Genomic DNA, 138,961 nt, shown 5'->3' with positions numbered 1-138,961 from the left:
GAATGCAGGGAGAACATGCAAACTCCACACAGAAATGCCAACTGACCCAGCCAAGGCTCGAACCAGTGAGCTTCTTGCTGTGAGGCGACAACACTACTTACTGTGCCATCGGCGTCGCCAAGAATTATTTACATTATTAATTATATTTCTCCTTCATTCATTCATTCATTTTTTTTTGGCTTAGATCCTTTCTTAATCCGGGGTCGCCACAGTGGAATTATGCCGCATATGTTTTACGCACCGGATGCCCTTTCAGCTGCAACCAATCACTGGGAAACACTCATAAACAGATTTGGATCTGGAGTATTCTCTATTAGTATAGCTGATTATCATTTGGATGGATGATAACAGCCTTTTGAGCCTACCAGTAAGCGTTGAAGGCCTCTTCTGGTCCATATCTATCAGCTGATAATCACTGATAGCTCATTCAATCAAGTGATAACATTCGAAGAGGTTGAATAAAGTTAGAATGAACACAATCTAACACAAATGTTGCAGGGGAGCAGGTTAAAATTTCAATGTAGGGGTAAAATCTGTCCCACACACAGGTCTAGTTTAAACGCGTTTTGCCTGTTCTCTAATTGTTCCACTGATGGTCTACCCGCTTATGGCATCTGCCAATTTCTGCCTGGTTTTTGGTTTTCCCTGTTTCCTTAAAAGAGACCGCCTGAGTCTGTCTGGCCTTGGTCCCCTGTTATATACAGTATAGTAAATGTTATGTTTATTCAAATTATTGGCAGTTTATTTAATAAATACAGTTAACAGTATTGTGTCTGAGTAAGTTACCAACCCTTCACAAATAGTAAGTCAAATATATTTCCATAGCACTTTTCAAGAACAAGACTCAATAACGGCTTTACAACAAAAATTTTAAATGAGCTATAAAAAACAATCAATGCACGTTTCAAGGTTCAAGACACCCTAGAAGTACTTTTTTGACATTTTTATTGTGGGGAAATTTTATTATTTTGAGATTTTGTCAGCTAATTTCATTCTCCGGGTTTAAAATCATTTTTAGGGCGAGATAAAAATCAGAGACGTAGTGCAAACCTACAAGGATGTGAGTGATGGAGTGATGACGTGTCAGTTTTTCATTATTATTCAAAGCGAAATTTTCTTATTTTATAAGAAGAACCTGCTTCTTAAATGTTCACGAGAGCATGCCAAGACAGAACTGCCAAGTTGTAAGACCCAATGAATTTTGAAAAAATTCTGAGGTAGACTTGAAGCGAAAGAGGGGGGTTTCATGGCCCTTTAACAGTAAAAAGTTATTTTAAATAGGTGAGTAATAAAGCTGCACAATTAATCAAAAAAAGGTCGCAATCTCGATTCGACCCCCTAGACGAACTTAATCCAGCACTTCTACGATTCTGTCAATCATATTTTTAAGTTCAGGAGAAAAGCAAAGGCGACTGCACAAGTCTTTTCATTGTTTCACATACATTGATCAGTAACATGGACACCTAGAAATGATGTTGAAAGAGTCACATACTGTATTTATAAGGTATAATTCATCAAAAAATTTTGTTTTTATCTTCATATAATGCTATTCGCAGCCAGGAAATCACACATGACGTAAGCTGCTGATTGTGAGCTGTTAACACAGAGAGAGCGGGCTCTACTTAATGACAGACGCACGTGGGTATACTTTAGAGAACAGAACCTGCATAGGCTGTGAGTTACAGGTAATAAAGTTGTGAATAATATTTGAGAGTCGCGTGCAAAGTATGAACAGCACTCGGCAGTGAAAATGAAACCGAAATTGTGCACATCATTTAAATAATCATATCGCATTATAGATTTATGATTGTGACAAGCATTTGATATGTTTTTTCTTTCATAGCAAACAGAGTTGTGCATGAAAATAAATGTTTAGAGTGTCAGTATAACTACTCTAGCCTATATAATGTTGATTTTACCAGTGAATTAAATGGTCTTATAATGTTGTCAATGAAAGATTGTAAGCATAGGCCTATATCTCAAACATAATTAAACATCAAAATTATTATAAGTAAAATAGAATTATTTATAGAAACCAGTAGACCTACACATAATAATATTATTGTTGTTGTTTTACCATATGTTTGAGAAAAAACAATAATAATTGCAGACTCATATTAACCTTTATTTTACATCTACAGAATCGTGAGAAAATCATGATCTTCATTTTAAGCAAAAAAATCGCGATTCTCATTTTAGCCAGAATCGTGCAGCTCTAGTGAGTAATAAGCAGTAAATTGTAAATTTATTTTAAAAATAGAGTGTGCCACAGAAACATTTGGTTTTGTGGGCCACGGGTTGAATAAGTTTATGAAGCACTGCACATCTCTGCTACCTGTAAGAAAGTGTTAACAAAAGTGAATCAGGTCTAAACAGAACAAATCTGACCTGGCCACATACTGTATAGCTATATACTATATACTGTATACAATTATTTACATTTTTTTTTTTTTGCCTACAGTGTAAACCAAGCCTTTGTCTACTATTTGTTTCCCACTGAGCTCGGGGAGTATTTTTCACTGAGCCTATAACAGTAGTATTGCATTCTCTGTTTACTGTTCATGCAATGCTACTATAAAACTTGGCCAAAAGCAGTCATCTTAGTATGCAGCATAATTAGGTTGCCTACTTTTGGGAATAACCTTCACAGGCAGCACGCTAGGTTTTGGAACAGAGTGGAATTGTTACACCAGAGACGCCTTTCACTGACTGTACTGCTCTCTAAACTGGTGTCCAAATGTGAGGAAGTATAAGACTGGCGGCAAATCCCTCGTTACCGGAGCTTTTGGACAGTGTGGCGCTGTTTTGAGTGAGATGGTGCCAGTGAGTAGTAAGGAGAAAGGGAAGTGACTCAACAGCTTCAGGCTGGCTGGCAGAGGCTTTTGGGGTGGTGAGGGCGAGGTCAGCCAGCATGGACGGATCTGACAGCAGGCAGTGCCAGCTTGGCATCTCAGGGGCTCGGAACACGCTGCCAGCTCTCCCTGCAGAAATACAGAGGGACCACTCTCCTCTGGGATGGAGAAAGAGAGAGAAACAAAGACAGGGGTAAGGTGACGAATGTTTGCTTATGTGTGAGAGACAGAGAGAGCGAGAGAAAACAGGAAGAAACGGAGGCCAAATCTGCTGCCCCAGAGTTTAGCACCGCAGGCAATGGAAAGAGGGTAAAGACAAAAGAACAAACAAAGGCAAAGCTGCATAGCTGCATGGCTGCAGGTTGTTGACATTTAGCTGAGCTCAGTCCTCTATGTTTCCTTTCAGATAATGCACTGGCTTAAGCAACACTCTGGATCGTCAAGCAAAGAGACAGATTACTCAGCTAAATCAAGCATTTCAGAATAAATTAACGTCTTAAGGACGCCTTTATTTGCTGCTTAAATACAGTTTATTTTTGGCACAGCTGTTTCCAATCTTTTCCCCTCATCCATATGTGATGCTAAAGATCTGGGAAGATCTACTATGACTTGAATGTCAGGAGAACGGGAAAATGCCACTCGTTGTTGTGGGTTGTGTAGAGTATTATACTTGTCTGATGACGAACTTAAAAGATTATGCATCTTCAGTTGCATTTCAAGAACTCACACTTAGCTGATGATTGATAGTAAAGTTTGTTTGGCATGCTGTCCTGGGTAAGATCTCTGAGCTCAGAAGATCCTCGAATCCAGGACTCCCTCCTGTTTGAAGGGCAAGAGGAGAGTTTAAGCTCAGGTAGGTCTCGAGAACTCCCCTAGTTAGTTAGGGCCTGTGACAAATAGATTGCTATGGAGAGATAAGCTGCTGACTAAAGGCTGATTTATGCTACTGTGTTAACATCTGCCTTGTGCGTAGTCGTGCATTTTACTTCTGTGTGCTCTTTGTGTTGCCCTGGAATAACTCTTCCGAAACACTAACTGGCAGTAAGTTTTTATGTTCCCCTGTGTCGTGTTTCTTAATGGGTGTTTTTTTTTGTCTGAACGCTATCTTAATGTACAAGAAGCTACATCTCAATCAGTGGCGGGATCCGACGGATGTGCAACAACATTAATCATAAAGTGAACACCAAGGTTATAATAGTTTTGGATTTTTCATTAGTTTTAGTTTCTTTCGTTTTGACTTTTTATTTTCAAATTCAGTTAGTTTTAATTAGTTTTAGAAGTAGATTTCTAGGTTTACACCTAGGATCCAGGAGGAACAATGCGGTTTTCGTCCGGCCTGTGGTACACTGGACCATCTCTATACCCTCACCAGGGTGCTCGAGGGTTCATGGGAGTATGCTCAACCAGTCCACATGTGTTTTGTGGACTTGGAGAAGGCATTCGATCGTGTCCCTCGCGGCATTCTGTGGAGGGTGCTCGGGGATTATGGGTGCAGAGGCGATCTGTTGAGGGCCGTCTCTTCCCTGTATGAACAGAATGAAGTCTGGTTCACATTGCCGGCAATAAGTCAGATTTGTTTCCAGTGCATGTTGGACTACGGCAGGGCTGCCCCTTGTCACCAATTCTATTCATAATTTTTATGGACAGAATTTCAAGGCACAGCCTTGGGCTGGAGGGGTTCCTGGTTAAGGGAACACAGAATTTCATCTTTGTTATTCGCAGATGATGTTGTTCTGTTGGCTTCATCAGACATGGACCTTCAGCATGCACTGGGGGGATTTGCTGCCGAATGTGACGTGGCTGGGATGAGAATCAGCACCTCCAAGTCCGAGGCCATGGTGCTCCACCGGAAAAAGGTGGTTTGCCATCTCCAGGTTGGAGGAAAGTCCTTACCCCAGGTGGATGAATTTAAGTATCTCAGGGTTTTGTTCACGAGTGAAGGAAGGATGGAACATGAGATTAACAGGCGGATTGGTGCAGCGGCAGCAGTAATGCAGTCGATGTACCAGTCCGTTGTGGTGAAGAAGGAGCTGAGCCGAAAGGCAAAGCTCTCGATTTAACGGTCAATCTATGTTCCTACTCTCACCTATGGTCATGAGCTTTGGATCATGACCGAAAGGACAAGATCTTGGATACAAGCGGCCAAAATGAGTTTCCTTTGAAGGGTGGCAGGGCGCACTCTTATGGATTGGGTGAGGAGCTCTGACACCCGGGAGGAGCTCGGAGTAGAGTCGCTGCTCCTCCACATCGAGGGAAGTCAGCTGAGGTGGCTCGGGCATCTGTTTCGGATGCCTCCTGGACGCCTACCTAGGGAGGTGTTCCAGGTATGTCCCACCGGGAAGCGGCCTCGGGGAAGACCCAGGACACGCTGGAGGGACTATGTCTCTCGGCTGGCCTGGGAACGCCTCGGGATCCCCCCGGAGGAGCTGGAGGAAGTGTCTGGGGATAGGGAAGTCTGGGATTCTCTCCTAAGACTGCGGCCCCTGCGACCCAGCCCCGGAGAAGCGGCAGAAGATGAATGATTTCTTAGTTTTTATTAGTTTCTATATTTTAAAAATGTCTTCGTTTTAGTTAAGTTGAATTTGCAAGATTTAAAATCAACAGTATAAATATTGTATAATAACAACTCAGCCACACATTTTTGAAACATGTATTTAGAGAACACATGAACACTATCATCTACCACAACCATCTACCCATCCTCAAGTTAGACACACAGTAGTGATGTAAAGGGCCGGATTAACCTATGGGCATTATGGGCACAGGCCCAGGGGGCCGCCTTAGATTTTGCCTACTTTTCATCACGAGAAAGACAAGCGGGAATCATTAATAAGTGTGTGTATTATGGAGGACTCAAATTCCTAGAACTGGATTGGAGAGGTGTTATCCAAAATCATGTGCATTATAAGTTTGTAGAAATTATACATTAAAAATACCCTTAAATATAAATTTTAGTACTGCTTCAGTGAAGTTGAAAAAGTATATTAAAATCCATTAATTTCCCCTAGTTGTATTAGTATTTTTTTTTCAAAGTGTGCTTTAAATGCTTTAAAAATAAGTTAAATCTTTGTAGTGTATATCAATTATTTAAAAAATGTGGGCAATACATTATAAATTAATTTAATTTAACAAATATTATATTAATCTTATTTTTTAAATCAACTATGGGGTGCAGCTATAGGGGGCCTTCAAGACATTGTGCCCAAGGGCCTCTGCATTAATAATCCAGGCCTGGTGATGGGAAGTTCAGATTTTTAACGCGGATGTTGGGACTCAACATTATGTAGTTAGCAATAGTAATTTCAGTCAATTAAAATGATCAGAAAAGTCTTACAGTAAAGTTTTGCAATCCAACTGAATCATGATTCACTTATTTAAATTCCATTACGATTGTCAGTTATGAAATAAACGTATGTTTTTTTTTCACTAGATCCTCTCATTTAAGCCCTCGGTTTACCCGTGCTGCAGTTTCAGTTCAGTTCAGTGGTTCAGTTCAGTCACACAGCAGGCTGGGGGCTGTACTGCATTTGTTTGGTTCACTGAAACACGCATGCGCAGTATTAACGGTTCACCGCTTCTCAATGTAACGTTGCTGTTCTAATAACTGAATGAGTATTTATTGGATTATTTAGAGTTAGAGGGGGGCATTAGGCTTGTTATAAAGTAAGTAGTTGGTGGATAAGTGCTTTTTGGAGACGCGAATCGTTTAAAATGATTCAGTTCAATTTGGTGAACTAGTTCAACCGGTTCACTTTGAAGATCCGGTTAAAAAGATTTGTTTGCGATCGCTATAAAGAAATAAAACCCATTATTGGGCACAAACGTGTAAAGTAATACTTTTAAGTGTCTTTATTTAATGTTGTCACCGTGCTGCTGTCATGTCCAATCGTTGTTTTTGTCGTGGGAGCAACAACGAGGATGACTGGAGGAGAGCCAGCTCGATCTGGCCAATGGCAGCAGGAGACACTGAGGTGCGAAAGGGTCAAACACAAACACCTGCAGCACAGAATATATTTACTTCTAAAAGACTTACAGTAAGATTGTGTATTAAATACATTTACAAACACGAAAACGAAGGAGGTTTTTGCTATCATTTTAGTTAGTTTCAGTTAGTTTTATATGTACACAATACAGTTTCAGTTCTAGTTTTTGAAAGAACTCATTTTTATTTTTATTTCAGTTAACGACAATTATTTTACATTTTAGTTTTCATTTTTTTCGTCAGTATTTGTTAACTATAATAACCTTGGTGAACACAAAACAAAAGTTTCCATCTAGAGCTCCTTCACGGGACTCGACACTTGTAAACACTCGCTCCAGTTGGTTCCCGCCCTCACTGGTCCCAGCTACCCACTCGACCAATCACAGAGCTTGTGTTACACGTTGTTATGATGTGTAGGTAAATCTTTTGGAGAGGTGCACATCAGTGTCGACGACTACGCGAAGGCTATGTCTAAGGATATGTGTGCGCTTGATGCAGAAGTATAAATCAGCTTTTAAGCATAGGAGCCTGACTAAGAGCTCATCTGTTGTGCCAATTTGATTTAGTCAATTCACTTATGTCCCATCATGAAACCGGGCAAGCACAGAAGGAAAATGTAAAGTCCACACAGAAACATCGACTGGCCTAATAAGAACTTTAACCAGTGACCTTGCTGTGAGGCAACAATGCTAACCACTGAGCCGTCATAAGAAGGAGTAGGGGATAACTAAGGTAAGAAACTCTGGTTATTAATAGTTTGTTAGGATTCATCTGATTGATAAATCATGTGTTAGCTAATGTGGGACCAGCCATTGGTCAATCATAAGCATGTGATCCTTTCGAAAACTTCACTTGTAGGTTTTCAAACTTTGTTTTAAATTCATGTTAAATATACAGTGTGGAATGCAACAAGAGAATGAACAAAACACTGTGAATCTGTGATGCAAACGTCATGTTAAAATACACAGTATAACATGTTTTGAATGGTGTGTTTGGACAGGAAAGTGTCAAGAGTTCAGTCAAGTTAAATCAGGATCTGAAAAAACTAAATTTTTTTATTGAAAAATACATTTTTAACAATAACTGATTAACCATTAAAGACAGACTTTAAAGATATTGTGTCTTAAAAGTCTATTAAGTGGCCTCAGCTATTATGTATGTAAAAATAAGTACAATGTACTCATTGTGTTCATATTGTTTTGCACAACACTTGAAGTGGATACAAATAAGAGACAGGAACGGAGGTGTGTGTAGGTGTGGGTTAAGGTTTAAATGATGGGTGAACATAATAATAATAAATGTAACACAATGTAAAAATATGTATGTACATAATACGTGCATAGTACCAAATTGTTCAAATGTAAGTACACAGTAGTTATGGCCAATTAATGTAAAGTGAGACCACATTAATAATTGACTTTACACAACAACTTTCCAATCAAAAGTCTACCAATGTACTCCATAACCCTGTTTCTATTGTAGGCCATGGTTTAATTCACTACCGTTAATCAACCCCTGACCCTTAAAATGAAAGTCATTTGAAAGTCAATGTGTTCTCCAAGATTATCCCAAATCTTCAGACTATATTTCTGTATAAAAAACGGCTTCAGCTTAATTACAATCTCAGTGGACCAGGGAGTGAGTTTTTAAAAAGTATGCAATGTCCACATGTACTTAATGAACACTTTTATTTAAAAGGAGCAAGGGGAGTCTGGTTTTTCATGCTTTGACCCCTCAATATGATACAGATTTGAATTCATTAGGCAAAAAGTCCAGTCTCCACTCCAGTCTCAGAGGACCATTTAAAAAGTAGGTTTTTGCTGCTTGGTCAGTTTAGTGAAATAAAATTATGCTAATTCAGCACTATTCTTAAGGATTTTAAGCAACTTTATTTTACAGTACACTCCAGGAAGGTGCCAGAAAGAACCAAAAAGGGATTTTCACAGTGATGCCACAGCACATCCAATTATTGGTTCACCAAAATGGGAAGAACATTTTCATTATCTAAAGAACGTTTTTCCATTGTAAAGAACCACACCAATTAAGAACCATTAGTTTTTAAGATTGTGAAGTTGAATAGAAATAAACACAAACACCTTTTGAACCAAGCAGCATCTGTCCAAATATAGTCTATATATAGTTTACTTAGTTTAGGACTCTAAACTGAGCATGGATGAACCTGGAGATGGTGACTCTGGAATATCAAACTGTAAGGAACCCGAGTGTTCATCCCCGAGGGCCTGGAAAACTGCCAGGTGAACAATGCCTCCATACATCTGACTATACTGTTCTGCCTCATACACTTTCTCTCTCTCGCTCTCTTTCTCCCTCCTGAGCTGCTACAGTATATGATTCATTATTAAACCAACAGTATATCTCAAGCTTGTGCTGAGGTTCTCCAGTATCCCTTCGATCCCCTTGTAATTCCAGGGTGAAGCAAGAATTGGTTTTAAATTAGTTTCCGAGTGAACACTTGAATCGCTCTCTCCCCCTCTCAAAGAGTGACCTCATTAAACAGATGAGCCACAGGGCCTGAGAGCAAGTGCAAAAAAAAAAAAAAAAACATACACACAAACACAGAGACAAGCTAAAATTATGAACAATGTATGTTATTGCTTTACAGAAACCATTATGATGAAAACTGTTACAATGAAATGTTGAAAGAATATTAATGTTAGTGGGCGTCACAGCGGCATAGTGGGTAGCATGATCACCTCACAGCAAGAAGGTCCCTGGTTCAAGCCTCAGCTGGGTCAGTTGGCATTTCTGTGTGAAGTTTGCATGTTCTCCCCGTGTTCGCATGGGTTTTCTCCGGGTGCTCCGGTTTCCCCCACAAGTCCAAAGACATGTGGTATAGGTGAATTGGGAAGGCTAAATTGTCCGTAGTGTATGTGTGTGGAAAAGTGTGCATGGATGTTTCCCAGTGATGGGTTGCAGCTGGTGGAGCATCCACTGCATAAAACATATGTTGAATAAGTTGTTGGTTCATTCTGCTGTGGCGACACCAGATTAATAAAGGGACTAAGCTGAAATGAAAATGAATGAATGAATGAATGTTAGTTAGCAACAGAACAAAATTTGACCTTTGATGCAATGTTAGCTTCTTAAATTAAAAGATACTTCAGATGTTTAATGAAATTGAAATGTATTGAAACCAACAAGAACTGAAATTTAATAGCAACTTGAAAAAAAGAAGAAAAAAATAAATAAACTGACAATGCAGTCAAAGACCCATACAAAATCGTATTTCCTTGTTTCAGCTGCACGCACATCAACAAAAAAACAAGTTGCCTAAACATTTTCCGCATAAATGATGCTGATTAGTGTAGCCCAGTTACACATGAGCAGAAACAAGACAAATTGCCAAGTCTGTGGAAAATTCCTCTTTTTTTTCCTCTCGGCAGTGGAGCTGACAGAGCAAAGGTCCTTAGAAGCAATTCTTGAGTCATCATTTTTTAAAACGCAAACCTCGATTTCAAACATTGGCTCGTAATCAAATAAAGACGTTGGTGAAAGTCCATCCATCTTAAAACGCTCAACAGCGTAAAAACCGAAGCCTAATGAACCAGTGGAGAGGGAAAAGAGCTAATTGGCTTGAATCCTCTTTTTTCAGCTAGATGCCATTCTGTTTTAATGTGATGATAAGTTTATTTAAGCTGCGCTTACGCTGACTGACATGGGACCCGAACAGATCAGTGTATAAGCATTTTTAATTGCAGTACCATGTTTTCATTTCAGTTTCTTTGCCAGGGTTGCACTTTTGTGCCTTCCCTCTCACGCACAGCAGGATGAAGACAAGAGAAGGATTTGGTATGCTGTTCACCGTTCAGCCGCTGAAATTGAAGTTATTATATATAACAGAACTCTCAGAAGCATTACAGAAGGTGCTTATAATGTTCGGTTTGAACACTTAAAGTGGTTTTGTCCTTGTTATTGGATGGAGCACTGCTGATCTAATATTCCTGTTATTACTGTAAGTGCTTCAGTTCCTGTTGTCTTGCCCTCTCCACAATGTTCTGCAGTTAATAGATTGTTTAAAGGCAGTTGTTTAAATCTAAATGCAGAGTTGGGTTTGTTGGGAGCTGTTTATTTCATTAAAAGTTGACACAACCTCAATAAACACCGACATGGCAACTCAACAAACTGATAATTTAGTTTAAGTACAAGCCTACACTGGAGTATGATTTATGATGTGCCGATTATAAGTGACGCACATGTATTGTTGGCTGGATCAGTATTGGTATATATATATATATATATATATATATATATATATATATATATATATATATATATATATATATATATATATATATACGCTAATTTTTTTAAGTTATTGTTATCGGCCAGATAAATAGTATATTCAAAAAATAATAAAAAGAAAATAAATTAAAAAGAAAATGAAAAATCTGCCTATAGATTATGGATTATTTCTTCTGGGTCGAACCACCTCAACTCTTTTGCAGTAAGGGTTTCAAAATAAAAACAGATGTTCACTCTATCACAGTTATTTGTGACAAATAGCAAGATTTGTATTTAAATGCATATATATTGATTTTAACGTCCAAATATAGTTATCGGCAGTGCTTAATTTGTAAATTGCAAGGTCCTGGAACAAAGTGTGATGATGGATCCAGCATGTGATTAGAGTAAAAAGAGGTAACAGCAGGGTTTTATTTGTGCTGGGACAAGCCGGATTTGGACCTCATTTAGGCGAATTCCCCTTATCACATGCCAATGAAAAACATTCATGCTAACCTGTAGCTTGCATATAATTCATTTTAAAAAGCTCATATTATACAGATAATGTCAATAGTGTAATTGATGTCAGCCACAGTTTCCATGTCTCAAATAATTATACAACAGTTAACTAAATAAACAAGTTAGTAAGTTGTTAACTACATCTTAAACACTGCAATGTATTTTTGTCACACTGTTACAAACCCCTGATGTTAGTCTAGGGTTGTGGGGTTTGACATTTATTTAATTAAAATATATTTATATAAACAGTGAATGAGTGGAAAGACAACCAAAGTAATGCCAAAATATGTGTGTTTTTATTTACAATCCCAAAGTGAACAACAACAACGAATTAATCAAAAATAAAGAAAAGGTAAGTAAGGCAAAAATATACTATTTACAATATGTACAACACTGAGACAAATAAAGACGGGAAAAACAAGAGAGCTGGCAGAAGGGACGCGGGCGGCGCTAAAGAAATGAAAAGAACAAAACCCAAACTAAATCTAACTTCCCAGAAGTATCTAGCTAACTAACTATATGAAAAACAGTATAATTAACACACGAAGATCTTACGAGTCCTAACTATCTACACTATCTATCTATCCAAAAAGTACAAGGAGTGGCGCTCGCCCCTAACCTAGTGTACTAGACAGCAGAGTAGTCCTATGTGTTGCGAAATGTATGTCACGTGACCTTCTTACCTGTCCGCTTCGTCCAAGCCTCGTAAACAACGATAAACTAAGAACAATGTACGAATAAAAGACGGATAACGTGCACACAGAACGAGCAACAACAAAATACACAGTTAGACGGGTTATTTCAAAACGCACGCGGTAAATACAAACAAGCGACAAAACAGCGAAAGAGAAAAATGCAAGCAAGCGAAAGCGAGTGGTCTGGCGCGCGCTTTTAACACGGGTGGTCTTTTCTTATTGAATGTGACGTAAGAGTGACGTAACCGGGGAGGAATGACTGACAGCTGAATGGACCAATGAACGGAACCTGAGAATACACGAGAGCAGATACGGGAGAACAGAGCAAGAAAGAGAGAGAGAGAGAGAAAAAAAAACACAGAGAAACAGAGCACAAAAAACACAAATACATAACACTCCCACCCATGAGAACAAACATATAATATTGTTTGTTAAAAAAAAATTGTGAAATAGAAAGAAAAAAATTCGCAAAACCAGGCGGTTTAATCACGACCAACTACACACACCTGGAAAGAGCATCGGCCACTATATTGTCGGTGCCTTTCTTGTGACGGATTTCCAGGTTGTAATTCTGTACAATCAAAGCCCAGCGCATGAGGCGCTGATTTTGATTGTACATACGGGAGAGAAAAACTAACGGATTGTGATCGGTGTAAACAATGATTGGAAACGAACTGGAACCAAGGTAAACTTCAAAGTATTGTAATGCCAATAGTAATGCAAGTGCTTCTTTCTCGATAGTGGAGTAATTAATTTGGTGTTTGTTGAATTTTCTGGAAAAATAACAGACTGGCTGCTCGATGCCATCACGGTCCTCTTGGATAAGTACCGCGGCAGCACCTAGAGCACTCGCGTCTACTTCCAGTTTAAAAGGAGTGGTGAAATCTGGGGCCACGAGGACAGAAGCGCAGCAGAGCAAAGCTTTTATGCTCTCAAAAGCATGCTGACACTCAGCTGACCAAACAAATTGCTGAGAGGGACTAAGTAAATTCGTGAGGGGTGAAACCACACTGGAAAAGTTTCAGCAGAAACTCTGATAGTACCCCGACATGCCCAAAAACCGGCGCAACTCTCGCCTGGTTTTAGGTACGGGAAATTCGGCTGTGGCGGAGACTTTCGCAGCGACTGGCCGAACTTGACCTTGACCAACTTCCTTACCAAGGTATGTGACGGTCGCCCTAGCAAATTCACATTTTGCCAGATTTAATGTTAATGTGGCGTTGGACAGTTTTTCAAAAACAGCAGCAAAGAAATGTGTTCAGACCATTCAGATGAATAAACCACTAAATCATCCAGATATGCGTTACAATTTGGAACGCGGAATAAAACCGTTAATAATTAATCTTTGAAATGTGGCAGGTGCGTTTCGCAATTCGAAGGCCATAACTGAATATTGCATGAAGTGATCTGGTGTAACGAAGACTGAGATAGCAGAAGCTTGCGGAGTTAACTTGATTTGCCAGTAGCCCTTTAACAAATCAAGTTTAGTGAAACTTTAGCGCCGCCCGCGGATTGGGCCTACTCTGGGCCTTTGTAAATTAGCAGGTTGCTTTCACACTCAAACAAACTATAAATACAAACTATTTTAATTGTTTAAAATGGGTTAAATGATCCCGGGCGAGCCCCCAAAAATGTTACAAGCCCCTGATGTTAGTCTAGGGTTGTGGGGAGCACTCACTGATTCCCACAGATGCTGTTTCTCTGCTATTGTAGCAGATTAACACACTTGTCAGCGCAGATTATACCGTCAAACAGAAAAAAAACACAAATACATAACACACACCAAAAAGAGCTCTTTTCTAGACAACATCCAGTAGTGATGTTAAAGTCTTGAGTGAATCAGTGTATTGGAGAAATTTGTTTAAGATTTATTAAATCACCAACAATAATTAAACATACTAAATTCAGGGTCACTTATTATAATTGAGTTTTATTTACAAAATCAGCCTTCTTCCACCAAATATAGCCAAGTTAATAAATTTTATCTGCTTAGCATCTATTTACAGGGTAGGCGAAGGAACACTTCAGATTCTAGAGAGCATTTGATTAGACAGAATTACGATAAGCTGCAGAGTGGTGTCATTAAAATCACTGATCTGTAATGGTGAAAGAATAGACAACCTTAAGGCCACAAAAGTTTAGTTTTATTTTTTTTATTTTTAAGCATCATGTTCTTTAATAACACAAAACTCATTGGGCTCCTTAACTCTAGAATGGCTATTGAGCCACAGCTCATCTAATCAAATACACAATAGTATCCCAGGTGAAAAAAAGTGCACTAAAATACACTTATTTAAATATACTTAGTACATTTTTCAGTAATGTACTAAAAGTGCTCTATTTTCTCACACTAATTTTGTACTTAATGTACTAAAAGATAGTATTAAGTATATGTTAAGATAAACATAATACCATCTAAGTGCACTCAACTGTGCTATTTTGAGACACCCTGAAATTGAACTAAAATGTGCTTTTAACATATTATATCTGTATTTTAAAAAATATATTTAGTTACAACTAGAAATACACTTGAACCCTACTTTTAAACATTTAAATATATTTATGACTAAATTACAGTATAATAGTAAAATATTAAAAGAATATACAAATTGTAAAAAAAAAAGTGTGCTAAATACTGTATTAAAAGTGCTCTATTTTCCCAAACTAATTTTGTATTTAATGTACTAAAAATTAGTATTAAGTTCAGTTTAAGATAAACTTAAGTACATCTAAGTGTACTCAACTGTGCTATTATGAGACAAAATGAAGCTGATCTAAAATGTGCTTTTAACATACTAAACATACACTTAACTGCATACACTATGCAGAGTTATACTGAAACCTTAACCATTCCTAAATGAATCAGTTTTATGAATGAGCAATCACTTACTCATACAGGCGCTCACTTGTCGCCACCTACTGTAGTGTTGTAACAAAGAAACCTGCAGAAGGAGTCCAGAAATCTATACACTAGACTGAGACTTTATCTATGGATCTATTCAATCCATGGAACTAACTAATGTACAGCCTCTGAGGGCTTTTATAGTTGGGTCAGTGTGAATTAGCCTTAATTCTCTGTCACACAAATTGCTCAGCTCTTCTCCCTGGGGCTTGTCCTGTCTTTTATGTCCCCTGCAAAATGTGGCCCTGCGGATTGTAATTTCTCCACACACACACTCACTGATTCCCATGTATCTGCCCTGGCAGCTCTGTTTGCTCACTGACATTTGTGTGAGGATTTTTTCGGAGGTTTAGTATCAGCTGTACCCCTGGCTAATATCCAGATGTGTCTTGTGCTCCACTCTCTCTTTCTCTTTCTCCGGGCTGAATAGTTTGTTACGCTATTATTTTTCTACAACTCTCTGTGCATGTACCCTGAGGCTCCACCCACAGATGCTGTTTCTCTGCTATTGTAGCAGATTAACGCACTTGTCAGCGCAGATTATACCGTCAAACAGGCATTTTTAGCAGCAGGAGTCTGACACAGCAGTGAGTAAAGAAACTGCAGCGTCGTCATCTCTTGTGGAAATCAATAACGTGTGATCAGCGGAGGAGAACGCCGCTGCCGCAGCAGCAGCAGCAGAGCAGTGACACTTGAGTACCGCAGCCGCCAGACGAGGAAATACACATTCAGCTCCACTTATATTCCAAAACCATCAGTCTAATCCAATTTGCTCACTTGAGGATTGTGGAATTTCAGATTTATAAGTGTCTGACAATTGTGAAGGCCGTTATAGTTAACAAGAGTTCAAGTGGGGATAAGAAGTTTTCTCACTCCTGGGTGTTTTGTTGAGCAAGGTTTGGCCTAGTAGACTTTTACAGAACGAAATTGTTTAAAACACACTTTCTATACTCTCAGTAAATGCCTTCTAACAATATCCATCAGAGTATATATACTACAGGTCAAAAGTTTGGGGATTTTTTAATGTTTTAAAATAAGCTTATCCTGCTCACCAAGGCTGCATTTATTTAATCACAAATACAGTACAAATTGTAAAATAGTGAAATGTTACTGCACTATAACACAACTATTCAAAAGTAGTTTGTCATTTAATTTAATCATTTACTGTATTCCAGTCATTTTAAAGATGAATTTTCAGCTTCCTTACTCCAGTCCAGGGCTCTACAACAACATTTCGAGGGTGTGAAAAAAGTGAAAAAGGGTGGTCGGTAGGGAGGTTTGTGCACTCTCAGAAAAAAAGGTACAATGAGGGTACAATTTTGTTCCTAGAGGGAACAAAATATAAAATTGTACCTTTAAAGGTCCCATATTGGTCCTTAGGGTACAATTTTGTACCCAAACGGGCTATAAAGGTACAAATGTCCAGATTTAGGTTTGAAAGGTACATTTTTGTACCTTTTATAGCACATTTGGATACAAAATTGTACCGTAAAGGACCAATTTGGCACCTTTAAAGGTACAATTATATATTTTGTTTCCCTATAGGAACAAAATTGTACCCTCAGCTCATGATAAGATCAAGACACTACATAACACTAATTTAAATGTATTAATACTAAACATTAATACTAAAATACATAATTTAAAAATATAATAAATAAATAAATTGATTGAATTAAATATTTTAATAATAAATTTTTTTTCATGTATTTAAATTACATTTTTTCTCAAAAATGTTAATAATTTAATTTATAATTAAATTTAATTTTAATCATTAAAAACGTAAATACTGGTCTTTGCTTACTGTTTAAGTCCATATAGTATATATGGGATGTAGAATAAGAACCATGCAGAGGGACAGCATCTTCATACAGGTGGTGATGTTGCTGTCTCTTTAAGAATTTGGCTTGTTGAGACGTTATAGTAGTGTTTGTTACTGAGGCGGTCGGTCGAGTATGCTGGCTGTTTACACAGAACTTCGCACGCTTTTCAAAGAAAAGTCTATTTTGGAGTCCACACTTTTCAGGTAAGAATGTATTAAAGATATATTTTCAGTCTCATTTTTACATGTGAAGCCGTGTTCTGTTAATTTTGTCTGACTCTCTGGTCTCGGCTTTCCCCCGCTTTGTGCTCCGGGCTGGCTGGTGTACGTTGGCCTGCAGGATGGAGTTTGCTAAGATGTCTGCAGCTTATTAAAGAAGTTACTACAATGTGATATCGAAGTCACCGAGGGACATAACGTTATAGAAGGTAAGTACTATATGCTGTTAGTTTTCTCGGTGTAAAAGTTCCCTTTATCGCCTACGTTACGTATTCGCGCCTTATATGTTACGTTACGTTACTACTTTATTAATAAGTGTTGCCACGGCGGAATATAATCGCAACCCAGATAGCAAAATACACTTGGGCCAGTTGCGGCTAGATTCTCGCCTGCCCGAGTCCGTCTGCTGTATCGTTACTCGGGCCAGATGCGGCGGCAGAAGCGAGCCGACGCTGCCGTAACCGTGCACCGGAATCGGGCCGTGAGTAATGTGCGGTGTGGCCCGGAGCGGGCGCGACTGAAGTCTTCATATACCTTGATATAAAACCTTTTGTTATTAATACTGGAATTTGTAATTATCGATAATGTTTTATATTTTGAGGCCATTTTCTAGCCTCGGTTGACCGCGGAACGTTCGAGGTTACTAAAGTAACCCTTCGTTCCCCGAGGAGGGGAACGGAAGCACTATAAGTGGATTTGATTGTAAAATCCACGCATTGGGAGGTTCGGTTCAGAAGCTACTCGTCTGAAAGAGTATTGAACGAGCCAATTAAGAATGAATTGGCAGCGCAAGCCTGCGCAGGTGAGCGGCATAAGCAATCAACTGAGTATATAAGCTCACCTGGCGCAGCAGACGCTATCCTTTTTAAGCTGAAGAGACTTTCAACAGCTAAGGGACAGTCATTATGGCGACGGAGTATAGTGCTTCCGTTCCCCTCCTCGGGGAACGAAGGGTTACTTTAGTAACCTCGAACGTTCCCCTTCGGGGGGAACTTCAGCACTATAAGTGGATTTGATTGTAAAATCCACGCATTGGGAGCCCATTGAAAGCGCCATAATGACTGCACCTTACCAACACCCCCGATGAGGAGATAGTCAAGCAAGCGTGACGCACCCACATCATGGGGGGCGCGGTCCTCCAACGTGTCCCTGGCCCTAATTTATCCTACTTCAACAGAAGTTTTACGGATTTATATATATTTTTTTGGGAAGTCGTGAGCATCTAGATAATTCTAGGAAAATACGACAGTACGTTGGGAAGCGTGCAATCCCGATAGGGAGGACGCTGCGGAGGCCATCCGTTACCCAAGGGGGGATAGATGGCAGAATTTACATATGGACTAGCCCTAAAAGGGGGAGTACGCATAGCAAAAGAGTGGTTAGCGGGGAGGGAAGACACGGGTCCGCCCAGGGGGGGGGGACTTAACCGTGGCTGAATAAGCATATGGGATCGCCTAGTGGGGACCACGCATAGCAGGCACCTTTACCCAAAACGCGGGCTGACCAGCGGGCAGACCTACAACGTAGTGGGCCAGCAAGTGACTCCTCCGCTGAGTCAGTGCTGGGGGCCACGGAGGAATCTGCAGGGCTCACCTGACGGGGAACTTTACTGACAGATAAAAAGGCGCACGTATCTCCGTGTTAGGGAAAATGGCGCAGCAAGCGTGTTTCAACACCCTACCGAATTTTTCCTCAATCACCAAGGGTTACCTAATACCCTTGAGGAAACCGGCTCCACTCGCAGATTGTAAAACCTTGCAAATGTGTTGGGTGTCACCCAGCCCGCAGCTCTACAGATGTCTGTTAGAGGGGCGCCGCGTGCGCGCGCTCGAGAGGATGCGAAGCTCCGAGTGGAGTGCGCACGCGCTCTCGGGGGACGCGGCTCATCTCGGCTCTGATAGTGAAAGAAAGGCATCCACAATCTAGTGGGAACTTATTTCGGTACGGCACTTCCCTGCTGCCGACCGCTATAACAGACGAAGAGCTGCTCAGATGATCTAAACTCTGAGTGCGGTCCGGATAATACGCAAAACGCGAACTGGACAATAAATAAGGGCTGGGTCTGCCTCCTCCGAGGGCAGCGCTTGCAGGCTTACTACCTCGTATTAAAACGGAGTGGTAGGAACCTTGGGCACATATCGCGGGCGGGGTCTCATACGTGAGAAAAGCCAGCCCAATTACAGGCACGAGTCACTGACCGAAAAATGCCTCCGGGTCCCCGACCCTCTAATCGATATCAACGCGACCAGCAGAGCTGTCTTCAGGGACAGAAATATACTGAGTCGAGGATCGAAGGGATCTGACGCGGCTTGTGTAGCGAGGGCGAGATCCTAAGAGGGCATGAGAGGGGGCGGGGTGGATTAATTCGCTTAACGCCCCTGAGGAACCGGATGATGAGGTTATGCGTTCCCACGGTGCCGCCAGCCACCGCGTTATGAGAGCGGAGATGGCAGCCACGTAACCTTGAGTGTGGAGGGCGACAGCCTGCTCTCCAACTTCTCTCGGCGTAAAGAAAGCACAACGCTGATCTGGCAAATTACGGGGGTCTTCTCAGCGAGAGACACACCATTCAGTGAATAGACTTCACGTCAGGGCATAGGCGCGCTCGGGGAGGGGGCTCTAGCCCGAGTGACGGTATTAGCCACCGCAATCGGAGGTTACCTAAGTCTTCCTCGCGTCTAAAAATCTCTTCAAAGATCGGCGAGGGTGCCAGGTGGTGCCCTGTCCCTGAGAGAGTAGGTGCTCTCTCGAAGGGACTGCCAGGGGAGGGCTATCGCGAGGGAGAGCTCTGACATCCAGGTCCGGTTGAGCCAGAGGGGCGCAACCAGCAACCTGTTCCTCGTCCTCCCTGACCATGCACAGTAACTGCGCGAGCAGGCTCACTGGGGGAAACGCGTATTGCGCGTGCCCCGAGGCCAGCTGTAAGCCAGTGCATCCGTGCCGAGAGCACTCGGTCAGGGAAAGAACAACTGGCAATGAGCGATCTCCGGGGAAGCAACAGATCGATCTGGGCTTCCCCGAATCGCGCTCATATCAGCTGAACAGACTCGGGGTGGAGTCTCCATTCTCCAGGACGCAAGGCTGCCGTGAGAGCGCATCGGCTGCACGGTTGAGCTTGCCTGAATATGAATGGCTGGCAGCGATTTCAGCCGCGTATGACTCCAGAGGAGCAGACGGCGGGCGAGCTGAGACATGCGGCGAGAGCGCATACCCCCTATACGGCTGATATACGCCACCGCCGCCGTACTGTCCGTCCTGACCAGCACGTGTTGCCGCTCCAACACCGGAAAAAAACGGTGGAGAGCGGGGAACACTGCCAACAGCTCCAGGCGATATGCCAATGCAACTGGGTACCTTTCCACAGGTCCGCAGCCGCATGCCCGCAACGCACAGCCCCCCAGCCCGTGTTGGAAGCGTCTGCTGAAACGACAACAAGACTGGACGCCTGTTCTAGAGACACCCAGGCCTGTAGGAACGAGGGGTCGCTCCAAGGGCTGAGGGCGCGGCGACACAGCGCAGTAACAGAGACTCGGTGTGCGCGCGCGTGCCATGCGCGTCTGGGGACTCGATCGTGAAGCCAGTGCTGAAGTGGTCTCATATAGAATAATCCGAGCGGCATGAAGCGGCTGCGGATGCCATATGCCCCAGGAGCCTCTGAAATAGTTTCAGTGGGACCACTATTTTACTGTCGAGCTCTCTCAGACAGTACAGCATCAGCTGAGCGCGCTCTCCGGAGAGGCGCGCTGCCATGGTGACCGAGTCCAGCTCCAGCCCGAGAGAAGAGATCCTCTGCACGGGGGCGAGTTTGCTCTTTTCTCGGTTGACCTGAAACCCCCACAGGTGGAAGTGCCAGAGCACTTTGTCTCTGTGCATAATCAACTCTGTGCATAATCAAAAGAGAGGGCAATTCAGCCAGTCGTAAAGAAATTGAGTATGCAGATGCCCGCGAGCCGAAGGGGCGCTGAGGCACCCTCCGCGGGCTTGGTGAGGACCCGCGGAGACAGAGAGAGCCCGAAGGGGAGGGCTTTGTATTGCCAAGCTCGACCTTCAAACGCAAACCGCAGAAACTGTCGGTGGCGAGGAAGAGTGGAGACATGGAAATACGCGTCCATCAGGTCTAATGCTGCAGACCAACCCAGAGGACGAACGCACCGGAGGATGCGCTTCTGCGTGAGCATTCTGAACGGCAGCTTGTGCAGGCAGCGGTTCAAAACGCGCAGATCTAGGATTGGCCGTGACCCACCGCTCTTTTTGGGCACGATGAAGCGTGGGCTGTAAACCCCGCTCTCCATCTCGGCTGGAGGGAGCGGCTCGATTGCATCCTTCGCCAGGAGGACAGCAATCTCCTCTCGCAAGACAGGGGCGGACAGGGGGCTGACCCTGGTGAATACACACCCGTGACTTGGGGGGCCGTTTCGCGAACTGAATCGCATAGCCGAGTCTGATTGTGCGTATGAGCCACCGCGAAGAGCTGGCCCGCGCTAACCAGGCAGGCAGAGCTCTCGCTAATGGACTCATCGCTACAATCGCTGACGTACCAGCAGTGGGGCAGCGCGGAGTGGGTGTGCTGATCCGGGAAGCTCGCGGGTCCCACGGAAAAGCTGGAGGTGAGATATTTGCTCTCACTCCAAACCCGAGCTCCGGAGGGGAGGCTCGAGGGGTGGGAGAAAGGAGACCGTCCTCCCAGCGCTCGTGAGCCACTGGCGAAACGCACCGAATCTGCAAGCTAGAAGGCATAGCGTCCCAGACTGGCAGATTTCGGGCTGTCACATCTGGGGAAGTGAAAAGTGCCCTTTCATAATGTTTTCATGGCAGTAAAAAGTGCCGTTGGAAATGGGGCCCCGCCCTCCAGCGGGGAAAGAGCAAGTTCCCTCTTCTCCAGATGGCCTGTCCCAGGGGCGCTTCGCGGTCCGTTGCCGGACTTAGCGGCGTTCTGGGCAGGGGGGCTGCCTGCTTCCGAGGTGCCCGACGCGCTCGCTTCGCCGGAGGCGTGTGCGGGGGCGGAGCAGCTCTCGTAGGCGGGCGCCTTCGGCGAGGAGCAGGTATGAATGGCACGGCGGGCGGAGCGGGCTACGGACCGCCGATAAGACATCACCCACCAACTGCTCTCTCACCGCCTTGAATTCCTGGGTGAATTCACAGACAGTGTCGCCGAACCTGGCTGGGGATATGGGGAAGTCAAGAAAGCGGACTTTGTCGACTTTGCGCATATCAGCCAGGGGTGGCGCTCCTGGACCACTAATGTGGACATCGTCCTCCCCAACGCACACGCAGCGGACTCAGTAGTCCGAAGAGCTAAGTCGGCGGCGGTGCGAAGCTCGTAAGCCTGGGTTGGACCCACCCTCGTGCAGCTCAGCCAGCGCCTGCGCTTGGTAGCGCTGGTAGGTGGCTATCGCATGCAAGGCGGAAGCAGCCTGGCCCGCAGCTATGTAAGCTCTAGCTCCGAGGGAGGTAGATAACTTACAGGCTTTGGATGGGAGACGAGGCGGACCCCGCCAAGAAGAGGCGCCGCGCGGATTTACCGCCATCGCGCACTCAACCTGAGGAATCGCCACATACCCCCTGGCTGTTTCACCGTCAAGAGTGGTTAGGGTGGAGGAACACGCAGCACGAGCAGAAAAAAAGTGCTTTACAAGACCGCGTGAGCCTACTGTGCACCTCCGGGAAGAAGGGAACGCCCCTCTAGTCGGTCCGGCCGCGGAGCTGGGGGATAAACCATCTCCAACCCACGGCCGAAGCAGCCCGGGAAAGCACGGCTAACATGTCCGTTTCAGGATCCGTAGTGACAGCGCTCACCAGCCCGAAGGGGGCGAGCGGGTCTGGATCATCATCGGACAATGAAAGCCCACCCTCCGATGCCGCGGTGGACATCTGGTCTCCGGTGTCATCGGGCGTAAGGGCTACCATCTGTTAGACGGATCGCTTCCCCCGCCCGAAGCTTGGATGGAGCGCTTAGAGGAGCAGGAGGTCCGCGGGCCCGTGGGCGACGGATTATCTCTAGCTGAAACCCTCAGATCTGCCCGAGTGCCCGCTGCAGAGCAGGGGACAACTGGGGTGGTTCGCCTTTTTGCAAAGGCTAACCGCGATCTTGCGCAACAGTCATGGCATCGCAATGACGACATGAACTGCCCGCGAGCAGCGCATTAACATGCTGGACCCCCAGACATGTAACACAGTGCCCGCGCCCATCATCCGAGGACAGGAAACCACCGCATCCAGAAACGCACAGTCGGAGCGCCGTCCTGATAAGGACGTGCTGCACGACTGTGTTGCTCTTTCTGTGAAGTTTGCAACTTTATACGCACCGCTCTGGAGGACCGGACCCAAAGAACGCCAGGCAAGGGAGAAACCCAGCTCGACCGTCTGCCACTGCGTGTACACACTCTGGACCGGGAGAATGCTCTCGTTCGCTCAGAATCGCTGGTCACAGCAGGAGGAACCCTCATCGACTCGATCAGAAAGTCTCTGAAGCGAAAAGGATAGCGTCTGCTGCGCCAGGTGAGCTTATATACTCAGTTGATTGCTTATGCCGCTCACCTGCGCAGGCTTGCGCTGCCAATTCATTCTTAATTGGCCCGTTCAATACTCTTTCAGACGAGTAGCTTCTGAACCGAACCTCCCAATGCGTGGATTTTACAATCAAATCCACTTATAGTGCTGAAGTTCCCCCCGAAGGGGAAATGTAATTTTAGACGGTTATATACACCGCCACTTTGTGAAGAAAAATCACAATTTTGTCACCGGCAAAGCGACTGATTATGTAAACGTGGCTAGTTACAAACGTGGCGTGTGTATGCTTGTATATATCTTCGTTTCAGTGTCTAAGTTACATTAATGTTGAGGAGTGTCCACAAACTCTCATGTCCAGAATTGTTGGTGCTTTACTATCGTTTAACGTTATACTTATATAAAAATAAAATACTATAAATAAATAGTTATTGCTTTATCTTATTGCTTTCCTGAAGTTTATGAAGTTTCCAATTGTATTTCAGGACAAGATTAAACAACATAATGCAGGCTAACAGCATTAGACCAATGAAGGCATGTCATATGAAAGCATGGCTCAGTTACAAGATGTAAGTATGTCTCATTATCTATACCATGGTTTTAATGGCTTACATACTATTTTAAATTTGTAGGTATTTACTTACAAACAACAATAAATGTACACCCACGTGTTTAAAATTATTTTCTAGGTTTTCATCGAAAGATGAGAGATCAACTGAAGAAGGCTATGGACCTGACTCTAAGGTACTCTTTCTAAACTTTCTCCACTTGGTTAATATTATTAGATTCTAGCTTTAGATGGATTCCTTCATATTTGTTTGTATGCCACATCTTATGTTCCAGGAATTGATTTTACAGCAGCACTTCTCATGTTGCCAGCCTTGTTAAGCGAGACACTTCAACATTTCGTTGTGCTCAGGTGCGTATGTTGTTTTCTGTTCAGTATATGCTGTGATAAATGCATTTTATAATGCTTGATATTCTTCATATTAGGATGACGCAGTGGGTAGTGCTGTCACCTTACAGCAAGAAGGTCGCTGGTTCGAGCCTCGGCTGGGTCAGTTGGCATTTGTGTGAGGAGTTTGCATATTCTTCCAGTGTTCGTGAAGGTTTCCTCCAAGTGCTCCGGTTTCCCCACAAGTCCAAAGACATGCGCTATAGCTGAATTTGGTAAGCTTATTTGTCTGTAGTGTATAAATGTGTGTGTGAATAAGTGTGTCTGGATGTTTCGTAATACTGGGTTGCAGATAGAAGGGCATCTGCTGCATAAAACATATGCTGGATAAGTTGGTGGTTCATTCCACTGTCGCAACCCCAGATTAATAAAGGGACTAAGCCAAAAAGAAATTGAATGAATGAATGAAATTTATATTAGTCTTTTAATCTGTGATACTTTTTTTTTTAAATCGGAGAATATTAATTATTTTACTTTCTATGCATGTTGATTTTCTCTTCATCAGTGATAGAGTGACTGATATTAATGTAATTATTGCTTTGTCATTTACAGTGAACCATCTTCACCACATCCAACAGTTCAAGTACAGGAGGACACCACCGACTGGACAACTGTGTTAACAGACGAGTCACGGCAGTCTTCAGAGTTGATGGGATTGCGATTGGCCGAGCTAATGATGTGGACGAATACACATTTTTGACATATCCATCTTATTAGATCACCTTGATGTTTCTGCAGTGGAATGTTTTGAATGAACGGTGGACGGTGACAAGCCTCGATCTACTCCAGTTACCAGAGTGATCAACCTTGTTTTTTGTTTCTCTACATGCTCTTGGGATAATCACAATCAAGTTAACCCAGCACAGACACTGCTCTCATTCATGCATAAAGCAGATTTTTAAATAACTTGTGGTCCTAATGACTATCAAAGAACATTTTCCAGATATGAGTGCTTTACATGTCATGTTTACCAAAAGCATAAACACATATTGTGTTACAACAAATTACAACTCCACTTGAGGATGATGAGGAGTAATCTACTGGTGTTGAGGAAGAGGCTACTGATGTATTTGGTTTTCTGCACTGTTGAAGCAATTTATAGAGAAACATTGCCTTCATTCTGAAATACAGAGAAAATGTTGATGACAAATTATTTATTATGACTGAGTATTCTGACTAAAGACAAATACTTTGGACTTTATAAAGTGAAGTACTTGATGTAGCCTGTGTAATGTGTTTATAAATCTTAAACAGTATTCTTGTGGTCTTTGTATTAAGGGTAGATTATATACTGTACAGTGAGTGAACAATTTTTATTTGTTTTCTAAATTGTTCTTTTTACTGTTTTACATGTCTGCTTTATATTTACTGTGTAATTTTATTTCTTGACACATTCAGTTGTGAGTTGTAATGAAATATTTCTACATTAATAAATAAAAATGGACATCTGCGAACCAAAATATTTTATTTATTTGTGCATGCAGTCACCAAAGGATCAAAATGCCTGGGTCAGTACCCTGAAAATGCTATATAATATAAAAAGGTAAATTTTTGTACCTTCGGTGGGGGTACAAAATTGTCCCTTAAAGGGTACAAATGTAGAAGGTACAATTTTGTACCTTTAAATAGAGGTACAAATTTGTACCCTTAAGGGTACCACCCCAGTGACGGGCCATTTGTACCCTAAAAGGTACAATTTTGTACCTTTTTTTCTGAGAGTGTGGTAGCGGACGAAAGTTAAGAGTCTGGGGAGAGAGGGATAGGGGTTCGTTGTCAAACAAAGAGCGGGGGTGTAACGGAAGAAACTGAAGGGGGGGGGCTTCATTTGGTGGGTACCAAATAGTTTCTCTGGTTGCGACAAAATAGTGGAATCATCCTAATCCCCTCCGCCCCCTAACTCCATAACGTTGTGTGAGTATTTGCTTTTTGTTGAAATATTAAAAATTCCCCAAAACTTATGTCTTTTAAAAAAAAAAAGAGTCCCAATTTAATGATTTTTGTCACATTTTCTGACAAATTTTCCTATCTTATGTTTGGAAAGTGACGTTAACAAATACAAAATATAAAGAAATAAAAACTATTTCTCCAATATGTTAAAATATACTAATAATATAAATATAACATAAATGATATCTTAATATTCGAAAGAATGACAGACTTATAAGCAATAAGAAAATCTAAATGGAGGTCAATTAAAAAGCATTAAACATTATTGATTAATGCGAATAAAAAGTAAATGTGACCTTTCTAAATAAAATATTCGTAAAAATGTTCTAGTTGTGCAGTGCTAAAGAAGCTTCAGAAGTGGGCTCTTATATATGTGCTCCACTTATGGCTGAATTATTAAGATTCTACACTGTGATTGTTCAGTTTTAATACAGTTTCATGTTATCTTCTCTTTATCTGTTCTTTAATAATTAGGGAGCACATATATCTATGTCTGTTCTCATTCTAGGACTGACAAATGCTCTCAACAAAGAGTGTAGTCATTTGGGGAAAATAATAACTATTGTGTAGTCAGTGTCTTCTGTCCATTAAAATACAGTAGCTGCTGCTTTAACTCTGAGTGTTGCTTGCTTAAAAGGTGACCTATTATGCCCCTATATAGAAGATGTAAAATAAATCTCTGGTGTCCTCAGTATGCATCTGTGTGTCACATGCAGGGAACAAACTGAGGAACAACAGAGACAAGGAGCCAAGTGCAGGTAAAATAAGATTATATTTTAGGCAAACAGGGTCAAACAGAAGTGGCTGGTACCAAAAAGGGCAATCCCAAAACATGGTCAAAAAACTGGCATAAAATTGAAATAGGCGTTAAACAGGAACAAGCAATAAACAAGGCTAAGGTCAAAAACAAACAGAATCAAATCAATTAAATCAAAATAGAAGAATTAAATAAAAAAAATGCAAACATACATCAACATCAAAGACTCCATCCTAAACTGATGTTTCTGTAGTGTTTAAATAGTCTGAATGATCAGTGATCACAAGTCTCAGTTGTGTGTCTTATCAGCTGTGATCAGCAACTGGTGTGTGTGACATGGCCTGATGGGATTTGTAGTTCCTAAACAAGACATACAGTTAAGTCAGAATTATAAACCCTTCTGAATTATTAGCCCCCCTGTTATTTTCTTTATCCCAATTTTCTGTTTAACGGAGGGAAGATTTTTTTCAACACATTTTAAAACATAATAGTTTTAATAACTCATCTCTAAATTTATTTCATCTTTGCCATGATGACTGTAAATAATATTTTACTGGATATTTTTCAAGACACTTCTATACAGCTTAAAGTGACATTCAAAGGCTTACCTAGGTTATTAAGGTTAACTAGGTAGGTTACGGTATAGGCAAGTTATTGAATAATGATGGTTTGTTCTGTAGACTATCGCAAAAAAAAAAAAAACTGTCGAAATCGGGATTTTCTTAATATGTCGTCTTTAGAGGCAGCCGGTGCTCAGTGAAACATTTGTGACTTTCAGCAGTGGTCTGCTTAGCCCAGCCCTGCAGAATATATGCTGCGAATTAGTCAAATCTCCTTTTGCAAAACCTTGACCGTTATCACATGACTCAATTTCACAGTAGCGAAGGCTGCTGACGTACGTAATTACCATTCTGGGGATTAGCCATGCGTTTGCACTTCAACTTGTATTGACCTGCAGAAACACACACAGATGTGTCAGAACAAAAGTCAAGAAAACGGACAAATGGAAGGACTTTCAGATTGGCTGATGATGCTCTTCTCAGTTCTTCTAACTGAGTATGCGCTCTTGTGTCTCTGGTGGTCATTTCAATGACAGCCTCCAAATGGAAAATGACAGAAATTTCAGGAAATTAAATTAACCAACAGGGCGCAGCAGTGGCGCAGTAGGTAGTGCTGTCGCCTCACAGCAAGAAGGTCACTGGGTCACTGATTCGAACCTCGACTCAGTTGGCGTTTCTGTGTGGAGTTTGCATGTTCTCCCTGCCTTCGCCTGGGTTTTCTCTGGGTGCTCCGGTTTCCCCCACAGTCCAAAGACATGCGGTACAGGTGAATTGGGTAGGCTAAATTGTCCGTAGTGTGTTTGTGTGTGTGAATGTGTGTGGATGCTTCCCAGAGATGGGTTGCAGCTGGAAGGTCATCCGCTGTGTAAAAGCTTGCTGGATAAGTTGCCGGATTATTCCGCTGTGGCAACCCCAGATTAATAAAGGGACTAAGCCGACAAGAAAATGAATGAATGAATTAACCAACATTTTGAATTATACATTTAATCAATCAAATTGTGAATGTTATGCAATATATTAATTTAGGACTAGATTTAGACCTTTTTAAAAACGTGTAATTTAATTACTTTGATAAAATAAACCCATGATACCCCATAGTACCCTGATTTTTCCTAACTGTGTCTATATTTCATCATTACAGTAATGGATAAATAAAACCTGCATTTCTTTCATTCTTGTACAAGTTTGGTTTACTTTGAGTTAGCAAAGGTTTTCAAGGTTAAATGTATGAATTACCTTATTGTTTATAATAAAAATACTATAAAATTTATTAGTTTCTGATAATAACATTGTTTAAATATTTTTCTGCACATTCGCTCTATTAAATTAGATTTATCTAGGGAGTCAAATAAATAATTGTAAATACATTTATATCTATACATTAACCTTTTTTTTCACTCCGTGGACAAGAGATGCCCCCTTCCCCATATAGCTCAGTGTTTACTGATCATGCAGGAACCCTGCATTTTTTCTGAGTTCTCTGAGAGAATTAAACACTAAATCAATACACCTGCACACAGACATCATTCGGTTTTCAATTACAACGACCTTGTGGATCACTTTCCCCAGTGATTCCAACAGCAAACGCACACATAAGACCTGTGAAGCTGTTCTTCTGTTTACCTTTAAGCAGCAAAACAAGACAAAAAACACTTTTTAGTTTCATGAGATGCACAATAAAAGCATCAGCTTCAAAACAACAGCCCACTGCTGTTCAGTTCTTGTGCAAGAATTCCATCAGTTGAATGCAATTGTAATTATATGGTACATTTTGCAATAAAAGTGCAGCTTTTATTGTCATATGCAATAAAAATGCCTGTATTTAAACGTGCAAATAAGTCAAATTATCTTACAGTTAAATATTAGGCGGCACGGTGGCGCAGTAGGTAGTGTTGTCGCCTCACAGCAAGAAGGTCGCTGGTTTGAGTCTCAGCTGGGTCAGTTGGCATTTCTGTGTAGAATTTGCATGTTTTCCTTGCGTTCGCGTGGGTTTCCTTCAGGTGCTCCAAAGACATGTGGTACAGGTGAATTGGGTAAGCTAAATTGTCCGTAGTGTATGAGTGTGAATGAGTGTGTATGGATGTTTCCCAGAGATGGGTTGCAGCTGGAAGGGCATCCGCTGCGTAAAAAAAAGGGGGAATAAGTTGGCGGTTCATTCCACTGTGCTGACCCCGGATTATTAAAGGGAATAAGCCAAAAATGAATGAATGAATAATATAAATATAAATAAATATACAAATTGACAAAAAGAAAATGGTAATTTATACCGTAATCACACAAATGAATTAATAAATTAATAAAACTGGAGAGTAAGCAAACAGAAAATTACATTTGAAACACGAATAAAATAATAAAATATATGAAAACAGTAAATTCAGTTGAAATCTAATTTATTAGCCCTTCTGTGATTATTTTATTCTCTTTCAAATATTTTTCAAGTGATGAGCAACAGAGCAACAAAAAATTTTTACAGTATTTTCAATAATATTTTTTTTCGTCTCGAGGAGATGTTTTTATTGTATGACTGGAATAAAAACAATATAATTTTTTTAAGCTAATTTTATGGTCAACATTTTTAGCCCTTTAACATTAGTATATATATATATATATATATATATATATATATATATATATATATATATATATATATATATATATATATATATATATATATATATATATATATATATATACAGTTGAAGTCAGAATTATTAGCCCACCATAGATTTTGTTTTTCCTTTTTAAATATTTCCCAAATGTTGTTTAGGCAAATTTTCACAGTAGTTTTTATGATATTTTTTCTTCTGAAGAAAGTCTTATTTGTTTTATTTCGACTAGAATAAAAGCAGTTTTTTAACATTTTAAAAGCCATTATAAGGTCAAAATTATTGGCCATTTTAAGCTATATTTTGTTTCGATAGTCTACAGAACAAACCATTGTTAAACAATGACTTGCCTAATTACCCTAACCTGCCTAGTTAACCTAATTAAAGTTAAGCATTTAAATGTCACTTTAAGCTGTATAGAAGCTTGAAACATATCTAGTAAAATATTATTTACTGTCATCATGACAAAGATAAAATAAATCAGTTATTAGAGATGAGTTATTAAAACTTATATGTTCAGAAATGAGTTTAAAAAAATCTCTCTGTTAAACAGTGGAGGCTAATAATTCTGACTTCAACTGTATATGCAAGTAAGTAAGTCTTACAGTTAATATAAATATAAATTCTTATAAAAATAGACAAATATATATATATATATATATATATATATATATATATATATATATATATATATATATATATATATATATATATATATTTGTCTATTTTTATAGAATTTATATTTATATTAACTGTAAGACTTACTTACTTGCAAGTTTAAATACAGGCATTATATAGTATTTTCCATTGCATATGACAACAAAAATGCATTTTTATTCCAAAATGTACCATATTTTTACAGTAACATTCAGTTGATGGAATTTTTGCACTGTAACTGAACTGCAGTATGCCGTTGTTATGCCCCAACCCCCCATTTAAAGGCCTAGGTTAACTAGGTTAACTAGGTTAACTTAGAGTAATTAAGCAAGTTATATTAAAAAAAATAGCCTAAAGGGGCTAATAATTTTGACCTTAAAATGGTTTTTATTCTAGTCAAAATAAAACAAATACAACTTTCACCAGAAAAAAAAATATTATTAAACTTACTGTAAAAAACGTCCTTGTTCTGTTAAACATAATTTGGGAATTATTTAAAAAAGAAAAAAAAGGGTTTTTTATTCTGATAACAACTGTATATATATATATATATATATATATATATATATATATATATATATATATATATATATATATATATATATATATATACTGTATTTATTTACTGTGTTATTTTATTTTTCTTTTAAATGTAATTTTCTGTTTGATTATTTTCTAGTTTTAGGTTGATTTTTCTGTACAAATATACATTTATTTGTGTGAGTACGGGATAAAATACAGTTTGTATTTTTTTATTTATTTGTATTTATATTAACTGTAAGATAAAAAAATCGAATTGCAAAATATACCATTACATTAAGATTCAGTTGATGGAATTCTTGCACAATAACCGAACGCCATATGCCATTGTTATATAAATATTGATTGGCTAGAGAACAAAACCATTGTTAACCCAACAGTGGCCCAATTGCCTTGTTAACCTAATAACCTAGTTACATCTTTCAATTGCCCTTTATGAATGCTGAATACTACAATCTTAGAAATATATAGGGACGCAAGCTCACTGGGGTGGTATCTTTTCCAAAAATACTAATTTGTACCTAAAAGTTCCATTTTAATACCTTAAGGGTACATATTAGTACCTAAAAAGTGCAAAAGTGTTCCACTTAAATGTTTAGGTCCTAATATATCATTTTAAGGTACCAATATGGACCCTTTAAGTACAAATGTGTACCTTTTGAAAAGGTACCACCTCAGTTACAGTTCACATATACCTTTATTTCTGAGAGTGCAGTATCTTGCAAAATGACTAGAAAAATATTGGGTAATCATGATTTTTTTTAAAAACTAATAGAAATTAGTTATTAAAGCTATCATGTTTAAAATGTGCTAAATAAATTCCTCTCTATATTAAATAGCACCTGGGAAATCAATTAAAAATTCATATTAGGAGAACTTCAAAATAATCACACATTTTGTGCTCTAAAATGTATGTTTTTCCCAACGCTGAAATCGAACACACAAGGCTGTACTTATAGCTTTCCACTGAAGCAGCAAAACAACATTTTTTAAGTGTTATGAGATGGACAATAAAAGCATCAGCTTCAAAACATGCTGTCCAGTTCCTGCGCAAGCAATCCATCGACTGCAAAACAGGAAGACAAGAAAATAATAAATAAATAAAAAATACACTCTTCCAGATGAAAGTGTTTCCGGAAGTCTTTGTGGCGTGTATGGCTGTCAGAGAGGCGAGTGTAGAGTTTTACGTGCTGTTTGTTTCTGAGTGAAAAGGAGGCGCAGGAACACAGAGCCAACAGCAAGGAGCCTCTTCAGCTGCCAGTGTAAAGAGGGCCTTTGATAACACCAGCACACTCAGTACACAGCTACGCCAAATACACTGAAGCACTCCATACACATGCAGTCCCTGGAAGACCCACAAGCCCTGTCACACTGTAGTAGATATGGGCCATAGAGGTATTGCTAATGCACTTCAGTGTTGTTCAATCGGCCTGTCCTCATGCGGGAGTCACACTTCAGTTTTGAGTCTTATCCTTGTCAGTGTTCATCATAATCATGCAGAAGGCAGACCCCCATCTCGTCTTTTTGTCAGGAAAAAAATTTGAATTGTGAGATATTTCAATTCTGAGTATAAGTAAGAATTCCTGGCTATGCAAGTTGCAACATACTGTATATACACTGTTAAAAATACTATAAAAATTACAGTAACTTCCAGGCAGGACTGTATATTTACAATTAATTACAATTATAATCTAAAAAAATACAGCACAGTTTGTATTATTTATTTACAGTGTGCTTGTGAATTTTACAGTCTTACAGGCAACCAAAATTACTGTTAAGTTACTGTAAGTTTTGTAGTAAATGTTTTACTCTGTACTGAAAACACAAAACTTATCAACACAAGGGTTAGTTTATCAAAAAAGTAAAAATTGGCTTATTGTTTACTAACTCCCATGTCAATTGAGGTGTATCTGACTTTCTTTCCAACAAAGTTATTCTAAGGCCATGAAAAAGTCTTATTTGGTTTATTTTGGCTAGAATAAAAGCTGTTTTCTGTTTTTTATACACCATTTTAGGGTCAAAATTATCAGCACCTTTAAGCTAATTTCATTTTCGATAGTCTACAGAACAAACCATGGTTATACAATGACTTGCCTAATTACCCTAACCTGCCTAGTTAACTTAATTAACCTAGTTAAGCCTTTAAATGTCACTTTAAGCTGTATAGAAGTGTCTTGAAAAATATCTAGTCAAATTTTATTTACTGTCATCATGGCAAAGATAAAATAAATCAGTTATTAAAGATGAGTTTTTAAAACTATCATGTTTAGAAATGTGTTGGAAAAAATCTTCTCTCCTTTAAACAGAAATTGAGAAAAAACATTTACAGGGCGACTATAATACAGGGGGGCTAAAAATTCTGATTTCAACATTACATGCAGGGCTTGACAGTACCACCTGCCAACCCGCCAAATGCAGGTAGATTTCAGCTGTGGCGGGTTAGACAGCCGCTCTTACTAGCCACTTTGGTTAGTTAAAAATGATTTTAAATTGCTGGCTCGTCACTAAAGATTAGAATGTTAATTTATGACCGTTTGTCAGTTGTGTGCAGATGTGATCTTAGAATCAAGAAGCAGCATGACTGATAAATATTAACTGTTCATCTGTGCAAAAGAAAGCAGACGAATGAGAGGATCACACGCACAGTGAGACACATCCTCACTCACTGACGAGGGCTTTAGCGTTTAGCCCACACACAGCTATTTTGACATGTTTTAAAAGCTTGCGTGCTCTTGTTTCCTTGCGTGAACCAATCGTGCCTAGAAATACAACGGGTGTGATAGGTAATCTTTGAAATAGACTGGAAAAAAATGCATGCTCATGCATCCACAGTCGTGCTACTTTCAAGAGCTTGAGATTCTTTGTAAGCAGCAGCAGTTGCCAATTTTACTTTAACCATTATTTGAATGAATTATTAATGGACCTAATCTTTACTGTGCGCGTGCTATCATCCTTTCATTATGGCACACGGAATGTTTTTAACCTGCTTTCATTTGCTTACAGTTATTTTTATAAATGATTTATTTATCACCCTTTAAAATAATGTTGGTTTAATAGGAGATTTATGTATAGTTAACTAGTGATCTGGGACCTTTGAGTCACTGCTGTTTTTTAAAAAGCATTTTTTTTTTTTGGATAAAAATGTGTATGTATACTGCTATATTTTGCTTGTTTTGACACATTATATGGCAAGGAAATAATTAGTTTGATGTGGGCAAACAAAAAAAAGGTAAATCCTTAGTGTTGAGCCCTGAAAAGCCATGTGAAATAAAACTAATTACAATGCAAAACTATGAAACCACAGCTCACTGAGCAGGCTCATACACATGTGGACACAGCACAAAATTTAAATCAAGTAATTTAATCATGACAAAGTCAAATTAATGCATATAAAATTTTCCCAACAACAAAATTGTGACTAATAACATTGGAAAACAAATAGCCATAGTGTCTGATGATTAAAAAAGTTATCAAGCCCTGCATACACGGGTATTATTACAAACAAAGTTTTTCCCACTTTTATTATTTTTTAAGTCTCTGTAGAAATGTAAAAGCGCACAGTGATGCATGTTATGGGCATGATGAACCAACATGACGATAATGACACTTTTATACGGAGTTCACACCAAATTGCTAATTAAGTATATTTCGCATAAATAAATTGCATTCATGTCAATGCAAATATGAGTTCAGAGACGGATTACACTAATGTGCATGAGTTGCCCCCTCTGTTTGGAGTGAACCCAGATGTGTTGGCCAATCATAGAGGAGAAAACAGCACACACACTGACGTCATGAGGCTAAAACTAGGGTTGTAGTCCACATGACCACACTGTACCTAGAGTTTTGGAAAAATTTTTACTCTGGTTGGAGTTTTTAGAACAGCCTTTTCATGTGGACAAACAGCAAAATCACATAGAGAAAAGTGCAGTTTTGAAAATTCCCGTGTTCCTTTGGACAGGGCATAAAAGTGGTTGTTGCTAGATCAAATACCCTTACCCCAATCCTTAACCCAACTATCACAGTACTGTAAAAATATAAATTATTGTTATACAGCGTTACAAAAATGATGCTATATTGATGTGCGTATCCGCAGCTGTATCCTATCTACTCAACCCTAAAAATCTTTAATCTTCCAACTCCAAGTTTAAGAAAGGCAGTTAACTGTTGGGAAACTTCTTCATTCTGGAAGTTGAATACAGTGTATGCATTCATAGTAATGCTTCACATTTTTTATATTCATATTTAAAAACTTGCAAACACTTTTATGTCCTATAATTGTATTCACAAGAGACTGATTTCTGGTGGAAGTGCTGAATACAAAACAGTGGCATAAGTACAACAGTAAAAGAAAAGCAGACTCAGAAATTTTACATCTGCTGACTACCATTTTAAAGCTCGAAAGATCTGATTTTTTAATATAATGATTATTATATGCACATATTCAGATTAAGTCATATACTCCTTAAATGTCTTGATGGTAAGTAAATTATGAGGAAAGTTTCATTTTTGGGTGAACACTTTAAAACTCTTTAAAACTTAAATGTTTTTATTAAATGTTGAATTGGCATTTGTGAGGAAAAAAAAGTCACAATTATGAGTAAAATAAATCAGAAAATAGCAGAGATTTTTTTAAACATTGAATTGTCATCTGTGAAATATAAAGTTGCATTTATGAGCAAAATAAATCTACAAACAATCTGCAATTTTTTAACATTTAATTGCCAATTTTGAAATTAAATTAAGCCAATAAAATCTGAAATATTAAGTACAGTGTAACATTTTTGAAAAATACATCATATTGAAATTCAAATAAAATACTGACTGCGACTTATTAAACTTAAGTTTCAAGAAATAAATGTGCAGTTAAGAGAAAGAAGTATAAGAAAAAGCTGTTATCCATGACTTGTAAACTCAAAATGAGAGAACTTAATGTAAATTTTGAATAAAGTTTACAGGTTTTTAAATTGCATTCCATCTTTGAGCCCACCACACACACAAAAATCTCCTCTTTTCTCATGGTGTCATTTTGCAGTTTTGCTTTATCCGAGTGCTGATTCTCCATATGTTCATCTCTGTAACACGTCTCTCTGGGTGGCACCACGTCGCACCACACCCTGCTGATGCCGCAAGATGAACAAAAAGACATGTTTAATGTTCGTCCCCCTTCTCCTGCTGAAAATGTATACAAGCTATATCAATTAATTGTTAGCAAACCACGTTCTTTCATGCACTTACTCATTCTCCTATACAAACTGACAGGCTTTTTGTGCACACGGGGAGAATGCACTGTAGCTCTCAGCATAAACATCCTGAACCAATTTTGCAGTTTAGCGTTCAAAGGAAATCTTTGTGTGTGTGTGTGTGTGTGTGTGTGTGTGTGTGTGTGTGTGTGTGTGTGTGCGTGCGTGCGTGCGTGTGTGTGTGTGTGAAAAACTCCATCCTGGGGGCTGTAATTGGAGAATTTACAAATCATGACCTCCTGCGTTACCCTTGAGGAGGTTTTTTCTTTTTTCTGGAAGCTTGTTTCCGTCATGGAATTAAAGAATAAAAACATGAATAATTGAGACTTTTTATGTCATTATACGTTTTTTCCTCAATTTGAAGTGTGATGAACAATCCCTAAATTTTAAAGTTATGAGATATAAAGTCATTATATAATTGAAGACATTGGGCTCCATTTTAACAATATGTGCAAAGTCTAAAGCGCAATTGCTATTTAAAATGGCAGACTTTGTAAGTGGATAAACTGCATGCTTTAGTAGTGAGTAAACAGTTAAACAGCCCATCTGCAGCACAAGGATAAAGAACGAGACTCCTCCATTCAGCCTCTTTACCTTCTCTTTATTTTTATTTTACTCTTTACTCCTTTACTTTCGTGGATAAGGAAATGGTGTTGTAAACACTTCACTGAAGACATCCATTAGCCTATATATTTCATTTTGTTTATTTAGCGCAAAAATTTGTTTCAAAACTACTTCTAAATTTTGTTCTAATTTCCAGCAAACGAATAAATGAACAATAATAAGAAGTGTTATATCCAAGCACAGGTCCTATTCTTATGCCCCATATGGTGATGCGTGAATTTTTAAAACCCGACAGGTGGACAAATCTGTTTTTATTGAAAAAAAAATATAAATATGCATATAATAAATAATACTGAATAATAACATTTTATTGTCATGGATAAACTGAAAAAGCCCCCGACGTAAAGGCATGGAGGCAGTGGTTTTTATATTAATGTAGAAAATGATCATTTTTGTAACATTTTAATCCTTACTTTTTTTTCATATGTAAAGATATTTGTGTATTGATGTACATCCTGTGTATTAAGCAATGCATAGGCATAGGCAACCTGCATAGGCACATAACTAACACTCTCTGCACTGTACTTTACACCGGGTTTTTTTTCTGGTCAATGTTGTGGTCTATTTCAGTTCTTTAAAATAGCAACTTGCCAACAATGCACCTTAACACACATGCTTTTTAGACCGGCACACTCATGAGTCCACAATGTGGCACAACTGGAGGGGTTGCCACAGCGGAATAAACTGCCAAATGTATAGTTTTTATTTTACATTTTCATTTTTGCAAGAAATAAATGTGAATTTTTTTGCAGAAATTCTATAAACTGGCAATTGCAAAATATTAAAGGCACAATTGTTGAGGAAAAAAAGTCAGAAGTGCAATCTATAAACTAAAACTGTGACTTATAAAATTATAAAATCGCAAGAAATAAACCCACAAAAGCCTATAAACTGAAAATTTTGACCAAAATAAGCTTAATTGTGAAATGTAAACAAAATTCTGAGGAGAACATTTGGAAATGCTGTTTTTTAAATCCTTTTTTTTCCCTTTGGGCTTCCATATATTGCAGGTCACACCCCATTCAGGAACATTAAGGTAACATAATGTGGCAGTACTTGTTTGGCTATTTAAAAGTACAGTTGTAAGTTAGCCGGGTCCTGTGATTCAATGTGGCAGCTCAGAGACGAAAATGAGAGGTTTTGTTTTCATGGATTAGATTGTCAGCCCTTATAAAGAAAGATAAGCTCTGAGCTCCAGTAACATGGGACCAAGCCCTCAAATGTGCTTTTGATGAAGACAAATGGTAGAAAGGCTCGTTTACCCATCAGCATATAAAATAAGGCTCATTTTCGAACGCAGTGCAGAGAAACATACATATTCAGTAACTAACTGATGAATATTCAAAATCGCCCCAAAGTCTGCATGTGATTGGCTCATTATATTGTACAGAGTGCGCTATACATATTCTCATCATTCTGGAGGAGAAATGCAGCTACTGAAACTCTGGGATACAATGGAGGAAAAAAAAACAATTACTGAGGATTGATGCTCTGTAATGTATGAAATCAGCTGTATTGATTTTTCTAAGTCAACTCTGGTTTGGTCTGTTAACAATCTTGCCTGTCAAGAGGTGAAAAATAAGCTACAGAGCAACACTTCTGTTTAAACTAGGATAAAGTCATTTAAAAACATTGAAAAGAATGATTGTGTTCCACTCAAATCATTTGATCTGAAAAATAAAACCTTTTTTCCAGTTGAGTTTTGGTTGATGGCCATTTTTAGATGATTGTGTTCAAAGTTTAGTATAAGAAATTTGAGCCTTTGGTTGACAAATCCAATTAACTGAGATTATCAAGATCGATTTAGTTATGATTGTTCTGTTTGTTGTTGTTGTATTATGTTTTAGATAATTGGCCATATTGCTATGGCTATTGCAACAAGGCTATGAAGGATATTTTCAGCACCGCTAATGAAAGTACAGTACCATGGCAAAATAAATCATATTTTACCTAAGGTGTCAGGGTATCGCAAAATAATGGCAAAGAAAATGTGTGTTTTTAATGAGTTGTCCTCGTGGGATACCGTTGGCTTGAAAACTATTATAAACCATATAGCAGAACCAGTGTAGTCCAATTCATGAGCATGTGACTCTTATGAACCAATTCTTTAATTTATTTGTTGAATGGAACTTGTGCACTCACAAGGCTAACAAAAGAATCCTTTTAAAACATTTTAGAAAAATGATTACTTTCCCATTTATTTAGAGTGTTATTAAATGTTAAAAATGCTTTAATGTTTTTAATGCTTTAAAAAGGTTTGTCTGAAAACTATTTTGATTGCTCTCTGAACACAAGTACAGTGGCTCAGTGGTTAGCACTGTTGACTTGCAGCAGGAAGGTTGCTGGTTTAAGTCCTGGCCTGGGTGCTCTGGTTTCTCTAGTCCAAAGACAGTCGCTATAGGTGAATTGAATGTGCAAATTCACTAAATAGAACTAAATGGGCTGTAGTTTACAAGTGTGTGAATGAGAGTGTAAGGGGGTTTCCCAGTATTGGGTTGTGACTGGAAGGGCATCCGCTGTGTAAAACCTATGCTGGAATAGTTGGCGGTTCATTCCACTGTGGCAACCTCTAAAATAGAGATAAGCTGAAGGAAAATGAATGAATGAATGAACACAAGTACAGACCAAGCACTCAAAAAAAAGATTTGTGCTGCTCAAACTACATTTTTTAAATGAACTGAGTCAACACAGTTCTTAACATTTTTGGGACAACTTAATTGTCTTATTTTAATACGCTTAAATTTATAAAAACAACTCAATCAATTTGTGTTGGGACACCATGAAGAAATTGTGTGGAACCCAGCATTCTTTGCAGTGTATAAAACACCATCTACACCACCTGACAAAAGTCTTGACGCCTATCCAAGTTTAAGAAACAACAAACAACAACTTGACTTCTAGTTGATCATTTGGAATTTATGCTTATTTTACCATAAAACAATATGACTGTGTCTTGATTTTTAATTATTTAATTAGGACAGTAAGGTTTGACTTTGCTTAGACAAAAGTCTTGTCACTTAACAAAAATACTGTACAGTATAGAATATAAAGTCATGGTGCAGTGGAAAAATAATTAATATTGTGTATGACTCCCATGAGTTTGGAGGACTGCATCCATACATCTGTTCAATGACTCAAAAAACTTATTAATAAAGTCATCTGGAATAGCAAAGAAAGCATTCTTGCAGGACTTCAAGAGTTCATCAAGATTATTTGGATTCATCTTCAAAGCCTCCTCCTTCATCTCACCCCAGACATGCTCAATAATGTTCATGTCTGGTGACTGGGCTGGCCAATCCTGCAGCACCTTGACCTTTTTTGCTTTCAGGAACTTTGATGTGGAGGCTGAAGTATGTGAAGGAGTGCTATCCTGCTGATGAATTTGCACTCTCCTGTGGTTTGTAATGTAATGGGCAGCACAAATGTCTTGATACCTCAGGCTCTTGATGTTGCCATCCACTCTACAGCTCTTTCGCATACCCCCATACTAAATGTAACCACAAACCATGATATTTCCATCACCAAACTTGACTGATTTCTCTAAGAATCTTGAGTTCATGCACATTCAAGTAGGTCTTCTGCAGTATTAGTGAGGATTGGTATGCAGTTCAACAAAATATTCATCAGAAAAATCTACCTTCTGCCACTTTTACAAATAATCAACTAGAAGTCAAGTCATTATTTGTTTCTCTTAAAACTGGGATCGACGACAAGACTTTTGTCAGGTAGTGTATCATTGTATTTAACATGGTGTATGAATCTTTACATATTCCGAAACACAAGTAATTTAAGTGTTTTAATGTAACTATTAATATATTGTATAATGCTGTACAACAAATGTATTACGTTGTATTAAATTCATTAAAAAGTCATTCAAAGAACAAACAGATTAAAATTGTTTTATTAAACTTGAAATTGTACTAATCTGAAGGACATTTTTTCCACTACAAAGAACCTTGTGTGATATTTAAAATTTCCATTGAAATAACTTTTATTTTTAAACAATTAAATACAGTTGAAGTCAGAATTGTTAGCCCCCCTGTTAATTTAGAATTGTTAGCCCCCCAATTTCTGTTTAACGGAGGGAAGATTTTTTTTAACTCATTTCTAAACATAATAGTTTTAATAACTCATTTATAATAACTGATTTATTTTATATTTGCCATGATGACAGTAAATAATATTTTACTAAATATTTTTCAAGACACTTTTAAACAGCTTAAAGTGACATTTAAAGGCTTGGTTAACTAGGCATGTTAGGGTAATTAGGAAAGTTATTGTTTAATGATGATATATCGAAAAAAAAAAAACATAGCTTAAAGGTGCTAATAATTTTGACCTTAAAATGTTTTTTTTTTTTTTTTTTTTATTAAAAACTGCTTTTATTCTAGCCAAAATAAAACAAATAATACTTTCTCCAGAAGAAAAATATTATCAGACATACTGTGAAAATTTCTTTGCTCTGTTAAACATCATTTGGGACATATTTAAAAAAGAAAAAAATTCAAAGGGGGTGGCTAATAATTCTATCTTTAACTCTATATTATTCATATAAATTATACAATCACTTGAACATATTGCATATCTAACCCTAAAAACAATGTTTTTCATTTCTGATAAGTAAATTAAGCATCTAAAATACTGCATAGAGCAGCCTCAGAAAATGCTACTTACCTCTTTCCAGAAGCAAAGCTTATTTAATGCAAGTTGGATTCAGTACCTGCCCAGAATCTCTAATGCCATGTGAAATACCAACAGGGGGTATTTTCATGGCAGTGCCCATGAACTAGTCCTCTGCTCTGGCACAGTGTTTGCTGACTACACTAACTCTCGCGCTGTGGGCCAGATGGCAACACATGTTTGCAGAATACCGCAATCATGTTGTTTGGTCACAGTGACCATGGAGACATGCAGACCACCAGCTGGTAATCAACCAGATGCCCAATCACATCATGGAATAATGACTAGATGTTGGTAATTTGTGTACAGCTCTGATGATTAAGTCTTGTTTGTTTAGCAAGTAGTTTATTGACACAGTGGATTCTTATTTTGGCGATGCATTACATTTATCCACATTGTTTGTTTAAACCGCATTTCCTGTGGCCTTTGTCTTGATTATCACGGTCACAAAAGGTTTGCGAGGCTCATGCAAACTCTCCGAGCCATCTCTCAATCCATCATCTCTCCCAACACCTGTTCGTTGTTCCTCCATGTTCATGATAAATCTTTCTGTCTTATTCGCTCACTGCTGCTCATCCATCCATCTCTCCATTTCTGCTCCCTCGCTCACGTTCTTCATGCTGGGTCAGGACTGAGAGGTCTGGGTGCGCGGTTGTTAGCTGATGCCCTTTGCGGAGCAGCAGGGTTCTGGCCCATCTGCCCGCTTCGGCTCTTTACCCTGTCTACTGTCAGAAAGCAACGCACTCCAGATGCAACTGCTGTGACTGCTGAAACTTCTGAGCCAAAATGGCTGCCAAAGCTCAAAGCCCTTGGTGGAAGTTGATTCCGAAATATGATCCAAAACCAGATTAGACTATGCAAACTCCAAAGCTAGAGGTGCACAAAACAGATCTATCCGAGTGCAGAAGGTGGTTTTATCTTCATTTGGGTGCAGAGATGTGACAACCTTGCAAATTAGGTACTTTGATTATAAATCATATTCTCTGAGGTTAGGCATGATTAAAGACTTGAAAAGGGAGAACACCTACAAACTGGCAACTGTGAAAAATAAAGGTGCAAAAAAAGTTCAAGTACACTCAAGAATAGATATCTATCCTATAAAATATCCTGAGAAGAAAACAGAATTGATAATAACAAATAATAATTATTATTTTTAAATTATTTGGTGTAAAGGGGCTTCCTGTTTTAATCTGGTAGCTCAGAAATTAATGTTTTTGTAGTTAACAAGGATAAAGTTTGGTGTGTTTTGTTTGAAAAATGAGAACCCAGCCCAGGAGACTCATTTCAAGCAGCATTCTTTAATGAGAATGTGTTTGTTGTTCTGCAGTCAAACAGCGTCTTTAAGAAGTACAAAAGTCTGCAACAGCCTACACCTACAGGAGACACTTTCAACGACACGAGTAGTCTAAAATGAGGCTGCAACAAGTCTGCAGTTTTCAAGTTTAAAACAAGTCTGAATTGTAACAGAGTTGTTCTGTCTGTTATATGTTTTTGGGAGGTGGCTAAACAAGGCATGCAAATGAAGTAGGTAGGTAGGTGAAAAATCCTGCCCAGCCACTGACCACACAAGTTTATCAGCAAAAGGGTTTCCTTGGCCTGAAAGTATCACCCAAAGACATCCCATAGGATTTTCATTACTTTGAAGATATTTTATTGTCTCTTATACCTTAGCACCCTAGAGCTTTGAATGTAATGAGATCATTAAAAACCAAAAAATATTACCTTTCAGTTATATATATTGTGCTTAGCATATACAGTATGAGTACACCTTCACAAATTTATCTTTTAAATTCATATATATATATATATATATATATATATATATATATATATATATATATATATATATATATATATATATATATATATATATATATATATATATATATATATATATTAATAGGAAGGTGTACAATTTTATATATGTGCATATATTCATTAGATTAGTCAGCCAAATCTGAAGCTAACAAAACAACTTAAGGTAATGATCCAAAAACTTGTACATCCAAATTTATATGTTATGAAAAATATTAAATACCAATTTAAATAACAGAGGAAAAATCCAGAGAAGCAAAATAATGGAAAAAATGTGTTAAAATTTTATAGGTTGTAATTTGTTTTGCAATATTTAGCTTAAATTTAGTTGTATTATCTTTCGATTTCTAAACATGTTTGGTGACAAATCACTGTTAATTTGATACTAGATTATACACTCTCAGAAATAATGGCACAGGAGCTGTCACTGGGGAAGTACCTTTTTAAAAGGTATATATTTGTACCTGAAGGCTCCATAATGGTACCTCAAAGGTACTTTTTCGGTACATTTGGGTGCACCTATGAGGTATCACTGTAGACTCTTTGGGAAGAAATATGTATCTTTTAAAAAGGTACTGCCCCAGTGACAGAGCTCCTAGTCATTTTATTCTAAGAGTTTATAAATTAATATTTTCACAGCTGCAAGCATCTGTTATGGGTCCAGTGATGTTTTTTCCTGCAACTCTGAAATATTATTAGAAGACATGAGATAATCTGTTTGATATGCCAGCAAACCTAGCTATAGGTTTAATCAATACCAGATAAACTCTCCAAATAATATAAATGCGTTAAAACAAAAGGACTGGTCTACCTCATTCATATTTATAAATTAACATATCATAAATAGTTTTAAGCTACAGTTGTAAGTTAGCGCGGTCGTATGAGTTAATGTTGGAGCTCAGAGCTGAAAATGATCACATAAAATGATAGCCTGGTGTGCACTTGTCGCTGTTGTTCTAGCACATGATGGCTAAATGCCACGTGCATCCACCATTATACAGCCTGGATTTTAAAGCAACAGCAATTTAAGAGTAAGAGCTGAGGTGTGTGTGTGTGTGTGTGTGTGTGTGTGTGTGTGTGTGTGTGTGTGCGTGCGTGCGTGCGTGTGTGTTTGTGTGTGTGTGTGTGTGTGTGTGTGTGTGTGTGTTTGTGTGTGTGTGTGTGTGTGTGTGTGTGTGTGTGTGTGTGTGTGTGTGTGTGTGTGCGCGTGTCACCATCTAATGCGAGTGTGGAATCGCAGCAGCGTAATTGCTCCATCCACTTGAGTACATGTGAGATGGCACATAAGCTCAGATGATTAAAAGATAAGATTTCAAAGACAACTGTTTCGCGCTCAGGCAGCTTTTAAGTGAGGTGCCAGCGAACTCATCTGAGCCAAATGTCCTTCCTTTTTACTCTCTCCATTCCAACAAAATCTACTGCCAAGAATAGACATAAAACACCCATCTTATTTACCCAGCTATATTTACATCCTGAAGGCAGGCCCACATTATTACAATACACGGTTGATAGTATACAATAAGCAGCACTGTTCTACCTCCACAAATTGGAAAAGTTTTAAGCCATGCATAAATCTTTGGAAGCCACTTGTAAAGCGAATAAGTATTTACAGTATAAATCAACTTGTCCATGACCCTTGTAATTCCACATTTCCACAGTCCCATTCATCTCTCCTCTGGTGGCGCATATAGAAGCATGTTTTTGTCTCTGGATAAAAACGTAATTGTGTATTTTTCAATATTTAGGTTTTGTTAATCCTACATGCGTCTGTAGATATCATTTGTTATTTTTTTTCCGAGACCTTGACTTTATGGGCTGTTTTTTAACGATCTAGATGCAAAGTCTAAAGTGCATGCACAAAAGCATTAAAAGCGTGTCTGAATCCACTTTTGCTATTTTAAAGATGGAAAAATACGGTTTGCAGCCTGGCACATGGTCTAACAGGGTTGCTTATTCTCTTAATGAGATAAGGGTGTGTTTGAGGCGTAACATACATTAAACCAATCAGATACTCCTCTCCCATTCTTTTTAAGAGTAAGTTGCGTCACGGCATGGCACATTTGCTATTTACATGATGGACTTTGTCAGTAAAAAAACTGAATTCTTCACTAACCAGAAAGAGTTAAACAGACCATCTGCAGCACGCAAATAAAAAATGAGCTTCCTCTATTCAGCCTCTTTACTTTCTCGTTTTCTCTATTTTTTCCATGCTTTACTCCTTTTGTGGAGTAAGGAAACGGTGTTGTACGCATTCCGTTGAAGACATCTATCAGCCTACATATTTAATTTTGCTTGTTAAAAGTTTGTTTGTCAAAGATTTGTTTTAAAAACTATTTCTAAATTTAGTTCTAATTTCCTGCAAACGAATAAATGAACAATAATAACGAAGTGGGGTCAAAAAACTGAATTATATCTAAATACATGTCCCATTCTTATGCCTCATATGATGCCCAATACGTCTCTAAAACCCGACAGGTGGACAAATCTAATCTTGTTTTTTATTAAAACAAATATAAATATGCATATAATAAAAAATACTGCTAATAATAATAACATTTTACAAATGCGAATAATCATGAATAAACTGAAAAAGCCCCCGAGGTGAAGACATGGAGGTAGTGTTTTTATATTTACTGTATGTAGAAAATTAAAAATTGTGTAACATTTTAATACCTTATTTTTTTTTTTTTTTAGAGATTAAAAATTACTCCAGATTCACTTAACAAGAAAGCACTTAAATCATATACAAATTGCAAACCATGTAGTATGTATAATCTATTAAATATCTTAATTGCTATTTTCTTCATTTTTGCCCTCTTCACTCTCAATGTCTTTATCTATTATTACTATATATCTATCCTCAGATCACATTGATATTTCATTGTTTGTTTTTTTGTTTGATTTCTGTTGTTTTTTCAATTGGCTCCATTGTATATAATCCAATGATTATTATTGTAAATGATGTGCATCAAATGTATTTTTCTGTTATACAATAAATGTTTAAAATAATAATAATAAAAATAAAAGAAACTGGGAGAGAATGATGTGCTGCCAGGATCTATTTTAGGCCCTTTTTCTTATACTGTATACAGTATGCTTATACTGGAAAATTTTATTAGAAGACATGGAATTGGTATTTCATCATTATGCTGATGATACCCTTTATCAGAGTTAATAGAGTGTGTTAAAAGCATAAAATAATTTGTTGGCCAATTAAATTTCTTCTATTAAAAGATATTGCTCATTGGGACAAAAACCTGTTTATAAGCTCTCAGAATACAGCTTGAATTTTGAAAGAATGTACTGTGACTTAATCCTTTAAAAGCAGGGGTGCCCAAACTTTTCCTTATGAAGGGCCAAAAACCAGACTTGATTGAGGCTATAGTGGGCCAAAGGTAAATATAGTTTCCATGATTATTTTCTTAATTTATTAAATAATATTTAAAAATGACTAGAAAATATTATGTAACTAATTCAATTTTTTTTTTTTGCATTTTGTAATGAACTTATTACAGTAAAAACAAAACAATCTAACTTATAACAGAATTACACTAGTTTTTTACTTGACTTGCTCACCGATGCCTTCTTTATCCATCGAGAGACAGTATTTACATTTTTAAAAATCAGATTAATTTAATTAATTTACAGTTAATTTCTGTTTGCTTCTTTTGTAGCTCAGCAAAAAAAAAAAAAAAAGGTCTCTATGTTAAACGCATTCGCCCCCCATCATTCTCACTCTCCTCTACTCTCATGTGGGATGGTGGGCCAAATCAAAGGTTACAATGGGCCAACTTTGGGCATCTTTGCTCTACAGTCAACGCCAGGTTTTATATTAGACATCATTGACCCTTTTTAAAAATCATGTCTTCCATCTTACAAAAAAACATCCTTTTTCCACCTGATATTTTGGCAAGGTAACAACTGTTATCTTTTTGAGATGCAGAATAGCTACTTTATACATTCATGAGCTCTACTTAAAATTGTGTTTCTCACATTCACAAGTTCATGACTTCATTTTCATGATGTCAACATTTCTTGCAAATGTGACTTTGTTTTTCTCAATTTATCCCGCAATGAACTTTTGTAATCCTATTTTCACTAAAAACTAGGGTGAAAACTGGCTTCCATCAATCTTTTATTCCCGCTCTGTCAGTTCACCCCATTCTTTTTCACATCACACACTCTCACCGTAATGACATGTATAAGTCAATAGAGCTCCCTCCCAACAAACAGTGTGTTCAACCCATATAAAGAGCTCTGATGTAATGAGACAGCGATTTTAATAATTCAGATTATTTCCCTAGTGGGACACCTGGTTTGTTCGTCTAATTTCATAGACCTGACATCCATTCCACATTAACACTTGAAAATACTGTTGCCTGATTTCTGAGTTAAGCCAGTGCTGACAGCCGTTTAATTTGCACTGGGAAAGCTCTCGGAGAAACCGTCTATTAATTATAGGAATCAATCAGAGAGCTCTTGGCCAATTGGCCATGCCCAATCCAGACTGATGAGAGGGCCGATCGATGAGTCCACAACGCTCCCTCTTTCAGTACCCATGAATCAGCACCTGTTTGAAAGCTGGAATAAAACATTAGGATGTTTTGTTGTGAACAAGACAGAGTGCTGGGGTACACAGAAACAGTGACTAACAGACTGTTCTTTGAATGATTGTGTAAATGGCATAAGGAAGACGAAACTCCCCAGATTTAAGACAAAGGATTTATTATAGCAGATGGAAGCCCGCTGGCGGTACAGGAGGTTATCAGTATGGCTGCTTTAGGTTTCACTGACTCTGAATTGATTTCACTTTCCCATGAGGCAGTGTGACACTCTACTGCACCAGTTTCCTTCTAGATTAAGTTAAATAGGAGTCTAAAAATCTGAGGTTTGTAATCGCTTAAAGTTGTATGAGTAGGGCATTTTTGTCAATAATGGCATATTTGCAATACACATACCACAATTTGTCCTCCGTCTGCAGTTTGTCATTCATTGTTTCATTGTGTTTACACAAGTACACAAGGAAGGTTTATCAAGTAAATCATGCTCAGTCTCATAATTATGGTGACCAGATATCCGTTTGTTACCTGGACAGACACATATTTCATCTCCCATGTTTTGTTCTAAAGTTCAATGTGCTGCAACTGAAGCAAAAACGTACTGTAAATATTCTCAATGCAACTAAATACTGAAATGCCACGTCAAGTAAAAGATTTATACGGGGTAGATATGATGCTCTCCTTCCAATAATTGGTGAAAAAATTTCATATCCAACAGAAACATTTTATAAATATCTGCTGTTAAATAAAAGTTTTACATTCAGAAAATAAAACTCATGCAAAAATATCATTGTAAACTATTAGATTTTAGTTTACTTATTGTTTTGTTCAGATATCTTGCATTTCAGCAACAATTAACGCATTTGTTTTACAAGCACTCGCAAGGTACAAAAAATGTACTGAACATTGTTATTATTTATTTATGTTTTAATATGTACTGTTATTATTTGAATCTATGTAATTTATTTACATTTATTTTCTTTCTTTTTGCTTTCTTTTATTAATTTTTCAGGTATTTTGTTCTGTAGTTCAAAAAAAAAACAATAAATTGGGGTTTTATAAAAAAAAAATACAGAAACTATTAAGAGACACAATGCAAACAAATATACTGTAGAAACATGCTGCAAAAATAAGCAATGCAACCAAATACAGAAACAAGCCATCTCCCATTCCCTTTAAGAGTCAGTTGCATCATGCCATGGCAAAACTGAAAGCTTCACTGGCAAAAAAAACAGTTAAATAGACCATTTGTAGCGGGAGGATAAAGAACAACCCTCCTCCATTCGACCTCTTTACTTTCTCTTTACTTTTACTCTTTATTCCTTTACTTTTGTGGAGTAAGGAAATGGTGTTGGACTCACTCCGCTAAAAACATTCATTAGCGTACATATTTAATTTTGTTTGTTAAGCGCAACAATTTGTATCAAAACTATTTCTATATTTAGTTTTAATTTCCAGCAAATGAATAACTGATCAATAATGATGAAGTGTTATCAAACAACTGAGCTATATCCAAACACACATCTTATTCTTATGCCCCATATGGTGATGAATACATCTCCAAACCCCGACAGGTGGACTGAACTGAAAACTGAAAAAATCCCCCCGAAATGAGGAATGTGTAGTGTTTTTATATTTATTCATTTTCTTTTCGGCTTAGTCCCTTTATTAAAGTAAAATCACCAACTTATCCAGCATATGTTTTACGCAGCGGATGCTCTTCCAGCTGCAACCCATCACTTGGAAACATCCACACACTCATTCACACACATACATTATGGACAATTTAGCTTACCCAATTCACCTATACCCCATGTTTTTGGACTTGTGGTGGAATCCGGAGCACCCGGAGGAAACCCATACGAACACGGGGAGAACATGCAAACTTCACACAGAAATGCCAACTGACCCAGCCGAGACTCGAACCAGCGGCCTTCTTGCTGTGAGACGATTGTGCTACCCACTGCGCCACCGTGCTGCCCGTTTTTATATTTATGTTAAAAATAACAATTTTTGTAACATTTTAATCCGTGCAATGCACTGTGTAAGCTCACATAGGAGCATAACTAACGCGCTCTGCGCTGGACTTTAGACCTGCTTTTAGATGATCAATGTTGTTGTCTATTTCAGTTTTTCAAAATAGCAACACATCAACAATGCGTCTTAACACACCTCATTTTAGACGAGCACGCCCATGAGTCCACAAAGTGGCGCAAATGTATTTGCTATTTAAACAATAAGGCGCAAAACGTGAAAATTACTGTTGCACTTGTCTGAAAATAGCAACAAATTGCACCAACCACATCTTGCGTCTTATTGGGCCGAGTGTATGATAGGGTCCTATATCTCACTATTGTGACTTCTCTCAACAATTGCCACTTTTTCCTCATATTTACACTGCAAAAATAGCTTTTCTTGCTTATATTTTTGTCTTGTTTCTAGTCGAAATATCAAAAAATTCCTCAATCAAGAAAAATTTTCTAGACAAGCAAAACATATCGTCTTGTTTTGAGAAATAATATGCCAATATTAAGTGAGTTTTTCCTTAAAACAAGCAACATAATCTGCCGATGGGGTAAGCAAATTAATCTTGTTTTTTTCTTTTGCCGTAAATTATTTTGCTTACCCCATTGGCAGATTATTTTGCTTGTTTTAAGGAAAAACTCACTTAATATTGGCATATTATTTCCAATATTATTGCTTATCTAGAAAATTCTTCTTGATTTAGGAATTTTTAGATATTTGGACTACAAACAAGTCAAAAAATCGAAGTAAGAAAAGCATTTTTTGCAGTGTATGAATCATAATTGTGACCTCTGCACAAATTCACACATAGCTACTTTGTATTACACATTTTCAAGCTTATTTCTCTATAATTTGGACTCTGTTTTCCATTGTGATGTTTTATCTCACATTATGGCTATATTTTACATTTATTATTGCAGCCTTATTGCGCCATGTGTATGATAGAGCCCATTCTATTACTTTAGTGAATATTTTCATTACTTTGCTTGAGTTAGTGCTGGAATTTTGCTTTGTTTGTTGGTCTTATATATAAATATGAAGAGTTCAGATGCTATCTGAACAGAGGCATCTAGCTTTGCCATATGAAATTTTTTATATTATAGACAAGATGCCATAGAATTTATATACTATATTCTATAGCATCTTGTGGAATAAAAATAAAATGTGCTAGATCATATATAGCTTAACACTACCAGGTAAATCATCCTCCAAATCTTTAAAGTATAACCAAATATCAGAAATAACAATGCAACAAAACATAGAATTCTAAATATTTCCAGCACAATAAAATATTCACAATGCAACCAAAAACAGAAACACACTTTAAATACTTCTAACACAACAGTTTCATTTTGTTATTTTACTTACTTGCTCCCTATTAACTTACAGGTCTGAAACTTTTAATCGTAGCCACCCTTCAAATGTTTCACCCTACCCATAATGTAGTTCCCCTGTAGTGTCCCAGGGTTAAATACCTTCCCCAATGCTCCACCAATGGTCAAACGAAGGTCAGGGACATTAAAACAAGCGTTCGTTTTGAGTTAGGTCAGCACGAAGAGAAGCCCCGCAGGCAGTTTAATCCCACAAGCTTGCATTTACTGCGTCTGAATTGCTACCCACTTCATTTAACACCTTTTTACATATGCGCACTTACATATTTATACCAGTGCACTCTTCTATGAGTTCCCATAGCAAGCAGACAAATGGTTCTCAAAGGCAGTCAGGCACTTTTAGTGTCCAAGAAGAGAAAAACATGTCAAAAAAAGCCTCAGTGTTGCACAAAGCAGTCCCGCTATACAGTCGGAGTGTTCTCTAAGCCTAAAGGAGCTCTCACTTTTATCTCAGCATGTGGAGACTTTCATGCTGAAGCCTTTTTAAAGCACTACAGGTGCTGCTAGGCAGGATTGTGGAATTGCAGAAAAGCATCAAATCATGACATATGTAATGGAAAAGGGAAATGCATAATTTACAGACATTTTCTTAACTTTGTCTGGTTTCCGCAGACTTTAAAGTCAGCATGAATTGCTGTCTGCAACCCATTTTACTTCTCTAATCTGACATATAGCTGAATTAAACAGGGTAGCGAAAAAGTAAAATGCTTATAACGTTCAGGCTAAATGTGAGTTTGCTGGACAAATATCCAAGGTATTTGGCTACACTGCAAAAAATGCTTTTCTTGCTTAGATTTTTTGTCTTATTTCTAGTCTAAATATCTAAAATTTCTTATATTAAGAAGGATTTTCTAGACAAGCAAAACAAATTGTCTTGATTTGAGAAATAAAATGCCAATATTAAGTGAGTTTTTCCTTAAAACAAGCAAAATAATCTGCCAATGGGGTAAGCAAATTAATCTTGTTTTTTCTTTTGACGTAAGATTATTTCACTTACCCCATTGGCAGATTATTTTGCTTGTTTTAAGGAAAAACTCACTTAATATTGGCATATTATTTCTCAAAACAAGACTATATGTTTTGCTTGTCTGGAAAATTCTTCTTGATTTAGTAATTGTTAGATATTTGGACTAGAAACAAGACAAAAAATCTAAGTAAGAAAAGCATTTTTTGCAGTGTACTGGTTAACAAAAAAATATCAATATCAAATAATGCAAGTTTGTTGCTTGTGACTTTATATTCATTAATTGTGACATTCTGTCTCCCAATATTGTTATATTACATATCTGCCGTGGTGGAAAGAGTACTGAAAAATCATACCCAAGTAAAAGTAAAATTACTTGCCTAAAAATGTAGTAGATTAAAAGTAGATTTTTAATAAGTAGATTAAAAATATTACTCAAAGTATGCGTAAAAAGTAGCCCTTTCAAAAGGACTCAAGAGTAAGTATAGTGAGCATTACGCTATAAAAAGCTAATGCATTTACATGTAATTTGTGGATATGTGTGTAAACGTAACATTCTGTTGTGTATTTAGTTATTAATCAGCAGACACACAACATCATAAGACATTAATATTAGGTTAGATTTAGGTTGTGACGTCAGGTGACCAAAATTCTATGTCTAGCCAGCATCTAAGGACAAAATTATTTTGATATCCAATAATGACGTGAAATGACGTTGATATTTGGTTGATTTTAACTTGTGTTAGAAAGTGACCAAAATCCAACATCAAGCCAACATCTTAAACCAGCGTCATTCACTTCAGATACTGTTATTTATTCGTCAGATGAGGCAAATAAAATCCAATGTCTGATAGACATCATAGTGGTAACATCTACACAACGTCAAGCTGCAACATCATTAGATGTTGATATTGGATTGATTTTCTGATTGATAATCTGATGTCATGTTGACGTCTTGTGCTTGCTGGTTCTTTAAGGCCCTTTCGGTCATCATACAGTAAACATCTGTCTAAACAGTCTCTGGGTCAATGCATATAAAGATCTTGGACATCTTCTTGGACACTTTTAAGGCTTCCAAACAGTTTGCTGCATTTATAAATTGCCCATGTCTTGAGGTAGTTCATTATGATGCGATTTACCTCTTTACTTTTATGTGCGATTTATTTTAAATGTGAGTCAAGGCAGGCCAAACGTTTAAGACCCACATATCAATTTTTTTTTAAAACATCTGGGCCAAATGCTACATTTTACATCTGGCCCAAATCTTGTGTGATGCCCTAATGACGGTGCCACCTCTGCCAGACTCAGGCAGTGTTTGGTCCATATGCTGTATACCAGTGCAAGATAAATGCCTTAGCTTTATACCAAATTTGGGCCAGAATTCTTTGCTACATGGTAACCAATTTTCCTTTGAATTTTCACTATTCAGAAAATAATACACAACAAATTGTTCTGTTTTAATGGCAAGTACCAAATTATCTGTAAGGCGGCATGGTGGCTCAGTGGTTAGCAACTGTCGCCTTACAGCAAGAAGGTCGCTGGTTTGAGTCCCAGCTAGGCCAGTTGGCATTTCTACATGCACTATAAGTGAATTAGCTTAACTAAATTGGTCGTAGTGTATGAGTGTGTGAATGTGAGAGTGTATTGGTGTTTCCCAGTACTGGGTTGCAGCTGGAAGGACATCCACTGTGTAAAACATATGCTAAAATAGTAGGCAGTTCATTCCGCTGTGGTGATCCCTGATAAATAAGGGACTAAGCCAAAGGAATTGCATGAATGAATGAATGTTATTTGTATTTAATGTGGCACTAGGTATTATTACAGTAATTTATCTTGGTATAATAATAGGCTAATAGGAAAAATCCTGATTAAAACATAAACATCTCAAAGAGAAGCTGATGATTCATTAACATAGAGTCAAGGAAGAAGGTCAATTTAGATTTTATGTTGACTTTAACTAACCATTACCTTTATGTCACGATGAGCCAAGGGAAGTGCTGCCGTATTAGATTTTGGCTATATGCCCAGTATCATCATGTGCCACCCTGAGCAGGCCCTGAATGAGCAGGTATACATGTGTGTGTAACAGAACATGAAGCAGCAGGTCTTTAACGTGCCACTTGAACTGATGGTCATTGGCACTGATTATCCCATCATGATCTGAAGACACTCATGTGATGACGGAGGGTGATTTTGGGTAAGTGAGTGTCACTGCTGATTATAATCCTGCGCTAAAGACCGGTGGCGTGTAAAAGAGTCAAAGCGGCGTCCCTCTCCCAGACCTGTCATTTTGATAATGAGATGAGAGCGGTGGGCGTCGTGAAGTACAATTCCAAGGAAAGGATATTCGCATATTCTTTGACCTTGGCTGCAAGCACCGTAATGCATTCTGAGGAGAGAGTGCATTTTTCACTTAAAACAATAACGTGATTCCATGTCACGCATCCTGAATGTCATTCGGCGTAATAATTCACTTTCACACCAAAAGATCTTGGCGCCCTTGATAGCGTGACTGATGGGTGTCAGTGTGAGTTTCCATGTTAGATGTAACTGAGTATTTAATCATAAAGGTTTCAGCTAGCAGGGACAGGTTTAAGCAGCGCTAAAAAGAGACCTTATATTAAAAATCCCAAATGGTATCAAATAGCATAAAGTGTGTCTAGAAAATACACACTTCACCATTACACCACCATCAAAATGTAAAGTAGAATAGAACCTTGCTTTTATATTGTTTATAAATTCTGATGCTACCATTTGAATGTCCTAGCAGAAATCGAGACTAATCAACCATTAGAAATCTATAATTGTCCAGGTTTGCCCTTCATTGGATTGTCTTGACCATATTTGCCTGTCTAAATGTACTGAGTTGATTGGCTGATAAAATACTAGTGTTAATGAGCAGCAGAACCAGTAAATATAAATGAAAGTAACAGAGTAATTGCTGTTCTTTTGATCTTTTGAAACTTCCTTGTTCGTTCGTTCATCCATTTTCCTTCGGCTTAGTCTTAGATTGCCACAGCGAAATGAATCAACTTTTCCAGCATATGTTTTACGCAGCGGATGCCATTTAAGCTGCAACCCATTATTGGGAAACACTGATACACACTCATTCACACAGACACTCATACACTACGGAGAATTTAGCCTACCCAATTCACCTATAATACATTATTAATCCGGGGTCACCACAGCGGAATGAACCGCCTAATAAAAATAATAATAATAATAATAATATGCAGTATGGTTTTCAGAAACATACTTATAACAAAAAAAAAATGGATCAGCACAGCACTGAAGTAAAGATGCAAAATATTTTGTGCAATCAACGGCAGAATAAACTACATATAAAATTATAAAATATACTAATTAAATATACAAAATATAAAATACTGTAAATATGTTGCTTTACAGGGTCACGAAACATCAAAAGACATTTTTTGTACATTTGTATATGCCACGTTGCTAAAACACTATATTTAGCTAACAAGTGAAATTTGGTTGCTTTTGCGTTGTTTAGAAAAAATCTGTTCTTCCGGTTTAAAATGAAATGTTGAAGCTACATCATGGCGATGAGATCATTTTGTAAATTTTAGCGTAGAGACTGGATGTCTGTACCAGCCGGTACGAAGTGATTTTATTAAGTTTTCAGCAGATCTGTTCCTTAATTCATGAGAAAGACTTGGTTCAAACCAATCAGCGCGCTTTATTTTAAACGAGATGCAACTTCATTAATATGCATGATATAGCTTCGAAGACTCTTTTTACCTGTTTCGGTGTTCAGAGAGATGCCATGTTGTGTTGCCAACTGTAATTCAAACAAGTAGTAGAAGAATTGTTCGGAGACATGGGTCATCAGTGTTGTATTTATAAATGTGCCACAACGAAGGGTTTGTTTCATTTCGCCATGATGAGAGCACAGCTCGTGTGTGGACCCAGGCAGCTGTATTTCAGTGGTCTGCTAACACGTGACTAAACCGTGTTTGTTTAAAAGCTTTTCGAATCTGGAATGGTGAAATCTGGGTTTACCACTTGCCTTTTTTTTTTTTAAAAAAGTTGCTTTCCAGTTTGTGTTGATTGTCCTGTCTCTACGGATTTGGTAAATGTGTTATCAATGTTCATTGTTTATGTTTATTCAGATGGCAAAGTTAGTCAGTATTGTCAGCAGTACTCTTTTCATGCAAACCCTTACCCACTTTCGCTGTTGGACACTCTCACCTAAACAAAGCTGGACTCACCCACTTCCCTGACTTATTTCAAACTAGAGGTGTGAAGGGTTTAACTTGTATTTGTAGCCTGATGAGGATAGAAGACTAGATAGTGTATGTTGCAGTAGTTTCAACCCAAATTTGGGTAAAATATAGACAAACCCAACTGCTGGGCTAAAAATATAATTTAAAATGTAACCTGTAACATTTCAGCCAAGCATTTTTAGATTGTTTATTTTTGTTTTTGTCTTTTAACAAAAGACAGTACAGTGAAACTGAAACAAAGAAACTTTCAAATTGCTGTGAATAATCGGACTTGAACAGAGGGAGAGTGTGAAGGTACAGAGGAAAAGTGCAGAGAGGATTTGATGGAATCTGTAGGGGGTTCAGTATCTGTGTGTGTGTGTGTGTATCTTTTAAGGGAGGGAGAGCGAGAGGATGTGCACCTCTAGAAGTACAGTTTTCTACTTTGATCTGTTCACTTGGCCCACATTATGAGGTGGAGAAAGAGGTTAAAGCTTTGTTTGTGCTGTTTTTTTCTTCAAGATAAACAAACGCAAACTGACTGCTTCCAAAGTCTCTGCAGATCCCTTTTACTTTAAACGTGCGTGTGCATGTGTGTGTGTGTGTGTGTGCTTGTGAATGTAATTTATATAGAATTAGGCAAGCATGTAATCACTAAGGAGACATACCTTATTTATCACCAACAATAAAACCCTCCCCGTCCTCCACCCCTCTGCCAAAAACAAAGCACTCCCTCCGGAAGCTAAAGAACAATAGGACCGCCTTTCATGTATACCAGCATATGTGTGTGAACCCCGGGATAGTTTCATAGTATACAGTAACTCCCACGTGAGAGAGGAGGAGATATTGATTGTTCTGAACTGCAGAAATTTTCTCGCTTGTATCTTTCATCGCTCGCTCCCTCTCTCTCTCTTTCTCTCTCTCAGCCTATTGTTGACCTTGTAAAAACACTTTTTCCCTAGGCTGGAAATGAGATGTCCAAATTCAATCTGGGTGCTGACAGGCAGTGTTTGGATATAACAGAGTAGGATGGAGGCAGGCAGGCCAAGGCATTGTTGCATCACAATGGCTTTACAGGTTTTTTAGTGCGCTGTGGGGGAGATGCGATGCCACTCTAAACATTGCCATCTGGTGGAGACCACAGTGATATTCTTTCATGTTAACACCCCTAAACACTTCTGGATTCTTAAAGCATTGCTGGTCATAAAGAGGTTTACCTGTCACTCTAAATTACATTTATAGTTCCAGTCCTTGAATTTAACTGGCCAAAATACTCTCAGAGACTGCTTCTGTTTCAATCCCTATGTCTTTCTCTGCATACATATATATTTAAGATTGTGCATTTAAGGTCCATTCGCAATTATTGTTGTTGCTCTCTAGTGGAATGCATTCATGCAGGAAAAGGTTGCTTATGCAAATCTTGCATAAGCAAGACTCTTTTCATGCTGATCAAAAGAATACTGCTTGGTTTGAAAGTTTTTACTAATTAAATGCTCTTTCTGGTGTCATTTATAAAATATATATATGCGGCCAGGAAAAATATTTTTTTTTCTTATTAATTTTTTTCTGTGCAAATCTTGAATGACCAAATTGTGAAAAATGTGAGAAATGAGATGGGAGGACAGGTGCAATTTCTGTGCTAAATTAACTTAAAATTAATAGCTAATTACATATTTTATTATGCAATATTAGTGCTGAAATTAATCTAATTATATTATATTATTGTCACGGTCGTGGTGGGGAAAAGGAGCGAGGACTCAAGTGCAAAGAAACAATGGGTATTTATTAATAATAAAATAAAAATAAAAGGCAAAACAAAACTACCCCGAGGGGGAAAACATTAACAAAACACACAAACTTAGCTGGGCTGACAAGAAGGCAAGACTGGAGCAGGAACACGGGGAGTGTAGACAACGAACTGGCAAAGGACTGAAAACATGAGGGGGATTATAAAGCAAAAAGTAAATTGACACACAGGTGAACACAATTAACTAATAATGGGTTAACAAGGAGGGTGGGACTAGACAATAGACGGGAGAGCGCATGACACAGAGAGACAATACAAGCCATGTGCTCACATAACACAACACTGAAGCACACGACAAAAGCACGTGACCACAATGTAAACACCGAGCCACGTGCTTTGACAAAAGACGCAAGACACGAGCACACGATGAATGAAAACACTCACCATGCGCTCACACACGCAGCGTGCATGCTTCATCCCAGCGCCGACCAAAACCGAAACCAACAAGACTGAGACGCTGGGAATGAAACACCACGCTGCTGATAGACGAAAACACAAACACGAGTACAAGAGCGCACGCGTCTGAGTGACGCAGAGCGCGCGCGCGGCCCCATCAAGCAGGAGCGCTCACACTCTGTGTACACCCATGACGGTGCGCGCACACACAGAGACAGAAACAGGACCAGACATGGGTAGTGTCCGAGTTCTGCCACCAAAACAAGAATTTACAAGACCAGAGTGGCAGAACCCTGACAATTATATTATATTATATTATATTATATTATATTATATTATATTATATTATATTATATTATATTATATTATATTTTATTATATTATATTATATTATATTATATAATTATAATAATATGATTATATTATCAGCGGGCCAATCGGAAATAATAAATAACACCTATTTATTGTAGTCTATTTATTTTACATGTGTTGTGTTTAAAAATAATTAAAACAAAAATATTTATTTACCTGAATCGCCGATCCTGTCTTCTTCTACTTCCCTAAACAACAACAAACAATACTACAATATTATTTTACATTATATTATATTGTATTATGTATTATATCATACTATTGTAAATGTTGCTAACAGGGGAACAAAAGAGTACTGCTACTATCTTCCCCAATGCAGTCAATGTATGCACAAGTTCCTCATGCTGATTTTGCTTGTTCAGTTTGGTCACATGTACATACTTCACCAGCCGAATACTGCTTGTTTTAAAAGTGATTTCTAGTAGTCATTTTCACACTTACAAGTCATTTCCACACTATTGATATAGCATCTGAAAATCAGCCTTCCATCAATATAACCTACCACCGGCTTTCACAGGAGACATGCCTTGCAAGTTGCAACCATGGAGACATTTGTGAGAGATGATTCAGAACAGTTTTTTTTTTGGGAACTGCGTAATATAATTGCATCTGCTGCAGCCATGGTACAGCAACAAACATTGTACATCCATGATACTGCAGCCATGGTACAGCAACAAACTTCCTTGATTATTATGACTTCAAGACTTTGGCTGTTTCTCAATATGCGTTCTTCAGTGGTCTCGCGTCCTTGTGTTCTCGTGCAACGTCATCATCAGCTGCCAAAGTTCAGTTCCAATACTCAAGACCGCAAGTACGGAGGATGCGTGAAACTTCCCGGATGTGTTCTTGATATCGAGGACACACTGATGCAGACTTGAGCGCCGAACTTGCTCTGGAAGTCCCAGAAGTCATTGCGACTAGAGGTGGGAAGCACAGCATTTTATTTAGATTTCTTATTAAATTTCAGAGATTTAAGTTTTCCCTAAATGAAACGGTGAAAGTAAACATTACCATGGACATCTTAATAAAGGAATGAACACATTAAGGGTGTTTGTTTGCTGAAATTCGTATTACAATTTGTTTTATTTATATTGTGCAGAGTATATTTATAATGTTTTTATGCAAAGTATATATTTTGAAGAGGGGGAAAACAATAAATTGTTGTATGAGTGCTGTAATGTTTAAATAATTTCCATTTAAAACGTGTGAAGGTCACGTGATCATCAGGAAGAACGCAGCATCCCATTTCTCAAAGGACGCGTGCTCTGCCCTTGCGGTCTCCTGAGTTCGTTCTTCCAAGGACACCTGGCAAGACCGGTCTCCACAAGAACACAAGTCCGTTTTCAGCGTTCTTGGAATTGAGAAACAGCCATTCACTTAGTGGATGCTTGACTGAAAGAAGTGTATTTGGTGTGCTGTCCCAGGGAAATGCTCTGAGCTTGGAAAGATTTTCAAGCTTGGCGCGCTCCTCTTAATCGAGAACTCAAGCCTGGTTCTGCGAAAACTCCCCCATTCTTTTCAACTGAAGGCAAAGTGGAGACTAGGTGTTGGAGAGATACTGAGAAGTCAAGGATGGTTGAGGTTGTTTGATTTGGTTATTTATCAGGATTTTTATTTCAAATTGGATTGATTGCTGATTGGATGTTAGATTGCTAATGAAAGGCCAGACGTTTCATACACTTGTGCTTCTTTCAAAATTTGTTTATAAACATCAGGTTATGAGAGTAGTTCCGAGATGCTAATGGTCTAATCCGATCCAATGATCTATGCTAAGCTAAGCTAAGTCTGAAGATCAGCTAAATGGTATGAATATAATAAAACTCAACTGTTTAGGAGAGTTGTGAAATGAGCATATTTCCATAAAAACACAAATGTGGAGTGTTCCTTTAAGTGAACTTTGTTTTAGAGAACTGCGTATATAAACATTAGATATTACGATCCAGCAGTGTGTGCAGTTACCATTTTTACCAGCAGGTGCTAATGAAGCCAGCCAGACTCTGACCTTTGGTTGAACACATCCTAAATTCATCTTTATGGTGTCATTGTTTTTTTGAACAAAACCGTATCATTTTACTCTCTGTCTCTTCCATTCTCTGTATGTACCCCACTGGACTAGGCAGATCTGTATGGCTTCTCCGAGCTTTGAATGATTCTGTCTGAATCAGTCGTGCTCAGCTGTGTAATCCTTCTCTCCGTTGAGCAATGCATCTTTATCTCGCTCCTCCAGTGTGTGTGTGTGTGTGTGTGTGTGTGTGTGGGTGTGTGTGTGTGTGTGTGTGTGTGTGTTTGTGTGTGTGTGTGCGTGAGGGTGTTGCTCCTGCAGCATCTGTCAGCATGTGCTAGCCTTTCCGCTGAACAGAGCACTTTGAGCTGCCTTTGTAAGACAATATGCAGCCATAGCCAAGGCATATGCATTATAGATTACCTCTCATAAATAGACAGACAGAAAGAGAGGTGGCAAAGAAATATATTGTTGAAGAGTTCATAAAATCTTACATCTTTCTCTTTATTTGCATTAGACATTAAAGTTGCACAAATGACAGACGAATGGAATCTGTCTGAAATAATGAGCTGATTATGACATTTTCATTTAAAATGAATTAATTACTGTATATCTAACGGGTAATTTGAGAGACCGCAGATTTCATAAGTTGTATATATGAAAACAAGGAAGGATTCGCGATGTGGATATGAAGACTCGGTAAGCTCATTTCCCCCGACTTAACCTCAATAACTCAGAATTTTAACTGGGGCAACAGATTGTCAGAGTACGATTTTCTGTTCAATGTCAAAAAATCTTGACAGATGTGCATGATGACACAGAAGAAGATGCTTTTGTTTTTTTATCTTTTTTATTCATTTATTTAGGTGGGACCAGAGAACAGGAAATGATGAAGTGAAAAGGTGGAGCAGGTTTGGGTAATGTTGAATACCTGACTCAAACTGGCATCACCTTACTGTTTTTGTCTTAAATATAACACAAAAAGCAACACATGTCATTTTAATGAGGAAAAACATATATGCTTTTGTTTTAGTTACTTATTTGATTAATTAGGCAAGCTTTTAGATCTATAAATGCTATGTCATGTTAACAGTCAATGCATCTATATATTGGCATAATCTATGAAAAGTTGCCAGGAAAAACACTGCTGAATTTGTACAGGGTTACCAATTAAATAAAAAAGTAATACTGCATGTATTGTTGTGTTCATTTAAAATGAAAAATGTCACATACACCAAGTTAAATGGCTGCAATAATGACAATAAGTAAATATGAAATATCTTTAATTAAAATATTTTGTCTGTTGTTACTATTCAACATATTAATCAGTGTGTTGTTACATGTGTGTAATTACACCAGTATTACACAAGTAAAAACTATGTACCAGTGTGTACATACACTTTACACATCTAGTTACCATGTAAGTTCACAGGTATAAGCGACAATATAAAGTGGGACCAAATATTTAAATATTTACCTCTTGAAGGTTATAGAAAGTGTTTTAATGTTTGAGTTGAGTAAATGATTTATTCAAACGATTTATTTAAATTCAAATTCATTTTGAATCATATCAAAGATTAATTCAGGTTAATGGATGGTTAACTCAGTTTAACCTTTGCAGAGTTGGAGATCTGTGTAGAGACTGACAGGTGATCCAACCAATCTTAGCACTGTTATTGTGTGTATGTCAATGCGTATATGCCAAATTGAGTGACTTTGTTCAAACATATTATTATTTTCAAATAAGTCTCATATCTCAACACATCTTTCACTGCATATTTTAATCAAGTGTACCCTCCCCCACTCACTCAAAGTACAATTTCACATTATGTATTCTTATTTACAGTTAATACATTTTTCACTATATATATATATATATATATATATATATATATATATATATATATATATATATATATATATATATATATATATATATATATATATATGTAGTGGAAAATGTATATAGCTTAAAATATAAAAATATATAGCTTTACATTAACTTTTTTTAATCATCGGCGGCTACTGTGGCTAGTAGTTTTCCAACGTTACTAACCACTCTGCATCCTCACTAGCCATCATTTTGTTGTTGTGAAAATATATTTTATATGCATAAATTTGACATGCTAAAATTACTTGTCCACATGCCTCCTCATTCATTTAACTTTTTGTGTGTCGGGTATGAGTTTGCTCAATGAGCTGATGATGGTCCAGGATCAACAATAGTGAATTTACACTGTATTTAAATGATGATGATGGTCCAGGGTCAACATTAGTGAATTTACACTGCATTTAATCGATGATGGTCCAGGATCAACAATAGTGAGTTTACACTGTATTTAAATGATGATGTTCCAGCATCAACAATAGTGAATTTACACTGTATTTAAATTATGATGATGGTCCATGATCAACAATAGTGAATTTACACTGTATTTAAATGATGATGATGGTCCAGGGTCAACATTAGTGATTTTAAACTGCATTTAATCGATGATGGTCCACGATCAACAATAGTGAATTTACACTGTATTTAAATGATGATGGTGCAGGATCAACAATAGAGAATTTACAATCTTTTGTTTATTTCAACTAATATTTTGAGGTTTTCATGTTTAATTTATAGGACGAGAGAGCAAACCATGAGGAGCAGAGAAATTAAAAGGATCAGCGTAGGACTTTAAGGTGGGAATCGAACTCAGGTCACAATGAACACCACAGTGCCATGGGTCACTATACTAACCACTACACCATTTGCTCTGTGATTTAAACTGGATTTAAATGATTATGGTCCACAATCAAGAAAAGTGAATTTACAACGTATTTAAATGATGGTGGTCCAGGAACAACATTAGTGAATTTACACTGTATTTAAATGATGATGATGGTCCAATATCAACATTTAATTGATGATGGTCCAGGATCAACAATAGGGAATTTACACTGTAATAAAATGATGGTAGTCCAGGATCAACATTAGTGAATTTACACTGTATTTAAATGATGATGATGGTCCAGGATCAACATTTAATTGATGATGGTCCAGGATCAACAATAGGGAATTTACACTGTAATGAAATGATGGTGGTCCAGGATCAACAATAGTGAATTTACACTGCATTTAAATGATGATGATTGTCCAGGATCAACATTAGTGAATTTACACACTATTTAAATGATGATGATGGTCCAGGATCAACATTAGTGAATTTACACACTATTTAAATGATGATGGTCCAGGATCAACAATTGTTAATTTACACTGTAATTAATTGATGGTGATCCAGGATCAACAATAGTGTATTAATACTGTATTTATATGATGATGATGGTCCAAGATCAACAATAATGAATCTACATTGTATTTATATGATGATGATGGTCCAGGATCAACAATAGTGAATTTACACTGTATTTAAATGATGATCAACTAGGATCAACAATAGAGAATTTTCACTGCTTCGTTTATCTTAACTAATATTTTGAGGTTGTCATGTTTAATCTATAGGACAGTAGAGAGAGCAAAGCATGTGAAGTAGAGAGATTTAAAGGATAAGCATAGGACTTTAAGGTGGGATTCGAACTCGGGTCACAATGAATACCACAGCGCAAAGGGTTATTACACTAACCACTACACCATTGGATCTGCGTTTTGACACTGTATTTAAATGATGATGATGGTCCAGGATCAACAACAGTGAATTTACACTAATTGATGATTATGGTCCAGGATCAACAATAGTGAATTTACACTGTATTTAGATGATGATGTTCTAAGATCAATATTAGTGAATTTACAATGTGTTTAAATGATAAATGGTCTTTTATTTTAACTAATATTTTGAGGTAGTAAGGTTTAATTTAAAGGACAGTAGAGAAAGCAAGGCATGAGAAGCAGAAAGATTTGAAGGATCAGCATTCAACTTTAAGGTAGGAATCAAACCCAGGTCACAATGAACATCACAGTGCCATGGGTCATTACACTAACCACTACACCATTGGCTCTGTGATTTAAATTGTATTTAAATGATGATGGTCCAGGATCAACATTAGAGAATTGAAGCTTATTTAAATGATGATGGTCCAGGATCAACAATAGTGAATTTACACTCTCTTTAAATGATGATGGTCCAGGATCAACAACAGTGAATTCACACTGTATTTAAATGATGATGATGGTCCAGGATCAACAAAAGTGAATTGACACACTATTTAAATGATGATGATGGTCCAGGATCAACAAAAGTGAATTTACACACTATTTAAATGATGATGATGGTCCAGGATCAACAATAGTATTTACACTGTATTAAAATGATGATGGTCCAGGATCAACATTAGTGAATTTACACTGTATTTAAATGATGATGGTCCAGGATCAACAATAGTGAGTTTACACTATATTTAAATGATGATGGTCCAGGATTAACAATAGTGAATTTACACTATATTTAAATGATGACGATGGTCCAGGATCAACAATAGTGAATTTACACTGAATTTAAATGATGATGATGGTCCAGGATCAACAATAATGAATTTACACTGCATTTAATCGATGATGGTCCAGGATCAACAACAGTGAATTTACACAGTATTTAAATGATGATGGTGCAGGATCAACAATAGAGAACTTGCATTGTTTTATTTTTTTTAGCTAATATTTTGAGGATGTCACAATTAATTTTTAGGAGAGCAGAGAGAGCAAAGCATGAGGAGCAGAGAGATTGGAATGATCAGCATAGGACTTCAATGTGGGAACTGACCTCGGGTCGCAATGAACGCTTCAGTGCCATGGGTGAACACACTAACCACTGCACCATTGGCTCTGTGATTTTCAATATATTTAAATGATGATAATGGGTCAGGATCAACAATAGTGAAATTACACTGTATTTAAATGATGATGATGGTCCAGGATTAACAACAGTGAATTTACACTATATTTAAATGATGATGGTGGTCCAGGATCTACATTATTGATATTACACTGCGTTTAATCAATGATGGTCCAGGATCAACAAAAGTGAATTTACACACTATTTAAATGATGATGATGGTCCACAATCAACAATAGAATTTACACTGTATGTAAATGATGATGGTCCAGGATCAACAAAAGTTAATTTAAGCTGTATTTAAATCATGTTGGTCTTGGATCAACATTAGTAAATTTACACTGTGTTTAAATTATTTTTAACTAATATTTTGAGGTAGTAAGGTTTAATTTTTAGGACAGTAGAGAAAGCAAAGCATGAGATTTGAAGGATTAGCAAATAACTTTAAGGTGGGAATCGAACTCGGGTCACAATGAACACCACAGTTCCATGGGTCATTACACTAACCACACTATTGGCTCTGTGATTTACATTGTATTTAAATTATTATGGTACAGGATCAACATTAGTGAATTTACACTGTATTTAAATGATGATGATGTTCCATGGTCGACATTAGTGAATTTAGACTGCATTTAATCGATGATGGCCCAGGATCAACTCTAGTGAATTTACTCTGTATTTAAATGATGATAATGGTCCAGGATCAACATCAGTGAATTTACATTGTATTGAAGTGATGATGGTTTAATATTAACAATAGAGATTTTACACTGTTTGATATATTTTAACTAATATTTTGATGTAATCATGTTTTATTTATAGAACAGTAAAGAGAGCAAAGCATGAGGAGCAGGAAGATTAGAAGGATCAGCATAAGACTTCAAGGTTGTAATTGAACTCAGGTCACAACGAACACCATAGTGCCATATGTCAACACACTAACCACTACACCATTGGCTCTGTTAATTCACACTGTATTTAAATGGTGATGGTCCAGGATCAACATTAGTGAATTTACACACTGTTTAAATGATGATAATGGTCCATGAGCAAATAGAATATGGTTTCATAGTGTTATCTTGCAATTAGTTTTTATTTCACATGACTTTTCAGAGCTCAAAAATAAGGATTTACCAAATTTATCTCTGACCACACCAAATTTTTAAATCAAACCAAGCTGTATACTATACATTTTATTTAACAAAACATTTCTTAAAAATAAATAAAAGCAATTGACTTCTAAAAAATAATTATTGTCATGTATCAAAAATATGCACAGTAATCTGTCCTGGCTGAAGGTCTCTCGGATCACCAGTTAACTGCACATAAATGGAGAGTTGATCTCCCATTAAAGCAATATTGTTAAAAAAAAAAAAAAAAAGACTTCACGAAAGGAAACGGGAGCGCACACGTGTTTTTAAGCAGTCGCGTACACACATTTTAAGAAGTTGCACGCATCACATCAGCTCAGGGCTGGAGTGGGACTCTTTTTCAGCCCTGGAGTTTCAAGCCTTAGACTGGCCCACCTCAGTTCACCACTGACTATATTAAAATAAGGTCATTTCCAATTCAGTTTCTAATTACACTATCACTTCTTTTTTTGAGAAAACAGCTGTTTTAGAACTTCAAATGTTTAACAACCCTTAAAGTATTATATATCTTAACAATAAAAATGAAAAAATAAAATGTTACCCAAAAAGGACCAAACCCAGGTTGGCCACATCATAACCCAACATGCTAACCACTGTACCACAACAGCTGTATATTGAATGGTGACTTATCTAGTTATATCATCATTAACCTGCAGGCTGCATCTTGCTCACGAGGCTACTAGAAAATATATAAAAAGAGCTGAGCTGCGGTAAAATAATGAATAAGGAGGCTGTGGTCAAGTAAATAAATAAATTATTTTTAAAAAGTGAGACTGCTGAGAGCAACAGATTCTGGAGCTAGGGACACCGGCCCTCACGGCCAAAAAAACAGACCGGCCCACCGGGAATTCTCCTGGTCCTCCTGATTAGCCAATCCGGGCCTGTGTCAGCTGTTAGCGCGAGTGATCATCATCCTCTCATTCGGTATTCACTTGCTTTCTTCTGGGTTGGCGGGTGTTAATGTAAAGCCCTGTATATGTATATACATGTATATACACACGAGTGGCAAGCAGAGGACTACAGTTTGACAAATATTGCAGCTGTTGGACAACACAATGTACTTTTGAGGCAAGAATGTAGTTGTTTTGTAGCAGCGCAAAGACGTTTGACATTGTCCATCCACAAGATGGCATTTCATGTTGTTCAGCCTTATAATCTTAAAATGTCAGCAAAATCATCTGTTTTGTCATCACTTTAGATATTACGCTAAAGAATCATTCAAATACTAGCTCTAAAATGACATTTGTGAAGTAGTTCAGCTGTTTCTGACATCAGCTGCAAATGCGAATAAATGGCAGAAAAAAAGTAGTTTCTCGCACAAAAGGGTTTTTAGACTCTCCGTGTTTGATTTTCTTCTTTATATACACGATTATGCCATAAAACTTTGATATAAATGCAATATCACACTCATAGCAGTGCAATATGGCCGTATATCCTCACTAGTGGGACTCTAAGGCACGCTTGCCACCAGTGTCAATATACAGCCCTATCGCACTGCTACTCGTGTGTTATTGCTCATATATACAGTATACATTATATATTTATACAGATTTAATTTAATTCCTAAAATGATAAAAAAAAAAACATTAAGTAACTGATTAAATATGAAACTCTCTAATCTTAAGCTCTAAAGAAAACAAATAAGCTGTAATTACCAGCATGAAAAAAGATTCTGTGGGTCAGCATTTTCTCATACTCTGGAAGTTAAGTGGCGCTGAGGGCCTCAGGTGGAAAGAGCCGATCCACAGGTGTGTTGTAGTTGAATAAACAGAATGCGTATTACTATTCATGAGGCAACATGCAAGCTTTCTCTGCCTAGAGACCTGTCCATCTCATCTCCTCTGAACAAAACACAAACTGTGACAACGCAATTATCAGTTTTTAATTAAACAAACATCAACAGAGCATACACCGTGAGCGCTGAAGAAAGACAAAGTATGCCTGAGAGAGTTTGTGTATGAATGTGTGTGTGCGTATGTTTTCACAACCAGACACTTGGGTTGGAATGAGCTCAGAAAGACAAAACATTCTCCCGTGATTCAAACTGAGGGACAGTTCACATAAACATGAAAAAAATATGTTTTTTGAAAGTCATTGGAGCCTATTGCCATTTTTAATCTAACTTCAATTTTACGATGCCCTATTTTTTTTTTTTAACACTTTGAGTCTGCTGTCAAAAGTAAGATTTCAAATTTCAAATGTGTATAGGTGACCATTGTCAAAAGTTGTACATGACCATTCTATTACTCAGTCAGAGATCTATAAGTACGAGTGAAGTGTTAATTTCACTCTCAAAGTGTGAAAATTAACACTAATTAAGTGTTTATAGGTCCACACTAAATAGAGAAAAATTTACAACTGAAATTGAGTTTTATTTTTACACTTGCATAGCGTTAAAAAAACACTGCTACTGCTAACGCTGTTTTTCACTCCCCCTACATATTTGTACGGAGTAAATATGCTAAAACTACAAATTCAGTGTTAATAGCTTGAAACTAAGAGTGTCCTTCTTAACAATAACAGTGTTCATTAGTCTTCATAAAAATCTAGGTTTATATTTAAATGTATTTTTAGGCATATAAATTGTTTATTGCATTATGGGAAAGTGTGCATTGATCATTTAAAAAAGGTTTGGAGAATGTAGCATTGACTGAGCTAATGTTAAATGGTAATTCTTCTGGCCATTCTGCAGTTGCCTGGACCGTACTAAAGTTCAATTGTCCCCCCTTGCCACCTTCTCGGTTGGTTTGTGACACTGTCTTTACCCCTTCTGAACCCCGGAATGCTTGCATCATTGAGCTGCTGTTGAGTATACGGCAGTCGCTAGGTGTCGGACACAAATGCACCAATATGGAAAGACGTACGCACGTCACGGTCATTCTGCTTTTACTGAATCTTTTGGTTTTGGATATGCAGAAAGCAATTTACGTCCATCTGCCACAAAAATATAATAATTTAGCACATAATGTGATGTCTGCAGAAGCTTTTTTTGGAGGAGAAAAAGTCAGTCCCGCTTGTCACCAAGGTACAATACGTGACACACATACAAACACACAAGAATGAACGTTATGAAAACAATAGTTTGTTGTACAGTTGGCGGTTCACTTCCGTTATTTGGTACGATTGCATTCTTTCTAGAAGTGAATCGGACTAGCGTTCGCATTAACTGTACCCCAGACCACCTCTTTCAGACGGACTCAGTTACAGTTCACTATTGTGCACCCCAGTTCAGAAGACACATTCGAACTAGCTAAATGTACCGTACTCTGACGTCAAATGAACCCAGGTGCGGACCAAAAGTGCTAGTGTGAAAGGAGGGTCACACACCAGAAGCGCCGCTCAGCGCTGTGCCGCCTAGTGCTATGCAGTGCCATGCATTTCAGAACTCTAAACATAGGTTTCTACCAGGGTACACACACTGGTGCCGCAAGTCGGTGGCTGTCTGCGGCACCCAGCCATAACTCAGGTCACGGTTCATATTTCTGTCGCACCACAGAGTGCCATCTGAATAGTTTCATTTTAAATATCATGCGAATGTGCGCCTCTGGTGTGCAATACTTTCAACTGTCATGTGCGTGCCGTGTCGCGGCCCTTATGTTACCATTCATGTCAACAGTAAAAAATGGTCTGTGATATATAGAATGCTAAACTAAAGTTAAACCGTCAATTATGTCAACTCACTTTAACAACACATACTCTGAGAATTTATCTTAATTAGCATTGTAATTTTGTAACTACTGTATTGTTTTTATGGTTTGTTTTATGGAATGTCTGCAGCAATATGGTGATGCCCATAACAAATTTCCTCTCAAGGGCAATGATGTTTACTACTACTACAACCCATAGGTTAAAAAAACATTTAAAGAAAACATCTGAAACAACGCTAATAATTATATTTCTCATAAATCAAACCAAGAACTGCGCAATAACATTTTTCTCTGAGCGCATCTGAACCCAGCCGTCATTCATCTTTTCTGGGCAGCATAATGACTTGTTAATCTCATAATTTGTCCTTTGTCATTCAGTGATGTCACTGTGGCAGACATTACTTTAAAGAATCCACCTGAGTGTGAAATGATGCGTGCGAGTGAGCAAGCATGAGGAAGACAGAGACGTATAGAGAATGACAGCGATATCGGGAGTCAAGTCCTTGACTGAACTGCAAAAGTGCTGACACGCGTGCCACCCCTGAAGTGTCTATCAGTCTGCCTGGATCGCAACTGAGATAAACTAGCTTTCGGTCCCTAATGACTGAGTAAATGTGGCATCCCTGTGATAAAACATGACGTGCCACTGCGCCACGCAGTAGTGAGTGATTTCAGCCTCACAACTTCATTACAAAACCAAGGACACGCTCGCAGACGGGCACATACCTCCTCACCTCAGGCCCGCGCAACCAAACGCCAATGCCAGCTTGTTCTGACAGCCCTGACAGAAGAGAGGGTCACAAGTCATGCGGCCAGGCATAAAATACAATCAACCTGTCACGGAAATGTGTAGAATTAATCTTTCTCGGGCCTTTATTTCATCCAGAGGCTCGCAGCCAAGTGAAACAAGCGGCAGTATCTTTACTAAGGGAACAAACGCAGTCAAATGAAATCTAACGTCACATTTTGAGCATGAATTTAAGTACATCAATGCTACTGACATGGAAGGATCAATTATTAATTAACACCTTTTTCCCCTTTAAATTTTAGATGGAGTGGAATCAAAAAATAACCGACTTTCACACACCAACCATTGGATGGTGGCACGCAATGCAACAGTTTTCGCTGCACTGCTTTGGACACAGCATCCAAAATGTCTTTCTCAGGTTCATGCTTGCACTCCGTTTTGCTGCAGAATGTTTTCTTGTAGTTTACTTTGCAACTTTGATAAGAGGGAAGGTGAAATGTTCTGCCTCGATGAGCACTGAGCATCTTAGTGAAGCTGTTTGAAGTCAGAAACTTCAGACGACAGATAACGCCTGCCTGCACACTGCACATTTCCCAGCTTATATGCACCTGTTTTGGTGACTGCTAGTATAAACTGGGAATTAAATATTTTGGAATCACATCAAATCCTTAACTTCGTCTGAAGAAGAAAGTTACTGTGGTTTTCAGTATACCAAAGGTATATATCATTAAACTGGTATTAACTAACCCTTATAAAAAAAAGCTGTATTCTAAGTTTCAATATCCCCATTCTTTTTAAACCTGGAAGATTTTATTTAAAATATTTTATTTGTATTATTATTTCATATGGGGTCACAGTGGGTAGCAAAAATGCCTCACAGCAAGAAGGTTGGTGCTTCAGGTGCTCCCATTTCCCCCACAGTCCAAAGATATGGTATAGGTGAATTGAATAAGCTAAATTAGCTTTAGTGTGTGTGTGTGTGTGTGTGTGTGTGTGTGTGTGTGTGTGTGTGTGTGTGTGTGTGTGTGTGTGTGTGTGTTTGTGTGTGTGTGTGTGTGTTTGTGTGTGTGTGTGTGTGTTTGTGTGTGTGTGTGTGTGTGTGAATGCAAGAATGTTTGGGTGTTTCCCAGTGTTGGGTTGCGGCTGGAAGGGCATCCGCTGCGTAAATATATGCTGGATAAGATGTCGGTTCATTCCACCCTGATTAATAAAGGGATTAAGCTGAAAATAAAATGATTGAATGATTGAATGAATGAATGAATGAATGAATGAATGAATGAATGAATGAATTATGCCTTCTTATCTTATTTGAAACAATGAAATGCCAAACTGAATTCCAGTCTCACACAATGTCCTATCAGTCATAAAGCAATGCTGCAACAACATGCATCTTTTCTATAAAAATGTGAGTTTTAGTCCTCCTAACCATTGTCAATGAGTTATAATGGCTTCTGTTTTAGAAACATTGAAGCTGGAACAGCAACATAAAAACTTGACAATTTGGAAACTTTGGATAGACTCTTTTCACAAGACTGTTATGACAAGTTCAACTGTCATCTTTATCTTAAATCCTTGAAAGCTTTTTAATTTTTTTTTAACTGTATGTACATTTATGTGTAAAATATGTATATTTGCGTTAAATTACAAAAAATCCATTACCGCTGGTGTGTTTCTAATGCTGTGTCTATGGGAAGGACAGTACATTTTTATGTTATTCTGTCTTCTGGCTGTCATTATCAGTCTCATAGATTTTTTTTTTCCTTTTTCTGAAAGTCTTGATAACACCATAATGGAATTTTTGTTTTATTATTTAACCAAATGGCAATGTCATTCATTCATTTTCCTTTCGCTTATTCTCTTCTTTCATTAGGGGTCGCGGAATGAACCACTAACTTATCCAGCATAATTTTTACACAGCTTATGCCCTTCCAGCTGCAACCTAGCACTGGGAAACACCCATACACTACTGACAATTTAGCTTAACCAATTAATGTATAGCGCATGTCTTTGGACTGAGGAGGAAACCCACACCAAAACACTCCACACAGAAACGCCAACTGACTTAGTCTGGGCTCAAACCAGTGACCTTCTTGCTGTGAGGTGACAGTGCTAACCACTGAGCCACCATGTTGCTGTTCAAATGGCATTGTAAAAAAAGTATTTGTAGTACTCTCCCATTCACTGTCTGTGCTCTAGATTAACCTAGCTATGATGACTTCTGCTACAGAGAAACCAAGAAATGTGGGTCCATTATGTGCTTATATCATAAATGAAGACCCTTAACTAAGAATGATTAACATCATTGAAACCTCTTTTCATTCACAAAAGGTGAAAAAACTGCAAAAATCTTCTTAAGATTATAAAAGTGTTTTTGCACTATGAAAGAAATATATTATGTGAACGTTTTAGGGTTTAGTGAACCAAAATATGAAAGCCCTTGTGGTTCTTTCTTGCTGTGGACAGAACAAAATAATACATTTCATAAATCCAGTTGAACTGAATGGGATTATATCCATATGTTTCAGGCAGCACAGTAATTTATGAACGTATTCGTCATATTATTTATAAACGTCGTGTTTTAAAACAGACAGACGGTTTAGAGTTACACTATGTACTGACTCCTATTGGTTTAGGCGAGTCGTTTTACATGAAAGAATGAACGCGGAACTATATCCGGGGGAAAGTCGTAACCTTGCCCGATATTCGTGTTTTTAACAAGCGTGCTAAAGTCCACGCACATTCATTTGAGTCACCGCATTATTACAAATCTTGCGACACCCTAAGAACTTGCAAAACTGGGGCTTTTAGCAAAAGCTTGTTTTTCCGGTCGCTGAGCCAAATGAGACTCCTGCCTGGACTCGGTTTATTTAATTTGTTTGCTCAAGGCTTGCTGTAAATTTGCTGGAATCATGATTGACAAGGATGATTTCGGGCCCGTCACCCGAAATCGGCGGCGCGCGACCATCACGAGTACCAGGAGCGAGTCTGTGAAGCTGCGAAACGGCGCGAGCGCGACAGCAGCAGCCGCTGACAGTGGTCTCAAAAGCGGACACAAGGCGCGGGAGTCTCTGGCGAAAAACTTGCAGCTCAACGAAGAAAACAAGAGAAAATGCGACCGCTACGACAGAATGAGGTAAGAGAGGTAGTCTACGCCGAGACGTCATGCTAAAACGCAGGTTGTTGTCGTTTTGGGGGCATTTATAGGAACGGTGACAAAGATAGATGGTCACTGCACAGGGGGAGGAAAAAGAGATTCACCAACGTGCGTACAGTAGCCTATGGCACAGCACAGCATAAGATGTTTTACACCAACACGAAAAGTATTTCATTGAGCAAAGCTGAAATAAGTAGTGTTTGTGAGAAATGTATCCATTCTTAAAAAAGAATATAAACAAACGCACATGTGGACATACAGTAGTTGACCAATCAACAAATTGACTGAATAACTTACATTTTACATACTTACTACAAACATTTGGTTTATTGAAACGTTTAACAAATGTTAAAGCAAAAACTATGCCTGCAATATTTCAACTTATTTTTTCGCATATAGTATTTTTAATAAATGTAAAATGAAACTAAATTTAATATTTAGTGTTCCAATTTATAACATAAAATGACAAAAATAACAAGGGTTCTATGTTTTATTATCAATAACGCAATAGCCTACCAATGTTTTACTTTAGAGGAGTTAATCTTGATCAATAATGCAATAGAGTTATTCTTGATTTTTTAATCACAGTAGTCTAAATGATTTTGACCAGTTGGCTTTTTAATTTATGGTTAATAATGGTAAATAATTCATGGTAGTGGTAAATTAATTCTAAAGTAAAATAAAGTCATAAGCAGATCACAAAAAACAGCACTATGACTTATATTAGGGGTCACCAATCCTGGTCCTGAAGGGCCGATGTCCCTGCAGTGTTTAGCTTCAACTTGCCTCAACACACCTGCCTGGATGTTTCCAGTATACCTAGTAAGACCTTGATTAGCTTGTTCAGGTGTGTTTGATTAGGGTTGGAGCTAAAATCTGCAGGACACCGGCCTTCCAGGAACAAGTTTGGTGACCCCTGACTTATATTGTTATTCTTTTTTTTTTAATAAGAACAATTTTTTCAAATCCTGTTATCTGGAGCCACACATGCAGCAAACTACTGCGTAATTGACGTAGATGATATTATTGTTTTTACACAGTCACATTAAGGAACTGTACTTGTATCATAATGACAATTATTTAAGTGACTGGCATGCAAGCAATTCCAGTATGTGTGATTTGTTTTCCAGTTCGTTCATTCATTCGTTCATTCATTCATTCATTCATTCATTTCATTCATTCATTCATTCATTCACTTTCTTTTCGGCTTGGTCCCTTCATTAATCTGGGGTCGCCACACCAAAATGAACCGCCAATTTATCCAACATATGTTTTATGCAGTGGATGACCTTCCGGCTGCAACCCATCACTGGGGAACACCCATACTCTCTCAGTCACACACATACACTACGGACAATTTTAGCTTATCCAATTCACCTGTACCACATGTCTCTGGACTTGTGGTTGAAACCCACACAAATGCAAGAAGAACATGCAAACTCCACACAGAAATGCCAACTTACCCAGCCGAGGCTTGAATCCGTGACCTTCTTGCTGTGAAGCGACAGCACTACCTGCTGCACCACCACGTCATCCTGTTTTCTGTTAACATGAAAAATAATAATGATTAAAAATCTTTGTACCTTAAATAGCAAAATACAGTACAAAACCTACAGAACCTTTTATTATTCAACTCATGTTTATTTCTATTGCGTTTTTACAATGTAGATTGTATCAAAGCAGCTTAAAATAGAAGTTCCAGTAAAGTGAAACTGTATCAGTCCAGTTTTCAGTTTAAGTTCAGTTTAGTTCCGTTCAGTATGGTTTAATTTTCACTGCTGAAAGTGCAAACACTGATAAGAAAATCTATCAATGCGCAGCTGCACAAGTCCAAAACCAAGCAAGCCAGTGGCGGTTATCCCTCAGATACATAGTCGGTGCCAACTGGAAAACATTAGCTTTATTTTCATTACACAGTGGTGGAAATAATCAAATCAGATTTCATCTACGGTATTTAAATCTAAATCCTGATCAGATCAAAAGTGCCCATGATGCACTTAAATAAGGACAGATTCACAGTTAATTTCAACAAATTTACATTTTTAAACAACAATAGTGGAAATCTACATGTTATACCAATATAGCACATTATTAAGATCAGTCATCATTGCAGTTTTTTTTTTTCTTGTCCACTTTTTATTCTGTATTCAGTTGCCACAAGTTGCAGGAGTCGATGTTGAGTTCAGCGAGCAGCTTCAAAAACTACAGAGGGATCCTGAACTGGTGTGTGGTAATGCTGGTAAGTCTGAAACAGTCACATATGCTGATCCCCGCTGAACTGCAAGCTGTGACCTGCCAACTCATTCTTCTGGTTAAGTTGTGTCACTGATATCAGTGTAGGTTGTAAACATTCCCTTTCGCTCGGAGGCGCTGCCAAAGATTAGTAGTAATATTTTTCACTGCCACTTGCGTAAGACATTTACAGAGATAAAAAGGTTAGCAATTATGATATGGTTTAAAAGATGCCAACTTGTTACTCAGAGTCCATTGGATGTTTTTTTTTTATGAGAGTAGGGTTGGTTCAGTACCATACTACCAGAATGTAATTTCTCAGTATTGACACCATATCTATACTCTTAGTGACAAATAACCAAGCTTAGAAGTAACTGAATTGAAACCTGTAATTCTGTATGTTGTATGCTTTATTTTGCTTTCTTAAGTATAAAAAAAGTGTCAATTTTTTATAATACAATAATAAATATGATAAAAATGTAACCAACGTACAGTAAATGGTAATTCTCAGTGCTCTATACAGTAAACTTTTTTTGTGTGCAAACGTGAAATCTAATCAAAGCACAACAATGAATTACATTTATTCCATTAGTTTTATTAAACTATAGGTGAATTGAATAGGCTAAATTGGATTTAGTGTATCTGTGTGAATGCAAGAGTGTATGGGTGTTTCCCAATGTTGGGTTGCGGCTGGAAGGGCATCCACTGTGTAAAACATATGCTGGATAAGTTGGCGGTTCATTCTGCTGTAGTGACCCCTAATTAACAACGGGACTAAGCTGAAAAGAAAATGAATTGATGAAAGCTTACAAACTATGGTTTCCATATTTGGTGACTGATTTTCAAAACAGTTGACATAGGAAGAGTTCATCAATTTTCAGTAAGGATATTCTCAGACCCAAAAGGATTCAATTTGTTACATGAATTTTAAATAGCAATGCACATGAAATATCATGAACGTCTGGTCTTGAAAGTTTGGTACTACACTCAAACAAAATCTGACTGTAAGCTCATTTTTGAGAAATCAACTTTAGGTAGAAAAAGACCAAACTTAAAAAGATACTTCATCCAATAACTTAATTATTTTTCATTTTTTTTACCATTTTTGGGTGAACTGTCCCAATAAATCTATGCTCAACTATTCAACAATTTAATTTGAAATAATGTATTGTGTTTTGTAAAATAGCACAAATTATGGATTTAAATGTGGAAAAGTACATACAGCATGTATAGAAACGTAATTTACCGCGGTTGTTAGGTGCTGGAAAAGCATAAAAATGCACTTTGAAAGTGCTTAAAAAGTGCTGGAATTTGAAGTTGGAAAAGGAGTAAGAACCCTGTTTTAATCTTCATTGATTTATTATGTTTTGTTATTATTTAATTTTTTTGTTTAAGTAATCAAAAGTTGTATAACTGATGAAAATATTTTCCCAACTATTAATATTACAAAATAAGATTTTACAATTGAAATAACATTTGTGACATTTCTAACATAAAAAATTGCATATTTAGAAAAGCAAATGTTTTTAGTAAAGAAATATATCTATTTTTTAATTTAATAATTTTATTTTTATCATATTTTATCGTGCACTCTACTGTACAACAGAAACAGGCCTATATTTCCATAACTTACTCAAGTTAAACCGACCAAGAATTAAGGTTGCACCTTATTAAAACAATCTGACATTCCAACACTAGTCAAACACACCTGAACATGCTAAACAGTGTCTTTAAGATCACAAGAAATCTATAAGCAGGTGTGTTTGATTAGGGTTGGAGCTAAACTGTGCAGGACACTGGCCCTCCAGGACCGAGTTTGCCCACCCCTGCTCCATACAGTTGATATACACACAATACATTCTTGATACACTCTATACATATACACTGCATTCATATACACACATGATACATTCTATGCACACATTATTCACTATACATTTACATTGCATTCATATACACACATGATACACTCTAAACAGTGGATATACACACACACATTACATTCCTGTCAGGGTCTGGGATAGAACCGGGTCTTGCGTGGGACACATGATACACTCTATACAAATTCACTGCATTCATATACATACATGATACAATCTATACATATACACATATGATATTTTATACACACACTATACTGTTGATATACCCACAATACATTCCTGATACACTCTATACATATGCACACATTATATACTATACATTTCATTCATATACACACGTGATACAAATGCACACTCTATACAGTTGATATACACACAATACATTCCTGATACACTCTATACAGTTGATATACACAATACATTCTTAATACACTATACATATGCACTGCAGTCATATACAATTATTTAATAAATACATTTACACACATGATAAATTCTATACATATGCACACATTGTTTACTACACATATACATTGCTTTCATATACACACATGATACGCTCTATACAGTGGATATACACACACATTACATTCCTGTCAGGGTCTGGGATAGAACCTGGGTCTCTGGTGTGGGAGGTGGGACATTTACCACTGAGCTATTGGAAGGTGATGAATACACACTCTATACAAATACGCTGCATTCATATACACACATGTATATACACATATACAATCTATGCATATACATATATGATACTCTATACATATACACATTCTATACATATGCACACACTATACTGTTGATATATACACAATACATTCCTGATACACTCTATACATATACACTGCATTCTATATACACTATACATTTACACATTTTGTACATATGATAATCTTTATACATGCACACACTCATATATATATATATATATATATATATATATATATATATATATATATATATATATATATATATATATATATATATATATACATACATACATACATACATACATACATACATACATACATACATGATACACTCTATACAAATACACATGAAACTCTATACATAAACACATTCTATACATATGCACACATGATACATTATACATATACACACTCTATACAGTTGATATACACACAAGACATTCCTGATACACATGATACACTGTATGTATGGACTGTATCATGTGTCCATATGTGTGAAGTGAATATGTCTAAAGTGTATATTTATAGATTGTATCATTTGTGTATATGAATGCAGTGAATATGTGTAGTGTATCATGTGTCCATATGTACAGATATGCACACACTATACAGTTGATATACACAATACATTCTGTTCATATAGACACGATACACTCTATACATATACACACTCTATACCGTGGATACACACACATCTGGGATAGAACCCAGGTGTATGGCGTAAGAGGCGAGTCACATATACCACTGAGCCACTGGAAGGTGACGAATATATACTCTACACATGATACACTTGCACATTCTGTACATATGGACACATGATACACATTCACTGCATTGATATACACAAATGATACAATCTATACATATACACTTTACACTCCATATGTTACATATATATATATATATATATATATATATATATATATATATATATATATATATATATATATATATACTTCATACATATGATACACTCGAAACATATACACATGAGACACTCCATACATATACACACACAATACACTCGTTACATGTACACACATCTATGCATATGGACACATGACATAGATATATACATATACATATACACACACTACATTCCTGTCAGGGTCTGGGATAGAACCCGGGTCTCTGGCATGGGAGGTGAGTCACATTTGCATATATACATAATACACATAAACACAAGATGCACTGCATTCATGTGCACACATGATACAATCTATACATGTACACGCACACATTTTATACATATGCACACATGATACACTCTATACATATACATTATTTTTACATGTACACATTATCCACTATATACAAATACACATGATACTCTATACATATACATTGCATTGATATACACAGACATGACACTATATATATGCACACTCTATACAGTTGAAATATTTTACAGTTGTGTATTCTACAGTTGATACACTCTATACGAATACACTGCATTCATATACACACATGATACTCTATACATATACACATTTTATACATACAGTATGCACACACTATACAGTTGATATACACATTCTGTACATTTGGTACATATACACTGTATTCATATATACACTTCACACATATGAACACATGATGCACTCCATACATATGCAGACGTTACACTCTCTCTATATATACACATGATACACACTATACATATACACACATGAGACACTCTCATCATATATGTATAGATTGTATCATGTGTGTATATGAATGCAGTGAATATGTATAGTGTATCATGTGTCCATATGTACAGAATGTGTAAATGTGTAGAGTGTATCATGTCTATACAAATACACTGCATGCATATACACACATGATACTCTATACATATAGACATTTTATACATATGCACACACTATACAGTTGATATACACAATACATTTTGTTCATACACACACAATACACTCTTTACATGTACACACATCTATGCATATGCACACATGACATAGATATAGATATATACATCTACGTATACATACACTACATTCCTGTCAGGGTCTGGGATAGAATCTGGGTCTCTGGCATGGGAGGTGAGTCACATTTACCACTGACCTACTGGAAGGTGATGAATACACACTGTTTACGAATACACTATACATTCATATACACACATGATACTCTATACATATACACATTTTATACATACAGTATGCACAGACTATACAGTTGATATACACACAATACATTCCTGATACACTCTATTACACATGATACACATACATATACACACATTATACTCATTCTTTACAGTTGATATACACACACATTACATTCCTGTCAGGGTCTGGGATAGAACCCGGGTCTCTGGCGTGGGAGGTGAGTCACATTTACCACTGAGCTACCGGAAGGTGATGCATATATGCTCTACACATATACACACTGTATACATATAAACACTCCATACATATGGACACATGATACACTCTATACATGTACACATTATGCACTCATTATACAAATACACATGATACTCTATACATAAACACATTCTATACATATGCACACATGATACATTATACATGTACACACATGATACACACACACATTTTATACATATGCACACATGATACACTCTATACATATACATTATCTTTACATGTACACATTATCCACTATATACAAATACACATGATACTCTATACATATACATTGCATTCATATACACAGACATGACACTATATATATGCACACTTGAAATATTTTACAGTTGTGTATTCTACAGTTGATACACTCTATACGAATACACTGCATTCATATACACACATGATACTCTATACATATACACATTTTATACATACAGTATGCACACACTATACAGTTGATATACACACAATACATTCCTGAAACACTCTATTCATATACACACAATACACTCTATACATATGCACACATGATACACTCTATATACACTGCATTCATATACACATGCACACTCTATACAGTGGATATACACTCACACATTACATTGTTGTCAGGGTCTGGGATTGAACCCGAGTCTCTGGCGTGGGAGGTCAGTCACATTTATGATACACTCTGTACATATACACACATAAACACAAGATGCACTGCATTCATGTGCACACATGATACAATCTATACATGTACACACATGATACACGCACATATTTTATACATATGCACACATGATAGACTCTATACATTATCTTTACATGTACACATTATCCACTACATACAAATACACATGTATTCTACAGTTGATACACTCTATACGAATACACTGCATTCATATACACACATGATACTCTATACATATACACATTTTATACATACAGTATGCACAGACTATACAGTTGATATACACACAATACATTCCTGATACACTCTATTACACATGATACACATACATATACACACATTATACTCATTCTTTACAGTTGATATAGACACACATTACATTCCTGTCAGGGTCTGGGATAGAACCCGGGTCTCTGGCGTGGGAGGTGAGTCACATTTACCACTGAGCTACCGGAAGGTGATGCATATATGCTCTACACATATACACACTGTATACATATAAACACTCCATACATATGGACACATGATACACTCTATACATGTACACATTATGCACTCATTATACAAATACACATGATACTCTATACATAAACACATTCTATACATATGCACACATGATACATTATACATGTACACACATGATACACACACACATTTTATACATATGCACACATGATACACTCTATACATATACATTATCTTTACATGTACACATTATCCACTATATACAAATACACATGATACTCTATACATATACATTGCATTGATATACACAGACATGACACTATATATATGCACACTCTATACAGTTGAAATATTTTACAGTTGTGTATTCTACAGTTGATACACTCTATACGAATACACTGCATTCATATACACACATGATACTCTATACATATACACATTTTATACATACAGTATGCACACACTATACAGTTGATATACACACAATACATTCCTGAAACACTCTATTCATATACACACAATACACTCTATACATATGCACACATGATACACTCTATATACACATATTATACACTGCATTCATATACACATGCACACTCTATACAGTGGATATACACTCACACATTACATTCTTGTCAGGGTCTGGGATTGAACCCGAGTCTCTGGCGTGGGAGGTCAGTCACATTTATGATACACTCTGTACATATACACACATAAACACAAGATGCACTGCATTCATGTGCACACATGATACAATCTATACATGTACACACATGATACACACACATATTTTATACATATGCACACATGATAGACTCTATACATTATCTTTACATGTACACATTATCCACTACATACAAATACACATGTATTCTACAGTTGATACACTCTATACGAATACACTGCATTCATATACACACATGATACTCTATACATATACACATTTTATACATACAGTATGCACACACTATACAGTTGATATACACACAATACATTCCTGATACACTCTATTCATATGCACATGATACACTCAATACATATACACACATTCTATACAGTAGATATACACACACACATTACATTCCTGTCAGGGTCTGGGATAGAACCCGGGTCTCTGGTGTGGGAGGTGAGTCACATTTACCACTGAGCTATTGGAAAGTGAAGAAAATATGCTCTACACATACATATGGTACATATACACTGTATTCATATATACACTTCACATATATGAACACATGATGCACTCCATACATATGGAGACGTTACACTCTCTCTATATATACACATGATACACACTATACATATACACACATGAGACACTCCATACATATACACACACGTTATACATAAATATACTCCACACATATACACTCTACACAATACCTTTCATACATATGCACACAATCATATATACACTTCACACATATGGACAAATTGTATACGTTACACTATATATACACACACACTCCATACTTATACACATGAGACACTACATACATATTCACTCGTTATACATATACACACATGGTACACTATATGCATATACCCTTTACACATATACACTTCATACATATGCACACTATACATTCCTGTCAGGGTTTGGTATAGAGGTGAGTCCTGTCAGGGTCTGGTATAGAACCCGGGTCTCTGGCGTGGGAGGTGAGTCACATTTACCACTGAGCTACTGGAAGGTGATGAATATATACACTCTATACATATACACACTGTATTCATATATACACTTCACACATATGGACACATGATACGTTAAACTCTCTCTCTCTCTCTCTCTCTCTCTATATATATATATATATATATATATATATATATATATATATATATATATATATATATATATATATATTCATATACACACGATACACTCTATACATATGCACACATGATACACTCTATACATATGCACACGATACACTCTATACATATGCACACATGATACACTCTATACATATGCACACTGTACATCACATATACACTTCACACATATGGACACATGATACGTTAAACTCTCTCTCTCTCTCTCTCTCTCAATATATATATATATATATATATATATATATATATATATATATATATATATATATATATTCATATACACACGATACACTCTATACATATGCACACATGATACACTCTATTCATATACACACGATACACTCTATACATATGCACACATGATACACTCTATACATATGCACACGATTTACTCTATACATATGCACACATGATACACTATACAATAGCACACTGTACATCATATATACACTTCACACATATGGACACATGATACGTTAAACTCTCTCTCTCTCTCAATATATATATATATATATATATATATATATATATATTCATATACACACGATACACTCTATACATATGCACACATGATACACTCTATTCATATACACACGATACACTCTATACATATGCACACATGATACACTCTATACATATGCACACTGTATTCATATATACACTTCACACATATGGACACATGATACGTTAAACTCTCTCTCTCAATAAATATATATATATATATATATATATATATATATATACACACACTCTATTCATATACACACAATACACTCTATACATATGCACACATGATACACTCTATATATATGCACACATGATACACTCTATACATATGCACACGATACACTCTATATACACATTATATACATATGCACACATTATACACTATACACTGCATTCATATATACATGCGTACTCTATACAGTGGATGTACACACATCTGGGATAGAACCCGGGTGTCTGGCGTGAGAGGCGAGTCATATATACCACTGAGCCACTGGAAGGTGACAAATATATGCTCTACACATGTACACATGATACACTCTATACAAATACACACATGATACACTGTATACATATACACATACGATACACTATTCATATACACACTCCATACATATGGACACATGATACACTCTATACATTTACACATTCTGTACATATGGACACATGATACACTCTATACATATACACTGCATTCATATACACACATTATACAATCTATACATATACACATGATACACTTTATACATACACAAATTCTATACATATGCACACATCATACACTCTATACATATACACACAAGATACACTGCATTCATATATACACTTCACACATATGGACACATGATACACTCCATACATATGCAGACGTTACACTCTCTATTTATACACACTCCATACATATACACATGATACACTCTATACATATACACACATGAGACACTCCATACATATACACTCGAAACATATACACACATGATATATGTAAATAAACTCCATAGATATACACACAATACACTCTTTACATGTACACACCATACACTATGCATATACACTCCACACATATACACACATGATACATTTTATACATATGCAAACATTATACACTCTATACATATGCACACATGATACACTCAGTATGCCTTGGTAATCTAAAAGTGATAGTTCACGGGAAAATAAGTTTTAACTCAAAATTTACTCATTTCAGAATTTCTTCTTTCTGTTGAACAAAAAAATAAGATACTTTGAAGAATGTTAGAAACCGTTGACATTCATAGTTCGAATAACAAATGCTATGGAAGTAAATGGCTACCGGACAAGTAACTTCAACTCTGAGAACAGGACTGACAGTTTCAATTTACTAGAACTTCTATGTTAAGCTGCTTTGTCACAATCTACATTGTAAAAGCTCTGTAGAAATAAAAATTTATTAAATTGAACATGAATGAGTAAATGATGACAGAATTATCACTTTTAGGAGAACTATTAAATATCTCCTAGACTTAATAGGTTTAATTTTAACCAAGAAAAACCCACACTTGACATAATTAAATTGCAGCAAGACATTTTAAGTTACGCTGGATGCTTTGTGGCAGTCATGCAGCATGTGAAGAAGCGTTGATCAGTGTATCTGTTTATGGAGATGCATTTAATGCCAAGTGACACCTAAAAATAAACAGGCCGAAACAGCTTGTCTGTCTAAACATGGAGGACAGCCAGCCAAGTGCTTGTCTTCAAAACTGTGAAGATTGCATTCACGCTCTTCAACTTACTGTTAATGCGAGCTTTGAGACAACTCTATTTCGTCCTATGCTGCAAGTTTTCTTTTTCCTTTCATATTCTGGTGGTATGACTCTGCTTACATTAGCATTTTCTTCTCCTCTATTGTTTTCTCTTGTTCTGTACATATGAATAAGTATGTCTGTCTTCTGTTTAGATTTATGAATGGTAATTTTAATTTATCTCCGCAAACTCTATAGAGACAGTGAATAAGGATCTTTGGTTGAGTTTATTTTGGTTGTTCTGACATGCTTAGCTAGCGTTAGTGATGTATTTTGTGTTGGATTTAATTTGTTTTCTTCATGTATGTGTGTATGTGGTCTTTCGCAGGTTTTGAGCAACGCACGTCTCTTTTTAGAAAACCTTCTCAGGTATGAACAAATATGTCCAGTTTTTTTCAAAAGTGTTTTCACCTATCTAAGTTGTAGGAGCAACAAATGACAACTTGACTTCTAATTGATCATTTGGGATCACAAATGGCTGATATGAAAGGCAAAAGCCTCTAGATTACACTTATTTTCCCATAATAAAATATGATCATGCCTTGATTTTTAATTTTGTAATTAAGACAGTATGGTCTGACTTTGCTTAGACAAAAGTCTTGTCACTTAACAGAACTACAGTACAGTATAGAATATAAAGTCAGTGGAAAAAGAATGAATATTGTGTATGATTCCCATGAGCTTGGAGGACTGCATCCATACATCTCTGCAATGACCCATAGCTTATTAATAAAGTCAGCTGGAATGGCAAAGAAAGCATTGTTGTAGGACTCAAAGATTCTTTGGATTCATCTTCAATGCCTCCTCCTCCATCTGACCCTAAGACATGCTCAATAATGTTCATATCTGGTGACTAAGCTGGCCAATCCGGGAGCATGTTGACCTTTTTTGCTCTCAGGAACTTTGATGTGGAGTATGAGAAGGAGTGCCATCCTGCTTTCGAATTTGCCTTTATACCCAAGGCTGTTTTTGTTGGCATCCACTCTGCAGATCCCTTGCACGCCCTCATACTGAATGTAACCCCAAACCATGATTTTTCCTTGAACAAACTTGACTGATTTGTGAGAATCTTGGACCCATACGGGTTCCAATAGATCTTTTGCAGTATTTGTGATGATTTTGATGGAGTTCAATTGGGGTGCCACTTTTCCAAATGATCAACTAGAAGTCAAGTTATTATTTGTAACTGGGATTGAAGACAAGACTATTGTCAGGTAGTGTATAAAGATATGGAAAAACAGTCCACTTCAAATTCTATTTTTTAGGATTTACTACATTTATGAGTCTGCTAATTTTTATTCTGACAATACTTAAAAAAAATGTTCCTAGTAAAGTAAAATTAGTCATAATAACAAACGTTTTTGTTTGTTGTGATCAAATATCTGGGATGTTTCACCAATTCTTGTCATTTTTTAGTTTAAAAATGAATGTCAACATTTCTGAAAACATTCTTTTTTATTTTATGAAAAGAAAAAAACTACATGAACACATTGTTTAAATCATATATTTACAATTATGCATTTGGCAGAAGCTTTGATTCAAAATGACTTAAACTAAATTGAAGGTACATATTTTACCAGTTCCTGCTTTCCCTGAGAATTAAACCCACAAACCTAGCTGTACTATTACAATACTCAACTATCTGATCCACAGAAAGGCTCAAACAACTATAAACATTTCTGTATGTAATACATTTACTCACACAAAAGTGTTTTTTGTACTACTCCATCTGTCAAGAACGTCTAAAAAATAAAGGACCATCAGAATGTGTTAACAACTGACCTTTAACAACAAATTTCCAGAAGAGCAAGTGTCAATGGAAACTAAAATGTTCAAACAGACTCAACAGTTCTGCTCTCAGTGTTTTGAGTCTCCTACCATGGAGATGAGTCTATAGGGTTTGTTTGATAAGCCTACATGCCTTCATCTCACTAACTGGAATAAAACACTGAACCCCATGCTGAGGGAACCATATGCTGTCATCATGTTGCTCACTGCTGCTTGAAGACAGTATATATATATACAGCTGCCCGTAGAAAATACTGCAAATAAAGCCCAGCTATGAACAAGAGACAAGCACTGTAAAGTAAAGACAAGTGTACAGATGTTTTGATGTTTGAACATCTGTAATTCATGCCATAATTTGTGTTGTAGGTATGGCATTTTAGTGGACCCCATTCAGGTGGTGTCTTTGTTTCTCAAGGACCCTTATAGCTGGCCTGCTGCATGTCTGGTTATTGGTATGTATGTTTTAGGTGGACATATATTTTACATATTTAAAGACATAGTTTAGAGGAAACAAACAGCATTGTCACCATTTACTCACTCTCTACTTGTTCCAAACCTATGTGAGCTTTTTCTTTGGTTGAACATCATGGTAGATATTTAAAATAATATTAAAGGGGTGGTCCAGAGTGTATTTTCAAGGCTTGTTGTGTTTATAAGATGCAAAGCAATGTGTGCTCATGATTCATTTGTAGAAAACCACATTATTTTTTCATATATCTTACTTTGATTATATATAGCTACTTTGCTAACATGAAACTGATATATAACTTCAGGCTCTGATTGGTCAGCTAACATAATGTGCTGTGATTAGCGGAGCGTCACGCCTCAAATAGCACACACTGTGCCTCTGCTGTGTAAATACTGTCAGTCAGTTTAACTGTGTCAGTGTGAGCTTCAATTAGGCAGAAAATGTAGAACACATAGCTGAACCTCACACCTGCTCTCTAAAAAAGATTTACATGTCTTTTGCGAGTTTGTTATTTGAGATGTAGAATGCGTGGAAAGTGGCCGCATAGAGAGACACTGCAGAGCTGGTGAAGATTGTGGATGTTTACAGCGGTTTGACGGATAAATATGAGTTTGGAGCTAAAAAGTTATCGGTGCCAAATGGCATTTACTGTTGTTTACATCCTTGTTTATGTAAACATACTGTTATTGCTAGACACGATGTATGTAGTAGATCAATTTCAACAAATTAAAATACTTACAGGTTGTGGGTTACAATCCACAGCTTCTTCTATTATGGTTGGAGCTGCTTATTATTTTAGGAGATTTTAGCAGAATCCAGCACTGAACTGACAAAGATTTTGAAAGCTGTTCTTTGTCGAATGCTAGCTATATATATTTTTTATTTATCTCTGGAACATAAATAAAATTAAATTGTTAGCACTTCTCTCTTTGTGTCGTGTTCTTTGGAAGAGAAAAATACAGAAACAGAACAAGGTCTGTGCATTTGGACGGCATATTAGCTTTCTCTGCTATAACATTAGAGCACTTCTGTGTCAGGTGAATGCGTGTTACCTGAAGCATTTGTGATCTCACTAATCTGGATGTTTTTTGTTTAGTTTTTTTGTAGTCCCCAAACTTCGCTGTAGGCTTTGCTAAGCTAACTCTCTAAAAGCAGATGTCTCCCATAGCATTGAACTTTAAGCATATTAAATTTTGAGATGTTGTTTATGTTCACACAGCTACTTTACACATCAACTAAAGTATGATCTAAATAAAATATGATCTTGTAGTGGACTACCCCTTTAAAAATTGGCAACTATTGACTTCCATTATAAATATTTTCCCTATTATGGATATCAGTGGCTGGCTACTGGTTTCCAGCATTCTTCAAAAATATTTGTGTTTAATTAAAAAAAAAAGGCTTGGAACATTTGAGGGTGAGTAAGTTCTTATTTTTGGATGAATCAATCTTTAAATAATATCATTTGATTTCAGATTGTCTGAATGTTTCACTTTAATGCATGTGTTTTAAAAACATATAAGTATGTATGAGCTTTTTTTGTAAAGCAGTAGGTAAATTATCTTGTTTGGTTAGTAGCAGGTGGTGTGATTGTTCATTGTTTGACTGCTTTTTCTGTATACCTGTGTTTCTGTATGCTTGAGCATATGAGTGTAAATGCTTCCCTTTTTTTGCTTGTGTGTTTGCATTTGTGTGTGTTTGCAAGTGTAATTGTGTGTATAGGTGTACATGTGTATGCTTTTGTGTGTTTGAGTGCATGAGTTTGTGTGCATGGATGCCTCCATGCATGTATGTTTGTGTGTGCGTGTAACGCCGGGGAGTAACACCACAACAGAAGTTAGGATCCAAATGCAGGTTTAATCATAGTCAGGCAAGCAATGGTCAACACAGGTGCAAACAGATATATGAGGGCAATCCAGAGTCGAAGTCAAAATAACAGGCAGATGGTCAGAGGCAGGCAGCAAACAGAATTATAGTGATGTGACGTTGTGTGCCGAGGCTTCGAAGCATGTATCAAAAAAACGATACATCTCTCAGTGAAGCAGTGTACCGGAGCTTGATTCGTTTTGCCATCATCACGTGATCAGTGACGTCCTAAGCTTCTTTTTCGCCTTTACCCACGTGACTGCTTCGAATTTTGATTCAAAGGTATAAACACCCTCAAAGTGTATAGCGAGAGAATTTACGTCTATTACATACATTTGTTTCAAAGCACTGCACCAGTCCCACACACCAGTAATTAAACTAAACTACAATAGTATTTTTTAGTAAAAAGGTTTTGAACAATACTAAAGTGTATTAGCGTATTTTTTTATGACTATCTTTAAAGAAAACCACCGCATATCGTAGTGTTGTGTTTAACAGAGACCATCTGGTGAATGCGACCCTGAAACATCGTTCACATAGCGTCCTCCTAGAGCACTCGCCTCCCAATCAGGAATCGTTGGTTCGATCCCTGCTTGGAGCGGGACTAATTGTGTTATGATAAACTTTTGAATACCTTGGATTTTACTACAATCATCAGTTGTGTAATGTAATATATCTTGTGTAAAAACTACAGTAATTGAGTAATTTGTTTATATTGCTGTTGTTGTATTACTACATGAATGAGTTGGTCAGTTGTGAACATTTGACATTATGGCAACACAGTGCTTTCCCACACTTCCACTAGAAGAGGTCCTCATCGAGCTCTGATATAGAAAGCTTCGAGTAACGAACCTTTTTCCGATACAATTGAGTCGAGCGCTTCACTGGTTCAGAAAGCTTCATTTCACCATCATTACAGAATTAAATAAATAAATAAATAAACAAGGCAAGGATCAAAACACGACAAAGGCAGACAAAGGAAACGCGTTGTAATGTCACTATCAGTAAACAAGACTCGCCCATGTGAATGAGTGTGTGTGCTGCTTAAATACTGTGTGTAATCAGTCTTGTAGCAGGATCAGCTGTGGGAGTCTAATCAGTGGAGACTTGGAGCAGGTGTGTGTGTGTGGCATGACTGAATATGTAGTCCATTTATCAGCAGATTTGTAGTCTTAAGTGTGTGTTTGTGTGTGAGTGTTTACCAGCAACATCTGGTGGTTGTTCGCTGGTGAACATGACAGTGCATATGTGTTTGTGTGTGTATGTTTGTCTGTGTATGCATGTTTGTGGCAATGTGTGTGTGCACACTCTGTCTGTTTTCCTAGTTGTAAGATTGATTCTGAGGGTACAATTGTGACCTTCTTGTGCTTTACTACACTCTTCAAAAATGCTTTTATAACTTAAAATGCATTAATTTTTTGAATATTGTTAATATGTGATGTTCTATTTACTCTTTTCCTGCAGTTTGTAATGCTTTTATACTTGTGGCACTGTACACCGAGAGAAAGCTAGCCATGGTGAGTTCAAAGCCTTTCACAATTTGACATTTAATCAGTTTATTGTAATGAATAAAGCAATTGCCATAAAAATGTTGGGGGTTCAGTCACTTCGTACAGTATAATTTGGCGTTTCAAGAGGGTTGAGTAGAGTTCAATTTAGAGGGTGAATTTGATTCTTTGCATTTTAAAAAGCCTGACATATCCGAGAGAGCTTGCGAACGTGAACAGAGTATCAGCACATTTGCTCAGATGGACGCATTGAAACTGAATGAACATATAAATAGTTCAGGCATTTTGCTGATGTTGGCTAAGTCTTGCATTAAAATAAAGTGTAGGGCACTTAGAGAAGAGATGCATGTTTATAGGCACTAAATGCAAATTGTTATTTGTTGTAATGCCTGTTTGTTGTATGCTTTAAGTGTGTTTTATGTGATTTTCACCATTTGTAATGCCAGTTCTTAATGTGTGATTATGTTATTATCTCTGCGAATTGTGGTTTGACATCAGTGTTGCGTGATCGTAATGGTCTATTGTTTTTGTTTTTTCTGCATTAATTCTTTGTTGTGTTTTGCAGGGGTCGATCAGTGAAAAGGTCGGCCTGCTGATCTACATCTTTAATTTAACAATTATCTTGTGTTTTCCAATGGTTGTTGTTTTAAAACTACCATCTATTACGCCAGGTGAGTTTGTAAATCGTGCGTCCGCTTTCATTGTGTATTATGGATATAATAAAACATGCACATACAAAAAACTTTTACGGGTGGTTAATAGGAGGTTATTTAGATCTTCAGCAGAAATCAAACGTAATATCAAAATAAAAAATAAAATTGTTCTTTATTTATTAAAATCTAAATATTACAATTTTATATAACATGATTAAAGTGTGGTAATTGAAGGTTTTAAAGGGTTTTATATATATAAAAAATATAAATATACATATATATATATATATATATATATATATATATATATATATATATATATATATATATATATTTTTTTTTTTTTTATATATATATATATATATTTTTTTTTTTTTTTTGTATGTATATTTATATTTTTTACAGTATTACAACTGTTAATTTGTATTCATTTATTAGACTGTCATTTATCTTCATTTTCTTTTTGGCTTAGTCCCTTTATTATTTTGGGGTCGCCACAGCAAAATGTATCGTAACTTGTCGAGCTTATGTTTTTATGCAGCAGATGCCCTTTTATTAGACTATTATTAAGGAAATTTATAAGAAAAATATATATTTATTTTTATTATTTTAAATTTTATTAATATTATTTATATATTATTTATAATAATTGTATTGTTGGTAATTTATTTAAATCAAACATTATTAATGCATCCATAATGTAGCCATTTACTTTCATTTTTTATCGTATTTTTTCTGAACTTTCATCAGCACAAAAATCAGTTTTGTTTGTTATAGCATTAATATTAATTATTTTATGCTTGTAATGTGATCAAGCGATTCAGCTTTGCAGAAATGATTGGGCATAACCAAACTTTGATTTACAGACTGAGCTAATCCACCTTCATACCTTAAGCTCTCGTGAACTCCTCTGGCATTTCATTCACATGAAAAGATAGAACATTATATTGCAACTCATTGCTGAACTACAGCCACAGCCTAATGGTTATTTGTGGTGCTCATTAGGTTGAAGCAGATTCATATCGGACCCCTAATTAGCAACAAACTGATAGATTTGTCCATTTTCAAATACTGAAACCTAAATTTGCTGATAACACAATCATGCGTTCTAGTAAGAAATATATTCCCTCACTTCCTCCTCTCCATACCACAACTGTCACCGGCTCTCCTGTCCGCTATCATCTGTTTGCGCCACAGGAGGCGAAAATGTGCCTCCATCTGTCAGCCTAGTGCTGCACACACTGCTCCTGTACCAGACAGCCAGGTCATTTCAGGGGCCGTCAGGGCCTGTGTTGGTCTCAGTGCCCTCGAGGCTGTCTCTATAGGGCATAGACGCTCTCCAGAGCCCCTGCATGGCCCATTTCCACCCAACATATGGCTGCTATTGATAAAGCCACGTTGGAAGGAGAGCCAGGTCTGTGCACGCTACACTGGTGATGGGCTATGAGTCTGGACATGCTGGGTCATGTGAATATGACTTACGTACAGCACGGACCATTGAAAGGTTGCATGCTGCGTTTTGAAAGTGTGTATCCAGGTATTGAAAGGATGACATGAGCGGTGTGTATGCTGAATGTCTGTGTTTTCTTTATGTAGTTGGAGGGGCATTTGCCTTAGGAATCTACACCATCCTGTTTTTGAAACTGTATTCATACAAAGACGTTAACAAGTGGTGCAGAGAGAGAACTCAAGCAAAGGCCCGCAGCCTCTCTAGATCTCTTTCATGTGAGTAAATAATGCAAATGTTGTGTATTTAGAACTTCTATATTGCTAGTTTAATGTTTTGATTGCTTATAAACATGTCTCGACTTCCTGGCCGTAGTATGCTATCGTGACAAATCATGTCAGAAAACAGTCAATACATTATGAACGGTAATTGTATGGTCTTTTACTAAACCAATACTGAATTGCGATGCATCGTAGAAACATTAAATTTTGACACTGCTAATCATTCATTCATTTTATTTTCAGCTTAGTCCCTTTATTAATCTGGGATCACCACAGTAGAATGAACCACCAATTTATCCAGCATATGTTTTGCGCAGCGGATGCTTTTCCAGCTGCAACCCATCACAATGGGAAAACTGCTAACCATTATGCAATTAAGGATTTGCTTTTTACAATGGCTATGAAAATATTTATGCAAATGATGTTAATATTTAAACTAAAGTTTACACAGTTCCAACAATCCAACATTAGGATTTCTCAGGACATTTTGGGATTTTTGTGGCCCAGAAATACTTTCTACAACATTTGGATCTTTTTTAATTAATTTTTTTGGTTGTGAGAATATTTTTGACTTTTGAAAATTCACCATTAATTTTTATAGCCATTTGTTAATTTGTTTGATTTAATATTACTCTCAACTAAAGACACAATATTGGTGGACAAAATGTTTTCAGGACAAGACTATTTTTGGTTTAATTTTGAAGCCCGCTAATTAGAGGTCATGTTCACTTGTGGCCTGTATTTTTTTTTTACATATTTAAAAGGTGTCAGAAAGTTTAACCTGTTGCTATAAAATCAATCTGCTGCAGCAGACGGTATTGTTGTACTGTTAATCTAACATAAACAAACCAATCCAATTAAAAATAATATTTAAAGGCTGATGGCTTTTCACTTGCATGTTATTGTTTTTTACTACAAAAAAAATCTATTTTTATCTTCTGTGGATTTTGGTTAAAATATTGTAATTCTAATAGTTAAATAAAATGTATTTGAAATTTGGAAATCATCAAGCAACCCTGTCATTGTCCCACAACCCCCCCAGGGGGTCCCGACCCCCACTTTGGAAACCGCTGCTTTAATTGAACACTGCATTTAAATGACTCCAGCAACAGATTTGTTAAATTCTTGATGTTTTGTTAGGTCCATCACCTCCATCTACATCCAGCAGTATGCAGTCTTATGTGTCTTACCCAGGAAACCTCTCTCTCAGGGGTAAATCATGGTTCACATAATAATAACTTTCAAAATATACACATTACTGTGCACAAGTCTTAGGCCACTAGTGTTTTCACCCAAAAAATAGGTTTAAAGAAGTTTATTTCTATATTTTTCTGTAACATGTAAGTATAAAAATAATTATTTACATTTTCACACATTACTTTTGTCATTAATTGTAATTAAACAGTGAGATTATTGTCTGCACAAGGAGTCTTGTCATATTTCATATTGACATGCTACAAAAAATATAGAAATAACCGACTTTAAACCTTTTTTTTGTGACTTTAGCCCAGTACTCTACATTATCATGAAATCTTACAATAACGTTGTCATTATACCTTCAAACTATTTTGAACTCTTTTTCAGATATATACTATTTTGTTTTTGCTCCGACCCTGTGCTACGAGCTTAATTTCCCCCGATCTGAATCAATCCGAATGGGATTTCTCCTCAGGAGGCTCTTTGAGATGGTATGGCGATAGGCTTGCACATATTTCTTGACAGTATTGACAGTTCTTTCTCATTATTACATTGACGAGTCGCACTACCAGATTTGTTCGCAGTATATTATGGCTTGTTTGTTTTGTGAATATCGCATTCTTGCCTAAATCTGCAATTGGCAATAAATCATAAGAATTAACTTATTGTTTGGAAACAACTGCTGGGAGCTATGGCAGGAATATATGAGGGTAATTTTTATTTATGAAAGTGCTTCTTGTTAGAGCATTACTTGCAGTTAAAGCTGTTGCAAATTACACATTTAATTCACTCACGCACACACATACACACACAGACACACACACACAAAGAGAGACTTCTCTAAACAGCATCGTTAACATTTTTGTTTAACATTTGCTGAGAAATCAAAATCTGTTCCTCTTGTCTGTTACAGTTGCTTCTCACTCAGTTATTGGTTGGTTTAACGCAGCAGGTGAGCATCACATCAAACTTGGCGTTTTCATGTCTTGGAGACATATTTCATATCTAATGCTCTTTCTGTTGTCTTGCAGTGGATGGTGCCAATCATTCGGAGTTCAATGAAGCCATTGCAGGTGTGTTCATGTGCTTTATCTTCTGTTGTTCAGCGCCTTGAGAATAAGCGCTCCATTTAATTCAGTGAAGCGCTTTTTCATCTTTCAGGAAATGGACTACACTAGAATGACAGAGCGGCTGCTTAGGCTGGCAGTAAGTAAAACAAACTTTAGGGTCAATGCATTCTCCTCAGAATAGAAACTGTTTTTGCTTAGATCTGGCATGTTTTGATGGAAGATTTGAAACGAGAATCAAATGATGGAATGAATTTTTTTTACACTAGGTGCCCAATCATCTCCTCTGGCTAATATTCTTCTACTCGTTTTTCCATTCCTCAATGAACTTCATGGCTGAGCTGTTGAGGTTTGGAGATCGGGAATTTTACCGTGACTGGTGGTGAGTGATTATTATCCCTTTTGAATGAGACTCAATCGAATCGAGTGTGTTTACCTGGTCAATATAAGCAGATGACAATCAAAATTTCAGATTTTTTTAAAATAAATTGTTTTTATAATCTTTAAAATTACAGAAATATACTAAAAAAATAAAATAAAATAGCTTTTATGTGAGACTCCAAGCTTAGACAGATTTTGCACCGTCAGCTAACTTCACAACCCAATCATCAGTGTCAAAAATTAAAAAATGTTGAAAGGAAAACTGTCAATTTCTTCTGTTATCCTATCACTTCTTTACAGTACCCATGAATGCAGCACTTTTTTTGTTTTGATGATTCTATGTCAACTGTGTAAGTCGACAACACAATTTTATTAGGACAAGAATAGCGATGACAACTTTACTAAGACAAGACAATATCACAGCTCAAGCTGAATACATGTCCACAGTAAGGACTGGTGGAAGTCTTGGTGAAATTCACAGATAAGAAATGAAAGGAAATCTGTATGTGATGTGTACCTCACATTCAGAGACATGTGCACATAAATAAACTGCTTTAACACTAGTAAGTAATTTAATTGTAGATAGCTGAAGTTATATGATATGTATACATTTTCCACCTCACCGGATTTATATCACCGCATTATTATTAGGTCATGGCAAATGAAAGTTAACAGTCTGAGCTGGGTAACAACCTGTGTGAAATATTTCTCATTTAAGAAATGTGCTATTTATTATAAGCAGTAGCAATACATATTTTAGAGTGTTTACTATTAATATCTTTAAAAAAAATCTAAAAACATAAAATATGTATAAACTTAAACCTTCATGTACTGCTGACTCAAAGTAATCTTTGAAAGCAGTATTTAATGAATGTACACTTTAACAATACTAAATATGTATGTTTATTTTTTCTTTTAGCGTTAAAATAATTGGTTTGATTTTACGTTGTGTCAAAATAATCCAAGCAAAATTAATTCTGTCAGAATATTGTCAAAAATGTCAAAATCTTTAATTATATTTTATAATTAGTTGGGAAATTATATGATATGTTTGTTTTCCACCTCACCTGATTGATATCCCTGTATTACCTTGTTATTTAGATATTTTATATACAAATATTTTATACAATATAATCATGCATATACTTACATACACAAACATTTACACACACAGTATGCATATTTAAAATGTTAATTGTCCACAGTATAAATAAGATATAAGTTAAATATTTGGACATAACCACTACTACTTTCTATTGTAGCAATCATAATAAAATAAACCACCTTTTAAAAGAAACGTGATGCATCAAATAAAGATTGTATCAATTTCATTACACCAATAGATGGCAACAAAAATCCGGTTTTGATGTTTTTAAAATCTGTTAAACCTTTAGTTAGAGTAAATTACAAGCTAATTTGTTTAGCTGTCTATTCAAAGCATAGGACGGTTGTGACCTCTATTTTACAGTTATTGTTTTTGCATTATTATTAAATGAGCAGCTAGAGGCACCACTTCCCCAACATGCTGCATTTGAAAGGCATAAAATGCAGTCATTTTTGTTTATGTGCATCAAATGCTTGCATTTCATACTGTGCAATGTTTACTATAAGTCTCAGATGTATTGTGACCCTGTGTTTGTTTCAGGAATTCTGAAACGATAACGTACTTCTGGCAAAACTGGAATATTCCCGTGCACAAGTGGTGCCTCCGGTGAGTGAACGGCAGGTTTGAAAGCGACAACAGACAGCTGTTGAAATACGACACAGTAAAACCCACACAGACTATAATGAAGAGAGACTATAATGTGATCTGTCCACAAGAAATATATGGTTATTTACTGCTCACACTGGCAGCGAGTTTATGTGCTTCTCTCTCCTGTTTTCAAAGGCACTTTTACAAGCCGCTGCTGAGACGAGGTGCCGGCAAGTTACTGAGCCAATCAGCTGTGTTTTTCGCCTCTGCTTTTTTTCATGAGGTGAGATGTGCATAAATCACACGTTGTTTTAAATATTCTGTCAGGTCATGGCAAATGAAAGTTAACAGTCTGAGCCGGGTAACAACCTGTGTGAATTATTTCTCATTTTAGAAATGTGCTATTTCTCATAAGCAGTAGCAATACATATTTTAGAGTGTTTACTATTAATATCTTTAAAAAAGTCTAAACATAAAATATGTATAACCTAAACCTTCATGTACCGCTGACTCAAAGTAATCTTTAAAAGCACTATTTATTGAATGTGCGCTTTAACAAAACTAAAAATTAATGTTTTTTTTTTTTTCTTTTAGCGTTAAAATGATTTGATTTGTTTGTGGTTTAAGAAATTTCTTTGACGAAATGTCAATATATTTAAACAATTTGTCTTTTATTAAATATGTAATCATTTAAATGTATGTCCTATTAAATGGACTATAAAATGTAATTAATTATTGGCTTATTAGTATTAATCAAAATTGTAATAGTTTAAAGGGTACTGATGCGAATTATCTTTTGTAAGCTGTTTGGACAGAACTGTGTAGATATAGTGTGTCCACAGTCATATTGGAGTGATATAAATACAATAAGCTTTTATTTTTAATTTGCTGACGTTAAAATAGGATCCAAATCCCTCCCGTTTTGAGGCCCACCACAATGTGACCTAGGTGGGTGGTTTACCCACCCACCAAATTTTTTTGACAGCTACATTTTAACATGTTTCAGTTGTATAATCATATCATCAAAACAGGATGTGCACAAAGCAACTGAGATTAAAATATTGGTTCAGCTCTCTGATCATCAATCATCATCAAATGTGGTAAAGAATGAGTTTTTAAAACAGTGCATGTTTGTAATGAATTACAGCATTTTTTCAGTCTTTACTTCATCACCATTGGTGCATATCAGTATGGTTCTTAATTTCTTCAATGCCGGTTTGTGGACTTAAATTAGGTTTATTTTGTACATTAACATAATGGATATCCATACAAAAGCGGATATTAACGTGTATCCTGTCACATTTGCCATGCCAGTACAGTGCAAAATTAACTGCGCACTATGTGTGTGTGTGAACTTTGTAACAATATTGTGTGTGACTCATCGAAAGGCTTGAATTAACTCCACAACAAATACATCAAATAATCATTGGGAAAGTTCATACTGTAGTATTTCTCACAAACGTTACATGAGATCTGCTTCCTTCATGTCAGTCACTGTGCTGTTTATCTGACGCAGCTGAGGCGGAGATTGAGGCTCACTCTGACAGGCACGTGGGATCGATAGGCAAGGAGAACTAGCATTAAAGGCACAGGCAACAAAAACAGCTACATTGTTTTCAAAGCAGAAAATTCCAATATTCTGGAATAAATAAAAAAATAATAATAATAATCTGATGGGTGTTTTGAGCTGAAACTTTGAGCTGAGGCACCAAAGACTTATCTTAAATCTTGAAAAATGGGTCAAATAGATGCCATTTAAAAATCATTTTGCACTAAAATCTAAAAGATTGTTTTAGAATCCACTTATGTATATAAGGTCAAAATAAAAATAATAATTTCAAATAAAAAAAAATTATTAATAAAAAATAATTATTTTAAAATAAATACTGTAAGTTCTTTAAATAATTTTGAAACAATTAAATATGTCAGTTCTCAAAAAGAAATATTTAAAATAAATATCTCTTGATCCCAAATGTACATTCTCAACACATGAATCTGTGAAAGACAAACTTTTAGAACTAAAATATAAAATACTTTAAGCAAAAACAAACACCAATGTACACAGTTTGATAAAAACAAAAACTTTCTTGGGCCATTGCAGTAAGCAGCTGTTCACAGAAGCAGCTGCAGGCTCTAGAATCATTTGTAAAATCCTCGAAGTTCTGGTTTTCCTGACTCAGAAGCAGGTGCCCGGCGTTTGGCTGCTCGCCACAGTCTTCAGAGCAGATGAAGGTCACGAGGAAGAGGAAGAACAGGCTCCTATCAGGCTGCTGTTCTCTCTGATAAGCTGAGAGCTGAGCTGAAGATCTGTCCCATCCGCAGGTGCAGGCAGATAGTATTCTTAAGCGTCTTATTAAAAAACATTGACCTTCACAGGATGCCTCAGAACTGGACCAGGATCAGAGTAATGACTCTTCCAGCTCAGATGGAGAGTGAAGCTTCGTCTCGGGCATATCTAAAACCAGAGCTGCGAAGATACGCTGAATTTTTAAAAGGGCTTTATTTATTTAGAGGTGATATGCGGAGGGTGTGAGCTAGTCAGGGGTTACAGGCAGGCCAATCGTCCAAGACCCCTGGAGTTAACTAGAGGTTAAGCAGCTAGTCAAAGGACACCGCCGCAGCAGTCAACCCTTCGGTACTTAATCTTAACGTGATTGTGAGTTTCCTGGTGGGAAGGGAAAGGCATTAGAGTCATAAAAACTGACATGAGGATTTAAATCAGCAGCCCAGCAAAATGTATGGAGCCAAATTGAAAGTTATTCAGACACTTTCAATTTTTTTTTAATTTTCACAGTTTATTTGCTATAGTCCAAAAAATATTACGAGAACTCATAGTAAATATATCTTGATTATGTCATCTAACTTAATCCAAAGTTACTCTATTAATTCAGATAATTTTTGAATGTAATAAAAGTGCAATGGATCCTTTTAACAAGACCGTTATGATGCATTTTAATGGTCATCATTATCTTAAATCCTTGAAAATTTGTAATATTTAAAATTTTTAAAACGTATGAACAGTTTTGTGCGTTTATGAATGCATTATACCATTTTTGTATAATGAAACAAAAAAAAAAAACATTTGTTACCGTTTATGCGAGGAGTTTCTAGTGCAGCGTCTATGGGGCTGACAGTAAATTTCATGTTACTCTCTCCTCTGGCTGCCATCACACTATTTTTATCCTTTTTCTGAAAGTCTTGATAACACCATTGTGGAGTTTTTCTTTTATTATTTTACCAAATAGGTGATTTTATCCCTTGGAAGACCTGATCTGATCCCACCCTTTGGATAAAATTGGAGTAGCAGACTAGCAGGCTGCTTTTTTCTTTTTATTTCAGATGTCGCTTCAGGTCTCCATTGGCTTAAATACTGGCAGATTTACTTGCTCTTGAGTGTCCTCCTTGCGTGTGGTTTATCTGAAAGGCAGATATGCAAGTGTATTAATTAAGAGTTGTAATCCCAGAATAAAGATTTATTCACTATGTACAACCGGATCACTGCTTGTGAAAGCAATGTAGTTTAATCCAAAACAAACTAACACATGCGCACAGAAAACCATACTCGTGCATCACAAGGCTGATTTATACTTTCGCCTGGGAACGTCACTGGGAGTCGCCCTCTGTTGTTACAAATAATAGTACAGTGGAGAGTATGTCAAGTATAAACTATATACAGTATGGGCCATCTATAGACCTGGAGCCAGGCCGATTTACGGCACAGACAGTTCTACGGCCCGGGCAGTGTTACAGCCAGGACAGTTTTACACCCCTGTTCTTCCTGATGTGTCCAGTAGGAGGTGACAGATGTACAGCTAGCTGGTAAATGTGAATGCGCTGCTTCTTTGATGCGTTGCTCCTGTTCTAATGACTGATTTATACTCTGCGTCAAGCGCACACGTATGCACTGACACAGCCTACGAATGGTCGCTCTGTGATTGGTCAGCTTGGTAGTGCTGATGAGTGTGGGTGGTGCTGATAGCTGCAAGCCAGATGGAGAGAGTGTTTACAAGTGGAAAGTTCTGTGAAGGAACTCCAGACGGAAACTGTTGTTTTATGTTTACCTTATGATTAAAGTTATTGTACATCCGCCGATTCCTGCTTCAAAATGAGCAAGTCTGAGCCACTTGTACATTAAAGTAGCGTTCAGATAGAACAAAACACCAGCGAAGAAACTCGACACAGAGGAACATAAACACCTACTGCCAGCTAGCGTTTCTGAAGTGTTATTGCAGAACAACATAAAACAGCTCACAGAAGTATAAATGCATGGCTACAAGCAAGGCATGCGCCATGAGTTACGCCGATCACTCGATGCACAAGTAAAACCTGGCTTGAGTGTGAATGCTGGTTGTTAAAATGCAAACACACTGTCCATGCGTCACGAAAAGTAGCAGTTTTAGTAGTAATGGTTGTAGTAGTTGTTGTAGTGGTGGTGAAGGTAGTAGTAATAGTAATTATAACATTAGTTGTTGTTGTTGTTGTTGTTGTTGTTGTTGTTGTTGTTATTGTTGACATTGTCGTTGTCGTCATCGTTGTAGTGGTGGTATTAGTAAAAGTTGTAGTTGTTGTATTGGTGTAATCATTGTTGTGATTCCCTACCAATGATAGGTTTTTGTTCCATCTAAGTTTTTTTTTTATATTTATATTATTCACTTGATTTTTTTTATATTTATGACCTATAATATACTCGTCAAGGTGAAAAGTTGTCTTGTGAGTTGTGATGGTATGATGGATGAGGGTGAATTTACTATTGAAGATTGGAGGCAGGATTGGATTTGAATTGCAAATCAAGTGCTTTGTACACACCTGGCAACCTAGGCCGGTCTCGGAGTTGAGTGTCACTCGGGTGGGCAGGAGGGTTTAACGTAACCACTTTTTTTCACCAAAGTTCAGCGGTTCAATATTAAAGATTTGAGACAAAATTGTTTTGAGAAATCTTGGATTTGGGGACTGACTGAGAATTTGAATCTTTCTGTTGCCATCTCTGCCATAATTGCAGTCAGAGTTCAGTTTTGTGTGGGTTGTGCGTCAGCAAGACATATACAGTAGTCAAGAAATATACAGTAGTCAGCATTTGAAGTGGATCAAAAATGTATTGTCCTAAGACAAGAGTGGGTGTTGTTCGTCAGTTTTAGTACAACTTGAAACAAAGAATTGAATTGAATGAAAGCTTGTGATCCACTTCAAATGTTGACTGCTGTATACTAGACATGTACAAGAAAGTCACCTGAAAAACTGATGTATTTATCGCTTTTGTTCTCATCAATCAAACTGTATGTCTTTAAAAAAAATAGCTTGTATTTTGTGATCTAAATGTTTTAATTAGGCAACTTGACTTATCCTGGAAAAGCATTAAATAATAATATATACCGAATGATAGGTTCCTGCAAAACTCAACAGCTCAGATTGAAGATCCTCATTATAAACTTAGCCTATCAACCAATCATATAACCCTATTACATACAGTGTCTGTAGAAAATCATTATGCCCCTTTGAAATAGTGACTTTATTTGCCATACAGCCTGAAATCAAATGAACATTTCCAGCCTTTGAAATGTTTTGTAGTCTTCTCCTAAACTGTGCCTTCTACAACTTCATCCTAAAAGGTTCACAGGGTATGATGATTCTCTATAGGCTCTTTATAGTATAAAGAAATATATACAATGTGGAACAGAAGTGTGGAACAGAAGTGTCACATTGTGGTCTTGATTGGACAAGGCCCTACCCACTTCTCCCCTGAAAGACAAAAGAAAGAATGATTGGAAAATTAACCTTTTAACCTTAAATCCTTTTAAAAGTCTTTAAAATCATCAAGAAAACCAGCTATGGTATAAATAATAAAGTAGGTGAGATGAACATTCATCATCCAATTTTATCATTTAATTATTTTAACCAGTTAGACAAGATGGTTAATTGACAAGTTGTAGATGAACTCGTAAATACATATGCATGACAGAAGCTGCATGTTTTTTTTCAACAAAGTATTTATTGACACATACAGTAAATGGATGGAATGATCAGATTGTCCTGGCTAATACAACATCACTAAAGATCTTGCTTTTAGAAATAAAAAAACATGATACTTTCCACCTAAAGCTAATTAGTACTATAATGAGTTTAGGTATCACGTAAGTAATCCAATGCTTGTCATGAGATCTGTAATTTATTGTTAATTAAACTGACGATGATAATACAATGAGTGATTCATTCACTGCTATTTATTTAACTATAGTAACTTTAATAAGAATCAATAATGATGTCTGATTACTTGATTTAGTTAGGCTAAATTGTTTAATTTAAACAATTAATTAAACTGCTCTGAAAGAAAAGATTCATGGGTTTGGGGTCATTTGGGGATTTTTATTAAGGTACATACAGTGGCCCGATCTAAGAGTTTTGCATAGGGCCCCTGTAATTTAGGACTGGCTCTGCAAAAATAAATGACTCTCTGTAAAAAAATGAATGGCATTAGTCAAACAAATTGTTAAAGTTGGTTAACCAGGTAGTCCAATCAACAGTTACCAACACTTAAATTGTAGTTACCGATGCAATGAGCTATGAGCTCAAATCTGTCACAACCAAAGAAAACTTCAACCTTTCCATTAAAATGGCACACAATGATTGGAAGACCAAAGGCCTGAAAAAGGAAAAATTATATGTTTACTGCAATTTAAAAAATCATCACAAAGAGGCTGTGGCATAAAGTCACTAACATTTTTGTCCAAGGCTTCCTGTGTGACACTCTTCAGCTTGTCTTTAATTGGCTGAGAGCTGGCATTAGTCAGCATTTCTTCCACCTCATTGGCTAAGAGACCTGCCAGTAATCCTGCCTGCACAAAGCATGAACCCAAAAAAATGTCAAACAATAATTTGCTTTAGGCTTTAATTAAATTGACAATATTTTATTTTTTATATTTAAAAGAGCCTTTTGGTGAATATTTGTTTATTTTGCCACATTAAGTATTTGAGCGAGGGCAGCATGGTGGCTTAGTACTTAGCACTGTCACCTCACAGCAAGAAGGTTGCTGGTTCGAGTCCCGTCTGGGCCAGTTGGCATTTCTGTGTGGAGTTTACATGTTTTCCCCATGTTAGCATTACTGGGGTGCGGCTGGAATGGCATCTGTTGTGTAAAATATCGTGGAATAGTTGGCAGTTCATTCCACTGTGGTAACCCCTGATAAATTAGGGACTAAGGCAAAGGAATACTAATGCATGAATGAGTATTTTATTTGAGCTTTACTGAAACTTGAGCATCTGTAGATGTATACGAGGCCGTTGTACTATTTGCAATATTAGTGTTGAATTTTACAAACATGATTGCACACAAATCAGCTGTTTCTGGTTTTTCACATGCATATCTTTCAAATTGCTCTAAAATGCTCTAGTCTTTATAGTGTACTGTCTCGGCTTAACCACAGACATTACAAATAAAGACCAGAGGTGTAAAGAAAACCATGCTTAAAATACAGATAAATAAAAGAAAAAAATTATTCCATTACAAGTTATAAGTCACAAATTTCAAAACCCCTTGAACAAAAGTATATTATCAATGTGTCGATATTTTAGTTGTACTAAACATAAATGTAATTTTTCTGTAGTTGTGGCAGAATCCAAATTAATTAAGCTCTATGTTTAATCAGTTCAGTTTAATATGAAAGATTTAGCTATAAAGCAGCACTATAATAAACAGTAGTGTGGTAATTCATCTTAAATCATTTCAAGTTTCTCCTCACATACAGAGTCATCAACTAGCTGCTAAAGTATTCTCATTCATTGATAGTCTTGTTCACTGAAGAAGAAATAATAGCAAAATGCACACGGTCTAGTATCTAGTTAGGTCTTGTCTCTATTTTTTTTATTTAAGGCAGCAATGAATTGCAGTTGAATAAAGAGTACATATATTTTTAAAACATAAAAAAGTTCTGTGAATTTGAATACCTTTGTTCAAAACTGGAGGGGGATTCAGACATCAGTTTCCGATCTGTGAGCAAGTAACGTTGCTTTTTATCGACCGATCCAGGTTCAATGTTACCTGTGGAACGAAAGTGGAACGAACTTGATTGAAAGTTTTCATCTCCTCATTGATAAATGCAGAGGTGATGTGTAATGTGTTTAAATGAATACACTATAACTTAAATTTTGTTTTAAGAACAATTTTTTTGTTGATAAATAATCAAATTTAAGTAAAAGCAAAAAATTGTTTGACTTTTTCTTCCATTACCTGAACCTTTAAAAACTCCGCCTAAAAAGGTTGGTTTAAATTTGAGGTCAGTGTTCCAAACATTTGTTGTAGCGACACAGCACCTAAAAAAAATCAATTATATTGATATTAATTGCATGGCAACTGACTACACTTTAAGCAAAAAAAAAAAAAAAAAAAGATAAAAAGACAGACCTCAAATGCCAGCCAAGAATAAGGAGAAACAACATCATAGAACAATTCAACCACTTTTCTGGAACTGGAGATCTGTAATATAACCACAATGATCACATAATTATAGTCTATACAATTTTGTGAAAAGCGAATCTTTCACAGGCATAATGACATAATACTTTGCAGTTGGTCCAGATATCCTAGTTCAAGTTCAACCACAATGCTACATAAATAAATGACTTAACAAATGACTGAAAATAAAAAAGAAATGACTAAAATTACCTTTATTTTAATTGACAAACATTTTTCCCCAAAATACATATAAAATCATGAAATGTTGAGAATAAACAAAATTGTGAACATAATGTCACTTCTACACTAGGTTATGACTAATATATGTAAGCTATATGAATGAAAATCTTACTTTTTATTACTTAATGGATGAAACATGTTGCAGGTCAGCGTGGAAGACACAATGCACTGCTGAATAAGAAAGCTTTTTCAAATTTGCTCTAATGTGCCTGACACTGACAGAAATTAAGAAAATGAATCATCCTTTCCTGAAAATATTTGTGCATTGGAAGAGTTAACTTTTGATTTATTTATTAACTTTATTTATTTGTATATTAGCTTATCATTTACCAGAATGCATTAAACATCTTCAGTAACATACTGTAAACTGCAAATGAAGTAATACTTTAATAATACTTTAAAACAACGACATGTACAGTATCATTCTGTACATGGTGTGTTCTGAATATGTAAGGTTGAGAGGTATAAATAATTTATTTATTGGGCTAGAAATACTACATTATACTGAATAATCCAATGCAAAATAAAAGCTGGGTCAGTTGGCATTTCTGTGTGGAGTTTGCATGTTCTGTTTGTGTTCCACACAGTTTAAAGCTATGCTCTATAGGTGAATACAGTATACAGTTACAATATGGTAGCAGTTATTTACATGAATATCTTTAACCTACCTTACTGTCGTTCTCCTCTTATTTGGTGTGGTGTTAATGGTTTATCAGGCTGTTTTATAGTGCCACTGCCACTACGTATTAAACAGCATGGAGCCCAAAATGCATGGGTGGTTTTAAATACATGAGAGCACTGCATTTGTTCTGCCAGGACAGAATGAGCTCTGCAGTATGTGCCGACTGGAAGGGTTTTCTCATCCTGAAGGTTTCCAGCAGTTCTGGTAGGAGGAAAATGATATTATTTTATTTTATTTTTATTTTTATGTATTGTATTTTGGGGCAGCACTTTTGCTCAGTGGTTAGTGGGGCTGTGCGATTTAGGGAAATATCTATTTTCAGATTTTAACAAGAAATTTTAATTTGATTTATGATTTATTTTGTAGTCAAGCTTCAGCTCTATAATCTGTAACATAGTTACTTATTGCTAAAATGCAGTGTGTGTTAGTTAAAAAAGAACTGAAAAGATATTAACTTACTACAACTTTTTACAATTTGTTTATAAATATTCAGAAATTAAACACTCGTTTTTCTCAGGAGCAAACAGTAGTGAGTTATGGCGTTAGTTAGTTATCTCCTGGTGCCTTCATGATGTTTTTTCATATGGTGTAACAGCTGCAAACAACTCTGAAATTGTACTTAGCTGTTGCTTGCCAATAGATTGAGTGTCACTGGCAATACTTTTAGCTGACTTATACCAAGAAACTCCTCATATAGCCTCATGTGCTTTTTTAGGTGCTGGTTGTTGTATTTCTACATGTTGTGGCAACAATTTTTACAAATGACCTGTTTTTATTTGTTGTCTGTGACTTTGAAACCAAAATATTCCCATATAACCAACATGCTGTTTTTCTTTTATATGAATTTGTCCATTGTTTCTGAAGTGGCAAATGCCATCATCCCACTTGTCTGCGCTTTCTTGTTTGTTTGTTTGTTTGTTTTAGTGTAGGCTTTCTGCATAGATCGGTTGTCCTATTCTGTGCAAAATGAAGTGTGCTCACTCAATTGGCTAGTAAGACTATCACACACAAACGGCAGTCACGCATTTAATCTGGGTGGGGGAAATTATATAATACATATAAATATTTCATATTGCAGCCTCTTGCGATTTAGCTAATCGAAATGTTTCACATCATGATTCAATTTAGATTAATCACACATCCCTAGTGATTAGCATGGTTAACTCAACATTTAATATGTCCACCCATGTAGTCCAGCTATAATAATCTTCAATGTGACACTGAAGAACACACAAAATATATATTTATAGTTAATTTTAACATTTTAATCTTGAAACTCTATTTTGAGTTTACAATATTACTCTTTTTAGTTCATTTTTGAATAGATAAATATACATTTGCGAGCAGAAAGGACTAATAGAAAAGTCTTTGATTGTTAGTTTATATAGACATGCATCTTATTTTCTGTCTCTTGTGTACTTAGTCCATCACTGCCAAACATCAAAAACAATGGAGTGTGCTTGGCTATTATGGTTGGTATTTTAATAAGTTGACAACTTGCAAAACTTTGTGAAATGTGAAAGTTAGCCAAAACCGAGTCCGTAATTTTTCTGTCTCACACAAACAAAGATATGCAGTAGGATATGAGTTTCCAATACCTGTATTGTTCATTACTAGCTAATGCTGCAATTATGATGAGAAAACTCATGTATGCTTAAGTATTCTGTTCTGTTCATGGGCACATCCTGAGAAATTCTGTTTTGTGGTTTGTTGTGATTGTTGTCTTTTGTCCATGTTCTTTCTAAATATCAAAAAAATTCATTTGGAAGCAAATCGAGACCCACAATATGTTTTCGCAATGTTTCTTCTGTTCAGCAAGCTGGTATTTATTCATTCATTCATTTTCTTTTTGGCTTAGTCCCTTTATTAATCTGGGGTCGCCATAGCGGAATGAGACGGCAACTTATCCAGCATATGTTTTACACAGCCCTTCCAGCTGCAACCCATAACTGGTAAACATCCATACACTCTCATTCACACTCATAAACTACAGACAACTTAGCTTTCCCAATTTATCTGTACCGCATGTCTTTGGACTGTGGGGGAATCCCACACGAACACAGGGAGAACATGCAAACTCGAGGCTTGAACCAGCGACCTTCTTGCTGTGAGGCGACAGTACTACCCACTGCGCCACCGCCTCTCCTGCTAGCATTTATTTGATCTAAGTTTTTAAATATTTTTCAGTTTGAATATATTTAAAATGTGAATTTTTTCCTGTGATTTCAAAACTGGTAATAGAAAAAGTTCTAGAACTTGTGTTGACAGGTGACACACTGCACCAACAAATGCACGGACACAATGCCTCTGCCACTGAGGCTGTATCTCTGCTGTGCTTAAACATATTAACACCCAATTTAAGGTGTATCATTGTCACCTTTAGACTGACCACACCACAAAAACTTGGATACAGTGTCACCTATTTGCCAAGACTTACAGAATAAACCATTCATAATTCATTAATAATGAAACTTTGTCAGTGCCAGTGGTGTAGTGGTTAGTGCGTCGACACATGTACTCTGGTGCTCATGGCGACCCGAGTTTGATTCCCGCCTTGCGGTCCTTTGTCGATCTTTCACCTATCTCTACTCCCCATGCTTTATTAGGGCGTTATTTGTTCAATAGTTTTAGGACAACTTTGATGAAAGCTTGTTATCCACTTCAAATGTTGAATGCTGTATACTAGACATGTACAAAAAAAGTCAACAGAAAAAGTGATGTATTTACCGCTTTTGTTCTCATTAATCAAAACACATGCCTTAAAAATAGCTTGTATTTTGTGATCTTAATGTTTTAATCAGACAACTTGACTTATCCTGGAAAATCATTATTTATTAATATAGTAAATGAAAGGTTCCTGCGAAACTCATCATGAAAATCATCATGCCCCTTTGAAATAGTGACTGTATTTGTCATACAGCCTGAAATCAAATCAACTTTTCCAGAAATTGAAATGTTTTGTATTCTTCGTCTAACATGTGCCTTCTACAACTTCATCCTAAAAGATTCACAGGGTATGATGATTTTTCTATAGGCTCTTTATAGTATAAAGAAATATATACAGTATGGAACAGAAGTGTCACATTGTGGTCTTGATTGGACAAGGTCCTGCCCACTTCTCCCCTGAAAGACAAAAGAAAGAATGATTGGAAAATTAACCATTCATACATTTAATTTCTTGTCGGCTTAGTCCCTTTATTAATCTTAAGCAGTGGCGCAGTAGGTAGTGCTGTTGCCTCACAGCAAGAAGGTTGCTGGTTCGATCCTTGGCTCAGTTGGCGTTTCTGTGTGGAGTTTGCATGTTCTCCCTGCATTCGCGTGGGATTCCTCTGGGTGCTCTGGTTTCCCCTACAGTCCAAAGACATGCGGTACAGGTGTATTGGGTAAGCTAAATTGTCCGTAGTGTATGAGTGTGTGTGAGTGAGTGTTTGTGGATGTTTCCCACAGATGGGTTGCGGCTGATAGGGCATCCGCTGCGTAAAAATGTGCTGGATAAGTTGGCGGTTCATTCCGCTGTGGCGACCCTGGATTAATAAGGGGACTAAGCAAACAAGAAAATGAATGAATGAATGAAAGTCTTTCAAATCATCAAGAAAACCAGCTTTGGTATATATAATAAAGTAGGTGAGATGACCATTCATCATTTAACCTGTTAAGCAAGATGGTTAATTGACAAGTTGTAAATGAACTTGTAAATACACATGCATGACAGAAGCTGCATGTTTTTTCAACAAAGTATTTATAGACACAAACAGTAAATGGACGGAATGATCAGATTATCCTGGCAGATACAACATAACAGAAAAAACATGCTATCATAAGTAATCAAATGCTTGTCATGAGATCTGCAATTTATTGTTAATTAAACTGACTATGATAGAATCAATGAAAAAATAAAAAGAATCAATGTATATTTAATTTATATATTGAAAAAAAGTATAATGAGATCTGATTACTTGATTCTGTTATGACAAATTGATTCATTTGTACAATTAATTAATTCAACTGCTCTGAAAGAACAGATTAATGGGTTTGGGGTAATTTTGGGATTATTATTAAGGGACATACAGGGGCCCCCATCTCAGATTTTTGCTTATGGCTCCTATAAGTTTAGGACTGGCTCTTCTAAATGTGTAAATAAATGAATGGCATTAGTCAAACAAATTGTTAAAGTTGGTTAATCAGGTAGTCCAATCAACAGTTAACAACACTTAGATTGTAGTTACCGATGCAATGAGCTATGAGCTCAAATCTGTCACAACCAAAGAAAACCTCAACCTTCCCGTTAACATGGCACACAATGAATGGAAGACCAAAGGCCTGAAAAAAAGAGGGGAAATTACTTTAAAAAATGTTGACAGAAAGGAGGCTGTGGCATAAATAAAAGTCACTAACATTTTTCTCTAGTGCCTCCTGTGTGACACTCTTCAGCTTGTCTTTAATTGGTTGAGATTTGGCATTGGTCAGCAATTCTTCCACCTCATTGGATGAGAGACCTACCAGTAATCCTGCCTGCACAAAGCAGAAACACAAAAATTGTCAACTAAAATTTATAAAATTTTCTTTTATATTGAATAAAGCCTTTTGGAGGTTGTTGGTTTATTTTGCCACTTTAAATATTTGAGCTTTATTGATACTTGAGCATCTGTAGGTGTTTAGGAGGCCATTGTGCCATTTGCAGTATTAATGTTACACATTACACAGGGTTTGCTTCTTGCTGTAACCCCAGATAGTACTGTGCGCATATTGCTTACTAAACCTTAGAAATTTTCTTTGTTGTTTACTCCTCATTCTTCTGCACAGCACACCCATGATGTACCTTCCATATTCTGTAGACAGCTATATTTTTTCCTTTGAGACAGAAATAAATTGTAGTTAAATAAAGAGTATACACATTTATTGATTCATTCATTTTCTTTTAAGCTTAGTCCCTTTATTAATCTGGGTCTCCACAGCGAAATGAACTGCCAACTTATCCAGCGTATATTTTATGCTTGAACCAGCAACCTTCTGAGCATATGCATTTATACATAAAATTAAAAGGAGTAAAAGTGGTTAGTTAGTTGGTTGTTGAGAAAAATATTCTTCATAGTCAAATAGCTGAACATGTTCTTAAGTACAGTAACTAATTACACTGAACTAATTGACAGCACTGAAACTAATTGAAAATCATTATGTAAATGAGTACTATTTAGTGATTTTTTTTGTTTGTTTGTTTGTTTTTTTGTTTTGTTTTTTGTATTGTTTGTGATTTCTTAATCCTAGGCATAGGATACCTCAGTAAGCGAGAGAGGCTGGGTAATGTCCTGATGCTTTTGCCACATTCGTTTCCAAAGCTCTCTAGAAACCTTCTCCACCAGCACATTTTCCTCTTGGTTTTTCTCTGCTATAGCAGTCACAAAGCGCATTGCAGGCAAAGTATCTTAGATGGGAAAAATGAGAGAAAAAAATGATTAATAATGTTTTTAACTAGTTTAAGAATAGATTTAAGAAAAAAATAGATAGAATTACTATAAAAACCTTTTGTCAAAATGTATGCTTCCATAAACCCAGCCACCATGATGAAATAAAATGAAAAAGTCAAAAAGTGTTGAGCAAAGCCATTTTTTATTAACTGTTCAGAACAAGGGGCGACATGGCTCAGTGGTTAGCACTGTCACCTCACAGCAAGAATGTCGAAACGCTGGTTTGAGTCCTGGCCTGGTCAGTTGGCATTTCTGTGTGGAGTTTGCATGTTCTGCCTGTGTTGACGTGGGTTTCCTCTGGGTGTTTCGGTTTCCCCCACAACTCCAAAGACATGCGCTATAGGTGAATTGAATAAACTAAATTGGCCATAGTGTGCGTTTGTGTGAACGATAGTGTATGGATGTTTCCCATTACTGGGTTGCAGCTGGAAATACATCCACTGTGTAAAACATATGCTGGATTGTTGGCGGTTCGTTCCGCTGTTGTGTCCTCTGATGAATCAAGGGACTAAGCCAAAGGCAAGTAAATAAATGTTCAGATTAAGATCTACTGTATAACATGCACTAATAAAATTCAATTCATTCTATATTTTCAAAGGTTTCACACACCAGAAATAATAGCATTTTTTTACTAGTGTCTGCAGGACACTGTAGTTTATTTTAGGGCTGGGCGATTTGGCCTAAAATCAAAATCTTGATTATTGGACATTTAACACGATAACGATTATTCATTCATTCATTAATTTTAAATTTTTTTTGGCTTAGTCATTTTATTAATTTGGGGTTGCCACAACGGAATGAACCGCCAACTTATCCAGCACATGTTTTACGCAGCGGATGGCGTTTCAGCTGCAACCCATCACTTGGGAACACCCATACACTCCCATTCACATAAATACACAATGGACAATTTTAGCTTAACCAATTCATCTATACCACATGTCTTTGGATTTGTGGGCGAAACCAGAGTACCTGGAGGAAACCCATGTGATTGCGGGCAAAACATGCAAACTCCACACAGAAATGCCAACTGACCAAGCCAAGGCTCAAACCAGCGACCTTCTTGCTATGAGGCGACAGCACTACCTACTTAAGAATAGGACCATCGTCCTACTTGATTAGAGATCAGATGTGTCTGCAGAAGTAGAAATCTGCCACAGACTTTAACAGAGGAGGGTCACGTGACATGTAGGGAATGTAATTGAAAAAGTCCTTCTGGAAAAAATAGATCAATTATAGGTTCTGAATGTCGGTTTTGATTACTTTACAATGAATCGCCAAGCCCTAGTTCATTTATGTAAGTGAAAATAGCAAAATAAAGTCAACTTTGACTTTATATCCAAAATTTCAAACAGTGGACTAAAGCAATATGAAGTGAAGAAACTGCTGCAGTAATTCTGCGAAAAAATATTAGAGATCGGGTTTGTATGAAACTGGTTGACAGCAGAGCCTATATAGCCTGTCATTGAGGCTGAAAGTGAACCAACAAAAGTATTTATAGCTGTGTGCATCTTGTCATACCAACAGTAGTTTGAATTATTTTGGTAGATTGTAAACAAAAATGTTCTGAATTTTGTTCTGACGCACTGAATTAGTCATATTTTATTACTATTTTCGAAATTATAATGAATTGAAAAATGTGCTTGTTTGACTGTACATTCATTTCCATTGTGCCTCATTGGCAACATTTTAAAGAAAAACTGTGGTTTGAATACCTTTCTTACAAGGCGAAGGTGGATTTACAGGGACCCCATAGTACTCAGACATCAGTTTCAGATCTGTGATCATATAATGGAACTTATTATCGACCATTCCAGGTTCAGTGTTACCTAAAAGCAAAACAAACTGGATTGAACATTTTCATCTATTCATTATTAAAAGCCAAATACAGGTGACGTGTAGCTGAATTATAGTGTAGCTGTTACAACGTGCTACCAGAAGGGCCTGATTTACATTTAGTACACATAAAACAAATCAACTCTTATCCTGTATTAAGGTCATTTAAAGGAATGACTTGATTTTCAAATTAGATCTAGTCAGGAATTAGCAAAAAAAAAAAAAATTCCATCCATAACCTGAACCGTGAAAAACTCCTCCTAAAAATGAATGTTTAAATTTGAGGTCAATGTTCCAAACATTTTTGTAGCGACACAGCACCTAAACACAGAAAATCAGTCATATTGGTACTGATGGCAAGACAAAAAAAAAAAAGACAAAAATAAAATGACAGACCTCAAATGCCAGCCAGGAATAAGGAGAAACGACATCATAGAACAATTCAACCACTTTTCTGGAACTGGACATCTGTAATATAACCACAATGAACATAATTCATTCATTTTCATTTCGGCTTAGTTCCTTTATTAATCTGGGGTCGCCATAGCGGAATGAACTGCCAACTTATCTAGCATATGTTTTACACAGCGGATGGCGATCTTAGTTCAAGTTCAGCCATGATGCCGCATAAATAAACAAATTATAAAATGACTGAAAATAAAAAGAAATGGCTAACATTGCTGTATTACTTTATTAATTAGCATACTGTAAAATGAAATACAGCACTTTACCATATTTTTTTACCAAGTTGAAGCAAAGTATTGCACTAATTACAGTTATTTTTAGATAATACTGTACATTTTTAGATAAAAGTTTATTTTGCCTCATAATTAATAATAATATTATTTATAGTGCTAATCTAAGACCTGTGAAATATACAAGTGCATCTATAAACTACTTATTTTAGCTGCTGATGTGTAATAGAAAAAGAACACTGAATCACAAACAAAACATATATCAATTGTTATCATGACCTAAACAGGTGAATACAAGCTTACTACACATACTAGAATAAAGCAGGCTAAACATATGAAGATGGGTGGGGCTTGGTGAGGAAGGAAGAGAATGGAGTTAGGGAGTAGTCTGTAGTCTCATTCAGAACGTCCATAATGACGCTCTAAACGGGGTGGAGTAACCAGTTTTTTAGAGAAAAACCCCATCATTTTTTGTGCAAATTACAAACAATCCAATATTAGTTTGGGTAAAATCATTCACTCGTTTTTTCATATTAAATGAAATTTAATAATTGAATATATATTATGTATTAAGAAATGAAAAACAATGCTACTCATTAATAATAGTAATTTAATTTTATTAAAATATAATATAATAAACATAGGTTACCTAAAGCTTTCGTCATAACCCACAACTGCATTAAAAATGGCACATATTGTTTTCAAAGTGCACTGTGAAGAGAGCGCAATTGTCAATATGAAGTTTGCTAAAACTGAACTGTAAAAAGACTTTAGAAGCAAATTACGCCTAAGAGAGATCACTTTAATGTTTTTTTTTTTTTATCACTCCAAGTTTAAATGTTGGAACGTTCAAAAGGAATAGGACATAGGTGGGATAACAGGGAATAGAACACAACCAGGAACTATGCTTCTAACTTCTAAAAGTTTGCGATGCAATTTGCAAATGTTCATTGAAACGATGGATTTGGGAAACGCCAAAGGCCCTTAGGTGGAAACAGGGCAGCAGCACATCTTATAATTCTGCAGGAAATGATAAGCACTATTCAGTCATAATAACATCATAACAAAGCATAATTAAGTGTAACATAATAGATAGCTAAACTGCACTTAATGTAAATTGGGAACCTATCGATGATTATCATTACCTGAAGGCCTAAATCATTGGCAAAAATGTATTTATTATAAAGCTTATTAATATAAAATATTTTTCTTAGTATTTCTACAACAGGAGAGTGCAAACATTTCTCACTTAGTTAAGTTAAACATCAGACATGCACTTTTATAGACCTTTTATTCGAGAAGCTGTTGTCTAATGATTATCTGTTATTGGTAGGATACTCCCTCAAAAGAATGCAGTCATTTGAAGCACACTGTTGAGTGCACATGCATCATCTGCGTATATTGGAGCCTGCATACACAGATAGCAAGCACTTATGGGCAGATTCTGGTTAAAATGTGCCACTTTTGGCTCAGTCTCGTCATCGGTGAGAAGATAATGGACCATGCAGAACTCTTCTGGCTGACTGATGCAGGATGTGCTAGTGGTAGCTCAATCTGTCTTATTTCATCTAAAAAAAAATGGGTAGCGCATCTTGTCAGCTTCAAGTGATATAGAATGAATGAAAACCTTAAATAAGGGTGTAAGGACATCTTGTCAGCTTCAATCGTTTACAAACTACCACTCTAATAAAAAATTAAACAAATTTCAAATAGTTAATTTTGAAAGACATTTGAAGTTAACAAGATATGCTTTCACACCCACAATTATTAATTCTGATAAACATTTGATAAACACCCCTGATTTTTTAGATGAAACCTGACAGACTGAGTTACAATATGATAGCATTATTTACATGACTGTCTTGAACCTACCTTGCTGTCGTTCTCCTCTTGTTGGTGTGATGTTGATTGTTTGTCAGGCTGTTTTATAGTGCCACTGCCACCACCTACTAGACTGGCTAAAATACATGGGTGGTTTAAAATACATGAGAGCACTGCAATAGTTCAGCCAGGGCAGAATGGGCTTTGCAATATGTGCTGACTGGAAGAGTCTCATCAATGGGGTTTCCAGCTGTTCTGGGAAGAGGATAATGATTTTCTTTTAATTTAATGTAATGTATTTTGGGGTAGCACTGTTGCTCAAGGGTTATCATGGTTGACTCAATATGGAATATGTCCACCCATATAGTTCAGCTATATTAATCTTCAATGTGACACTACGTTTCCATCCACCTTCATGTGCATTTTGTATGTGCGCATAAAAAAATGGTTGATGGAAACGCCAAGATGCACCTAAATTTTGAAAATGCACATAAAAACATATTCGCATAACTGAGTAGGAAAATTTTTATTCGATAGAAAAAGATGCGCATAAACTGCAATAAAAACACTATTACTGAACAAATTCCTGTATGAGCATTAAAAAGGTCATGTGATTTTGTTATAAGAGATCATGTGAAGATAAAAATGTGTGTGTGAATGGACAAACCAGCAGGCTGACCACATTGTAGAATATCTGAAATGTTGTTTTGGTCATTCTAAAATGCCTTAACCATTTCGGTTTTAGTGTTATATTATTAATTACCTCCAGAATCAAGAGCTTCTGTGCTCCGCGTTTCATGTCTTTAAATGCCATTGTGTGATCACTGCGTGTCAGGATTGCCTTCTGAGGCACAAGTCATTTGTTAAATGAAGTAAAGATTCACGCAGCTTCTCCTACTGCAGCAAATTCCATTTTTACTGTTGATATTTGGCGCCAGTTAATCAGCAAGTAACAATATTGTTTGCTTTGACTCGTTGGATGGAAACACTGCTTTATTCGCACATCTTTTATGCGATATTCCTGTTTTGTGCATAAAGTTAATTTGTATTTTTGGATGGAAACATAGCTACTGAAGAACAAACTAATTCATTATTTATAATAAATTGTAACATTTTTATCGAGATGCTTATTTGTACTTTGAATTATATTTCACAGTATTACTTCATTTTACTTCATTTTTGTTTATCCATAAATAGACATTTGGGGAGCAGAAATGCCTTGCAGAAAGATCTTTGATCTTTGTTTATATAGACATACATCTTATTTTCTCTCTTTTTATTTACTTTCTCTGCCTTGTCTCTACATTGTTTTATATTTGTCACAGACAGACATCAAATAGTGCCAATGGTGTGTACTCATTGAAGACAATGTTAAGAACCTAAAAATATGTGGGCCTTCATGATGTCTGGTGTGTGACCCCCTCCGTGTCTTTAAAATATTTCTGAGAACAATCATACAGATGCGGATACATTTGTACCAGCTCTGCTACTTAAGCCTCCAGTGTGTTCATTTTGCTTGTTGTTTTCCTGTCTGACCTCAATGAATATGAGATATCATATTCAACTGAGTCATCTGAACGTCAAATAAGGCATCGTTTCAGAACACACCCACCGATTGCATAATTGTCACAGATGTCAAATGGGTTTAGGAGCTACGATAAACTCCGCCAAAAAGTTAGAAAGTTTTAATCTTTGATAGGTCTCACGCAGTCACATAGTGCGAGTTCACCAAGCTTGAACTTTGCAATGCAGGGACATGCAAAACTTGTCGTCTTTCTCTGCTACCACTGTCACAAAATGCATCAGAGTCCTAGAGTCTAGCATGGCAAAGAGAAAATGGAGAATACATTACTTTTTCTTTCGGCTTGTTCCCTACTTTATCAGGGATCGCCACAGTGGAATGAACAGTCAGTGACTCTGGCAATTGATTTACACAGCGGATGCCCTTCCAGCCACAAGCCAATATTTAGAGTACAATCCTCATTGCTGGGAAACACCCATACGGTCTCTCATTCTCACACTACGGTAAAGTTAATTCAATTAACCTATATTGCATGTCTTTGGTTTCTGGAGGAAACCAGAGCACCTGGTGGAAACCCATGCAAATATAGGAGAACATGCAAACTCCACAATGAAAGGCCTCCTGGTTGAGCTGGGACTTAAACCTGAGTCAACCATGCTAACCACTGAGTAACAGTGCCGCCCTAAAATAAAATAAATTAAATTAAATTAATAAAAAAATCGTTATGATTTCTTCTTTTGAAATTACGGGAGTTTTGTATGATTGGTGTGAAATACAGGGGATTATGGGAAAATTAGAGTGATGGCAGTTATGGTCAGGACATTTTGTCCTGGCTGAACCATTGCTGTGTTCTCTTGGCAGGCTCTCCAACCAGTGCCACCAATCCTCTGTAACTCTGTAACCTCAAACTACGGCACGTGGGCCACATGGCTCTGTAACTCTTATCCAGAATGCAACAGCAAGAGTTTTAATGAGCCAAAAAGAACACAGCTGTTCAGCTGTTACTGATAGCACTTGCATTATATCCAAGGTGATGTTTACTTACAAAACAGCCACTAGACCTGCAACACTTTACCTAAATTAGTTAATTCAGAAATGTATTACCTCCAGAAATGTGCATGCAAGTGAACAACACATTATGGCGGCAACCCAAAGAGGCACAAGACAATCATGTCCCAACCCGGGCTCATTGTGGAAACGTAGCCTCGCGGACATTTCGGCAGACCGCAAAATACGTCCCAGGAGGTACGTATTCGAGCAGTTTTTGTTTTTGCGGATCCGCGAGAGGCCGCCGTGCGCGCTTTTTCGCGTCTCGGATGCCTCTCGGGAGCGCGCCCCTTCGCGCCCGCGCTGTCTCGCGTGAAAAGCCGCCGGAGGCCGCTGTGGAGCGACCATCCGTCTGACTGGCTAGCTGAACAACTGAATGATCGACTCCTCCTCCTTCCCTAAACCATTCGCTCGAAAAAAAACTAAACGCGGCCATACGTACCTCCGGCCACGTAAATCGCGGTCTCCAGAAACGTCCGTGGGGCTAAGTTTCCAGAATGAGCTTGGGTCGTCATGTCCATATGGAGGATTACCAAGGGCGGTCTGGCCATTGTGAGACCCGGTGAGACCCGGTGGCCTGATGATCAATCTGGGATGCCACCATAAATCTGACAACCCCTTTTCACGTACCGAAATATTAAGCATATTTCCACTTTGAGAATCTCACCTCTCTTTTGCCTTGACTCTCCATCACCACCACACATGCTTGAGTAAATAGAAAAATGCCCACTTTATGGTGGTTAGCATCCACCAATCTCACAATGCGTTGCCACTGTAAACAGAAAGTAGTAAAGTAGTTGGTGCCAGTAGCCTATGGTTAAGTTCATCGATATACAGAACTGAAGTGCTCACGGCTCAAGTTCGATTCCTGGCTCAAAGTTTTTTGAGAGTTCTCTGCTCCCTACACTTTTCTCTTTATATGTGGTCTTCTCAAACCCATTTTTTTGCTTCTGTATCTGGCCAGGCTACAGAGTGCTTGACCTGTCAGTACCAATGACTGTAAAAAAACATAGACAACGCAACAGAGCCTTATCCTATTGAACGCTTTGAAGGCAAAACGCCCCATGACGGGCACAAACTGGCGCAAAACACTGCTGAAATTGGAGCCTGGGCATGCACAGGCCTATGCAGCTGCTGCAACATCACTTGTATATTGTTTATAACTTTTTGCCTCTGTTTTAATTTGGTTTATTCCATGCCAAATATTTGGAAAATAAGAATTTATTTTATTGTTTAGTAGGTGTTTTAAAATAAAAATCCATCGGTAAATGATCAATATAAATAATATAACATTTATAGTTCCCCTTCGGGGGGAACTTCAGCACTATAAGTGGATTTGATTTGTAAAATCCACGCATTGGGAGGATTCGGATCAGAAGCCGCTTGTCTGGAGAGTATTGAACGGGCCAATGAATGAAATTAATTGGCAGCGTAAGCTTGCGCAGGTGTGCGACATCTGCAATTATCTCAGCATATAAGCACACCTGAAGCCAGCAGACGCCTTCCTTTTCGCTTCAGATCCTTTCTGAGTGAGTCGATGAGGGTTCCTCTTGCTGATCAGCACTTCAGAGCGAACGAGTGTGTCTCCCGGTCCAGAGTGGGTCTTCGCGGTGGCAGACGGTCGAGCTGGGTTACTCCCTTGCCTGCGGTTCTTTGGGTCCGGTCCTCCAGAGCGGTGCGTATAGTTGCAACTTTCCTAAAAGAGCAACACAGTCGTGCAGCACGTCCTTTTCAGGATGGCGCTCCGACTGTGCGTTTCTGGATGCGGGGGTTTCCTGGCTCCGGATGATGGACACGATCACTGCATTGCATGTTTGGGGGTCCAGCATGTTAATGCGGTGCTCGCGGGCGGTTCATGTCGTCATTGCGATGCCATGACCGTTGCACAGCTAAGATCGCGGCTAACTTTCGCAAGAGAGCGAGCCACCCCAGTTGCCTCCTGTTCTAAAAAAGCAGCGGGCGCTCGGGCAGATCTGAGGGTTTCAGCGGGAGATAATCCGCCGCCCACGGGCTCGCGGACCTCTCGCTCCTCACGGCGCTCCATCCAAGCTTCGGGTGGTGAGAGTGATCCGTCTAACCAGATGGTAGCTCTCACACTCGCTGACACCGGAGATCAGATGTCCTCCGCGGCATCGGAGGGTGGGCTTTCACTGTCCGACGAAGATCCGGACCCGCTCGCCCCCTCCGGGCAGGTGAGCGCTGTCAAATCGGATCCTGAAGCGGACATGTTAGCCGTGCTTTCCCGGGCTGCTTCGGCCGTGGGGTTGGAGATGGTTTATCCCCCAGCTCCGCGGCCGGACCGACTAGATGGGTGCTACGTAGAGGACCAGAAGGCGAAGCCTTCGAAGCCTCTCGTCCCCTTCTTCCCGGAAGTGAACAGTAGGCTCACGCAGTCTTGGAGGGCACCTTTCTCTGCCCGTGCTGCGTGTGCCTCCGCCCTCACCGCCCTTGACGGCGGAGCTGCCAGGGGGTATAAGGCGATCCCGTCAGTGGAGCGCGCTATCGCGGTCAATCTTTGTCCGCGCGGCGCCTCTACGTGGCGGGGTTTGCCCCGCCTCCCGTCCAAAGCCTGTAGGTTGTCTGCCTCCCTCGGAGCCAGAGCTTATAAGGCTGCGGGCCAGGCTGCTTCTGCTTTGCACGCGATGGCCACCTACCAGCGCTACCAAGCGCAGGCGCTGGCCGAGCTGCACGAGGGCGGGTCCAACCCAAGCTTATTACATGAGCTGCGCACCGCGACCGACTATGCTCTTCGGACTACTAAGTCCGTCGCGTGTGCGCTGGGGAGGACGATGTCCACACTTGTGGTTCAGGAACGCCACCTCTGGCTAAACCTGGCCGATATGCGCGACGTTGACAAAGTTCGCTTTCTTGACTCGCCCATATCCCAGGCTGGCCTGTTCGGCGACACCGTCGGTGAATTCACCCAGGAATTCAAGGCGGTGAAAGAGCAGTCGGATGCGATGGGCAATGTCATCTATCGGCGTGGCCGTAAGCCCGCTCCGCCCGCCGAGCCATCCACCTCCGCTGTTCCTCGCCGAGGGCGCCCGCCAACGAGTGCTGCCCCGCCCCCGCCTGCGCCTCCGGCCAAGCGGGCGCGGCGTTCACCTCGAAAGCAGGCAGCCCCTCCTGCCCAGGGCGCCGTTAAGTCCGGTAAACGGACCGCGAAGCGTCCCTGAGACAGGCCATCCGGAGAAGAGGAAACTTGCTCTTTCCCCGCTGGAGGGCGGGGCCCCGATAACAACGGTACTTTTCAGTGCCACCAAAACATCAGTAAAAGAGCACTTTTTCCCTTCCCCGGATGTGACTGCACGAGTTCTGCCAGTCCGGGACGCGCTGCCTTCCGGCTCGCAGACTCTACGTGCTTCGCCAGTGGCTCACGAGCGCTGGGGGGACAGTCTCCCTTCCCTCAGCCCTCCAGCCCCCTCTCCGGAGTCAGGGTGCGGAGCCAGAGCGAATCGCTCTCCTCCAGCTCTTCCGCGGGACCCTCGTGCTTCCCGGATCAGCACACCCACTCCGCGCTGCCCCACCGCTGGTACGTCAGCGATTGTAGCGATGACTCCATTAGCGAGGGCTCTGCCTGCCTGGTTAGCGCGGGCCAGCCCCTCGCGGTGGCTCATACGCAAAATCAGACTCGGTTACGGCCCCCCAAGTTTACGGGCGTGTATTTCTCCAGGGTCAACCCCCTGTCCGCCCCTGTGTTGCGAGAGGAGATTGCTGCCCTCCTGGCGAAGGGTGCAATCGAGCCGGTTCCTCCAGCCGAGATGGAGAGTGGGTTTTACAGCCCATACTTCATCGTACCCAAAAAGAGCGGTGGGTCACGGCCAATCCTAGATCTGCGCGTTTTGAACCGCTGTCTGCACAGGCTGCCGTTCAGAATGCTCACGCAGAGGCGCATTCTCCAATGCGTTCGTCCTCGGGATTGGTTTGCAGCCATAGACCTGAAGGACGCGTATTTCCATGTCTCCATTCTTCCACGCCACCGCCAATTTCTGCAGTTTGCGTTCGAGGGTCGAGCGTGGCAGTACAAGGTCCTCCCCTTCGGGCTCACTCTGTCTCCGCGGGTCTTCACCAAACTCGCGGAGGGTGCCCTAGCGCCCCTTCGGCTCGCGGGCATTCGCATACTCAATTATCTCGACGACTGGCTGATTTTAGCCCACTCGCGGGAGCAATTGATTATGCACAGGGACAAGGTGCTTCGGCATCTCCGCCTACTGGGGCTTCAGGTCAACCGAGAAAAGAGCAAACTCGCCCCCGTGCAGAGGATTTCTTTTCTCGGGATGGAGCTGGACTCGATCACCATGGTAGCGCACCTCTCCGAGGAACGCGCTCGCCTGTTGCTGAACTGTCTGAGGGAGCTCGACAGCAAACTAGTGGTCCCACTGAAGTTCTTTCAGAGGCTCCTGGGGCATATGGCATCCGCAGCCGCCGTCACGCCGCTCGGGTTGCTCCATATGAGACCACTTCAGCACTGGCTTCACGATCAGGTCCCCAGACGCGCATGGCACGCGGGCACACACCGGGTCTCGGTTACTGCGCTGTGTCGCCGCGCCCTCAGCCCTTGGAACGACCCCTCGTTCCTACAGGCCGGTGTGCCTCTAGGACAGGCGTCCAGCCATGTTGTTGTTTCAACAGACGCTTCCAACACGGGTTGGGGGGCCGTGTGTCGCGGGCATGCGGCTGCGGGCCTCTGGAAGGGTGCCCAGCTGCATTGGCATATCAATCGCCTAGAGCTGTTGGCAGTGTTCCTCGCTCTCCACCGCTTTTTACCGGTGCTGGAGCGGCAACACGTGCTGGTCAGGACGGACAGTATGGCGGCGGCGGCGTATATCAACCGCATGGGGGGTATGCGCTCTCGCCGCATGTCTCAGCTCGCCCGCCGTCTGCTCCTCTGGAGTCACCCGCGGCTGAAATCGCTGCGCGCCATTCACGTCCCAGGCACGCTCAATCGTGCAGCCAATGCGCTCTCACGACAGCTGTTACGTCCTGGAGAATGGAGACTCCACCCCGAGTCTGTTCAGCTGATATGGGCGCGATTCGGGGAGGCCCAGATCGATCTGTTTGCTTCCCCCGAGAACGCTCACTGCCAGTTGTTTTTTTCCCTGACCGAGGGCTCTCTCGGCACGGATGCACTGGCCCACAGCTGGCCTCGGGGCATGCGCAAGTATGCGTTTCCCCCAGTGAGCCTGCTCGCGCAGTTTCTGTGCAAGGTCAGGGAGGACGAGGAACAGGTTCTGCTAGTTGCGCCCCTTTGGCCCAACCGGACCTGGATATCAGAGCTCTCACTCCTCGCGACGGCCCTCCCCTGGCGGATCCCTTTGAGAGAGGACCTACTCTCTCAGGGACAGGGCACCATCTGGCACCCTCGCCCCGATCTTTGGAACCTCCACGTGTGGTCCCTAGACGCGAGGAAGACTTAGGTAACCTACCGACTGCGGTGGTTAATACCATCACTCAGGCTAGAGCCCCCTCCACGAGGCGCGCCTACGCCCTGAAGTGGAGTCTATTCACTGAATGGTGCGTCTCTCGCAGAGAAGACCCCCGAAATTGCCAGATTAGTGTTGTGCTCTCTTTCCTTCAAGAGAAGTTGGACAGCAGGCTGTCGCCCTCCACTCTCAAGGTTTACGTGGCCGCCATCTCCGCTTATCATAGCGCGGTAGCTGGCGGCACCGTGGGAAAGCATAACCTGGTCATCCAGTTCCTTAGGGGTGCTAGGCGAATTAATCCATCTCGCCCCCCTCTCATGCCCTCTTGGGATCTCGCCCTCGTTCTCACGAGTCTGCGATCCGATCCCTTTGAGCCACTCGAATCAGTATCTCTAAGATTTCTGTCCCTGAAGACAGCTCTGCTGGTTGCGTTGGCCTCCATCAAGAGGGTCGGGGACCTGGAGGCATTTTCGGTCAGTGACTCGTGCCTGGAATTCGGGCCGGATTACTCTCACGTCATCCTGAGACCCCGCCCCGGTTATGTGCCCAAGGTTCCTACCACCCCCTTTAGAGATCAGGTAGTGAACCTGCAAGCGCTGCCCCCGGAGGAGGCAGACCCAGCCCTTTCTTTACTTTGTCCAGTTCGCGCTCTGCGCATTTATGTGGACCGTACTCAGAATTTTAGATCATCTGAGCAGCTCTTTGTCTGTTATGGCGGTCGGCAGCAGGGAAGTGCCGTATCAAAACAAAGATTATCCCACTGGATTGTGGATGCCATTTCACTCGCTTATTCGAGTCGAGGTCAGCCGTGTCCCCCGGGAGTTCGTGCACACTCCACTCGGAGCGTTGCATCCTCTTGGGCGCGTGCACGCGGCGCCTCTCTAACAGACATCTGTAGAGCTGCGGGCTGGGCGACACCCAACACATTTGCAAGGTTTTACAATCTGCGAGTGGAGCCGGTTTCCTCAAGGGTATTAGGTAACCCTTTGGTGATTGAGGAGACAACTCGGTAGGGTGTTGAAACACGCTTGCTGCGCCATTCTCCCTAACACGGAGGTACGTGCGCCTTTTTTATCTGTCAGTAAAGTTCCCCGTCAGGTGAGCCCTGCAGATTCCTCCATGGCCCCCAGCACTGACTCAGCGGAGGAGTCACTTGCTGGCCCACTACGTTGTAGGTCTGCCCGCTGATCAGCCCGCGTTTTGGGTATAGGTGCCTGCTATGCGTGATCCCCACTAGGCGATCCCATATGCTTATTCCGCCACGGTTAAGTCCCCCCCCTGGGCGGACCCGTGTCTTCCCTCTCCGCTAACCACTCTTTTGCTATGCGTACTCCCCCTTTTTAGGGCTAGTCCATATGTAAATTCTGCCATCTATCCCCCCCTTGGGTAACGGATGGCCTCCGCAGCGTCCTCCCTATCGGGATTGCACGCTTCCCAACGTACTGTCGTATTTCCTAGAATTATCTAGATGCTCACGACTTCCCAAAAAATATATCTAAATCCGTAAAACTTCTGTTGAAGTAGGATAAATCAGGGCCAGGGACACGTTGGAGGACCGCGCCCCCCATGATGTGGGTGCATCACGCTTGCTTGACTATCTCCTCATCGGGGGTGTTGGTAAGGTGCAGTCATTATGGCGCTTTCAATGGGCTCCCAATGCATGGATTTTACAAATCAAATCCACTTATAGTGCTGAAGTTCCCCCCGAAGGGGAACGTTCGAGGTTACTAAAGTAACCCTTCGTTCCCCGAGGAGGGGAACGGAAGCACTATACTCCGCCGCCATAATGACTGTCCCTTAGCTGTTTGAAAGTCTCTTCAGCTTAAAAGGATGGCGTCTGCTGGCTTCAGGTGTGCTTATATGCTGAGATAATTGCAGATGTCACACACCTGCGCAAGCTTACGCTGCCAATTAATTTCATTCATTGGCCCGTTCAATACTCTCCAGACAAGCGGCTTCTGATCCGAATCCTCCCAATGCGTGGATTTTACAAATCAAATCCACTTATAGTGCTTCCGTTCCCCTCCTCGGGGAACGAAGGGTTACTTTAGTAACCTCGAACGTTCTATTTGTTATATAAGATTCTTCTTCTTGAACATCAATATTTCATAACAGCAAATTCAGTAGATTAACTCGATAACATGCCAAAACTCAAAATGTCAGAGACGTCCTTTAAATCAAATTCAAATAACGTTACAGGAGATCAATGTGGTGATCGGCTAACATTAATTTTGTCTTCTTAATTATTATTTCAGACCCATTAAAAGAATTACTGCTAGATAACGATCATCTTTGCTCACCCCATCATGGCTAGGCGTGTACCAGCAAACTAATAATAAAGCCTGATAAAACCCTCACTTTACCGAATAAACAGTGATATATCAGATCCCATAGATCAGAAAGTAGTTTAGTGCTAGACAACTCATTTTATGATGGTAAAATAACACAGAAATTGAATAATAACACTTGAACCTCCTCCTGAAGCTCCAACAGTCTGCTTTGAGAATCTGTCAATCACAACTGTCAGTCACAATGACACACTCCTTTTTATAGCATTAAATTACTGGCTAAAAATATACTCTTTACAAAAATGAAGATCTGCATCTATATCAGCATGATAACCAGTGCCTCTATTGACCAAAACTGTCTTTTGTATGGCTTGTTTCATATGCAAACAAGTATCTGCATCTGAAAAGGTGGAAACCAAGTGGTCTTCAGGAAGTCAAGAGTTATGACCCAGCCAAACCAGTTGGGTGATCTCTGAGGGGGTCATATCCTTTGTTATAAAGTAGTTTCTCACAGACAGTACTTTAAGTTAAGTTGCTTGAAGACATTCAAGTCATATCAGAGAGCATTCTAGTCATATCAGAGAGCATTCAAGTCATATCAGAGAGGTTGGACTCACAATGTTTTTAAACAGTGAGCATGTTAATGAAAGGCAATTAATTACAACTTGATAGCAGTCAAAATGTGCAACACGTAGTTTATGTAGACTATTTATTTGCTGTGTTAACAAGTAAGTAACTGTGACAGTATTAATAATCAATAAAGGTTTTAACTCAAGATTGTACAGTGCAACACATCAGTGTATGACCATCATAGATTAAAGGCATAGTTCATCCAAAAATGTAAATTTATTGTTAATTTGCTTAGCCCATCAAAGATGTAGGTGATTTTTTTTTCATAAAACAATAAAGATTTTAGGAGATTTGTGTAATGCAAATAGTCACCTGTTTTTTGAGATAAAAAAATTACACATACAAATCCACTGACAGGTCCAGAATATGTCCCAAATGACGCATCAAAGAAGGCTTTAAGACCAAGCTGAATCCCCTGTTGGCTGTTGCTTCGGCAGGACTTCAGCTATCAGTTTTGGCAATGCAGTGCAATTTATTTATTTTTTTTTGAGTCCAACACTCAGATGTGCACGAAAACATACAACATACATGTTTACATTTTTTTATATAATTTAAATGGCCAAATTCTGACTGAGGAAAGTGACTAAAGTTCTGGCCAGTTTATTATTTGCCTGATAAATAAAAAAAAAGTTTTTAATTTGAAACTTGTTCACTTGAAAATGTTCATATTTTTTTATTCTAATGATACATGATATAATACATTTGTATTTTAAAAACAAGCATTTAATCATTTTCCCTTATTGTAAATCTTTAGAAAATATTTGGTACATTAAAACATGTGGTTATGATGACCATTTGACAAGCTAATCTAGCAAAAAAAGTGCTTAAAATGTCAAATTTTAAAATTTTAAACCTCACAATTAAATAGAAAATGAGGTGAATAACTGCACAAAGGTTTGCTTTTTAAGAAAAAAGAACCACACCTTTTACCAGGCTGACCACAGACCCGCAAAGCCAAATCAATCCCTGTGATTTTAGATGATGCATTAGTTATTTTCTATCAAAAGATGTGAGCATTAAACCAGTGTGCACATCTAGAATATCTCGAAACATTTGCAGATAAAGCATCCTTTTCATTCAGTGATTCAATGAGAACAAAAACCTCTCTTTATAATTAACTGACACCAAATAATAAAAAGTAAATTAGAGTTTGCTGCAGTAGAAGTCACTGTGGTGGATTTTCTTAAATAAACTGTCATAGATTATTAAAGACGCAAAGCCCTCACTGCACTACAGCTGCACTCTTAACAAACCTAATTTCTGCAGCACAAGGACTTTATGACTTTATGATTGTTTATGAGCGTCAGAAGTGGCTGATCTCTGTGGCGAATTATTTGCCGGCGTGTCAGTGCATCCCAAACAGCTAAAACGATATAAAGAAATCTTCACTATGCTGAGCAAGAGCGCTTCCTAAATGGAACATTGCTTCAACAATGACGTAAGCGTGCTCAGGTCCGAATGCAATGTGAGTGCAGCAGGTTGGGGGAGACGGGAGGGGGGACAAGCGTGCTTCAGCCCTGTTCAAGGCAACTGTACTTAGTGTGAGTAAGACCTTAGAATGACGAAAACAACATTTCAGATGTTGTGCACGGTGGTCAATCTTTTTGTTCATTAATGCCGCATCATGCCCATTTATTGTTATCACACGATCTGACTTTTTAGATTCACAAAAGTTTTTTGAGCATTTTCAAAATTTAGTGAGCAGGAGCCTCGTGCATACGATGCATTCAGGCGGGAGGAGATTACACTGAGGATGATATTTCTTTCCAAAATGGTTCTAACCTGTGAGTGTCCAAGATGTGGCTATAAATTACTCTCGCAGACATGACTCCATACTGATAAATGAACTGGCGTCTGAGTGCGCTCTCAAACATAGATCATGAAGCGACTGAATCCAAGTGCAGTGAGCATGCCAAGAACTGTTTTTGGATTAAAGCTAATAATATTGTAAATAATGTTCAGTTTCTTGTACAAACCAATCATTACACTTACATAAAATTACGCTTTCATCAGCAGCCACAAGCATTATTTTTGGACTTGTTTGTATGTGTTTATTTTTTAATCTCAAAATTAGATGAGCATTGACTTGCATTATATGAGTCACCAAGAATTACAGATTTAAAGGTGCAGTAGGTGATCTTCCACAATGCTAACAGCTTAGCATAAATCTCTAAATCACAGTCCCTCCCCTGCCGTCTAGAGCTACGCCTCCTGAAACACGAGCACAGCAAAAGAACCCTCTCTCATGTGTTAAAAGTGACTGGTGCTTGTCTGGCAGCATGCAAGCCATACTGACATGCTATTTCAGAGAAAATATTTAGAATTGCATGGTAAACGATATAGGGAGAGACTAGGCGGAATAGCGCTATTTACTTGTGTTTTGTTGTTAAACTAATTAAAATCTACTTTATCAATGCTGTAAAAGTCCCTTATGAAACTGAAAATAGTCTTATCAATATTTCATTGGAAGATTTTAGTGGCTGAACAACACTTCTGTGAAGATGTAACCCATTTGTAACAACAACATCTAATGTTACATCAGCTTTGCGTGAAGCTAAAAGAGTTTTAAAGCAGAACATTACCTGTCTAAGAGAAATCGTTCTGACATTGTCATCCTTTCTCCAGCAAAGGTAACTCCAATATTGATTCAGGTTTTTAAAAAAGTTTTGATTCAGCAGGTTTTTACCGATCGCGCGCGTGCTCTCTCTCGTGAACGCATGGTGGTCGGCGGAGCTGCGTACAAACGGCTGTTCAAATCTGCATTTGCTGACAGACAGATTGGGCTACTTATCGGAATTATGAGAGATGTCGGCCCGACTCTATTTAATAGGATGAACATTTTTTTAGTTTTATGCCTTACCCAAAATATAAAAATACATATAAATACATTTAGATCATTTATTTTAATCATTACTATTAGACTGTGAAGAGACTTTCAACCAGCACAACAAAAATGCTTCTGAAGACAATCACCTACTGCACCTTTAAGTCATCTACATGTTCAACAGCCTGAGGTGAATTGATTGTGAATTTTTTATTTTAGATGAAATATCCGTTTAGAAGCTCTATTTTAATGATCTAGGCACAAATTCTAAAGCGCAGACGCTTTTGCATTAAGAGCGTGTCAAAATCCACTTTTGCTATTTTAAGGATAGAAAAATCTGGTCTGTGCCCTGGCACATGGTCTAACAGGGTTGTGCTTATTCTCTTAATGAGTTATAGGTGTGTTTTGAGCATAACATGCATAAAACCAATCAGAGTCTTATCTCCCATTTCCTTAAAGAGTCAGTTGTAAGACTTTGTAAGTGGAAAAACTGAGCGCTTAACTAGTGAGAAAACAGTTAAACAGACCATCTGCAGCGCGAGGATAAAGAATGAGCCTCCTCCATTCAGCCTCTTTACTTTCTCTTTAATTTTACTCTTTACTTTGCTACTTTTCATGGAGTAAGGAAACTGTTGTACACACTTCACTAAAGACATTCATTAGCCTACGTATTTGATTTTGTTTGTTTGGCGCAAAGATTTGTTTCAAAACTATATTTAAAATTAGTTCTAATTTCCAGTAAACGAATAACTTAACAATAATTGCGTGTTATGTTCAAAAACACATCCTATTCTTATGCCACATATGGTGATACATACATCTCCAAAACCCAACAGGTGGACAAATCTAAAGTTGTTTTTATTGAAACAAATATGAATATGCAAAAATAAATAAATAAATAAATAAATACTGCAAATAACAATAATAACATTATACAAATGCAAATTGTCATAAATAAATTGAAAAAAAGCCCCTTGAGATGAAGAAGGCATGGAGGCAGTGGTTTCTAATATTTACGTAGAAATTAACAATTTTTGCAACATTAAACACTTTAGTTGTTTTAATATGTAAAATATTTGTATATTAATGTACATCCTGTGTGTATTAAGCAATGTGTAAGCTTTGAACCCACATTCATAACTAACGCGCTCTGCCCTGGACATACCAGCTTTCAGTTGGTCAATGACACAGTCTATTTCAGTTTCGCAAAATAGCAACGTGCCATTTATGTATGAGAAATGTATGAGTGTGAAAATTACTGTTGCACGGGTCTGAAAATAGCAACAAATCATGCAAAATACATCTTGCGCCTTATTGCACTGGGTGTATGATAGGGCCCTAAGTGTTAAACCTGTCTAAATCATGAGTACCATTTGTTTTTGTTTTTTTAGTTTATGCAATACTTTACTGAGATATACTCTGATTTAACTTCAGTGAACTCAGACTCAGCTTTATTATCCTGTTAAGGAAACTAAAATTGCAACAAGGTACCATAACACAGGCGACAGGCTACTCTCTGTATTATTGTTTATAACTCGTTTATATAGTTTTTAAGCAGCAATTATACTTGTACATTTTCTTTAGGTGAACTTAAAATCATACCAACAGATTACAGTGTATGTTATTTTTGCACACTAGGGTTTCAGCTGTGTTAATATCTAGGTGTGATTCTCTAAATTTATGAGACAGTATTTATTATGCTATTCATTGCAAAAGATTTAACACAACAACTATGCTTATAATCTTTATGGTATATTTCGATCAAAAGATTAAGCAAAACATACTTTATTCATTCATTCAATCATATTCTTTTGGCTTAGTCCCTTTATTCATCAGTGGATGTATTATCCAGCAAACTCCACACAGAAATGCCAACTGGCCCAGCCGGGACTCAAACCTGCAACCTTCTTGCTGTAAGGCAAAAGTGCTATCCACTGAGCCACCATATCACGCCAAAACAGACTTTATTTGTGAAAACATTAAGTATATGTACATCTACTGTACTTTTTTTGTTTAAAGAACATAGGTCTATACTATGAGCACACTTGAATAAGCTTCTTTTTTCTGTAAAGGCAGTGTGAAATGTGAAGCAAGACAAGTGTGAAAAGCCATTTGGAAACGCTTACTCGGTAGATGAACCTGTTTAACATGAGTGTATCTCTCTTTCTGCAGTATCTGGTCAGTGTTCCTCTCAGGATGTTCAGACTGTGGGCATTTATGGGCATGATGGCACAGGTATTGACCTTTTTAAGCATTTCGATTTAGTTTGTGCATTAACACTACATGTTACGCCGGTGAAAATGATCCAAGCCTGCTAGCTGAGCTGTAAAACTGCATGCAATCTTTTACATGTTTACATTTCACTTAAAACTGATCTTCATTTCAGATTCCACTGGCATGGTTAGTGTCCAGGTTTCTTCGAGGCAACTATGGAAATGCTGCTGTGTGGCTCTCACTCATTATCGGTCAACCTATCGCCGTTCTCATGTATGTTCATGACTACTATGTCACAAATCACCAAGACGACCTGACAATCAATGAAGATCTGTAATAATCCTGATTGGTGCACTTGGTTAAGCAGCTACACTGCTAATTTCTGCGATAAGACTATATAGATTATTTTGAGGGATGTAAACAAAAACAATGATCCCAACCTGTTTCCTATATTACATTTTTAATTTCTACAGCTTCCCAAAGTCCAAAAAGAGCCACAATATTGATAAATAATGTTATAATAGCTGTTTTAACATTAACATTAAGTTATGATTAAATCACCTCTTGTTATAGTTATGAAATAGTTTGATAACAAGCAGGAAATGCTCATGGGACCACATTAAAATGGTCTATTGTGGAAATGCTGCTGCGAGATACACTAACATATTTGAATATTATCTTTAAACCTGTTTGCCAGTCTATGCAAATCTCTGCCAATAGAAACGCACAGAAGTCTTTAAGCTTTTACATGTACAGTACTTTTTACATGACACGTCTACAGGTGTCAAATACTTAACTAAATTAAATGGTTCTTATTTTTTAAGGGTTTATTGCTAGTTGGCATTAACGACCATTCGAGAGACTTTCTCACACTCAGGTCTATGTGCTGTCACTTTTCTCAGCTATTTATCATTTGCTTAGTGGCTCTGTAGAAATGCTGGAACTGATCACTGCACAAAGATATATATGTTGTTTTGTAGTTAGGTGTCAATCGATAAATCTACAGTTTATAAAGCAATGCAATATAGGTACAAACAAAGTAATGTACTCTTTTATAAATGTTTTTAAAGCAATTTGTGTGTGCATACACTTTAAATAATGTTAACATATTGACGTGTGAGCAGTTTTCGTAAAGGGATGTGAAAGGAAATGTTTTTAACTCTAAAATATGACACTTCCGTATTATTGTCATTCGTTTTATTTGTTAAAAGGATTTTAAATGGTGTTTTTTATGTATCTGACCTACTGCTGCCGTCTGTGCTCCGTTTATAGGCATTATGGGACCTACTTATAAAAAGGCGCCACCTTGTGGTGACTTCTGAGATTAAACAACCCTGCAAATGATTGCACTGTTGCTCCGTTATTTGTTTTCATGGAGGCATTTATCAAGCATAATTGTATTCACTAGAGAGAAGCGGATGCATTGTAATCTCACAGTGTGTTATTTTTCACAGATCAGGCCTTTCCAAGGCAATTTGTCCTCACATGATGAGGGTGCCAGATCCTCACAATCAGTGCAAGTTTGTGATAAATGGCTCTGGAGATAAGTCTTATAATAGCTACGGGTCATATTGTATGAACATCCTATCGTGTGCCGCAGTGCCACAGACGCTCTTCAAGAGCTGTGTTATCTTACTGCTTCGCCGTGCTGCGATCTGTTTAGTATACATTGCCATACATACAAAAGATTGGAACAGCTGAAGAATGATTACGGCGCAGAAAATCAATGCTGTATGTGTCACTGTTTATTCCGTTAAACGACTTATATCAAGTTGAAAACATTCCCACTTCGAGCTAAAGTTTACCGTTTATTTGCAGATGCACTGTTGTTCGGGAGTTTAGAGTCGATATAATAAATCTATTTAAAAGTAGAGAAATGTTTAATATTTAATAATATGAGAGTCAAATTTTACAGAAGCACAGTAATTGTGTTTTTGCTCAAATATATGTAGCATTAGTAAGAAATTAAAATATATACCCAAAACACAAATGTGTAATAGGTAGGGCCAGACAGAATCTGCTGCCATCTTTTGCTATTTCTGCTGAGAATTTTGTAAAAAAGAAAAAAAATGATTATATATATATATATATATATATATATATATATATATATATATATATATATATATATATATATATATATATATATGCTAATTAACTAATTAATATAAAATAACAAATAATACTGGCGAGGCAGTGGCGCAGTAAGTAGTGCTGTCGCCTCACAGCAAGAAGGTCGCTGGTTCGAACCTCGGCTCAGTTGGCGTTTCTGTGTGGAGTTTGCATGTTCTCCCTGCCTTCGCGTGGGTTTCCTCCGGGTGCTCTGGTTTCCCCCACAGTCCAAAGACTGAATTGTCTGTAGTGTGTGTGTGAATGTGTGTGGATGTTTCCCAGAGATGGGTTGCGGCTGGAAGGGCATCCGCTGCGTAAAAACTTGCTGGATAAGTTGATAAGTTGGTGGTTCATTCCACTGTGGCGACCCCGGATTAATAAAGGGACTAAGCTGACAAGAAAATGAATGAATGAATAATAAATAATACCTTTTTAACTTTTATTTAATGTTTACAATGCAAATCCAATCAGATTAACCTACTTGGTAAACAAAGTAAATCTCTTATATAATATATCTACTAAAAGACAGAACATACTACATTACTATCTGTATTGTAAATATTTTATAAACATTTATAAACAAAAATAAAAAAATTTATGTTAGTCAATAATAATACTAAAATTAATTTAACAAATTAATAATTATAAATTTACACACATTTGCACATGTAAATGATGGGCTAAACATCTGCATATTTCTATGCTCGCAGATTCCGTGTGGGCCTAGTTATAGGCTATTATAAAATGCCATAAATATTTGTTAATGAAGGGGGGGGGGGGAACTAACAAAGGTCCAGAATTTGTCCTACATTGATTGCTATTCCATCATGGTGAAAATAGGCCATCGATAAAGGCTTTAAGACCTATAGTGGAATCCTCTGTTGGCTGTCACTTTGGTGTGACTTCAGCTAATCAGTTTTGGCCAGTGCTTAACAAATATTTTTCATGTGTCCAACATCCTGCTGTGCAAGAAAACACACAATCTGATGTCAGAGAAGTCCTTTTTGCTACTGTATTGTTTTTAAATAGAGAAAACATTTTATAAGTAGCGTTTATTATAAATCTTGGACCTTATTTTTAAAACGAAAAATGACCAATAAAAAGGTGTGGAGCACCAAAAACAGCCCATATTAAAATTGATTTGATTACTATTTCAGCAAAATAGTAAAAAAAATGTGGTTATGATGACCATCTGACAAGCTAATTCAGAATAGTGCTTAAAATGTCACAAAAATGCAGTATTTACATTTCATAATTAAATAAAATGAGGCAAATGATAATTCCAAAAAAAGAGAAACACTTCTTTCACCAGGCTGGCTACGGGCCTGAGCTTATTCTTAGAACATTCAAATGCATAAAACATGCAGGAAAACTATGTTACACATGACAATGTTTAATCTATAATGAAAATGTCCTCATTATTTACACAACCTCAAGTTAAGCATAAAGTATTCTGAAAAATGTTGGAAACCAGTAACTAGCTATTGGCTTATATAGTAG

General features: G+C 37.7%; 2 protein-coding genes and 3 long non-coding RNA genes across 12 annotated transcripts; 2 read left to right on the top strand and 3 right to left on the bottom strand.

Annotated features, from left to right (window-relative positions):
* The first annotated feature begins 17,112 nt into the window (after positions 1 to 17,112).
* Positions 17,113 to 24,872, top strand: LOC148679579 (uncharacterized). The gene is made up of 6 exons (XR_015945019.1): positions 17,113 to 17,218; positions 17,355 to 17,442; positions 24,226 to 24,309; positions 24,430 to 24,484; positions 24,584 to 24,659; positions 24,734 to 24,872. It is a non-coding gene; the product is annotated as an uncharacterized LOC148679579 (long non-coding RNA).
* A 10,239-nt stretch (positions 24,873 to 35,111) lies between these two features.
* LOC141378225 (uncharacterized) lies at positions 35,112 to 77,172 on the bottom strand. The gene is made up of 3 exons (XR_015511563.1): positions 77,030 to 77,172; positions 76,874 to 76,952; positions 35,112 to 36,882 (listed from the first exon to the last, which is right to left on the bottom strand). It is a non-coding gene; the product is annotated as an uncharacterized LOC141378225 (long non-coding RNA).
* On the top strand, positions 74,928 to 136,693 carry dgat1b (diacylglycerol O-acyltransferase 1b). Of its 5 annotated transcripts, XM_087285597.1 has the most exons (18): positions 74,928 to 75,389; positions 77,562 to 77,649; positions 88,195 to 88,235; positions 90,021 to 90,106; positions 93,454 to 93,506; positions 94,063 to 94,168; positions 95,747 to 95,875; positions 97,019 to 97,090; positions 97,463 to 97,566; positions 97,989 to 98,027; positions 98,107 to 98,148; positions 98,237 to 98,281; positions 98,412 to 98,524; positions 100,169 to 100,234; positions 100,412 to 100,499; positions 109,719 to 109,788; positions 135,308 to 135,370; positions 135,522 to 136,693. In XM_087285597.1, the coding sequence occupies exons 1-18, from the start codon at positions 75,166 to 75,168 to the stop codon at positions 135,632 to 135,634; spliced, it is 1,542 nt and encodes a 513-aa protein (XP_087141723.1). In that variant the 5' UTR covers positions 74,928 to 75,165; the 3' UTR covers positions 135,635 to 136,693.
* On the bottom strand, positions 105,708 to 119,658 carry gstk2 (glutathione S-transferase kappa 2). 4 transcript variants are annotated; one of them, XM_087284883.1, is made up of 8 exons: positions 119,453 to 119,559; positions 117,282 to 117,353; positions 117,125 to 117,206; positions 116,765 to 116,878; positions 114,861 to 115,006; positions 106,930 to 107,046; positions 106,760 to 106,853; positions 105,708 to 105,952 (listed from the first exon to the last, which is right to left on the bottom strand). In XM_087284883.1, the coding sequence occupies exons 2-8, from the start codon at positions 117,351 to 117,353 to the stop codon at positions 105,909 to 105,911; spliced, it is 669 nt and encodes a 222-aa protein (XP_087141009.1). In that variant the 5' UTR covers positions 119,453 to 119,559; the 3' UTR covers positions 105,708 to 105,908.
* LOC137487861 (uncharacterized) lies at positions 108,136 to 109,687 on the bottom strand. Its single transcript, XR_015511554.1, has 4 exons — positions 109,571 to 109,687; positions 108,612 to 108,683; positions 108,438 to 108,520; positions 108,136 to 108,248 (listed from the first exon to the last, which is right to left on the bottom strand). It is a non-coding gene; the product is annotated as an uncharacterized LOC137487861 (long non-coding RNA).
* Positions 136,694 to 138,961: the final 2,268 nt, after the last annotated feature.

Source organism: Danio rerio, chromosome 16 (assembly GCF_052040795.2).
Source record: "Danio rerio strain M-AB ecotype USA chromosome 16, GRCz13ab, whole genome shotgun sequence".
Taxonomy (NCBI): Eukaryota; Metazoa; Chordata; class Actinopteri; order Cypriniformes; family Danionidae; genus Danio; species Danio rerio.
The sequence above is the reverse complement of the archived record's forward strand: the minus strand, read 5'-3'. Positions and strand labels throughout refer to the sequence as shown.

What these genes read in the sequence shown, in the direction of transcription:
- dgat1b (XM_087285597.1), top strand. Translation starts at nt 75,166, where the DNA reads ATGATTGACAAGGATGATTTCGGGCCCGTCACCCGAAATCGGCGGCGC. An exon ending in TGCTGCATGTCTGGTTATTG is followed by an intron (nt 90,107 to 93,453) that starts GTATGTATGTTT and finishes CTTTTCCTGCAG; the next exon opens with TTTGTAATGCTTTTATACTT. An exon ending in CCGAGAGAAAGCTAGCCATG is followed by an intron (nt 93,507 to 94,062) that starts GTGAGTTCAAAG and finishes TGTGTTTTGCAG; the next exon opens with GGGTCGATCAGTGAAAAGGT.
- gstk2 (XM_087284882.1), bottom strand. Translation starts at nt 117,353, where the DNA reads ATGTCCAGTTCCAGAAAAGTGGTTGAATTGTTCTATGATGTCGTTTCT. An exon ending in ACCTTCGCCTTGTAAGAAAG is followed by an intron (nt 115,007 to 116,764) that starts GTATTCAAACCA and finishes TTCCCATCTAAG; the next exon opens with ATACTTTGCCTGCAATGCGC. An exon ending in AGCCTCTCTCGCTTACTGAG is followed by an intron (nt 114,097 to 114,860) that starts GTATCCTATGCC and finishes TGCTTTGTGCAG; the next exon opens with GCAGGATTACTGGTAGGTCT.